Raw genomic sequence first — 144,179 nt, forward strand, 5'->3', positions numbered from 1 at the left:
TCTACAAGGAAATCAAGGGCAAGGCATGTATAATTTCAGAACATGATCCTCTTCACACTAACCTCCCTGGACTGCAGACATACTCCCCATTTTCCTACGTTGTCCTACGTTCACCAGACTCTATCCTCAGGCCCTGACTTTCCTTGTATCACTTCTTGTTCCCTACTTTTTGATAGATGCTAGTTATACTAACTTGTAACTACAGTATGTATTGTGTTATTTGTTTACATATATTATGTTTAGGACATATACACATTCTTGAGCACAAATGCTAAGAATGTTATTTAGACAGATGCTAGCTTTGACATTTACCTTATCCTAGTTTCTTTGTAGCACTTAATTGTATTCTTTGCACTCTACTTATGTGGCCATTTTGTCATTTGTTGACTAGGATTCATGCCACTTACCTCAGCCACTCTGAATAAGCGCACTACTAAATGCCTATATTGAAAATTTGTAAAATGTAATTGCATATCTCTGTGTCAATTTCACAGAGACCAAGTCTAGCTAATTACAGTGAAGGCATTTATTCAGCCAGTTCATGCTGAATAAAGTGCCTCTAAGGTAATTGTGAGATAAGGATTCAGTCATGCCCTGAAGCCCAAAGCATTGATTCAATCTGCAATACAGACAGTCTCGAATGTGCCTGTTTGAACAGCCTGAATTCAATTATCTGAGGGATCACTCACTATAGCTTTTATCTGCACAGCCACGTACTGTACTGTACTGTACTGTACTGTACTGTACTGTACTGTACTGTACTGTACTGTACTGTACTGTACTGTACTGTACTGTACTGTACTGTATGAAGACAAGATAATACAGTTCACAACATGTTACATTAAAATACTTTGCTTAGGCTTTTATGTCAGCTGCTATAGCTTATATACAAATGCAGGCTTGTGATGGTCAGCAGTTCAAATTCCCAGGCTGGGAAACTCACAATAATAGGGTTGGGAATGAGGAATGCTCTGCCCTTGAATGGTTAATTGCTCTAGGTGTTACTGTAAAATGTGATAAAGAATAGCTCTGGCCTGCACCACTCAGTTCACACGGGTGTGATTTTTATTTATTATTTACAATTTGTTTTAAAAAAATCGAGTTTTATGTTGTATTTAATTGTTATAATCATTACTATATTTTTCTCTGTTTTTGTCAGCGGTGGTTGGTGCTGGGGTTTGGGGGTAGGATTTTTAAAAATTAGGCAAGGGGAAAGCCACTGATTGTAGTTGGCAAAGAATTTGAATTATGTTTTATGTGCATTTCTTTGTATGCCTGTACCTGTGCCTTTCATCTAAACATGAAATAAAAATGTATTTAAAAAAATAAAAGAATAGTGCTGGCTATTCTTTATCTCTGTGAATCTTGAACCCGGTAAACTGCATATTTAGACTTTACCGGTATGTTACTGTCAAATGTGCCTTTGCTGAAGAAAAAAAAAACCACACAATTATTCTGCAAACCCATAAATAAAGATGTACATCTGATCTCCTACAGCTTACAAATTGATCTTACTATCCATGAACAAGCTGATTCAGCCATAATAGTGTTGCTGCTTACCTTACCGGTATCAGTACGTGGCCATTTGAAACATAGGCCTGAGCTCTGGTAAGGCTACTTGCAGCATTCTTGAGAAGCACTCATCCAATCGACTTCACACTTGACACTGCTATACCACGGCTCTCCCTGATAAGTCAACAAACATTCTCGAGATATGCTACGGACAGACAGAACGGTGGTATGGCTGCTTGAGAAGCACTGATCCGATCGACTTCACACTCGGCACTGCACTCTCTTCAATCTACACAGCATTACACCCACAAGTGGGTAGTTGATCAAACAAACAGGTGGTATTGTGGCATTGTCCCTCACCATAACCAACTACGACTTGTGTTCTTAGCCAAAAGTGAGAGAGCATCTTACTCAGTCAGAGAGAACGAGTTGGAGCAGACTTGCGTGTAAGAGCAGCGAACAGGGCAGCATCGAGCACTCAAGGCTTTGTTTCATGGTTGCTGGATGTGAAAATGTATGGTTAAAATTAAGGAAACCTGGGAAGCTGGTTGTATTTCCGTATGTTTCCCTCTAGAGACAGAAAGATATTTAGATCTCAAGCTGGTGGCCCTGGAATCTCTATGACAAGCTGTATTTGATTATGCAAAATCTAGGACCCCTGGGAAAAGTCTGATTCGCTATATCAACGCTATATCAATTATTATGTCAGCAGGGCTCCTGGTGCATTGGCACATTGTTTCACCGTACATTATGCAGTGTGCACATACACTCTCTTTTCTCTCAATGTGTTTTTATTGAGGCTCTGAGATTTCACATTTTGTTCAGTTGCAGTATACTATACATACAGTGCATATAGAACCACCCTTTAAAAATACAGACATTTTGTTAATAAAAAAAATAAAAAGTATGTACACCAGCCTCTTGACATGATTACATGTACATTCCAGGTTACCAGAATCTTCTCAGTTTTTCCATATACCGTTCCGTTCAATAAGGTACATTGAAGCTCAGTCTACTGAGTCCACTGCATCCAACATACACTCTATCATGCATGATTCATACATGTCTGTGGAGCAATATGTTCCTTCCTTTCTTCTATTATTTATTTATTTATTATTTATTGTTAAATATGTGCTCAGTATTTTGTGAATACATTAGTCTCTGTTGGGTGGAAACCTCATGTCCAAAGATTCAAATTCAAAAATAGCGAAAGTAGCAGATTGGCAAGATCAAAACGCAGCATATATATCGGCTACTTTTGATGCTTGTGTGTGAGTCGTGACGCTCTAGTATGATCAAGTAGGGCATTAATTTAAAAAAAATGGAGATAAGAGGTTTCTGCCCAACAGCTTGGAACTGACATAGGGTTGTAAACATACATAAGATTGGAGCATTGGAAGACAAATGCATGAGCAAAGTGTTTGGGGAAATGCATAATGCATCACTTTCACCCGTCCCAAAGGGGAATTTTTATTACAGCTGGCTTACCATGTCAAGTAATGCATTCATTTAAGAATCCATGTTACAATACATGGAATTCATGCACACTAATGACTATTAATTAATTTTTATTAACACTAATCTTTATTATTATTATATAATTTACTATGAAATCGTGCATTTCCCGTCAGTCAGTCAGTCAGTCAGTCAGTTGTTTGCTTGGTTGGTCACCCCAGGACCATCACGTGACATCATCAGGGATGGAGATCCCTGAGTCATCAATATTAAGCCCATATATGGGAATGCCCATTATGGAGATCCCTGATGTCATCAATATTGGCCAGCAACTACATCTGACCTCAAACCTCAAAACTCTTAGATCTCCATATATGGAGCTGACCTGTTCTGACATTCCATATGTTGATCCTTCACCATCTATCCTTCCTCTTCGATGTCTCCCTTTTGACTGATACCTGTCCATTCAAACTCTAGACGGGCCTGCCCCAATATTATTAGTGCCCGGTAGCCGGCGAAAACTAGAGTTCTCAACAGGCCCGATAATTAAGGACGGCCCTACCTGGGCCCTCATCAAACCCTGTACACTCAAGACACTGCCCCCGCTGCCAATTGCACACTAGAGTTCTCATCAGGCCCGAAAATTAAGGCCCGGCCCTAACTGGGCCCTCATCAAACCCTGTACACTCAAGACACTGCCCCCGCTGCCACCCTTAGATCTCCATATATGGAGCTGACCTGTTCTGACATTCCATATGTTGATCTGACCACATCAAACCCTGTACACTCAAGACATATATGATTCAATGAAAGGAGAGATCAAGTTGTTGCAAATTAATAGTTTTTTTGCTTAGCGTTTGCATAGTTGCATTATTATGCATTTTGGCAATTAGACTCCATTTGCATTTATTGAATAAGATTTGAATACCCCCCCTCAGGTTCATCTGCACTGGCACCACCAGAGTCTACTCTAGACGCTGGTGGTGCCAGTGCAGATGAACCTTCTTCCTTCTCTAGATGGACAAGGTGGAGTTGGGGGTGGAGGTGGGTTGCTTGTTGCAAACTGAAAAGAGAATGACAAGTGTCAGAGGCAGTGAGTCCAATCGCCTGGTTGGCTGACTGCAGATTGGCCAGAATTGCTGGCTTCTCAAGCTGAATGACAACAGAGATCTTCCTCATTGAACATTCGCTAAAAGCTACATTTGTTCAACATCAATGGTTTCCACATCTCTCCAGCTCTTTAATAAACAGAAAACACATTTCCAGGCGTCGCATCACATATAGGCTCTGATGCAGTCTGACAGCCTCGGGATGGATTCCGGAGCCCGTGGACCTTTACTGTGTGGTCTTAATCCAGAGTGATTTACAGTAAGCAAGGTGAGCACAAGGTCAAAAGATTAAATGCACAGCAATAGTTATCCACAGTAGGATCATGTAGGAAAACCAAGAAACTTTCCTGGCAAAATATATATAAATAAAATATATCACACTATATGATTCAAATAAACATGGCATTTGTCTACATAACATGGTAGCTAAGTACATTTTGATCTTCAGATTGGAACGATTGGGAGTGAGTCTGGACTCTGCACACACACACACACACACACACACACACACACACACACACACACACACACAATCAACTTTACCGAAAAAACAAGCGCAAAGCAGACATGATAAGCAGCATTATAATAAGCAGACATGGCAACACTGGTTGAGACTAGATCAATTGAGTATTTCTTGGCTTCTCAGAAATGGGACCACTAGTTTTGTTTTTGTTTGTTTGTTTTTACAGCATCCAAGAGTGATGCTGGGCCGGGGATTCGACTTTCATTTTCTCACTGCTGTTTTCCTGCTCTGGCCCGTCTCTCCTGCCGGGCCTGTCTGACTCATCGCCAACACACACACAGGACAATGCTGAGACAAACAGCTGACGAGACAGGGCTGCCCACGCTTCACCACAACGCATCCCAAATGACACTGAGGGTTAGGGCATGCAGAGAGAGGGGGGATGGAATGCTATGCTAGTAGTCAGAGAGAGAGAGAGAGAGAGAGAGAGAGAGAGAGAAATGGCATAGATATAGGTACAGTAAGGTGAGACAGAGAACTAGACAGAGTCAAAGACAAAAACAAGACATGCAGACAAATACAGTACACTTTTTTATCATGCATGTTCCTTTCTATTATGTATTCAATATTTTCTCAGTATTTTGTGAATACATTTGCTTGGACAGTACATTCATTTCTACTCAATTTAGCCTATACCGTCATCCATTTAAAGGTTAACAGTTATTTATTTTATTTTATATATATATATTTTGACTGGCAGAGGTCTGAATTAAGCCATATCAGTATGAAGTCAGACAGACTGGCAGACTGCACTCTTTGAAGTAGCTTTGTGGGTCATTTCCAGATCCTACATCTGGGAAGATAGAGATATGCAGCCACAAAGAGGATGGTATGGTACACTGCATTCCCTGAAGAAGGCAACTTGTTGCCGAAACGTTGGAAAAATAAAGATTTTGATGGCATCGTGACTACGAGCTGTGCGGCCTCTCTCCTTTTTCAGTCATAGTTATCTCCTGCGGTCAGCACCTCCCCACTACTGGTGTGCGCTCCTACCTTCCTGTTTGTTTGGATGGTACACTGCATGGCATAGAATGACCTTTTTCTTTCTTTCGTTCTAAGGCTGTAAATATACCATTATTTCAATTATGCAAACTGCCATAAACAAATCATTACAAAAAAAAGAACTAATCCTTCCTGCTGTTTTGCCTGACAATTTCTATTGATTCACCTTTTTGAGAGCCTGTTCCAATTTTTCGTTTACTTTTTTTCTGATTGCCTGATTATATTAAGTGTGCCTCTCTCTTTGGCTCTTGCCTTTGCCCATCCATGAGTGGTTCTAAAACCTTTAAGCTTTTCATGTCAAGGACCCCCAAATTGATGTATTTTGCACCAGATCGCCATCTGAAAATGTTTTGTGCTAGGGACAGAAGAGAAGATTTGTGTTTAAAAACACAACATTTTTCAAAAAGTTTCAAAACACTTACAAAAATAAGAAAAATAGCAGATGTGCAAGATCGCTGTGAGCTTGTATATCTGCTATTTTTGAGTGGTGTAAACCACTCCTACAACTGGCTTTGTTAGTTTGTCTGTCTGTCTGTTCGTACCAAAAAATGAGCATGGTTGCTATGGTCACCCAGTTCACACGGGTGTGATTTCATTACGTCAGACATTACGTCAGACCACAGCAGACCTTACACCACTCAGTTCACACGGGTGTGATTTTTTAAATAACTAATACATTACATTAGGATAATTAAAATGTATGGATAAAGGGTTTCTGTCACGGTAGCAGAATGTAACTAGATAAAGTGCCCATCGGGGCACAGGTCTCCACCAGGGCAAGTCAGGTTGTGGCCTCCTGGTGGCGCTATAATAGGCCAATGTGAAAAGGGTGCCATTTCTTCTTACGTCTTGGATGGCAATTGGATGATTTGAGGCATTTTGTTCCAAAACTGGGTTTTGGCGCTATAACAGGCCAATGTGAAAAGGATGGGATCTATTCCTCAGCCTAGTAGGAAAGTCTGTGAAAGATTTCACGTAAATTGCACGCTGCATTCATGATTTGAGTCTTTTTGTTCAATCCAATCCAATCCTGCAAACTTTGAAAGCCAATGTTAGCCAATTAGGATGGAATATGAAATATTGGATCCGTATTGAACACATGACTATAGAGATAGTGTGTATAACAACAATTTGCGGGATATTTGGCCTCCTGGTGGCGCTATAACAGGCCGTTCTGGAAAATTCATCGTTGGCATACAGGGAGTGTGTGTGCAAAATTTGGCATCGACCGGGTTAACGGTGCCGGAGATTAGCTGGTAACAGACGGACGGACACACGGACGGACACACACACACACACACACACGGACACACGGACGGAGTGCAAAACATACTCTCTCCCCATGACTTCGGCCTGGTGGAGACAATGAACCCAAAGAATGCACATATTAACCTACAGTAGAGTTCAAACAAAGGAAGGAGAAGAAGGCATCTTCTTCTTCTTCTTCTTAATTCTTCTTCTTCTTCTTCTTCTTCTTCTTCTTCATGGAATCATGTAGTAGTTCTCAGGGTCAGGGTCTTGTGGGGTCCCCAGCTACATGGGTTAATATTTGAAAGTGGTTTTGCACACACAGTCACACACGCAGTCACGCACACATACACATGCACGCGCGCACGCACGCACGTGCGCACGTACGCACACACACACACACACACACACACACACACACACACACACACAATGACACACACACACACACACACAACACAATCATGCTATACATGATTCCATTTGTATAGTTTATATTCTCAATATTGCAAAGTGAGTACACATAGTATAGCTATATTCTTCTTCTTCTTCTTCTTCTTCTTCTTGGACCGACAATCTTGCAGCCAATTAATAAAATTGCTCATTGGCCATTCTCCTATACCTCAATAAAAGCAATCATTATATCTTTCATGAATCAAAATACCTCTGCTCTGACGATGTTATCTGAGGGCGCGGACATTTTGAAGAGGGCGGAGTCTGTCGAGTGTGGGATGGTTCTTCTCCACCGACAGGGACAGTCCGTTTGAAGCGAGCACTGCAGTAGGAAGAGGCGGTGGAGACATTTTTAAGCCCTGATTCGACGACGACGGTCCTGTGAAACACTACTCAGGGTAAGGTCTTGCATGGCTCTCTTCTCCTCAATTAGAACGCAGTTTAAAATCATTTCAACTCTCGATCTGTCAGAGAGTCTGACTTTGATCGTCTAGTTCTTCGGTCGTCGTATTTTTAAGCCAATTATTTTAACCTTCATCATCATGTGTAGTTGTTTTATAAACACTTGCAAGACTTATGGGCTGTCCTTTCAATTTGTTTTTTGTTTAATAGAACGGTATCTAGGTTGTACAAATGCTTCTTAACCTAAAACGTGTGAATAGTAGCGAAAGGCAGGAGGTGAAACATGTTTCTCTCGTACCGTGCTGCTGCATGGTTTAATTCCCTGCAAAGCCAGCGGGCTTATCATGTGTTGTTGCGGTGGTCTTCGATTCAGCACCAGGGACAGCGCATGATGCGCATTTCAGCCTCGTTACAACAACGAGTTGGACTGGAACAAATCACGGCAGGACAGGACACTGTCTCCAGAACACACTGAGATCAAGCTTTAGGCGACCTTTGGGACATTATCACGTGCTTTTTTTGTGTGTCCTCCCTGAATAAAGATATGCTGCATGCCTGCATCTTGGAATTCTCCCTCTCTCTCTCTCTCTCTCTCTCTCTCTCTCTCTCTGTGTCTCTTCAGTCGGGGTGGTGTGGGGGTTTGATACGTGAGGATTCTTGTGAGTCTGACACTGGCCTGTAGAATAGAAAGTAACGTTGTGTCAAGTAGATTCAAGTGTCTGTGTCACCTGATCAACTGCAAAGAAAAGATCAGTTTTTTGTTAGCCCTCTTTTCCTCTCAGCTTGTTGCAATCAATCTGTAGATCTAATTTTGTGCTGTTCAGTTTTGGGCAATAGGTACAAATAATAATAATGTCAGCGCTCATCCGGCCAACATGGCAAACAAGAGAAAGTGGTTGTTTGTTAAGTGCGCCATTTGAATTGTGGGCCTTATACTGTATCTACTAGAGTGGGCTGATTGCCAACTGCCAAGGTGGATAGCTGTCTGTCTGTCTGTCTGTCTGTCTGTCTGTCTGTCTGTCTGTCTGTCTGTCTGTCTGTCTGTCTGTCTGTCTGTCTGTCTGTCTGTCTGTCTGTCTGTCTGTTCCTCTCTACTTTTGAATATGGGAGACAGTTGACCATTTCTTTTTTGGTTTTAGTCGGTTTTCACAGAGACAGACTGCAATTCCCAGAAAACACCAACAGGGTCGCTACAATATGGTGCTAGAGAGAGCCTGGGAAAGACTGGGCAAAGGCATGTGACGCAGGTCTTCTTCAGGCAGAATGGGAACTGCAGCTATGGTGTTGTTGACACAACTATCTGGTCGACTAACCAGTGCAGCCAAGAGTTGAGGGGATTTTAGACTAGGCATTTCATTAACCCTATGGGTCTGCTATAAGTGTCAGAGCAGAAAAGGACTCAGCTGATTTAAACAGCTCAATAGTGTTTTTGTCATCATATTTTGTAGGATAGCCCATTCAAATGGGGAAAGCATCTGTGTCATTTTAGACTTTTTTTTCCCACATTTGGTATTCAAAAATAGCTGATGTACATACAAGTGCCTTGCTGCAAACTTGTACATCTTCTATTTTTGGAAAATATTGAATCTTGTGAGAGAACGACTGATTTAGGAGGAATTTGTAGAATCGGTCTCAGGTCTTAATGGGTTAAAGGGCATGTTTTCATTTGCGGGAGTTATTATTATTATTATCATTTCTTTCTATTCTATAATGCTGCACATGTTTGTGTATGCTGAGGTTCTCTGCCAGCCCTTATAGGCAGATGATGACTCATTACTTCGAGGTCATTTCATTTGACAAATTGGTTGGTTGGTGGTTGCATCATCAAAGTAGCTCCAAGCCCTCTTGGAATGAAAGTGTGCACAAGCCGCCAATTGGCAGGTAAACGGTAATTCTGAGCTTCATGTTAAAATCAGAGAGTGTAGACAAAAAACAAATGCCGCCCTGTGCTGAGCCTAACAGAGAGCTTCACTGGAACAATTGCAGTGAAAATTCTAGATGCCTACAGTACGTATAGGCATAGGCCTACCTTTGTGCAACAGACATCTGATGAGTTGAAAATGTGGACCCTGTTGGAAGCAAGTGTAATGCTTTATCATGGTGTCGTCCACAGTAACCGTTTTTGTATTGACTTGTGCTTTCGTTTGAAATGTATCCATTCTGCATACTGTTAATACTATTTTCAATCAATCAAGGGGCGCCCACTGGCCAGGTGGTTTGGGTCGTGTGCCGCGTGTGAGCCCAGGCCTGGCGGTGCGTCGCGTGTTCGAGTCCCGTTCATGACGACCTTTGCTGCATGTCTCTCCCCCTCTTCCTCCCACTTTCTTGTCTGTCTTCACTAATAACAATCAATAGAGGAAAAAAGCCTAAAAATAATCTTAAAAATCAATCAATCAATCAATCAATCAATCAGGCAGTGATGCATCTTTCAGTTTAGGAAACATGATAAACAGTCACTGTTGAAAATCTCACCCTCAAAAAATGTACACCAACCTCAAAACACTCAAATGCTGCATCATAGCACAACCCCCACACTCTGCATCCATCGCCATACCTCAACCACTGCAACCGACCTTAGAACTCCACACTTTCTCTGTTATCAACCCCTGACCTCAAACTACTGAATCAAACCTTGTGCAGCCTTTAATATTGAACCATTCCAACCCCCCCTATTACAGCGGTTCTTAAATGTGTTCATGTCAAGGACCCCCAATTATGTTTTAAATAGGCTGATGCACACCTCAAAGGTTAGTGACAGGTATGTAGGACAACCAGGAAGTTATAAATGTTCAGAAAGGGACCATGATATCAGATCAAAGAAAAATTACCCCTAAAATGAATAAAATACAAATTTATTTGGCTGCAGACCCCCCCATTAAAAAGAAATGTGCCAGGGACCTCCAGAAGCAAAGACTATACTAAATATATTATAAAATCCCCAACCTCAACTCCGTACTAATCAACCTCAAATTCTGCATCAAACCCCACTCCCCAAACTGTGTAGTCAATCCTAACCTCAACCACGTCTTCAAACCCCCTACCTCTTAAACACTGCATCAAATCCCATCCCCCAAACTCTGCAGAAAACCCCCAACAGAAACACTATCAAATCCCCAACAGAAGCACTGTATCAAACCCCCATCCTCTCAAACACTGTATCAAACCCCCAACCTCAAATACTGCATCAAACCCCAAACAGAAACACTGTATCAAACCCCCCAACCTCAAATACTGTATCAAACCCCCCAACCTCAAATACTGTATCAAACCCCCAACCCAAAATGCTGCATCAAACCCCATCTTTAAATGCTGCATCATCAACACCCCACCCCAAACTCTGCAGTCTGCACCAAACACCAAACCTAAAATAATGCACCAAACCCCCCAACCTAAAATCCTGTATCAAACCCCAACCTCCTCAAATACTGCATCAAACCCCAACCTCAGATGCTGCGTCACACACCACCCCTGAACAGCACTGCATAAAACTCCAACCTAGAATGCTGCATCGCACCCCACCCCCAAACTCTGCAACCAAATCTAGCCTTAAATACTGCATCTACCGTAACCACAGCCTCAAAACACCAAGCAAAATGCAGCCTCAAATACTGCCTTCACCACCACCCCCACCCGACCCCACCTACCACAATACCTCAGCACCATGGACATGGACTTTTTTTTATTATTTCTTTGCTAAGACTTGTGCATGTAAATAATGTTGCCCAGTGTTTTGTTCTTCTATTGTAGATTCATCAATATTCCATTCCTGGCTGATCTAATGACCTAGTCTCACTCCCAGGGATCAATCAAGTTTTATCTTATCCCATTAGCAATCATTATGTGGCGTGTGCACGCGCGCTTGCATGTGTCCATACGTGTGTGTGTGTGTGTGTGTGTGTGTGTGTGTGTGTGTGTGTGTGTGTGTGTGTGTGTGTGTGTGTGTGTGTGTGTGTGCGTGTGCGCATGTGCATGTGTGTGTCATTGTATAAGCTTATACTTTCAGCACATTACATTTCTCCAGTGTGTAAACAAAGAACCAACTAGAAAAAGTGCCGCTCGGGGCACAGGTCTCCACCAGGCCAGGTCAGGTTGTGGCCTCCTGGTGGCGCTATAATAGGCCAATGTGAAAAGGGTGCCATTTGTTCTTACACCATTGATGGCAATTGGATGATTTGAGGCATTTTGTTCCTGTTGGTGGCGCTATAACAGGCCATTCTGGAGAATTTGGGGCAGAGGTTCATAGTTGGCATCCAGGGAGTGTGTGTGCAAAATGTGGCATCGACCGGGTTAACGGTGCCGGAGATTAGCTGTTCACAGACGGACGGACACACGTACGGACGGACGGACGGACACACGGACGGACGGACAGAGTGCAAAACCTACTCTCTCCCCATGCCTTCAGCCTGGTGGAGACAATTACAGTATAGGCTATATTACAAAGTAATGTAGCAAAGACCGATATTTATTGAATGCGACATTCTTCCAAATGGATGTTTTCTTTTTTTTCTTTTACTTATTTCTGAACCATTTTAAACATGCCGGTATCCATCCATATTTACTAGAAACATCTAATATTGAATGCAACATACAGTTTAATATCAAGGAAGGTTATACTGATCAATAATACCAAGCATCTGATACGAATCAGTGACAACAGAGTGTTATTACAGAGTGTTATTACTCCCATACACGCACGCACGCACGCACGCACGCACGCACGCACGCACGCACGCACGCACGCACGCACGCACGCACGCACGCACGCACGCACGCACCACACACGCACGCACGCACGCACGCACGCACAGACACACACACATGTTGTGATCTGAGGCCCGTGGCGGAGGTTTGTTTTCGGAGAAGCCATCAGAATGTGATCCTCCTCCCTCGCCTCTCTCGCCCATCATTGATCTGAATGACAGTGCACAACATAGCAGAGGTAAGCTGATCTCCACTGTAGACAGTCTGGAGCAGCGCCCAGGACAGCTCACCCCCAAAGGCAAGGGCACACCATGGATGGATCCATCCATCCATCCATCCATCCATCCATCCATCCATCCATCCATCCATCAAACTAACTATCTCGATCGATGGATGGATGGATCAATCGATCAATCGTTCAGTATGCGTGCGTGCGTGCGTGCGTGCGTGCGTGCGTGCGTGCGTGCGTGCGTGCGTGCGTGCGTGCGTGCGTGCGTGCGTGTGTGCGCGTAGGGGTGGGGTAGAGCGTAAAGAAAGAGAAAAGCTGAGTGAGGAAATACCAGAGAGAGAAAAATGAGAGAGAGACAGAGAGGAGGGAGGAGGGAGGGGGAGTTATGCAAGTGATCCTTACCTTCTGCTGCAGAGGTTGCTGCTGTTGTACGCACACACACACACACACACACGCACGCACGCATGCACGCGCGCGCGCACGAACAAATGCACAGCTGATCAATACGAGTTTAGGGTGCTGTGCTGATCTGTATTTCCTCAGTCTTATGTTTAACAGCATGATGTTCTTTACTGGTCAGTTCTTTGCTGTGCTGTTTTCTTTTACATATATTTCTGGGGCTATTCTGCCTTTATTTGGACTAGAGCGGTGCCCGTTGGGTACTGGCCTATTGGAACAATGCAAGTTGGAAATGACTGCCTATGTCCCTTTTATGCCCATATATTGCCCCTGTTATTTTTCAGGCATGCCCACATATTGGAGTATATGCAGATGTCAGAACAACATTGTGATGTCAGAACAGGCCATCTCCATACTATGGAGATGTCCAGAGCCCGGGCAGAGGCTTTTGTGACGGTTCTGGACAACCGGCGATCCGACGGACTTGACACCGGGCACTGCACTGAGCTCCCTGTGGTGGTGTGGAACGTGTGGGCCAAATTTAAGTCGGTGGGGTGAACGGTTCTCGAGTTACAGTATGTGGATTACATGCAGAGACATAATACAGTGGAGAACGACAGAAGAGACAGGTTGTGCCACACATCAACGGTCGTCAGGCTTGGTAATAACTCGCTGTCAGGCATTAGAGCCATGGTAATTGTGGTATGCACCTTAAACGCTAGGCCAACCAACCGCCCCTTGCCACGCTGTTTTCTGAACTGCCATTCTCTTCTAGCATCGGAGGGCAAGCCAATGGGAAGGAAGGGTACAAATTCAGGTTAATATGTCATTGTAGCAATAAACCTCCTGCTGGGGGGGAAAGGGATTTTCTTTTTCTTGGAACATACAATATAGCCTACAGTCTTGACTTTGGAATAATAACATTTATTTTAGACAAGTTGGGCTAATTGGCAAAATGACATGAGCTGCTCTGTTCAGTGCAGCGCCTGCGTTTATGTGTTTGGTTGAGGACTACTAGTGGCACAGATTAGTAGTGGCTCTTTATCCCCAGTGAATGGCACACTGGCTTTACTAGCTCTAATCCCTCTGGGGAGAGATGATTGCTTTGAATCTCCTGTACACTACCAAGCTCCATTCTGCCCCGACACTTCCTCCCCCACTCACCCCTCTCTGTGTATCTGACCGTACCGTACCGCCCCCCCCTGCTCATCTGGCTCCCTGGTTGGCTCTCTCTCTCTCTCGCTGGGCATTGTTACCTTCCCTTAAGGCCTATTCACTCCAGTTTTAGGTGATAAGGTGACTACCGAAACGGTTGTTAGTAAAAACACAGATGTGTTCGGTGTGCAGTGAGTTGCTTATCACCGCGTCATGTTGTAGTTTTCCCAACCACCGTGGTGGTCACCTTATCACCAAAAACTGGAGTATGAATAGGCCTTTCCTTTGCCTTCTTTAATATCTGAGGTATAGAGCACCGAAGTCTGACGTCACTTTCAGTAGAGGGCGCCAATACACAGGTTCATGTATTTTTGAGTGGTGTACTGTAAACCACTCCTACAACTGGCTTTGTTAGTCTGTCTGTCTGTCTGTCTGTGCTCAAAAAATGAGCATGGTTGCTACGGTCACCCAGTTCACCCGGGTGTGATTTCATTACCTCAGACATTACGTCAGACCACAGCTGATCAGGCTATATAAGACCTTACACCACTCAGTTCACACGGGTGTGATTTTTTTAGTTGCATTGAGATCCCCATAGGGCGATTTTAGGTCGCTTCATATAAGAACTGTGTTTGAAAAATAAACCGACCACCCCGGCCTTTCTGTCAGGGGAGTGGCTGTGCGTCGTTAATGATGTCCATTCATATTTGATACAGCCAGTTTCTGGAGAAAATGGAATTAATGTGGCCGCAAAAGCCTTGAAACTACATATGAAGGCAATGTCGCTGCTAATATACGTCACGCCCAGCTGTCAACACATTGCGTTCCTGAGATTCCTCGTTGACGTAAGCTCAGCTGGTGTTGACTCGACTCGTACTAACCACGAGACATTAAATATCAATAAAATAAAAATAAAAATAAACATAATTAACATTCAGTTTCTGTTGTGCGACGGGCAGATGCAGCTACCCGCCTATACCGGAAATGTAGTCTCTGGGTTGTTTCACTCGCTTCTAACGCTTTTTGAGTGGTGTAAACCACTCCTACAACTGGCTTTGTTAGTTTACGTGTCTGTTCGTACCAAAATGGCTTTGTTAGTTTACGTGTCTGTTCGTACCAAAAAATTAGCATGGTTGCTATGGTCACCCAGTTCACACGGGTGTGATTTCATTACGTCAGACATTACGTCAGACCACAGTTGATCAGTCTATATAAGACCTTACACCACTCAGTTCACACGGGTGTGATTTTTTTGTTACTCTTTGGGTATATTTGTGCATTTCCACCTTCAGTCGATGCTTCTTATCCATATGAGTGAAAAGGCCGGGGTGATCGGTTTATTTTTCAAACACAGTTCTTATATGAGGCGATCTAAAATCCCCCTATGGAGATTACAATGCAAATTAAAAGTAGACGAACCTGTGGATTGACGCCCTCTACTGACAGTGACGTCAGGACTTTGGTGCTCTATAGCTACTGTACCTACCACAATCAATCAATAAATCCATTTTATTTTATAGTGACCATGACAAATCATGAGAGGTTCATCTCAAGACGCTTTATATGTAAAGCAGGTTGAGAGTAACAGCACCACCCTAAAGGAGAGGAGCCAAACCAACTTCCTGTCTCTCCACGAGGAGGTGGTGCCCCCAGAGGCTAAAATAGAGGGGGGGGCCAAAACTACCCTTTAAACGGGAAGGGGTGGCGTCATCTGCCTTGACCTAGAGAGAGAGAGACAGAAAGAGAGAGAGAGAGAGAGAGAGATACCGTCGGCCTATACACACACAAGGATGCGAAGCAACAACAGCAAAATGTACATTTATAATAACACTATACTACCATTTTGCTGCCAAACTCCAAGAAGCATCTTCATTCCGCTAGCTGTCTGTCTGTCTGTCTGTCTGTCTGTCTGTCTGTCTGTCTGTCTGTCTGTCTGTCTGTCTGTCTGTCTGTCTGCTCTGCTCTGCTCTGCTCTGCTCTGTCTGTCTGTCTGTCTGTCTGTCTGTCTGTCTGTCTGTCTGTCAAGTGCAGAATGGATACATTATCAATTAATGATTTGTTTGTACTAGTATGTCTAGTATTTATGTATGTATTTTATTTACTCTCCGTTTTAGGTATTTTTTTTTATTATAAATGAGGGTGGTCCCCTCCTCAGTGTGTGGGCTTTCTATCCGTGGAACCCCAAAATGGTCGACACGGCTATGCCTATTAGGAATGTGATGACATGTTGTTATTTGTTGTTAAATGTCATTGGTTTTATGACTAGGACATTGTGTTTTTCCAGAGCAGATGTCTATATGTCTCTTCAGTGTCTCCCTGGGGAGCGGCCATATTGTCCCGGCAGGCATGCTGCATGTTGACTTGGGACTGTTATCTCATGAATCCCTTGTCCTGTCCTTCGCCCACATTCCTCCACAGGCTGCCTGGCAACAAAACAGCAGCCTCTTATACTCGAAAATCGTCCTTGATCTAATTCTAGCCTAGATTTTATTATGAGGAAAGTCGTTCAATCAGCTTGTTCAAGGACCTCATAATGTGCCCTGTGCTGGGTTCAAATCACTCTCAATCTCGTATGTCTCACCCCATGTTTCTCTCTATTGTACTATAATAAATCAGATGTGACTTATAATTGAATATGGACATGTATTACTTCATTTTCAGTTTTTTGTAGTACACTCCCATGAGTTTTGCCACTGACATGTTTTGGCACAGGTGTGACGCATTCATCAATCAAGGGATGACACCCTGAACCTTCATATTGTTCTATGCCTGATGGTCTATCTAGAATAGACTTTTTCCGCAGTTGTGTCTCTTTTTAATTGTTCAGCTTTTTGTGTTAATAGAGAACGTGAATTAAGCAGGCAGATATTGTAGGTAGTGATGAAGACAAAGTGAAAGAGCAACAACAATTCAGAGAGAAGGTGCTGCCAGACTTACTAAAGAGCTGCGGACGTTCTCGGCTGTCCGCAGCTTCTTTTTCCGGGTTTTTAGACAGCTGGTGGATGGAAATTAAGCTCCACCTCCGCGGACGACTTGCGCGACGGCCAGATTCCCGGAAACGCTCTCCTTTTCCATCCACCAGCTTTCTAAAAACTCGGAAAAGAACAGCTTCTTCTGTCCGCGGCTGTCGGCCGTTTTGCGCTTAGGTGTGGAAACACTGAGAGAGAGTGGAGGAGGAGATTGTAATTTAGGCGAAGCATCCAATCACTGATGAGGTAAACACCTTGAAGGACTTTGACCCAACCGTATTGATATTAAGTGTTTTGTTTCAAACAGCTTAATAGTGAAAAGGGTGGGGAGCTATAGTGGCCCCCTGGGGACCAGCATCCATCCTCCAACTTCTAAAAGGTCACTTGTGAAGAACACGGTTGTTTATCCCAGAAGATCACCGGTCCAGTTAACACCTGTCCATTGATGGTGTCATGTCAAATTGCCTCTAAAAATGTCTTCTACATCCTGACAGTTTTCTGAAAAAGCTATGTTTCTGTCAGTCGTTCTTCGTTTTTTTCAAAAATAGCAGATCTACAAGCTCGTAGCGCGCCACCGAGTGGCGCGCTACGAGCTTGTAGATCTGCTATTTTTCAATAGCTAAAGCATAACATAATGCTAACACCAAAAGGGGTTCCCTCCCAAAATGGGTTAAGACATTAAGACCTGACGCCGATTCTATACAAATGCCAGTATAGTTCTCAAACTTTTTCATGTCAAGAACCCCCAAAATGATATGCATTAATTTGGATGCAGAGCCCCCATCTGAAAATGTTTTGTGCCAGGGATCCCCATGCAGAGGAGAAGATGTTAGCCGTGCTCATGTGAGCTTTATCTGCTTTTTAGCTGCTGTTTTTGAGAACCACCGTTCTAAACCAATGTTCTATTTTCTGAAAAAAATATGTTATAAATATATATAAATATATATATAGCTAAATTATAAAATGACACGGGGCCGGTATTAGAAATGCATGGCATTTATTTATTTTTGTCCCCCTGAAATTAAAGAAGAGGAATATTATTTTCTGTAATATTTTCTGCTGAACCTACTTTTAATTTACCAGTTCAGGTTTAGATCTTTCCTTAAGACTAGACAGTTATATAAACTAGGCACAGCAGATTCTGACAAAGAGTTTTTGTTTTTTTAATTTGTTCTCAATTGTAAAATGCCTCTAGACTTTACACAGATGGGTACAGAATTAGCTGCTGTGAACTGTGTATTCCTATGTGTGCAAGAGCACACTGTGTGTGTGTGTGTGTGTGTGTGTGTGTGTGTGTGTGTGTGTGTGTGTGTGCACTGCACGTGCGTGCGTGCGTGCGTGCGTGCGTGCGTGCGTGCGTGCGTGCGTGCGTGCGTGTGTGGGTAGTACGTACGTAGTACATTGGGTAGTAATCTATATGGGTAACTGACTGATTGACAGAAGACTATCCACTCCCTCACTGTGCTGCATCCAGTGATGTTCTTGTATCCCATTTCTTCATTCTGCTTTCCAGATATAGCTCAACACAGAACCATGCATCGCCATTTCCCCCACAGCCATACTGTATGTGCAGCTGTTGTATGTTACTGGACGAGTTCATTAAAATCTAAAGAAAACATTGCTTACTTTCTACAGGCCCGCTTTGAAGCCACTTTTTCGGCGAATTCAAATCCACCATCTTGAACTTTCCGGTCCTGAAAAGCGACCGGAAGTGACTGCTATTGGCTGCAACCACAGCGAGGGCGGGTCTTCTTCACTCGGTAGAACCAGAGCCATAGAATAGACAGAGTTACGACAACTCCGTTCACTTCATGGGGCCAGGCTCTTCTACATAGACTTCTATTGAAAAGGGACAACTGGAAGTTTACAGAATGCATTGGAGTCTATGGGCTCGTGTGAGTACATGAACCATGTGATCAGTAACTCTGTCTTACTCTATGGCTCTGGGTAGAACCAGCTAGCAGCTAGAAGCCCTAGCTGCTAAAGTCTGGCCCAAACCTCATTCACTTGAATGGAGTAAAAATGCTTCTGCCGCCAGCAGGAGGGAAGATAGCGACATCTGCAGGGCCATTAATCAGAACTGCATGCGGATAATAGCAGAGCTTCATGCCGCCCGTTTTGTAACAGTCAAAACAGAGGCTCTCTGCAGGAGTGTGCTCATTTAGTTCAATTCTGTGATGTATATGCCCCAATGGTGTCAGTAAAGTGTTTTAATTAGTCCCCGTCTCCTACACTGTTGACTAACATAAATCGAAGTAATGTTACACCTTCCTTCACACTCTCTATTGCTCGACATTTTAGAACAAGCATAAATCCATGACCGTCTAATTGGACCAACAGAGCATTCAAGGGAAGCAAGAAAGTCCTTAGTTAGTTTAGCTACCATTAACCACATGAATGTCCCTGCACTGGGCAAACAAACATTTGCCCAAAAATAGCACATCTACAAGCTCAGAATATCTCAATTATAGCTAGCCAGCTGTAACCATGCGTAACCATGCGTCCAGATGAACTAGGAAGAGTGGGACTTTTTCCCCAACATGTTATAAAATAAAACGTTTGGAAAATAGTCTTGTAATGTAAAGTAAACATAACATGATTAGAACATGCTTGAACATTCGCCAATTAAGGCTAAATATTCCTACAACAGCAACAAACTAGAACTGCACTCTGTCGAGTGCCTACTTGAGATTACATACATGTATACACAGAGGCATTACCTTATATATGTGTATATGTATATGTAATTTGTAAGTTGATAATAGTATACTGTGGTTACTTGGGTTGTTTTATGCGTATGCCGTGGCTGATTTTGAGAGTGACGTAATGAAGATATGTATACCCTGAAGAAGGCAGTTGTACTGCCGAAACGTTGGTTTTACTCTGCATCCTAATAAATAATCGGCTCTTTGGCTATCAGTGTGTGCAGCCACTCTTTTTGTCTTTTTAAGACTTAAACTCTTTAGATGTTTCTGCCGTGAGCTGGCACCACTACTAAGACTGGTGTGCGTTTAGCATCCTCCTGCACAGTAATGAAGATATGTACCAATGTCAGGGTATAACTGGCTTTCGATGGTGACGTAATAAAGATATGTTTCAGTGTCGGGTGGATTAAAGGTAATGCCTCTATGTATACATGTATGTAATCTGAAACCTACCTTTTATTACGTCACCATCGAGAGCTAGTTATACCCTGGCTTTGGTACATATCTTCATTACGTCACTCTCAAATCATGCAGCCATGGCATACGCATCGGAGCACCGGACAAACAACTTTACTTGCGCAAGCAGAGCGCAAGTAATAACTATACAAAACCTGTTTATCTAATCATTTTGGGCGTATAGACAAGAAGTTGAAGGATAAATGTAGGTCTGGTAATGATGTAGGCCTACAGTGCATGTTCACATCATATACAGTATACTTTATAAATTATACATTATAGCCTACATTATTACAGACAACCTTTCAAATATTTTATTTTTTACATTTTGGACAAAATAGCCCATTTTACAGTATAGATCAAGGTGTCCACTCTTCCTTTGTTCCCAATTCCCACTGTTCTTGTCTGTTTGTTGTCCGTTTCCGTTTCCGTGTGTGTGTGTGTGTGTGCGTGTGCGTGTGTGTGTGCGTGTGCGTGTGCGTGTGTGTGTGCGTGTGCGTGCGTGTGTGCGTGCGTGTGCGCGTGCGTGTGCGTCTCTGTGTGTGTGTGTGTCCATACTATGTAATGTGTATATGTGTGTGCATGCTGCAGGCGTGTATAGCGGTGTGTTGTGGTGTTTGAATAGCTTGGCTCCTCCACAGTGTGACAGTTCCAGGACAACAGCCCAGTCTACTGGCTGCTCACGTGTACTGCCATGTGTTCATATAGGTCAGCGTCACAATGTCTGTCCCATGCATATATTACACAGTATATGTACAGCTGGTGCGTGCGTTCGTGCGTGCGTGCATGCGTGCGTGCGTGCGTGCGTGCGTGCGTGCGAGAGAGCCACATGTCCCCACAATAAAAAAATGTTTAAACCGAGAAAGCATTAATCTTAGATTTATTATTCACAAATGGCATGATATACAAGCTCATAGAGCGTCTGACAATCAGGCTATCACTTCATGCCATCCTGCAAGCTTGTCAAAGTCAAAGTCAAAGTCGTACGATTTGTCACACACGTTACCGCAGTGAAATTTGTTCTCCGCATTTGACCCATCTCTTGGAGCGGTGAGCCGCCACCAAGGAGCGGTGAGCAGCGGCCGTGCTGCGCTCAGGAATCATTTGATTAGTTGATTTGACCCCCCAATCCAACCCATTGATGAGTGTCAAGCAGGGAGGCATTGGGTCCCATTTTTACAGTCTTTGGTATGACCCGGCCGGGGATCGAACCCGACCTCCCAGTTTCAGGGCGGTCACTCTAACCACAAGGCCACTGAGCTGAGTTTGTACATCTGATAGTATTTTTGTTTAGCAAAGGTTGTCGGGATTCGGACTAGAACCTGCGACACATTTTTACCAGCCAAGGTGCCTGGACCGCTAAGCCGGCAGGCTCAGGCCACATCTAATATTTTTTAACATTTTTGAACGTTGAATCTTGAAGGTGTGAGAACTATACTGATTTAGAAGGCATTTGTAGAATCAGCCTCGGGTCTTAAATTGGTAAAAAACTAAAAAGGGAAAAAAAAGAAAAAGAAACAAAATGGCTTATGGTTAGGCTTACAATTAGGAAAAGATTCAAGTTTTGGGCTCAGTGGTTGGGGTTACTGTTATTATGCCTGATTAAATCAGGCATAATGATAATAATAATAGTAATAATAGTTTAATATATTAATTAAAATATATACCGGTATATTTTTTTATGTTTTACTGTTAGAGTTCGCAAAGGGGAAAAAAAGATGCAGAAATGGCAATCATAAAACTGCAGCCCATACATGTTGATGTCCTCGTATAGTACAAACGTGTGTGTGTGTGTGTGTGTGTGTGTGTGTGTGTGTGTGTGTGTGTGTGTGTGTGTGTGTGTGTGTGTGTGTGTGTGTGTGTGTGTGTGTGTGTGTGTGTGTGTGTGTGTGTGTGTGTGTGTGTGTGTGTGTGTGTGTGTACAGCGTGTACACAATACCAGTGCGGAGCTGTCCGCTCACTGTGGTGCTGAACTGTCCTACTTTCTGTCTCCAATGCTGCGTGCGTGCGTGTGTGCGTGCGTGCGTGCGTGCGTGCGTGCGTGCGTGCGTGCGTGCGTGCGTGCGTGCGTGCGTGCGTGCGTGCGTGCGTGCGTGACCCGTGTAAATGATAAGGTGAATTATTGAATGGTTGTCACAGACTAAAAATAGCCGATTTACAAGCTTGGAGATCTGCTACTTTTGGCGTGCAACACACGGTAACAAAGTATAAATCAGGCATAACAGGCATGTGGATCCTTTCTAAAGGATTTAAATATCATGAGGAAGCCAAGCATCATGAGGAAATAGGTCTGATTTCAGTGGCTTTTTTAATAGCAGTTGAACACATGATCCAGTGTGTTGTTGAAAAGGAAATATGGGACAGATGAGAGAAAACGTTCAACAAAACAAAATCCAGAATAATTCCTAACATCAGATTTTTAAATCGAGGACTGAACCTCAAGTAGATGCTGGTTGAATCCCACATTCCACCAGTTAGCCTATTTGTTTAACAACTGGATCCGTCAGCCGATCATTTTGTTCCTGTTCAATATGAATGGAAAAGTACTGGCTGGCTTGCCTTGGAATCCAGCCAGCACACACTCTATCCCATAATCTATAACTGTTACAGTATATTATAGTAGGCTATAGGTAACATGGGTAAATTGCAGAATAAACCCTATATTGATCTTTGGTGCCCCAAGCTCAGCACGCTTGTAGCTTGAGCTTTCTATTTTCTTTATTTTGTGCAATGCTGCATTCACATGGAATCAGGCAAGCGGTAGACGGCAAACGGCAAAACCTGCAGGATGGCACGGAACGGTAAAAAGATTATTTTAACATTGTTGCCATCTGCCGTTACCGTCGCCCGTTCTGGCTGCATGCCGTGCCGTCCTGTTCCGTTTATCGTCCTGCTCCCGTCCACAGAAATGACTTCCGGTTTGCCGTCTACCGCTTGCCTGATCCCATGTGAATGCAGCATAAGTCGTATATAGTTTTTTTAGCGATATTTCTTTACTCAAATCTATGCTTCTGGAGGATACCTGGCACAAAACAGTTTTTGAGATGCGGTTGTAACATATCACTTTGGGGTGTAAAAGTTTGAGAACCACTGGCCTATTATACTGTGTATTTCATTGCAACCCCCCCCCCCACAGACACACACACACACACACACACACACACACACACACACACACACACACACACACACACACACACACACACACACTCACACATGCATTATAGCCTATGTGTATCACAGTCCCACAACATGCACACATGCTCTCACAGACACATGAACACATAAAGCTCCTATTGTAGCGTGAAGACACAAGCAGTCGATCCGTCTCTCATGCACGTGCACGCACACACGCACGCACGCACGCACGCACGCACGCACGCACGCACGCACGCACACACACACACACACACACACACAGACACACGCACGCACACATGCACGCACGTACGTATGCTGTTGCATTAATAATGTGGAGCCAGCACCATCCAGTGAATAATAAAACATGCCTTTCCTTTGATGTGAGACAGACAGATGTGACATGGCAAGATGGTGGCACTCTGGCCCCTCCTCCCTACTGCTCTCTCTCTCTCTCTCTCTCTCTCTCTCTCTCTCTCTCTCTCTCTGTCTGTCTTCTTCTGTCCTTGACACATTTGCTTGGCTTTCTAATTGCCCGGTCGTAGGGGTGAGGGGTCGAACAAAGTCATCAGAGGAGGGGGGTTGTGTTCTGGCTAATAACTATAAAGCAGGGGTTTCAATCCACTGCAGGTTGCAATTCATTCATCTTATTGAGTGACATCAGTTTGTGGCCCCCGATGATGATTACAAATTTTAAGCTGGCGATTAATTGTCATACAAATAATTGTGATTGATATTTAATTATGTTTCTGGCTTTGACAATTATGATGAAGCTCACAACATGTCGCAAAGTGATGTGTTGTGAGCGTCTGAGTGAAGACATTTGGTGTAGAGGGAAATCAGGGGGAGGGGTACTGTTGTAGACCCCTGGGGCACTCCAGTCAGCAAAGTATAGGGTGGTTTTCAATTCATGCAGTGGACGTGTGGACTGTGGACATGCAGTGGAGAATAGAATAGGGTCCAGGTTTTCCCATACTTCTGAAATGCGACCTTTGATCTTTCTAAAATGCAGTATGCTTTTCAGGAGTTCAAACACTGGAGTTTTTTTTATCAGGCATATTATGTAGGCACTGGCACACTATACCTTTTGTATGTATAAAACAAGTGTTATGTATTTGACAGCTAAAGAATCTCATAGCCGTTGCACTTACTTCAACCTTGAAATGCTTTGGATTTGCTTCCATGTCTGTCATTATTATGTCTGAAAACATTAGAAAACCATATACTGTATGGTTGCTGCTACTGTAGTGGGAGTGTGCACCAAGCATATTCCCCTCCATAGATTTTCTGCCAGTGGAAACCCAGCTTTGCAGAGACAGGTACACTGTATACACACACACACACACACACACACACACACACACACGGTTTTGATGAGGTCAAATCAACATATTGAATGTCAGAACATGTCAGCTCCATATATGGAGATCTAAGGGCTTGAGGTTTGAGGTCAGATGTAGAGTTGCTGGCCGGCTCCATGCAGAATGCAGATCTATATGATCCAGTCTTCTCCATGGCTATTCAGGATTTGATGAGGTCAGTGTCATGATATTCAGATATGGAGACGGCCATATATGGAGCGTGTCACAAGGCATGACGGACTGACGGACATATATGGTGGCGTGACGGACTGACGGACATATATGGTGGCGTGACGGAGTCACTGACAGACTGACAGGTTTTGCAGGTTTTCATAGTAATCTGCAACCTACAGTCGCAATTATTATTATTATAGCACTATTTCTAGAGAGGCTGTCTAGGACCCCCAGCTCCCCCTGGCTTTGTGTCAAAGTGTCCTTGAACAAGACACTGAACCCCTAACTGCTCGTAAAGTGTAGTACCTTGTATGGTTGCCTCCACTGTTGGTGGGTGACTGGGTGAATGTGACACACATTATAAAGAGCTTTGGATAAAAAGCACTTTAGAAATGCAGAACATACCGCTCTTATCCTCAACACTGATGGTATGTGGTGGTCAAGTGGCAGTGCCACCAGGGTTTATGCAGGCAGTGTTATAAGTATTGCATGACGAAGGTTAGGTATGTTAAGCTGCACTGGAGTGTAACTTTCCTCTTCTACCCTGCATTTGAACCCAGTAGTGAAGTGTTTATCTAATTGAGCCTGCCTGCCTGCAGGGGATAAATTGAATCTTGACCATCAGGGTGAAAATTTGTGTCAGATCCTTTGTAGACATCTGTCACAAATTCCAAATTTAGACCAAATACAACCACCCCAATTGTATAAATGCTATTGTATTAACATACTCTACCATACAGATTGGACAAAATTACATTTTACGTAATTGCCACTTTAACACATGCGCACGCACACACACAATGAAACCACAAAAGCGGCCAAGTTGACCTCCTTTTCCACACACACACACACACACACACACACACACACACACACACACACACACACACACACACACACACACACACAGACGTCCTATTTTCTTCCAAAACTCTGTTTGTGTAAACAAACCATGGCAAGTGATTGATGGTGGAGGGGTTGATAATGCCGGCAGTTTATCACTGACAGCCTGTCTAGATGCAGAGAAGGAAGCAGGGTGTGCTCTGACCTTCACCATGCAGACTGTTGTCCCGTTTCAGCAGAACAGTCACTCCCGTCACCATCCAAAGTCACTGCTGAAGACGAGGGGTCCTTCCTATATTTCCTATACTTGATTGATTGATTCATTGATTCATTGATTCATTGATTCATTGATTCATTGATTCATTGATTGAATACTTCAGTAACAAGCCCGGACGGCTTGTTTCCATTGTGGTCCTATTTATTTAATTCATCAAGACATAAGCCATACAATATGTATACAAGATCATCAATTCTAGGAGCAGTAACAGTATTATTTACATATGTGGGGAGGGCATTTATTTTGGCAAGCTAGAAGACTTGTCCGGGTCCAGATGCAAATTGCAGACAGCTCTTTATGGAGGTTTTAAAGGAGGGTAGGGACTATAGGGAGTCTCATATTTTGATGGCAGCAAGCAAGCTACAAACAACGCAACACGTTGTGAGCGACACGTTGTGAGCTGGTAGATCTGCTATGTTTGCCTAGTGTGCTATTCCTCCGGAATAGGGATGCTGCTGGGCTTCATGTGGTTCAAAGATGCTGCCTGTAGGTTCCACTGATGTAATTCATTATTGTCAAAATATGTACCAAACTATACTGACGGATGTGGGATAGGGAACCGAAAGCGACATGCTTATTGTAACACAACAACTTAACAAGGGCTTACCATATTCTAAATGATAAACTCACTAACTGTGCAATATTTGACTTCTCAGACACTTTGTGAAGTAAAATATTGCACAGCTGACATTGTGTGTTGTTACTCCACTAACTTGTAATGACTGACACATTGTGTGTTGTTACTCCACTAACTTAATGACTGACACATTGTGTGTGTTGTTACTGTTACATAAATTGTCAAGATAACAGATAAGGGAAGGCCAATTAGTTGCATATAGAATGCAGAAGGGACAATTAATGATTCAAGATATAAAGGACTGTATAATACTGAATTACTGAGCTACACAGGGCTATAACTATAAAAATACTTTTGAGAAAGTACTCAAAGAGTACACATAAATACTCAGCACCACAATGGTAAAAATGGTTTCCAAACCTTTTAGATGACCAAGTTCACAATTAGCTTTAACAGGATTACTTTAAGCAGGAAATACTCTTTTAGAAAAATACCTTAAGTACCCAATTAAAAAGATGAGTCCACCAGAAGAATGATTGTCGAGTCAGAACGTTATGGTTTAGTTAATTCATTTTCCAGATCTGAGAGACAGAATGATACTCACATACAGCCAAATAACTCTCCCCTGTACCACCAAAAGGCACAGGGTAGTCTCTCTCGAACAATTCATTTCACAGGCATTAATACTGTAGAATACGTCAATTGTTGATACACATTCATTGGCTGAATAGATAGTTAATTTCCGCACTATACCGCGCTGGCACTGGTTGTCAAGCGCTCATTGGACCAGCACATGGATGATGAGACTGATATCGGGACAGCTTCCTTAGTTCCGTCATGGAGGGCCATAGACCGGGAAAGCACTGAGGCTGGCGTTGCTATGGCAACCTGAAGATAACATTTCTTTCCCTGCTAGCGGTGAACTCTTTCGACAGAGAGAAATACTCCTATCTACTTTCTCACTAGCCACCAAGGTCAAATACATGCAGTCCCACATCAAAACAGACCTCTCAGTATGCGAGCTAACTTTTGACTGGGGACAGACAGTGAATCTGAACCTGGCGTCAGGCAATCCATAATATATACGATAAAATAATATAAAGGATAATATAGGTCTGAGATGATTAGGCACGTGGATGGTGACCTGACATAAATAGGATAAGGAGAACAACCCAGAGTAAACAGGCAGTAGGCTGATGATAAAACTGATGGTAGAAGGGCAAGATGACAAAATATGAACACGGTCTGGGCCAAAAGGAAACATTGACACAAGTCCACAAAAATACCAAAGTAACAGATCTACCATAACTCAAAATTATCTATCAGTTACTCCACTAACTTGTAATATGACTGACACATTGTGTGTTGTTACTCCACTGACTTAATGACTGACACATTGTGTGCGCCAGCTCATCTAAACATTGACAGTTATTAGCAGCAACAAAGCTCCCTAAGCCTCTATGGCGTCCAAGCAGAAACGGGAGTTCATTCATTTGCCCTGGCCTTGGTGGACAGACTGCCGGCAGTATGGTGAGGATTTGGTGGCGATTAGCCAACTAGCTTGGTAAGAATGAGACAGCATGTGTATGACGCAGTGCTGCAAAGAATATGGGGGGGGGGGGTGTTGTTGTTATCAGTGTGACCTAACAGTACACTTTCATTCCTGTCTTCTTCTCTATTGTACCGCACTTTCGTTTCTTCCCGTAGGCCTCCCTCACCCCCCCCTCTCTCTCTCGCTTCCTCTCTCTCCTCATGTCCTCCTACTTGACCTAGCCTGGACGACCATGCAGTCTTATACAAAGGTTAAAATGCAAACTTAGATAGCATGATATTTAGACAGATGATTAGGTTCATTTACGTTCTTGGTTTACATATGATCCTAGATTACTGAGGCACTACACTGCATGTCTCTATGCATTTGATGTATGTGTTTATCTAGCTTACTTTGTCTTATTGTCTGCTAAATGCCTAAATTGTAAATTGTAATAATCATACACTTGCAAATAGCTCATTCAACATGCAACCTCTCTAATCTTAATATCTAAACATCACTAGATGTTTCTCCCCCTGCCCCCCTCCAGTAGGCCTACTGCTGTGACAGCTGATTTTATCTCTCCATTCACCTGCATGCCTTAAGGAGAATTCCATGCTAGAAGGCTTTCTTACCTTTATTTGTAGTTGTTACTTCCCCACCAAAGAGGTCCAGGTGTTATTTTGTGCAAAAGTGCATTATTGGCTATTTCCCCTACCATAAGCCCTCAATGAATTGCATTGAATTGAATGGGGCTATGGGGTGTTGTGCTAATTTGCTTATTTCCATCGCTCACAAATCTTTTTTTTTTGTCCTCTCTTCATAATGTAAATAGTATCCCAAGCGGCACACTTTACTACTTATTTCGATGGAAATAAGCGAATTAGCACAAAAACCCAACCCCCATTGAGGGCTTATGGTAGGAGAAATAGACAATAATGCACTTTTGCACAAAATAACACCTGGACATCTTTGGTGGGGACGTAACAACTACAAATAAAGGTAAGAAAGCCTTTTAGTATGGAATTCTCCTTTAAGGTCGGGCAGATCCAGGCTTCATGAATAACATTCAAAGAACCTGATCTGCAGCTAAGCTGTCACTGTCCCCTCATTAACTCTGTCTTTATCTGTCTCGTGTTGCTTAATGAAGGGCCCATCATATCACTATGCTGGACATCTGTCTCATTCTGCTCAATGAACGGTCCATCATATCACTATGCTGGACACAGACTTTAGCACCCTTGTGTACTCTGCCCTGACACTGAACTCACTATGGGAATAAATAATACCACTTACGTCAGTGGTAGGTATAACTAACTTGTTATTGTAGATATATTCCAATGAACTGCATCTTACACACTAATCTTATACTTATTTGATTTATTAGACGTCATGGTTAAAGTAATATATGCTTTTAACCCGTTAAGATTCCAAAAATATCTTCTAAAACAGTTTTCCACTAAATCAGTGGTGCTCAAACTCTGTCATGTCAATGACAAATAGGCCCACGGCCTATTTGGCAGTGGGCCCCCATCTCATAACATTTTGTTTCAGGCACCCCCAGAAGCAAAGAACTGCAAAATGTTTGCTTTGAAAAATACATGCAAAGATTTGCACACATTTGCAATTTTTTTGAAAAATAGCAGACCTACTGTGTGAACTTTCACACATTAGGCTTGTAAATCTGCTATTTTTTATATAGACCATGCTTCAAAAGAAGATGACTGCTGATGTAGTAGTAGGAGTTCCAGTTATATCTAAATGAGCATATAGCCAACGCATATACACGCCTCATCAAACCAGGGTTTCCAGGGGATCTCAATGTATGCTACAGTATATCGTTTCCCACTTCTGCAGTGCGTGGGCAGTATTTCTCTTTGTTGCCTGAAATAGCACAGCCATTACATTGGATTCCCGGAGTCCCATTGGTATGCTGCTGTATGTAGCTGTTTTTAATCATGTCAGACTCTAATCCACAAGCCTTCTGGAGTCGCTCGAAACTCCGCTCTGCATGCTCTGCTCCCCTGTTCATGCTTCCAACTGAGGACAGACAGACAGACAGACAGACAGACAGACAGACAGACAGACAGACAGACAGACAGACAGACAGACAGACAGACAGACAGACAGACAGACAGACAGACAGACAGACAGACAGACAGACACAGTACACATGGAGAGCACATGTGCGTTAATACACTTTTAACATGGAAAGGGCGCACACACATGCATGCACACAAATATGCACGCAGACCCGCATACACGCCGGACTAAGCTGATGTCAAAGGCTGGAAATGATAGTTTATGTAAATGTACATCATGTACGAAATTATAACAACCAATAGGACATGCTGTCTGATACAGCTGTGTTGACAGCAATACAGATGGAACGATGTAACAGATGTATAAGTTAAGCAAGCCTTGCAGAGCCATGAGGCCCATGGGGCAGGAGCCTATCTCCTGTTTCTGTATAGTGTGAGGCAGCTTGATATACAAGTACACCCCCTGGACATGAAGCTACAGTAGTATGTCACAGGGAGGGACTTAGCCCCATTACAGCCTTGATGCTGAGTGCCAAGCAGGGAGGCATCGGGCCTCATTTGCATTTGGTAGAAAGACTCCTACATGCATACATACATACATACATACATACATACATACATACATACATACATACATACATACATACATACATACGTACGTACGTACGTACGTACGTACGTACGTACGTACGCACGCACGCACGCACGCACACACGCACGCACGCACGCACGCACACACTGTACAGACCTATACAGACATTAAAACCATAGCCACAACCCTGAAATGCTCATTGCAGACATGTTCATCTGTGCTTGCAGCAGGGTGCAGCAATAAAGCAGCAGTGGGGCTGCAGCTACAGCAGATATGCTGCAGGGGGTGCTGCGATTTGAGCATGTAATCACATTCCATGTTATATCATATTAGGGCATTCAGTTCAGAGTGCTTTGGAGGTGGTTGGTCTTCTACAGAGCAAAGGTGGACATATATATAACATGGGTATGGACAATAATTGTCCCCGTTTATGCTGTGTTAAAATGAGCAGACTTGCATTTAGAGAAGGAAGGAGAATCCCGCTGTGCCGAGCAGGAGGTTTCTTCCCGCCAGAAGCCTTATCTCCTGTCAGGCACTGACGGTGCACTTTCAGGCTGGAAGTGCAGTGCTCTAACTGAGCTCTGCGGGACCCAGTACTGGCTCTCCCTGCAAGAAAGCAGTCACGTTGTTACTGCAGTGCAGTCAAACAGCGTCTCCTCTCGCTCAGACAAGCTTGCTATGGGGGTTTAGGCAAATCAGATCGCGGCTCGTGTGTAAACAACCTCTCTCTGAGCCAATCCAGGACTATAGTCTGTTTCACCCACAGGTCGGTTTGCTGGTTGTATAGCTGAGATCTTCTTTTTTTTTTTATCACTTAGATTTTTATAAATTTTTTGAACAAACAAACAATGGCAAAAGACAAACACAGCACAAACAAACATGAAAAATAAAAAATTAAAATTAATAAAATCGACAATGCGTATCAAACCTTGCTTATTACTTTACATATTCCTAGACATTAGCTGAGATCTTTTTGACTACTCAACTATTTTTGGGGATCATCATCATCACCATCATTATCTTTTACAATGAATCTAGACGAGGTTACAATAAAATGTAAGAATGCTGGAAACAATGCCCTAAAATACATACAGTACATGTACATACATAGAGTACATACAGACAGACAGAAAGACAGTAGAGTGAGAGGAAAGAGAGAGGATAGAAATCAGTGGTGTGCAAATCCTCTTTTCCATGCTGCCTTTAATCTCCTGATGGGCATGTGTGCATGCATACGTGCGTGCGCTCGCGTGTGCGTACATGCGTGCGAACGTGCGTGCACACTGTACACAGACACACACATGCATTTGAATAGGCTATATGTAATGGCTATAATGTATATAGGCTATATGTAATACAGTGGCAGCAAGAATTGGTACTTGCTGCAATGGTATATACTTCTATGAATTCGATTAACCTTTATTTAACTAGGTCATGCTATTAGAACTTGTCAGCCCATTATGAATTATGTCTCAGTTATTATGTTTCAGGGCTGACACATACATGTACAGTGTTGTATTAAAATCTCATTGCGTGGCATTAACATGCATGGCTGAGTTTGGTTGGCGATGTAAACATCGTTTAGCTCACCGGTAGATGATATTTAGTTTTTCCACATTAAAGCTGAAAAGTCACAACGCAAATATCCAACCAGAGACAATACAACAACACACACATCAAAGGAGGGCGTACCCTAACCCTAACCCTTTGAGAAAAATTGTATAGGAACGGTTAAAAAAATACTGGATATTTAACACTGTCCTTAGAGCAGAAAGTGCAAGACTGCATAAAACATGGTCTATGTGTGTATTATTCTCTCAGTCTCCAGACACAGCAGACTAACATGCAGGCCAGAGGAGCTGCTTACAGACAGCAAGCAGTGTGAGGTTATACAGCAAGGCTGTATAGTGACTTTAACAAGGGGATAAAGGTCAGAGCTATAGAGGCCAGTAAACTGGTACAACAGCACAAAGGCATTTGCTGAGCAAGGCTTTTAACCCCAAACGGATTCAAAGCCGTTTCTTACAGCTCACCCTCCCACACCCTGTGGATTTGCATAATTGTATGAATATGAAGGACAGTGAAACGAGAGAGAGAAAAAAAATAACATTTAAGCAGAATTGTTCCTCAATGAGGTAAAAATAATAATAATATTGTTTTGTGTTTGAGTCACACATACATAACCAAAACCATATTTTGAGTTTCACGTGAAAAACAAATTCAGGATTCCTAGCACGTAATATTTTACTCCAATAGCAACTGGTGATTTTCACTGTTGAGCAAAATTGCCTCAAGCTTTGTAATAATGAAATCACAGAGGAGTCTCATAAAGATGAAAATGGAGAGAGTAGTGCATTACTTTTGCCTGTTGATGCATAGTATTCTTGTCTTGCGGGGCTCATGAGTTGTACCTGTTGTTGCTTTGATATACTGCTACATTACTGGCACAGGAGGTCAATGAGGTGTTCAACAAGCCATGGAGAAACAACTCTCACATATGAGACATAATGGCAGAGAGAGAGAGAGAGAGAGAGAGAGAGGGAAGGTAGAAATGTAGAGATAGAAATGTCGAATGCATTATGGGAGAAGAAATCAGGAGAGAAACGCAGGGAGATTGAGTGCAGACCTCAAAGCAATATATACAGTAAAGGGGAGACATGATGAGCTATTGACTCATAAGGGAGACGGGAGAAAATTGCATTGGAAGGACGAATGTGATGAGGAAGCAACAGACAGAGGAAATGGGCGTGGAAAGGCGAGAGGGAAGACAGTGAGAAAGAGTGGGAAGATGAGAGTGAATTAAAGCGCTGAACATGTTAATGGCTTCCCGTTCGGCGCAGTTGCTCTGTATAGGATGCTGGAATTCATTCAGCACACGTCTCCTCACAATAGTCAGTGTTCTCATCAACAAAGAATGCAGCCGCACAATGATGTTAAAGAGGCAGGTGGTGTTCAATATCATCTCTTTTTAGCACTTATCTGTTCTCCAAATTCATAAATCAAATAAATTTGAGTCAGTACTCCAACGGTACTGAATGTTGAACTGCTTCAGTGGCTGTTCCGAAAGTGTGCCCCATTTGGATTGGACATACATACATACATACATACATACATACATACATACATACATACATACATACATACATACATACATACATACATACATACATACATACATACATACATACATACATACATACATACATACATACAGTACATGCACGCACGCACGCACGCACGCACGCACGCACGCACGCACGCACGCACACACACATACATACATACATACATGGTAACCTTACTTTGGATTTTAAATATATGAAGGTATTGTAGGCTGGGATTTTACAAAAAAGCCACCCTTTTAAATACATACATACATACTACATATATACATACTTATAAGGTATGCCATCTGGTGGCTAATGAACCAAACACATTCTCAGAAGTTGAAGCAGTTTTAAAGGACCCACTTTTAGGCCAGTGCAACAGAGCATGCTTTTGCCTTTTTTAAAACCTTACCCATTTTAACCAAATACATACATACATACATACATACATACATACATACATACATACACACACACACACACACACACACACACACACACACACACACACACACACACACACACACACACACACACACACACACACACACACACACACACACACATTACATACATACCAATAACATACATAACTTTATCCATCAAGGTTAGTGGTATCGCTTCTGTCCAGGAACCCTATGGCCGGTGGCAACGTAGGAGACCATTTGCAGGATTTGTGTACCGTTTCGCCTGTAGTGGCTCCAATCGGGATGGTGTATCTTCCTAAATTAACCATCATTGATATAGAGCCTGTTGCCCTGCTTCTCAACATGTGTACCCATGATAGACCAAAGGGATACTAGACTTTTGAGGCCATCAGGCAGAGGCTCTGAGCCACTCTGCTACACCAGCTGAACTGCATCTCGTTTGGGCCAAAAGGCCAACCAATGGTGTAACTTCATCAGAGTCAATGGCTTTATTGTGTTGTTCACACTGTTGCGGTCCAGCCAAACATATGTGGACGAAGAGAGAGAGAGAGAGAGAGAGAGAGAGAGAGAGAGAGAGAGAGAGAGAGAGAGAGAGAGAGAGAGAGAGAGAGAGAGAGAGAGAGAGAGAGAGAGAGAGAGAGAGAGAGAGAGAGAGAGAGAGAGAGAGAGAGAGAGAGAGAGAGAGAGAGAGAGAGAGAGAGAGAGAGAGAGAGAGAGAGAGAGAGAGAGAGAGAGAGAGAGAGAGAGAGAGAGAGAGAGGAGAGAGAGGAGAAAGCTTTTAACTGGCTGTATTTTCGCTACATGCCTCCTTTCCTTTCCCGGCACACACTGAATAATTAAACACCCTGCTTGACTCCTCTGGAGAGATGGAGTGATGTGGGAGAGAGGGAGAAAGTGGAGGGGCTGAGAGAGAGAGGTGGGGCTGGGAAACATAATGGGAGACAAAATGAGAGAGAGAGAGAGAGAGAGAGAGAGAGAGAGAGAGAGGAGAGAGAGAGAGAGAGAGAGAGAGAGAGAGAGAGAGAGAGAGAGAGAGAGGAGAGGAGAGGCTGAGAACATAATGGAGATTTGTCTGTCTGTCCGTCCGTCGTCCGTCCGTCCGTCCGTTCCGTCCGTCCGTCTGTCTCACTCTATTTTTGAGTGTGTTGCAAACCACTCTTATAGACAGCTATGTGTGTGGCTGTGTCCCTGGGTCCCTGGCTGTGTCCGAGCACGAAAATAGCGTTATAGCGTTTGTTCACCACCAAGTGTCACTGTTGCACAGCCTAACACACAGACACAGACACACACATAGAGCCAGGGAGGAGGGCTTGTACAGTACAGTACAGTACAGTACAGTACAGTACAGTACAGTACAGTACAGTACAGTACAGTACAGTACAGTACAGTACAGTACAGTACAGTACAGTACAGTACAGTACAGTACAGTACAGTACCACTCACTTCAGACGGGTCTGATTTTTCTAATGTGTATCAGCCTGGTGGGAAGTCTCTTATGAGAGACACGATGAGAACAGATTGCACCAGCAGACCTCCAGGGACTTCATTAAAGGTGAAGAGAACAGGAGTATGAAGTGGGAACGAAGGAGAGCGGAGCACTGGACAGAGAGGGGAGAAAATTTCTCACTTTCAGCTTATTGACACTCAGTCTGCTGTCAGACATCAGCTCTGTCATTGGCTGAACAAAAACTCCCATCCATTTTTCATGGACATTTCTGGCTCCTGTGTGTATGACTGTATATGACTGTGTATATGACTGTGTATATGACTGTGTATATGACTGTGTGCGTGCGTGCGTGCGTGCGTGCGTGCGTAGCGTGCGTGCGTGCGTGCGTGCGTGCGTGCGTGCGTGCGTGCGTGCGTGGTTTATATCTGCAATGGTGCATGTGTGGCACACAGCCAGGTGAACAAAAATAGCCCCATATTCTCCATCTTGATTCTGTTGCCACTTGCTGTGCATGGCGCTCCATGAGAGGAAAGGAGGATGGCGGATTATGCGTATGTGCTCTATGCACAGCATAGAGTTAGGGTGCTGATATTGAACATGTTGCTCACTGGAAACACTCCTGGGAACAGAGAATCAGTGTGCGGAGTGCGGACATCCCTTCCTTTTCAGGGTTCCAAATGGCCCCTTACAGGTGTGTAACTCTGAGAGTGTACAAATGGAACCAAATGGCACAATTTATTTCCGATATGGCTGATATATGCATATACAGTATAGAGCCAATTGATTCTCAATCTCATAGAGTTTGAGCTGCAGTAGATCAATAAGCTCTCTGCTGTGACAGACTTATATACTTAAGTATATTAAAACTTCTAATCATTCCCAAGTTCAAAGTCCCTTTCTGCACCTTTAACTTGCCATTACAGAGCAACATTTGCAGCTGTGAGCTGTACGTGCAAAAATTACGCACCATCCCAGTCTTGAGGCTTAAAAGCTCCCATGTTCATGTGCACAATGTCAACAGTATGGTCGGTGAAATCCCTGCAGGGTGCCTAACGTGGGTGGGAGTACACAGAGCGTCTTACATAATCAGTCCTGGCTGATGTTGTCGAATCCCTCTGACACAGCTAGCCTCGCATGAGTCACGATGGCGGTTTACAATCCTTGTCCATTTGTTATTCTGGAAGTCATGTTCTTTGTGCTGCACTTGTGTCGTATATTGTTGCATTTAGTACTTTTTAACACTGAAATAATACAGTTAATACAGTACAACCCACTCCTCTGTGAGCATGTGTTTAGATGCATTACTGTATTTCTGTGAAAAGAAGGCAATGTCCGCACACGATAGGCCGCTGCCCTTCCACATTTTATGTAACTGACAAAAGCAACGCTTCGCCCATGCAAGGGCTTCGTCAGGCTTGTGTTGCTTAAATTCAGTTTGGGAGAGCAGTCTGTCATGCAGCACACATTCCCTTGTTTTTCGCCTATTTTTGGTCCATGCACTGTTTTGAAAGAAATGTGAGGATGTGCATATCTTATCCAAATATTTATTGTAGCACTTTGTGATTTGTCCAAATGTAAAGTGCATGTAAAGTGCATTCAAATCATTGTTACATATCCTTTTTTCATAGATGTATATCTCCCTGCTTCTAATGTGCTGAGCAGGGAGTGATATATAGCTGAGCCTGATCACTAAGATCAAATATACAGTAATATGCATTTACACTTCACACCGTCCTCAGTCTATTTGTGGGTTATCTGACTGATCTCTGTGGGCACGCATTATCACAGACAGAAACGGAATACTATGATTTAAAGCATTTGGTGATCTATCAACCGATTTGAAAGATTCACTCTTGGGACACGTACAGCTAGGCCGACCGCCTTATAGATGGCTAGACTCCTGCTGTAAAAAAGGAACTGTAGCTTGCCAGCATTCCATGCTGCATCTCCTCTTGGTAATGAGTGTGGAAACGATCCATATTATAGCGCTACACCGTGCTGTTCAGCATTCTGCTGTTGTTTCCTCCTTAATCCTTCATGGCTGTGTGTGTGTGTGTGTGTGTGTGTGTGTGTGTGTGTGTGTGTGTGTGTGTGTGTGTGTGTGTGTGTGTGTGTGTGTGTGTGTGCGTGTGCGTGTGCGTGTGCCAGTAAATCGTTGCTGTCGGGCAGAAACCTCTTATATCTCCATATTCTAACCTTTTGTGTTTTTTTGGAAATGAACACCCATACTTCACACTACAGCGTCACACAAAAGCATCAAAAGTAGCAGATCTACAATCCCAAGTTTGTAGATCTGCTACTTTTGATGCTTTACAATTTGAGTCCTGAAAAGTAACATACATTAATGAGGTTTCCATCCGACAGAGAGACGCTATAGATAGACTGAGTGAAAAGATCTGTTTTATTGAACCGAGGAACTGGGTGAACACGATCCTCAGTGTTAATTACAGTAAACTCTGAGCGTCTACAAATGGAACACGTTTGACCCTTAGGGGTCCTGTTTTTCATTCCATTCGTGCACACATTTCTGCATAATGACAATTTAATAACGTTGCGCTTCATATGTGTGTGCGTGCACTTAATTGGTTATTCTTGTACATGACCTACTAACCACCGCCTCCTCTCTCTCTCTCTCTCTCTCTCTCTCTCTCTCTCTCTCTCTCTCTCTCTCTCTCTCCCCCAGCAGCATCCAGACCTTCTGGTGTAAAGATCAACTGTCATCATGGCTGACGAAGCTGATATGCGTAATGAGCTGACTGACCTGCAGGCCCGTGCCGACACGGTGGCTGATGAGGTAAGGCCATGCACATGTACACACACACACACACACACACACACACACACACACACACACACACACACACACACACACACACACACACACACACACACACACACACACACACACACACACACACACACACACTTTTCAGACATTCAACCCCCAAAACTGGCCTTGTTTTAACACTGAAAGCTAAGTTTTTTTTTACACTTGCAATTTCATTGTTTTAGAACATGCAGGTCATCATGGGCAGTGCAATACAATAAAATTAATACATATCTTTTGAGCACTCATGATGTTACGGGCGGGGCTATTCAGGCCAAAAACACCCTTATGTTACGGGCGGGGCTATTCAGACCAAAAATACCCTTATGTTATGGGCGGGGCTATTCAGACCAAAAAGACCCTTATGTTACGGGCGGGGCTATTCAGACCAAAAAGACCCTTATGTTACGGGCGGGGCTATTCAGACCAAAAAGACCCTTATGTTACGGGCGGGGCTATTCAGGCCAAAAAGACCCTTATATTACGGGCGGGGCTATTCCGACCAAAAAGACCCTTATGTTACGGGCAGGGCTATTCAGGCCAAAAATACCCTTATGTTACGGGCGGGGCTATTCCGACCAAAAAGACCCTTATGTTACGGGCGGGGCTATTCCGACCAAAAAGACCCTTATGTTACGGGCGGGGATATTCAGACCAAAAAGACCCTTATGTTACGGGCGGGGCTATTCAGACCAAAAATACCCTTATGTTACGGGCGGGGCTATTCAGACCAAAAAGACCCTTATGTTACGGGCGGGGCTATTCAGACCAAAAAGACCCTTATGTTACGGGCGGGGCTATTCAGACCAAAAAGACCCTTATGTTACGGGCGGGGCTATTCAGGCCAAAAAGACCCTTATGTTACGGGCGGGGCTATTCATACCAAAAAGACCCTTATGTTACGGGCGGGGCTATTCATACCAAAAAGACCCTTATGTTACGGGCAGGGCTATTCAGACCAAAAAGACCCTTATGTTACGGGCGGGGCTATTCAGACCAAAAAGACCCTTATTTTATGGGCGGGGCTATTCAGGCCAAAAAGACCCTTATGTTGGGGGCGGGGCTATTCAGACCAAAAAGACCCTTATGTTACGGGCGGGGCTATTCAGACCAAAAAGACCCTTATTTTATGGGCGGGGCTATTCAGGCCAAAAAGACCCTTATGTTGGGGGCGGGGCTATTCAGACCAAAAAGACCCTTATGTTATCCCAAAATAGAGCAACAACAGGCATTTCGTTGCTGTCGGGCAGAAACCTCCTGTCTCCACATTCTAAAGGTGATTACACACTGGACGCGTTTTTCGGAAAAAACTACGGAAAACGTAGGTAAAAATCCGAAAAACGCAGCAGTGTGCAGGGACCTTAACTGTTTGTGTTTCTTGGTAAATTACAGTAATACCCTACTTGATTCATACTGCTGTCTCACACAAAATCATCAAAAGTAGCAGATCCACAAACTGGAATTGTGGTGTGAAGCGACGCACTTTGTATTGAGCTTGTGCTGTACATCTGCTACTTTTGTTTGCTATTTTCTTATTTGAATCCTGATAAGTAACAGTTTTGGACATAATGAGGTTTGGTTTCTACCCGACAGAGACGATTTACTCATTTCTCAGTCCGTTTCTCCACAGTGGCAAAGTTCCATGGCAGTTTGCCAAAATATATCATTTGGGAACAGTTTTGAAAGGTTTCATTCATTCAAGGATCCAGTTATTTTTTATAGTGTACCAAGTCTACTACTAGCCCAAACCTTTAACGACAAAGAGAAAATTGAAAGTACTCTGACCTTCTCTCCGTAAAGAACTTGAAAGTCTGCGGTAAATTAAAAACAGAGGACCTTTAAGCAATAATGAGAAAACTTTTCAAGTTGCCCTTCACTAACATATCTTTGACAATGGTACTCAGGGTTTATGACTGAGTTTGTAATATCCATTGAAATGACTTGCTTTATACAAGCAGACATACTGTAGGCACTACTACAGATTATTTGCCTCAAGTGTGGTATACTTTAACACGATCTAAATGTCTCCATAGAAGAGCAGGGAGACCAAATACAACCAATTGTATATGTTACAGTATATTGTATTAACATACTGTACCATACAGATTAGACAAAATTACATTTTATTCATAAAAAAAGTTACATACAGTAGTTCCACTTTAAGGAGTAGTAGAAAGGGGCAGGCACGGGCCACAAGTCTTGAATTGGATTAGAAAGCAGGACTTCACGATTGTGTGACCACTGACCAGTCCCCCTATACTGTAGCTGGACAGGTCATGGGCGCCAAGATGTTTGAGCAGTTTGCTCTCTAACTTTCACCTCTAGGAGCAGAGACAGTGTGCTCATCTGTAATGAGATGATAGAAGCCCAGGAAAGGCAGATAATTCTGTGAGGCAGAATAATAGACTAGACTCATTAAACATTCATGAGGAGATAATGTAAGAGCAGAAGAAGCTCCTCAGCTATAAGGGGAGACAGGAAGAAGGCAGGAGAAAGTGAGGGATGGAGAGAAAGATTTTTGGAAAAGAAGAAGCAAAGAGATGGATAGAGGTTGGAGGAGGAGAAGAGGAGCAGAGAGATGAGGAGATTGTGAAGTGAAGGAGTTGAGGCTGGGTCGAGGAGAAAGGGGAGGGAGGTGACAGGGTGGAAGAGAGGAGGGAAGAGGGTGCTTGAATTAAGAGGGATACTATTAAGAGGGTTACTGGGGAAGGAGAGGAGAGGAGAGGAGAGGAGAGGAGAGGAGAGGAGAGGAGAGGAGAGGAGAGGAGAGGAGAGGAGAGGAGAGGAGAGGAGAGGAGAGGAGAGGAGAGGAGAGGAGAGGAGAGGACTGCTATTCATAGGATGAGAGTTAATCAAATGACTTTCACTGAGATATGAGTAAAGGTTATTCTAAAATAGAACTCTGTTCCACATGGATAACATGATTACAATTTCACTATATCTTGATCAAGCATTAACTTTCATGTTTTATTTATTTAATAATATTGTCTCACATCAAACTCAATACACAAGAGAGATTGTTTAACCAACAATAACAAAAAGGTGTTGAAAAGTTATTTGTCAATGCTTTCGTTGAATACAAAATGACATAATGACTGTCCACAGTCACCTCACTACGTGTGATTTTCTTAACTATGTGTTCATTGCCCATCGGCACAGATGCACCAAATTAGCATGATATGTTGTTTATTTTGCAGTACGGAACAGTCAACAGTGTTATTTCTTTCTGTACAACATAGTTTATGACTGTACTGTATTTGTCCTTGTGTGATGCTTTCACTAACTCTCTTTCTCTCTCTCTCTCTCCGACCAGTCTCTGGAGAGCACTCGGCGTATGCTGGCTCTGGTGGAGGAGGTGAGTCCAATGACACACATCACATTATCTACTGGACTACAATAGTCTACATGATTAAACACCTCCTCTGCTCCCCTCCTCTCCTCCACACTCTCTCTCTCTCCCTTACTGCCTCTCTCTCTCCATCCTCCCCTCCTCTCCTCCACTCTCTCTCTCCCCATGCCTCTCTCTCCATCCTCCCCTCCTCTCCGTCACACACTCTCTGTCTCCCTTACTGCCTCTCTCTCTCCATCCTCCCTTCCTCTCTTCTACCTCCTCCTACTCCTCTCCTCTACTCTTCAATGTTGCCAGATTTTGTGAGAGAAATAAGCAACCAGTTCTAGTTTTCTAAAACAAGCCCAGAAGCGACTATTATATAGACCACAAACATGAGCACTTTATACATACTGAATACATGGGAAAATAGCCGATGTACAAGCTAACTACAAGCTTAAGCTAACTCATAAGCTGTTGCGCTTAGTATTGCACTTATGATGTTTTCCTACTTCCTACTACCTGATATTGGTGCCCCACAACTTCGGGGAAGCGAAATCCAATCACAACCGAGCGGGACCAGGCTAATCTGCAGAAGACAATTATTTTTGGTTGCACTGGCATATTTGTCTGGTTTCCAGGCTTTCTTTGTCCTACCTGACACCAGGGTCTAAATGTCTCAATGGAAGAGAAGAGAGACCACTTCCAACAACTGAAAATGTGCCAGTTGAATTGTATTATATACTCTACTATACCGGCATAAACCATACAGATTTTAGTTGTTGTTGTTTTCACGCAAATATATTTCGGATGGCCTTTTACCTATTTGCTGTGCAAAGGTTGCAGCTTACAATGAACATAACCAGCAATATTGTATCTATGTCCTCCTACTTGCCTATACTTGTTAATATTGTATCTATGTCCTCCTACTTGCCTATACCTGTTCCCAATATTAAGACTATTCTTGATATCTTTTCTCCAATCCGATTTGTTATTTTACTTCAAAGAGACACACACTCAGATCTTTGCGAAAGTCATTAATTATTTTGAGGTTCCAAAATGTTTGCCGTAAGGCGTTAGTGTCTAACCCAAAAAGACACTATAAGTGTCCACTTAGACAAGAGAAAACATCACAAGGAAAAATATATATTACAATTTACAAACAAAGTAAACAAAATCTAATAAAATGCCGTAAGGCAAAATAATATTCAAGTTCAGTCAGATAACTAATAAATAGATTGAAACCAATAATAGCTTGAGAAAATAAATATGTATTCATATATATATTTATATATTTTATAAATATGTATTTATAAAATGTAAATTCAAGTGTGAATATTATGATTTTGATCTTGGCGTTCAGGATCTGCTTATACATTACTCCCTGGTCAGCTGGTAGAAATACATCTACCGAATAATGACGAACCCCCCCAGGGGAACAGAACCCTTAGGGAAAGCAGAGTCATGGTGGTGCTGGGGTGCACATACAACACCAGTGGCAGCACTGACAGCAAGAGGAAGTACAAAGAATCAGCTGAGCTTTAGTAGAACACCAATCAGATTCTTGACACGTCACATACAGTACAGCACATCTACCACATAGAGCTGCACATGCGTGTGTCCTCGAGTGTATCTTCCTGAACCAACTTGCAGGCTACGAATAATTTCTGTCCCAGCAAGCGCGGTCAGGACCTGGACGAATTAGTGACGTCTCGACTGGGGCCAGATCAAGTCAAACCAAGACTAGTCAGATCTGGCCCAGAATATCACCTGATTTCAACCAACATAAATTCTGCCCACTAAGACGGACGTCCCTAGATGAATCAGAGAGAGTCCGAGTGAGGCCAGATCAACTTAAAGGGGCATTCCACTCATTTTCAACATTTTACCATGTCATTAACATACCTTAGAGCTGTTGTGTGGAAATAATAAAAAAGTCCCCCCATGCTGTGTTTCCTAGTATGAAAAGTGAAACACATCTTGATGACATCATCAAGATGTGTTTCACCATGTTAATGATTTTTTTCAGACCTCCAGTTCTAGGAAACACAGCATGGGGGGACTTTTTTATTATTTCCACACAACAGCTCTAAGGTATATTAATGACATAGTAAAATGTTGAAAATGAGTGGAATGCCCCTTTAAGTCATATCATAACTAGTCAGATCTGGCACAGAATAAGCTATATTATTTCAACTGGTGAAGACGTCCTGGAAATTACGTAAAGATCATCCCCATATGGGCTGTGATCTGGCCTAGTCTTGAACGTCACCGGAGTCACCGGAGGACGTCATCATATTCATAACATCATCATGATGTAATTTGGCTTGCTGGGGTGGAGTGTGTGTGTGTGTGTGTGTGTGTGTGTGTGTGTGTGTGTGTGTGTGTGTGTGTGTGTGTGTGTGTGTGTGTGTGTGTGTGTGTGTGTGTGTGTGTGTGTGTGTGTGTGTGTGTGTGTGTGTGTGTGTGTGTGTGTGTGTGTGTGTGTGTGTGTGTGTGTGTGTGACCTCCACCGTGGTCCCCCAGCACTGTCTGTGACACTTGATATTTGGGGATACTGCCAGGAGAATGTTGTTTGGTCATTAAAAGTAATATGACCCTCGTCCTCTCCTGGAGGAGTTCTGTCCTCAGTCTCTTTTTATAACAGTTATACTCTTTTATAACATATCACTGTCATACAAAGTCTCTTTGAGACCTGAAGCCCTGAATGTTTGGATGTATGCAGGCTGTCTATTTAAAAATCACACCCGTGTGAACTGAGTGGTGTAAGGTCTTATATAGACTGATCAGCTGTGGTCTGATGTAATGTCTGACATAATGAAATCACACCCGTGTGAACTGGGTGACCATAGCAACCATGCTCATTTTTTGGTACGAACAGACACGTAAACTAACAAAGCCAGTTGTAGGAGTGGTTTACACCACTCAAAAATATAGACATAACGTTAACTAAACTGAGAACTGAACGCTGCAGCCCATATAGATTTTACTTTGCTGTTGACCAAACTGTCTACCCAGACACACTGTTTAACCGGTGAACTCACTAACATTATTGATTGTACCCGTTCATTGTAGTGACATATTTGATCTCTCTTCAAGCAGACAGGGGTGGGCATTTCTATTTCAAGTAGAACATACAGGGGGAGGCTACATTAAGCCTAAAGCCACCATTAATATACAGTATTTGAATAATAACTAGTACCGGATAAATGAACATTACTATACTACTGCTACTGCTACAACTACCAGTGCCCAATTAGTGCCCAGGCAATGTTTCAGAACCATGGAGAGCGCCTTCATTTTACCTAACCAAAGTCAGTCCACTTGCATGCATCAGGCCCGCTTTTCACATGAATTACGTTGCGACATTTGAGAATTTCAGAGGGACTGCCCTTGGTAATGCATGGGCAAACCAGTGATAACTCAGACACAAATAGTGGCAAAAACCTTTTCAGGACAATATCAGGGAAGTGTGAAGAGTTGAGCTGTCTTATCTGTACATTGCATGTGCGACTGCTGCCAGTAAAACGTATGCAATAATTGTCTACACAGTATGCTGAGTTCAACTTTTGGAGAGGAGTTTGCTTGTTTAATCCTCATGGCGTAACAACCTGGTCATTCACATGACGTTGAGTCATACGCAAGTCGTTACCACAACCAGTAGAAGTCTGTGCAAAGAACACAACGTCCATGCGAACATTGCGTGTGTGAGTAAACTATCTGTGTGAGTGATGTGGACATGATATATCCTTCCAAAGTGCTCCACCGCTCATAAAAGCATTGTGTTGACACGGCTCTAAAAAAAGTCCTTTATAAGTCTGTCTCTACTACTACAGTACAGTACAGTAGTAGGCTACAGTACTACAGTGTAATATATAGTACCACGCATGAAATATAGTTTTATTGTACTGTAGAGCTATTATTGATGGGATATATGCCTTTATATAGCCTGTTGGTCTTTGACTGAGTGTACAGGAAGCAGCTCAGTAATGCACTCTAAGTTAATGTGTCTTAAAGGACGAACTTCACCCATATTCACTGGGCGGCGGTGGCTCAGGGTAGAGTGGCTCGATGGTAAACGCAAGGTTGACAGTTCGACCACTCCCCCAGAGTTAGTGTCGAAGTGTCCTTGAGCAAGACACTGAACCCCTAATTGCTCCTGATGTGCTGGTTGGTGCCTTACATGGTTTCCTCCGCCATCGGTGTATGAATGTGTGTGTGAATGGGTGAATGTAATGCACAATCTATGTAAAGCGCCTTGGATAAAGACGCTATATAAATGCACCATTAATATATAAATGCACCATTAATTCAACTTACCTTCAGAGACATTGCTGAGACATTGCTTAGACATTGACAGGTTTTGGGTATCGTCCTCGCACTCCTCACTTAAGTGATGTCATGGAGTGACTGGATGATGCGTTTGTAATTAATGCATACTGTTTTGACTGCTGACATGTGAGCAGACCACTAGACTCTAGTCTTTGTACGATTTATTTCATTAGGTTGAAGATGCTTCCACAATGGTGATCTGGAATTTGTTTTGTTTTTTCATAAAGGACATGACAGAACAAAAAAGACCTCTTTGGTCTCCAGGCAGCAGTTAACTGTATTATATTCACTCCAACTAGATGTAATGTATGGGTTGTTACACATGGGACCCACTCTGCAGGTTTAATTTGCATAGTATGTGTGATAGCACTGCTTTATACAAACCTGACGTGTTAATAGCATCGTCGTGTAGTATTGCCAGGAGGGGTGTGTGGGTGTGTGTGTGTGTGTGTGTGTGTGTGTGTGTGTGTGTGTGTGTGTGTGTGTGTGTGTGTGTGTGTGTGTGTGTGTGTGTGTGTGTGTGTGTGTGTGTGTGTGTGTGTGTGTGTGTGCGTGTGCGTGCGTGCATGCCCCTGTTTGCAGCCTGTGTGTTAATCAGGCCCTGATGCATGATTTGGGATCGCACTGAAATGGTTGGTACACCACGCCCACCGGGGCGCTGCTAGAGTCCAGACCGTTTGCAGAATGTATAATAATAACATGCATCCTTAAAACTGCTTTATAAATAAGAGTTTATAAAATAACAAGCGAGAAGGAATACCAAACGACTCACATGGGGATGGGCAATGATTAGCCTCCATCCATCCATCCTTTCATTTATTCACACACTTTCACCTCCTCTTATATCAGAGATGAGCTGCATGGCCTGTTCCTTTATGTTTCCTTGTTTCGATGACAAGTTGACAACTACCTTATATCGCACGCGCAATATAAAGTATATAAAGAGAGAGAGAGAGAGAGAGAGAGAGAGAGAGAGAGAGAGAGAGAGAGAGAGAGAGAGAGAGAGAGAGAGAGAGAGAGAGAGAGAGAGAAGATAACTGAAAATAACTAAACTGAACGGAACGGAATTCACTTCTAAATTTGCATTAAAAAAAAGAATTTGCGTGGTGTACCAACCATTTCAGCACGATCCCAAATCATGCGAGGCCCTGACTACTACTACTACTACAGTACTAAGCAATGACTCGATCGTGTAGGTTTGCACTTTACAACATTCAAAGGATCAGACCCTTCCGCACCAACGAGACTGCCCAGCTCCTTATCCAGCCCTCATGCAACTCCGTCCTTACTGGCCTCCCGGCAATGGTGACTGAAGCCCCTCCAAACAATCCAGAATGGCACACCTCGTCCCCCCCCTTTTATGTTCGGTTCACTGCCTTCCGGTTTCTGCCGCCTCAGTACAAGTACAGGCAATCAAGGGCATGGGAACGTAGTGTACCTTCAGGACATAAACCAACTCTACAGCCGCTCACTAGATCAGCTAACACAGGAACGCTGTTCGAGCCTTCCCAAACCTTTTCATGTCAAAGACCCCCAAATTGACACTAATTAGCCCACTGACCCCCATTTGAAAATACATGCCAGGGACCCCCATAAGCGAAGATTTTTACGGCTCTAGCAGTGATTCTCAACCTGTTTAATTTCAAGGACCCCGAGTTTGACATGCATTAGTCTCTGGGTTCCCCAATTTATATTGTAAAACCAATGTTAATTTAACTCTGAGAGTGAGAGTGTACAAATGGAACCAAATGGACCCGTTAAGGTCCATTTGGTTCCATTTGTACACTCTCAGGGCCCTATTATGCATGTCTTAAGTACCAGGTCTTATTACTTAACTTAAGACCTGAAAGGCGTGATCAATGCCATTTGGCTATTCTGAGTGGCCAAACAGCATTGACCACGCCTCCAGGTCTTAAGTTAAGTCATAAGACCTGGTACTTAAGACACGCATAATAGGGCCCTCAGAGTTACAGACCCATAAGGGTCCATTTGGTTATAAACTATCATTTAGCTGGGGACCCCCTGGAACTCTCTCAAGGACCCCTGGGGGGACCCCCTGGAACTCTCTCAAGGACCTCTGGGGGGACCCCCTTGAACTCTCTCAAGGACCTCTGGGGGGACCCCCTGGAACTCTCTCAAGGACCCCTGGGGGGACCCCCTGGAACTCTCTCAAGGATCCCTGGGGGGACCGCCTGGAACTCTCTCAAGGACCCCTGGGGGGACCCCAGGCGTCTTTGAGGGATTTCCAGACCCCACTTTGGGAACCACTGCCCTATAACCCCCTGGCCAATGGTCCATTATGTCCTATAGATCCTTCTCCCTCCTGGCTCCAATACAAGTCCCTCTCTCCCCACCCACCCCCACCCCTTCATCAGTCAGGACTGCAGACTCACTCCCCATTTTCCTCTGCAGTCTGAAAACCCTTCCTCTTCAGACTCCACCTCACCCCTATAGCTCAACTCATTCCTATTCTTCTGAGAGATGCTACAATACATAAAATGATGGTCACTTCACATTAGGTTTTTTATACGGATGTGTGCTGCTACTACTACTACTACTACTAATACTGCTACAACTACAGTACAGTAATATACTGCAGTACCATGGAGTATTTCTCTATAGGCTACCTATACGTACTGCATGTATGGTGTATTGTATTGTCAGCATGGCCATGCATGTACTGTAGAGCTACTATATTGCTTTATCAATGCTGGGATATTGCTTACTCCATGCCTTTTTATAGCCGGTCTCTGTCTGAGTGTAGGAAACGGCTCAGTAATGCATCCTATGTTATTATTATTATTATTATTATCATTACCTCCACTTCCTAGCATGCGTGCAATAAGGAAAGTGGAACACAATAGAGAAGTAGGAGAACATATCAATCCAATGCTGTGATGTGGATCAAAACTGACACAATATGATCACCACGTTGTTGGTGGATTGTTATATTTTCATATAGTCCACACAATTTAAATAGCTAAACTTAAACTTTGACTTTGAAGTTTATAACATATTTGTGAACAAGGGAATACTGGTGCTCGGCATCCTTTAAAGTCATGGGTCCTCAACAGGGGGTCCGGAGCTTCGAGGGGGACTACAGGGAGTGGACGATGTGATATAGGAACTTCATTTTTTATTTTTACATTAACCACTTGAAACCTATAGCATTGTTCTGGGGGAATCATTCACTGTGTTGTAAATCAGCTTTTTTAGGCAAAGAGAAACATGATCAAGCCATATGTTTTTGATTGATTGAATATTTTATTAGGCAACATATAAATGCAAACAGCACAATGTACAGTCAGGCATTTTTTTTGTCCGAAAAAGGATTACACCGAAGAAAGACCTTGCGGCCTTGTTTCCATTCGGGTCCCATCCACTCACACATGACATGAAAAATAATTTAACACAGTAACAACAGTTGATATAACAGCATATCAATTTCCTCTAAATAAAACATGAAATATACAGTATGCATAGGTTGGGGCTGAAGTTAATCGGAAGGGGTTTATTAGTATAAAGAGGCTGGGGCGATCACCTCCTCTCCCTTTGACCTGCTGATAGGTGAATTTTTAGGCCTGTCTTGAAGGAAGCCAGAGATTTGTTTGTTTTGAGAGATGGGGGGAGGGCATTCCACACCTGGGTAGCAGTGCTTTGAAAGGTGAATTTGCCCATATTTGTTTTATAAATGGGTGGCACCAGATCGTTGTTCACGCTCCCTCTAGTATTATGGCTGTGGGTATTGCTCACTTTTTTAAAGTAATTAGTCAAGTAAGTGGGTACTGAGGGCATGGAGGGTAAAGTTGCATTTACAATTTTGAATGTCAGGCTCATCTTCAACTGCTTGACTCTGTCTTCCACCCTGAGCCAGCCTATGCTGTCAAAATGCTCCGCATATAGGTGGGTCATGGGCCCTAGGTGAATAAGAAGTCGGATTAGTTTGTTTTGGGAAGTTTGAAGCTTGGTTTTCTGTGCCATTGATATGTTAGAGAACCAGGACGTACAAGCATAGTCAAAAATGGGTAGTATGAGGGCTCCAGCTAAGGTCCTGAGGGCCCTTTTGTTAATAAAGGAGGAGATTCTGCCCAAGAATCTTGTCCTCTGGTTTACTCTTATTATCGCCCTTGTTGCCATGCTATCCCCTGTCAGTTTATTATCAAGGATACATCCTAGGTATGTTACCTCTTCTTTGCTGGAGATTATTATGTCATCGACTCGGACCTTAAAATCATTTACATTTGTCCTACTCAGGGAATGGTTGGACCCAAAAAGGATGGATTCCGTTTTACCGAGGTGCAATGAGAGTTTGTTGTCGGTGAGCCAGGTTCGGATTTTGGTGAGTTCTATACTTAGGGCTTCCTCAACCTGCGCTTTGTTTTCTCCCGATATCAGGAGTGCTGAGTCGTCGGCAAACAAGAACAGCTTACAGTTACATGCGGCGCTCATGTCGTTTATGTATAGTAGGAAGAGTAATGGCCCTAATATGCTTCCTTGGGGAACCCCACAGTTCACTGGGAGGGGGGAGGACATGGTTCCGTTGATGTCAACCATCTGTTCTCTACCTTCAAGGTAGGACCTCATCCAACATAAAGAAGCACTATCAAAGCCAGTCGCCTTCAGCTTGTCCAGTAGGATTGAATGATTGACCGTATCGAATGCCTTTTGAAGGTCCAGCATGACCATCCCACAGTATTTACCCGCGTCTACCTCATGTTTGATGTAGTCGTTCAAATATAATAGGCATGTGTCAGTGGAGTGTGATGTTCTGAAACCAGATTGGAATTCGAACAGCAAATTGCGTTCGCTTAAGTAGCTGCTAATTTGTTCATAAATTATTCTCTCTATGACTTTAGACATTGAACACAAGATAGAGACAGGGCGGTAGTTTCCCGTGTCTAATTTACTTCCCTTTTTGAACAGGGGGATTACTCGCGCCATTTTAAGTTCCTGAGGAACGTGGCTTTGACTGATGGATAGGTTTGAAATGTGAGTTATTATAGGAGCTATAGAGACAGCAGCGTCTCTGAGGAATCTGGTTGGTAAATTGTCATGTGATTCAACTATGTATATATCTCGAGGTTTCCCAGGTTGTTTTAATATTGTGGTTACACCTAATTTTAGATATCGAATTTGGCTGTCAGTAGAGATACCAGCACATTTGTCTCTGGGCTAGAAAGCCTCAAGAAGCCACATGCTGAGAAACATTTAAAAAAATTTATCCTTAATTTAAGACTCACTCGCCTACGCTACAGTATAGTAGCACTGATTACAGTCAATGAGCGAAACGTTTGCAGCATTTTAAATTAATTTATTTTTTGACAGCAGAACGAAAATAACATCGCCTGGATGCAACTGGGACGTATCCTCTGTTAAATCCAAGCACTGCCTGTAACAACTTTGTTGTTCATGAATAGTCAATTTTCTAAACATAGCCTAGTTGACAGAAACATCTTAGCACAATTTACAATTTAGGAGAGTGACTTACAGCAAACACATACAGTAGATCAAATGCAGAGGACAGTGTAGTGCCTCAGTAATCTAGGATCACAGGTAAACCAAGAACCTAGCATCATTCTAAACAATAATATAAAAAATAATCTGTGCTTTGAAAGTTTGAAACCATCCATGCCCTCTGCTCAACCAGTGGACTTTCAGTATAGCAGAGTAAGACATGGAATGTACAGAAGAAAACAGCAATGGGTGAGTCCATCGGCTCTAATAAAAGCAACTCCTGGAGGATTTGATTATCCTCCATTTTACAGGCTTGCAGTGCTAAATAATGCCTCAACATACACCTCCACAAACTCCTTGGTGACGGTCAAAGATCGTCGGCGCACAAATTTATTCCCAGTTGAGCTTCACAAGCAACATGCCTGAGATTGCTCTGCGATTGGATAGTTTGTTGTTAGGCCAACTGGGCCAACCGGAGACATTTTGTGATCATAATTAAGGCCTGACCACTCTGTTGCGGGCAGGCCAATAAAGACAAGTATAGGGAGAGGGAGAGAGGAAGAGAGAAAGAGTGTAAATCAGAGACGTGCATGGAACACAGAGAGAGAGAGGGCGGGGGGCGGGATAGAGAGGGATAGAGAGGGATGGCAGGGGAGAGCATGTGAAGGACATCACCAGATATCATGTCAGTAAAATGTTGATGTTTCAGTGGTGGAAAGTAATGACGTATATGTACTCAAGTACTGTACTTATTTAAGTACAATTTCAGGTACTTTTACTTTACTGGAGCATTCCCGAGATTCAATACTTTTACTTTTACTCCACTATTACATCTCAGAGGCAAATGTTGTATTTGCATTACTTACATGTATTACTAGATTTTTAGATTATTACTATTACAAAACATACTGTACATTAACCACCATTTGAAAGTAGCAGTTCACAACAAACTTAACTTATAGATCTGCCACTTTCAAAATATTTGTAATAATTTGATTGATTTGAAAACCTGTGAAATGAGACATTCTGCATCATGAGTACTTTCACTTTTGGTACTGTAAGTATATTATCTCGATGCCAATACAAATTTGTACTTTAAATTACTGTACATTAAGTACATACCAGAATACCAGTAATTGTAACAGACTATTTCTACATTGTGGTATTGCTGCTAACATTACTTAAAGGTATATTCAGTGATTTGACTTAATTCAAATATCACTTATTTTTTATTTTTTTCTGGATAATCCTCCCTACTATAGAGTGTGCTGACCATATAAGGAGTTCCTCCCTGTCCCCAGTGAGCCCCTGGGGTCAAAAAATCAAAAAATCAGTTTTGGTGGCGGGTTGCAAAACCTTCATCCAATCAGGATGAGTGGGGCCTTCCTCCAATCATGATCGAGTGGGGGCGGGCCTTGATGCACGTGCTGTTGGCCTGTTGCACTTCCCCCCACTGTAGAGCGTGCATGTGCACATTTTGTTACCGGGGCGGACTGGGTGGTTTTCCAAATCACCCAAATCACTGAATGCTCCTTTAAATGTAAAGACATCTGAGTAGTTATTCCATCTACAGTGTGCAGGACATCACCAGTTGTCCTCATAGAAACCATTCAGTCAGTGAAATGTTGATGTTTGTTATTGGAATGCAGGGAGTCAGTCAGTCAGACTCTTACATCTACATTATGTTAGATGCACGCTTTGCATTATTGCACTGCAAAGCTCCCAGAGGCCCCCAGGAAAAGTCTTTCTAAACAACAAACGGTAATTCAGTTTGATTTAACTTTCAAACTCAGTTTATTTTTCGTGCGATAATTCCTTTAAACTGCTACATGCATATCTACACAGAATGTGAATGTAATGAGGAACGCTAATTATATTCCGTTGTGTTGAGGGCAATATATACAGTGTATACAGTATTTGCATACTAAAGTGAGTTGGCTAGTATGCAGCAGTAGGCTATTACTTTCAAGTACTACTGTATACGTTGTCAAATAAAGTGCAAGATTGATTATGAATGGTCGCAAGTTTAGTTATCAAGTAACCATTTTTGTGTGCTTGAAGGATGGAAAAGTAGGACAATCTCTTATGGCCAAGAAGGTTTATTCTATCTATTATACATTTGAAAAGGTGTCCCCAAAAGCTAACCACGAAAAGAAAGTCACCAGCTACTACGTCACTGACACGCTGCAACACGCTGCAACACACACTGCAACAACACACTAACACGTCACACACTTACCCTCCGCGTCGTTCGTTCCCTATCTCCTCATGTCGCGCCGCACGGCCACACTCGACACCACCCGCGTAAAAAATGTCATCGCACTGCCACTAAAGCCGGCTCCCGTCCACACTCGCAAACAATATCAATATCAATAATAAACACAAACACGCCACAAGCACCGACACCCCCGCCTAATTTGTTGCCACGTCTATGAAAACAAGCACAGAAAAAATGCCATTCAACACGCTACTTACACACACTACCACTCGCTTACAATACGCGGACCTGGCAACACTACATTCCCTCTCCCATTTGCTCAGAGCCCACCACGTGACCCACACAGGGAGGGAGACGATTGCGTGATGCTTCTATGTACAGGATTCTATAGGTCACCACTTTTGGTGTGACACACATACGGCTTCTGTTTACTATGCGTTGTCAACACGTGCTGAGTTGACAAACATTGACCGATTTCGGAGAAGACTGATAGTTTATCCTTTACTACTTAGGCTGTGGAAGTATTCACACTAGGCAACTTTTGCATTTATTGGGATTGGCAATTTGGGGAGAAAAGGAGGAGGAGGAGGTGATCAAGCTCCACAACACCACATTGGTAGGTAGCCTCAAGGCTGCATTTATTTTCCTTCTTTTTCCTCTCGAGGCTGCATGGGATGATGTGAACCCCTCCAGCAGGCTAGGGAGCACCGCTCCGGTTAGCGGAAAATGACCGCGGGGTGCGGGTTGCCAGGTTTTTTTATAAGTAAAGTATTTACATTCAATTAAAAAAAAATATATATATAATACATTTTAATTTACGTCATATTTAGCGGCATTTCGACCTAATTTCTCTGTTCTTTGTCAATGGCAAATATTGAGACGTGTGGGGACTAAAGCTGTATATAGGAGGGCCCTCAAACACATTATTTCATAACTTTTCATCGTGCTCCTAAAAAAAAAAGTGTGCTACTAGCCGCGATTACATACACAGTTAAAATAATAAGAAATTTGCGCCAACGACTGCGTCGACACCTGGCGTGGAACAAACGGGACGAACCGAGGCGCATATATGGATAACAACACTACACGCGCGCTGCAACACAAAACAGCTGCATACAACGCGTGTCACTGTGCACTTCTGTATCTGTGGACTTCTGTATCGCAACGCGGGGCAACGCAACTCTGGGATGAGCGGGCCGAAGGCCCGCGAAATTCTAGTGTCGTACAACCCTGTACCAAAAGGACATTTTGTCCCAATGTGCTTCGCCTGCGCTGCACTTCACAATCCCTACCCATGTATAATCTGTAGTATAAAGATCACAACTATTGCAGAAACGTGATACCAGTCAGCAATATATGAATGAATCAATCGTTTTTGTCAATACACCAATCAACTGATCAATCATCTTTTTTTGAAGAACCCTTGATACCAACCTGCCTAGTCATGTGATTTATTTGATAGGAGTATCACATGATGGCTTTGGGATTGGGATTGACCAATAACAGAGAGCAGTGGGAGGTCATGTGTTGGAGGGGTGTGGTGGTGAGGTCATCTTCACTGTAACCCAGTTAGAATAGATCTCCAGGTTTAGGAGACAACACTGTAACCACGGTGATAGAAAAATCAATTGCAATCTGCTGAGGAGTTACTGTCAGTGGACTGCATGCTCTGTGTGCTTCACTGTTCTGTCAGTGGACTGCATGCTCTGTGTGCTTCACTGTTCTTTGTCTTCCTTTATCGTCTTTGTCGGGTGGAAACCTCACATGTCCAACACTGCCGTTACTTTACTTTTCAGGATTCAAATTCAAAAGCAAGTAGCAGATCTACAAGCTCGAAACGTTTGAGCTTGCGGATATGCTACTTTGTTTTGTCCCCTAAATTTTCATCCTACGATTTTGTAACCCATTTTTCACCCAGTGCCAATTGCCTAAAGTGTAATCCTGGGTGCTACTCTCCCTTTGCCAACCTGGGGAGAGCCCAGAACTGAGCTCATGCTTCCGTCAATGCATGAGGAGTGAACAGGCCGCTTCTTATCACCTGACAGGCTGTCTATGTCCATCTGTCTGTCTGGTCTGTCACTTTTATGCCAATTTATGGAGATCTGTCTCCTTTATGCTCATATACTGTATGGAGTACATGGGGATTTTGGGAGGAAACCGCGATCCGACAAACTTCACAGCAGGCCCTGCACTTATTGAGCTATATAAGAACTAAAGAGTGAAATTAAAACCCTGTCCCCAATCATTTCAATGAATGTTGCTCACACAGCTCATACTCCCCCAGACGTACAGTATATATCTCTCTCTCCTCCGGCCCCTATAGAGCATGCACAGCAGTGTCCTTAGGCTTTATGCGTCCTACATCACAAACTACCCATGCCTGTGGTGGCATGAGTCCAGCCCATCAGTCGAGCCACCCGGATGTGGGCCCAAATGTGCACTACCAGAGTGGATTTGATTATCCTCCATTTTACAGGCTATTGCTACATAACACACCTGCACAAACTCCTTGGTGAGATTGATCTGTGATTGGCTAGTTTGTTGTTAGGCCGACCGACATTTTGTGCTCATAATTAAGGGCTGACCGCTCTGTTGCGGGCCATAAAGACAAGTATAGGAAGATGGAGGAAGAGAGAGAAGAGAGGAGTGTAAATCAGAGATATACAGAGAGATGCAAGAGAGAGAGAGAGGAGGGGTTAGAGAGGGAGAATGTGAAGGACATCACCAAAGATCAGTTGCCTCCATACATCGACCATTCAGTCAGTAAAATGTCTCTTTATCTACATTACGGGTTAGACGGATACTCTGCATTACAACGTCACAAACGTACCAGAGTGGGCCACCTAGTGCTTTAAAAAAAAGTGTGTGTGTGTGTGTGTGTGTGTGTGTGTGTGTGTGTGTGTGTGTGTGTGTGTGTGTGTGTGTGTGTGTGTGTGTGTGTGTGTGTGTGTGTGTGTGTGTGTGTGTGTGTGTGTGTGTGTGTGTGTGTGTGTGTGTGTGTGTGTGTGTGTGTGTGTGTGTGTGTGTGTGTGTGTGTGTGTGTGTGTGTGTGTGTGTGTGTGTGTGTGTGTGTGTGTGTGTGTGTGTGTGTGTGTGTGTGTGTGTGTGTGTGTGTGTGTGTGTGTGTGTGTGTGTGTGTGTGTGTGTGTGTGTGTGTGTGTGTGTGTGTGTGTGTGTGTGTGTGTGTGTGTGTGTGTGTGTGTGTGTGTGTGTGTGTGTGTGTGTGTGTGTGTGTGTGTGTGTGTGTGTGTGTGTGTGTGTGTGTGTGTGTGCGCTGCGCGCCACCAGTCTGTCAACATGAGTGTTTACATTATCTTTTTCAACAGATTACATGCCAGACATCTGATACAGACACATGGCCGCTGGCATATGTTTTCCCAGTCGATTTGATTAATACAAACAGTCATATCGCTCTGCTTGTTTAGAGCCACGGCTCCGAGCACACTGTTCTGTCTATCACTCGTCCTGTGTAGAGAAGGTCAAACCACAGTTTGATACAAATTAACTGATGCAGAACATCACTGGCCTTTAGGCATTAACAGTGCTTCAGGGGACAAGGTTGAAATGTGTTGCTGTTGCGTGGAGCCATTACAGTTGTTAATGCCATTAGTGTAACACACAGGGCTCTAGATGAACCAAGGACCCTCACAACCTATTGTATAATATCATTGTGTTGCAGATTAAACTTTTTCATAGATTTAATAGATAGCTTCATAGACTTATTTGACAGCACTGTCATTGTGTAGCGTTGTGTTGGATTGTATTTTCAGACGACTTAACTTAAACCCTCTATACTAAAAAACTACGAGCTGTATATACTAAAAAACTACGAGCTGTATTTTCAGATAATGTTCCCCTCAGAGTAGGGATGAATGTAAATAATATATATTCCTCTATCACACAAATATTTGATGCCCCCCCATAGTAACTCTGAGGACTCCCTAGGTCCCTGTTGAAGACCAGTGGTGTAACAGTGTGCGTGCGTGCGTGCGTGCGTGCGTGCGTGCGTGCGCGCGTGCGTGCGTGCGTGCGTGCGTGCGTGCGTGCGTGCGTGCGTGCGTGCGTGCGTGCGTGCGTGCGTGCACGATAAGCAAGGAAAATAAAACAATTATTGAAAATCTTTCTCTCTTGTGTTAAAAGGGTAGGAGGGAAAATATTACCTTCATGTCATATTGCGTGCATGTGTGCATGTGTGCACATGTAGGACTGCACCAATATGAGGACCACATACAGTGAAAACTGTATGTTTTACCATCTACAGATTTGTTTCACTCAATAGTGATTTATCCACTCACTCACTTAACACACAATCAATATTTAAAATGACAAATGACAAAACATTGCTACAAAGTGAAATAAAATATTATTGGAATGGATGAAAAAGACAGCAGATATCAAGCATTTGCTTGATTATAAGAATGGATTAAGTGATGGTCACAACAAACTATCTGTCTGTCTCTGCACTCACTGTATTCTTTTCATTTCAAATACTATTCTGTTTCTGGGTCATCTTGTCAAAAGGTCAATAAATGCTTCAGTAGGTGGTTGCAAATAAAAATGCTTCTTATTTCTTTGTCATTATTATTATTATTTTTTAACAATAAGCAAGACTTTCACAAAGACAAATACTGTAGACACAAAGATCAAATCAAATCAAAAAGACAAGACAAACAAAAATTAAGAGAAACACAAAACATATAAATAATAATAGTAATATATATATTATTATAATAATAAACTACTGGTAGAAGTTATATGAATATTAGTCGATCTGCCATCTGACATGCCTCCGCATTATAAATGACTGACAATTAGTCTGAAATATCCGGGAGTCTCAGCTCATTACAATGTTTAAAAAATGGGTCCCACATCTTACAGAATGTTTTCAGGGAGCCGCCCAGCAAGCATCTGATTCTTTACAATTTTACATAGTTAAGTATATCCTTTATCCAAGTGTGTGATGGGGAGTGTGGTTCAAATATAATAGAAATGATTCCCTCCCTACTTTTCCCTACTGACTCATAAATAAATAAATATCAATACAGTACTTGTGTGACTCACGAGTCACGACACTGAGAAGCATTGAATGAGAGGCCTATTGATGTGGTTTTGAGACAGAATATCTTTTTCCACTAACTTTGATGCCAGCTAATGAGCATATTAATAATACTCACACTCTTCGAATGGAATCCATAATAGATGACCCTAGCGCTCTTTGTGCTGCTAGCTGGGTCTAGAAGAGCATAAGACAAGATCAATCGCTCCCCAGAAAGAAAAAGAAGAATAAAAACATGATTTTCAGATGACAATTTGACACATCTCTGTTTGCTGCTTCTGTTCTGTTCTATTCTGTTCTTGGTCTGTTTACTGATCTGTCATCTTTTTTTTCCTTCTCTTTTCCCCTTCCTCAATTTCTTCCTGGGCTCCCCTCTCCTCCCACTGTCTGTCTGTCTGGGCGTCTGTCTGTCTGTCTGTCTGTCTGTCTGTCTGTCTGTCTGTCTGTCTGTCTGTCTGTCTGTCTGTCTGTCTGTCTGTCTGTCTGTCTGTCTGTCTGTCTGTATTAGAGTAAAGATGCTGGTATCAGGACTCTGGTCATGTTGGATGAGCAGGGAGGTAAGTCAGTAGAGACAGAGCTTCCACCCCGGCCTCTACTACTACTACTACTCTGTTATTCTTTCAGCACTTTTTTTCCCTGCAGTGCATTATCGCTGATATTCTATGCTTTGCAAGCTAAAGACAAATTGGCATGTCCCATATATACGCCTACAGTACATTCTGTTTGAAAAGGTTCATCCTATATTAACCACTTAAACCCCATAATTTGATCAGAGTCCCTCTGGGCTATTGTATGTTCTGTTTTCTGTTATCGTAGGGATCAATACGCTCACAGCGCGTGGCAACGCGTGCCGTCGCAGCGCAGCGTTTTGTGAGCTTATCGGTCAATCTATTTTCTGCGAAAGCCTTCTCCGCAATACAGATACTGGGGTTTAAATTGTTAAAATTGCCTAGTATTTTACAAATGTCCTACTTCATTCAATTTCTAATGAAACCCATCCACACAGTAGGCTATTGAATGTAGATGTTTATTTGGCTACTGTAAGAAGAAGCTTGCTCGCCTCCCTAAACTATGCCTGGTTCTTAGTAATGATAATGCGTTACAATTGCACATAAAGCAACTATATTATTATTTATAAAAGTATACATTATGATTTACCGGTACCTTTATATACAGTAGCTTGTTACTACATGACTTACAGGTTTTTTTGGCATGTATGATGCATTCTAAAATTCTTTGAGCTAAGTTTAGATCTTGCATTAACCCGATCAATGCTTCTAACCTCTGCTTCTTCATCTGCTCTGTCATTGAAAACCTGGTTCCCATGGTTACCATGGGGAATCATTTCCCCCCTGATCGACCACGGGGTCAGGGGTCACACAGTGATAGATACCTTTAGCGCCGTCCTCTTTAGCGAGGAGGGACACCATGATCATTTTGACTGGTAACGACAAACATGCCCCACTCCCATTCACTCTCCATCCACTCCAGTACAACCGTTGTGTCAACCGTTGTACGTTGACCCTTCACACACAGTCACATCCTTGCTGTTACGTTAACATCAGAGGCTGTACACATGGAGCCGAATGGACCTGTAGTATGTAATGGAACACAGGGGTTAGTATGTAATGGAGCAGAAGAATTAGTATTAATTAATGGCGCAGAGGGGTTAGTAATATCTCTGCTGCTGTCTGGAAGAAACCACCTAACTCCAAAATGTTCATTTTACAAACAGACATAAAGGGTATTCAATAGCATTGATTTATGTTTATAATTATGAATACAAAAAATAAATCAAAATAAAAAATGGAGTTAGTTGGAACAGAGGAGTTGGCGTTAGTATGCAGTGTAACAGAGTATCAATGTAATGAAACAGTGGGTAGTAAGTGGGTAATCTAACAACGGAGGTAGGCTACAGTATCGGTGCCTATAGGCAGGTAACAGAGGAGGTGCCTGAGTGCACTGGATTGAAACAGAAAAGAGAGCAAAACAAGTAGGTTGGATTTTACATTTTAAGCATGGACAGGAAATGAGGACAGTTTCCTTGTCCTCTTTTCTTCCTCTTTTTGTGTTCTTTGGTTTTGGCTCAGGCCTTGAATTAGTAAACATTTCATTTAAACAGAAATAGCTGAGTCTGTAGAGAGGACGTCTGAATCAGAATCGAAAGGTCGCCATGCAGTTCAACCCTCGGCTTCAAGAATCAAGATGTTTGTATTTGTTACTAACGTACAAGCAACGAAATGTTGTCTCGCAAAAGAGTTTGCAACATCCTAGAAACCTATAGGCTACAATGCTACAAAATACTATACTGGTATACTGTGAGAAACAAAGGTACAGGTACAAATTACTGTAGGCTACATATCTAACGTCCCTGAGGAAGACGCTTAACAGCGCCATCAGAGCCATCTGATCAGCCTTCTGTTGTTTGAAGCTGTAAATGCAGGATGTAGTCTTCCAGTCATCCGGTGCTATCCACAGGCAGTTCCGCACTCCAGGAATGCGGAAGTGCTGCTAAAAACAGTTAAGACGACGGAGCCGCGCCGTCTGAAGTGGACTTGAGCCACGAGCGGCAACACTTAGCCAGCCATCAGGCGAGCAAGTCGCTGTGTGCTGAGTGCTGCGACTCAGCGCTGTTCGAGTTATGTTCAGGGCCGGTTCTGACCCAATTGCAGACCTAGGCAAGCTTTCTCGGAATGCGGCAATAGCCAGCACTAGTTCACCTGTATGGAAGCGCCGGCCCAATATCCCCCCTTACAGTCAAACGTTTGACTTTGTCGTTTGGTCAAATCCTTCCCAAGACGTCAACTGACCCGTTTGCTGTCTTGGTTAGCGGGAATGTGATTTATTTTCCATGTAGAATCAAATTTATTTCTTCCCCGTCAGAATCTGTCATCTGAATCAGTTTTATTGTCACATGACAAGTTTACAGAAGTAAAGAAGCGGGTGGGTCCCCATGAAAGAGCATTGATTTATTTCCAGTGCCCTTCGCCTTTGTACATTTGTAGCCTACAATCACAGAATCAGTCACAGTATAGTGACATGTTTCTTTATAGATCATATTAGGCCAGTGCAAAGTTCTGGCCCCTGCTGTAGTTTGGCCTGTGAGGTTGAAAGACCACTGACTCTGCAGAATGCATTGTGCTAGACTAGACTAGAGAGATCCCGCAGCTGCCAGTGCCCAGTATCACCAGCCTAATTCTCCCACACTGAGGCGGTCCTGCTGCACACTGGGCTTCTGTTATTAGGAAGTTTAGTGTGTCTTCCTAATCAATTATGTCAAATTATTTGAAATAATTGATTGAAACAATCCCCGTCCAGCAGTGTCAGCAATAGAAGCGACTGTATACGTACAGATTAGAAATAGCTTTATTTGTGTGTGTGTGTGTGTGTGTGTGTGTGTGTGTGTGTGTGTGTGTGTGTGTGTGTGTGTGTGTGTGTGTGTGTGTGTGTGTGTGTGAGATGTTAGACAGGGTTGATAACAGAGTTTAGGGGTGAGGTTTTGATGCAGCAGTTTGAGTTTGGGGTTTGATGCAGTGTTTCAGGTTGGGGTGGGTTGCAGTCAGAGTTTGGGGGTGAGGTTTAATGCAGCATTTGAGGTTGCGTGCGTGCGTGCGTGCGTGCGTGCGTGCGTGCGTGCGTGCGTGCGTGCGTGCGTGCGTGCGTGCGTGCGTGCGTGCGTGCGTGCGTGCGTGCGTGCGTGCGTGGACGTGTACAACTTGCTCCTCTCCCCGTGCGTGTCCCAGCAAACTAACTGGTCTGCCGGCAGAACAGATAGTCTTCTCTCCTCTCTCTTCTCTGTTTCTGGCTTCTTTCCGTCCGTCTTGCCTGCGGTCCCCAGAGTGGGATCCAGCCCACTCCCTGCTGTTAACACGCAGCAACAATCAATTCACAGAGTCAAATTACTCCAGCATCTCAGCACATCACCTCTGCCCCATGACTTCCTCTCCTCTTTCTGTCGCCACATCTCAATCTGTCTTTCTGTCATTCTGTCTTTTTATGAGTCCCCCCCCCCCCCCCCCACACACACACACACACACACACATACTGTAATTCCCTCTTGTGTCTCTCTCTCTCTCTTCTTCTCAGTTTGTCTTTCAGCTCTACCGTCTTTCTTTCTCCCCCACTCTCTCCCTTTCATGCCCCTTCACTCTCTCTAAGTCACATCTATTAGATTTGGTAAGATTTAATGAGCTTCGCTGGCATTGAAGTTAAAAACAGAACTGGAAGAATTGCCAAATCATCAATCAATCTTCTTGTCTGTCCTTACTCTGAGCATATACTACTATAGTCTGCAGGAATGTGAAGCATGGCAGGCTGGGTAGTTTACATCAGGAAACCAATGAGTCAGCAAAACGAGTCCCTCCCTACTATTCCATATTGGCTCAGAAAAACACCCGACGCTTAAAAAAGTTGTTGTCTGCCGTCTGCTCTGAACAATAGGTTACAGCATATAATTATGCTGTTTCATATACAGACTTGCTGAGATGCAAAGGCTGGCATATCAATTAGCTCTCCACCTCCATTATCACACAGACTTGCGTACTGTACAGTACCTGCAAGCATGATCAGAAATACGCATGCACACACCCACATGCACTTATACATCATGCACATATATAAATGAATTTGCACATACAACACTGTACACACACACACACACACACACACACACACACACACACTCTCACAGACAAACACTGCAAACACACACACACACACACACACACACACACACACACACACACACACACACACACACACACACACATGCGCGCGCAAACAACATCCATATGTAAAATGTATGCTCTCAAGTAGTGGTGAGCGACCTTTGTTTCCGTCCCAGCAGTAGGTAATGTAATGAGTCCTTATCGTCCACGCTCATCCGTGCATGATGACCTGAATTACACCTCAGTCAGCTCTGATAGATTACCTCCTGCCTCAAGAAACATGGCATGAAGAGGCACACCATTTGCGTCGCCCACTTTGATCCAAGTGCGTGCGTGCGTGCGTGCGTGCGTGCGTGCGTGCGTGCGTGCGTGCGTGCGTGCGTGCGTGTGTGTGTGTGTGTGTGTGCGCTCTTAGTAGAGTGTCAAACGTCGTCCCAAGGTTAGGATGAAGAGAAAGGTCATTTTGCCATCTAATTATTCAGGGGGGTTAAGTTAACATTATGATTAGGTTTTATGTACTGATGAGACACGAAGCGAACCCACACAATAAAGTTGATTCTGAATCTGATAGCCCTATATTTGTACATATCAAGAGCTTATTGCCATTGTGCTCAAGACTATAGATACTGTACAGTATAGATAGCAGTGAGGATAGGTTTAGAGTCAGAGTTTAACAAGCTATACACGTACACACAAGATCCACCCTTTCCAATTGGCACCCTGATGCCCCCTGGTGGCACTTTGAAAATGTGTGGGCTAGAATGATCTCATGCAGCACTGACTCATCCCACCCAGGGACTAGGGAGGGACCAATGGCTTGACTCAGACCTGAGTCGAATCCCTCTTGTATTTAGATCAGTTTTAACTTTTAAACATATCTGATCTGCTTTTTTTATGGCACTAAGTAAAAAATAAGACGTTAAACGTTATCAACGTTTTTTAGGCCAAGGCCCCCCACTACATACATGACATTGTGTTGCAGATTATACTTTTTCACAGATAGCTTCATAGATGTGTTTGACAGCAACTATCAGTGTTGGATTCATGTTAATCAATGTGTATTGTACAGACATTTAACCACATACCTCAATGCTTTGTAAACTTGACCTTTGGCTCTGTACCTGGTCTGTTCTTTTTTCCCCTTTACACTAAACGTCTTTGCCGAAAAATAGCCGATCGACAAGCTCACAACACAATGCCTCGCAGTGCAAGGTGGTGTAACTTGTGAGCTTTATGGCCTCTCCGTAGTGACTCTGAGGACCCCCTAGGGATCTTAGATCCCCTGTTGAAGACCTCCAAAACAAGGTATGACTTAAGTATAAATCAGGCTTTATTCACACTCAGCTACAGGCAAGGCAGTGTTACATTACGTATTCAACAGGGTTCCACAGAAATGCAGATCAAATGTAATATCGTAGGATTATTGGAGAATTATGTAACCATAGCAACTCAACAATAACCCAAGTCTGTGCTTTCTGCCGGTCCCACACCCGCCCACCAAAAAAATCATAAATAAATAAATCATAACTCTGACGCCATTCAGGGTTTAATTTGTGAGCACATTGTGTGAAATGTCTTCAGCTAAGTATACAAGCTTGGGGGCAAAGGTTTGGACACTCAGGTAGGATTTAAAAATGAATTGTAGCATAAACCTTTCTGTTTCAAATAACCTACCTACCTGCTGCGTTGGGTCACGCTGTGAGCTTGCAGATCAGCAAAGACATTTGGTGGAGAGGAGGCCAGGAGGGGGAAAAATGAGGGGACCAAGTATAGGTCTGAAGAATAGGGGTAAGTGGTTATATGAAACCGTACAACCCAGTGGTCCTATTACCCATCACTCACTCTGATTGGCTGTGTGACGACCACTTAGTCCCATAATCCATAGAGGAATACATTATGGACAGGCAGGTGTGGTGGAGGTGATAAACTCTCTCTCTCTACATTCATCCTCTCCTCCAATCCCTCGCTCTGCCAGGGATTAGCGGGCAGTGCTAATTAAGGATTGTGAGTAGTAGTGTGCCGGGGGAACTCCAGCAGGGGATAACCTCTCCTAATGCCACACATTAGACCATATCTGGCACACATGGTGGTTCATCTGGGTAGCTTCTACGGTACAGCCTTCACTAAAGTTGCTGCATAGCAGTGCTACTGGACTCTACTTTTTCTACTTTACTTTGTCCCCCGTCTCTATCTTCATTCTTATTGTTCACAGAAAGTAGTTCAATAGGCCTACTTTCCCTAGAATATAATTACCCAGGAAGAGAGATACAATGGCATTTAACAGAAGCACGTGTGTGCTATTTAACAAGAAGACCCAATCCCAGAAACACAAACTGGATGAATAGTTATGTGCGCATTGGACACACGCACGCACACATGCACGCACACATGCACGCACGCACACATGCATGCACGCACGCACGCACGCACGCACGCACGCACGCACGCACGCACGCACACACACACACACATGCACGCAGGCACCTATTTAATGCTTACTGCCTTGCCCTTAGTGACCTTGCCTACACTTGCATCGTGGCGCTGTAGAGCACAGCAGACCCCAGACACCCCAACCCAACCCAACCCAACCCACCCCCCCACCCCTTCCCCAAAAAAGCAAACCAATCAAAATTCATTTCACTACTCTCATTGCCTTTGTCCTCACCAGAACAACTTGATCGTGTCGAAGATGGCATGAACCAGGTGCATGCAAACATGAAGGAAGCGGAGAAAGATTTAAAAGATTTTGGAAACTGCTGTTCTCAGATATGCCCATGTATCCAAAAGTAGGTACCGTTCGGGTGGAGCCCCGAGCTCTAGCCTGTCCAGTCCAGTGCTGTGGTGCTGGTGGTTTTTGGTGGTGATGTTGATGTCTGATGTGTCTCTTGTCACAGTCAATGTCTTTTTTTTTTGTCTCCACTTCCTTTGTCTTCCTTTCCGACCCTGCTCTTTTCTCCCTCTTCTACTTCTTCTTCTTCTTCTTCTTCTTCTCTTCGTGCTGTCGTTCTTTTGATGTGGATAAATTACATTGTGTTGGTAATCAGAGCAACTGGAGCGCATCGAGGAGGGGATGGACCAGATCAATAAGGACATGAAGGATGCAGAAAAGAATTTGAACAATTTAGGAAGCTTATGTGGTCTTTGCTCATGTCCCTGTAAAAAGTAGGTGCAAGCCTGCATTTTGCCCGACTTGCATGTGTTTCAGTGGTGCCCGTTCCGCCTGCCTTTCTATCTATGTGTCTGCCTGCTTCCTAGTAGAGCATGGTGTGATCCATGGTGAGAGGGAGCCAGGCCCACAGCCAAACTTAATGCTGTCCACTCCAACACTGTATGTGTGTGTGTGTGTGTGTGTGTGTGTGTGTGTGTGTGTGTGTGTGTGTGTGTGTGTGTGTGTGTGTGTGTGTGTGTGTGTGTGTGTGTGTGTGTGTGTGTGTGTGTGTGTGTGTGTGTGTGTGTGTGTGTGTGTGTGTGTGTGTGTGTTGGGGGGTGGGGGGGATACGTGTGCATGGCTCCACATGCTTGTTTTCATTCTTGCATCATGCATGTGTGCGCATGCGGATTGTGAGCCGCACTACACTATAGGCTATAACACAGTGGTTGTCAACCTTTCAATCATGATTTCTCTTTTTTTCCCCATTCTTTTTGTAAGAAAGACGCAAAAATGTTCCCTTTGAGCTTAGGATGCTATTTTCACAATATTTAACTGTGGAACCGAGTCAAGGAAAATCCTCAATTCCTACATTAAGAGCTTGTCGGGGTAGGGGGTCCCCAGTTCAAATATGATTATTTTGGGGGGTCACGGCCTGAAAAGGTTGAGAACCACTACTATAACACACATTGCACAACAGTCCACATCATTCACTGATTCAACCTCTATGGCTGCCATTCAGAGCCCTTCATTCCTCTGTGAGATGAGAAATGATTCTCTTCCAGGCTGGGAAGCAGCATTCAGGTCACAGTGTTTCCTTTCCTACTGTATAACCCCTTTCTCTCCGGATCTCCTGTCAGTCGCCTCACACTGCTCCGCCAGGCACTAACATTGTTGAATCTTACCAGAATTCACCAATGTAATTCCAGTTACACAAACATGAAGATCTCCCAAGTGGACTCGATAAATGAAGGAGATTTTCATATTTGATTAATCTGTCTGGCTCTAGCCAAAATATAGCACAAACCATGTTTACCCCTACATGTACTGTACCTCATGTCGCGAGGAAACATTAGGGAATTTCTGCTGTTTTGGGGGATGTTTTGGCACAACCATGGTCACCAGGAGCGTACCTATGTTCCTTCAGCCCTGTGTTCCCTCATAACTAACACTAACACCAACCCTAAAGCTAACCGCAAGCCTAAACCTAACCTGAAGGAACATAATATAGGACTGAGGGAACATAGGCATGACCCCCAGTTGCCCATATTTCCTGGCCAAAGAAACTGTGTGCCATTCCCTCACCTCAACAACAGCCATGGTTTGAGTCTGGTAAATACAAGGGGACTTCTTTGGTGATTTTCACCTCCAGGCGCTGGAGGTGAGGCGCAGTCTTTACTATGAGGGAATTAATTGTTTTCACCTGATATCCCAGGTCTAAATGAGTCCCTGACTAGACAGTTGCAAATCATTATGCCTAACTTGAACCTTGTATTCCAGGAGAACAGTGTGCCCATTTCACACGCATCTTTCCACCAGGAACATAACCCTGAAAAACAACGTGTTTTTTGATCGAAGACAAACTGAAATGTCTAAGGAGGTTCTTTAGTGTCTGTGCTGTTTTAATCCATAATTCAACTGGACTCCTTACTAAAACAAAACGAAAACAATAATTATTTAGACCAATGTCATTCTGAGGTGGCCACATAACAGCTGACATATAAAAAGAATGAATTCGAGCAATGCCCTTCATAGATTCTAGAACAACGCAGATATTTAAACAGTATTTCCACATTGATTCTCCATTTAGATTATGTTTTCTGCCACTCTTGAATTAGGATCTTGCTAAAAAAAATAATGCTAGGCCCTTTGGCTTGATATTAATACTTGGTTGCACACTGCCGAAAATAGATGATTATCTCACAATGTGTCGCACTGCAGCGTATTGTGGGCTTGTAGATTGCCTATATTACTAAATATAACAGATTATATATTATTAAATATTAACTTCATAAGTCACATGATGTATGAAGTTAATATTTAATGATATATATTATTAAATAATATCTTCCAGGGCCCCCTGTCAGTGTCTCAAACTGAAATGTATAATTTTTTTTAATACACTAAACAAGACCTCCTTAAACATCCGTTTCCCTGGTAAAGCTTCTGATGGATGTAACTATTTGTTATTGAGTGTCTTTGCCTATACCTTCAGGACCATCCTGTTCAGAGTCTTAATCATACAAGGTTTGGGGCCAACTTGTCAACAACTTTGCATAAACAATATGGGATGCTTCCGTTTAAAAACCCAAGCTCTAGAATCACGCACCGCTTGTATGTGTATGCAGTTTATGATTCTACAATTTATAGTATATTACATCGCAAACCCACAGCAACCGATAATTGACCATATTGTCTCTGTCATATGTTCAAAACTGTTACTTTTCAGGATTCGAATTCAAAAGCAGCAAAAGCAGGAGATCGACAAGCTCAAAATGCATCGCTTTGCAACACATTTCGAGCTTGTATATCCGCTACATTTTATGCGATTTTGTGTGATGTTGTAGTATGATCAAGTAGGGCGTTCAATTACAAAAATTAGTATGGAGATGAAAGGTTTCTGTCCGATATCGACAATATTACATTGCATCTAACAGTAACCGGTAGGCTAATTGACCATGTACAGTAAACATATGGTGGCCATTTTGCTCTTACTTCATACTTGAGGAGGTGGAAGAGGAGAGGGGAAAAGAAAGACAGATTATGTTATCACATCTTCCTTCCTGACAAGAAAGCTTGTGCCAAGTTTGCCACGCTCTTGTATGATGCTCTCTGTTGTACGTGTGAACAGCCAAACTATGGCCACTCAGCCATGTCTGAGCACAGTTTTATTATGAATGAATGTTTGAGGCTGACAAACCTTGTGATGATGGTACAGTACACTATATTGATGCCTGAGTGTGTTAATCATTAATGCATTTACAGTGTCTATAAACTAGTGCATGGATGAATCAGGCATCAGTGTGCTTTTTTCTGTCGTTTTGGCTTGACCTTTTTTCTTCTTTCTTCTTTCTTTTTCTTTTTCGTTCATTTGTTTTAGTTTTAGTTTTAGTTTTTACAATTTGTGAATTGTACAGAAGGATATGTGTACAATTCATGAAAATGTCCAATCAAGTAAAAAAAAAAAAAAAGTTCAAAAGCTAATGATTATGTAAGGTTTGCCTACCTCAAGTCTATTCCAGTGGTATCCACTATCCAGCTCTCGTCCTGGGGACAATTTTATATTTGAATTCAAATTCATATCCATTGAGTGGAAACTTTGTATGTCCAAATCTGTTACTTTTCAGGGCATGGGAAAAATAACTTGTGTTACAATGGATCCACTGCAGTTATTAAAACCCAGAGATGGATTTAACCACGTTTAACCTTTTTGAAATATGAATTGCATTCACACGCTGTCACAGATCTAAACTAGAGCGATAAATACAGAATGAAAACCAACAGAATTCTGGGTCCCCAGGACAGGGATTTGAGAACCTCTGGTCTATTCTACATCTCTTGGATCTACCTTAGTGACTCCCAGTCATGATGAGCTATGTGAGGTTCATCTGATCTATTAGACTCCATTAAAGTAGCAGCTGGTTCAAAAACTGTGCTGTTTCTTTTCACCTGCTTGGAGCACGCGATGGGTGGATAGTATGTGGCTTTGAAATCTACCTTTCTGGCATTCGTGGTAGAGTTTCCATGTGGGAAAAGGCCAACCCCATCTAGTACCCCACCTCGGGTGAAAATAAACACAGAACATTTATTTTCCGCTGCTATTTTGACACGAAGCTGTCCATCCAGTTGAAATGAAGGGCTGTACTCACCATTATCACCCATGTTTTTCTTCACAATGCCGTACACTTTGGGATGTTTGGGGGATGTTGTTATTGATTTTGTGCAGTGGCTCCGAGGGGGTTTATTATTATCTCAGTAGAACTGAGGATAATTTAAAATGATGCTGTGCTCTGGTCCTGTTCCCCTCCATGTGTGATACATATTTATACATTTCTACCCTTCTCTGTTTCTCTGTGTGGACATGTGCCCTCCTTCTGTGTCAGTCCAACCTGTGTGTGTGTGTGTGTGTGTGTGTGTGTGTGTGTGTGTGTGTGTGTGTGTGTGTGTGTGTGTGTGTGTGTGTGTGTGTGTGTGTGTGTGTGTGTGTGTGTGTGTGTGTGTGTGTGTGTGTGTGTGTGTCTGAGACCGTGTGTGTGTTCGTGTTTGTGTGTTTGTGTGTTTGTGTGTGCGTGCGTGCGTGCGTGCGTGCGTGCGTGCGTGCGTGCGTGCGTGCGACGTGCGTGTGTGTGTAACATGCGAGAGAGAGAGAGAGAGAGAGAGAGAGAGAGAGAGAAGAAGAGAGATTATACTGTATGCTATTGTGTCTTTGTTGCTTGTCACTTTGTCGTTGTGTCTGTCGTCTTTGTGTTCATGTTCGTCTAATATGTGCTTGTGGGAGAGGGTTAATGAAGCCTAAGTGCTAAACTAAGTGCTTTCTAAATGTTTTTGAAGTAAAGTTACTTTCTGACACAAGCAACATGTGAGGTTTTTCCTGCTCAAATTCAATTGATCAGCACACTTGATCAATTATTCACCAATAGCACTAAATTGCATGTACATGTATATGTGACTCAAAACCTATGTTGCCTGGTGTGTTGCTTTGGTAGGCAAATTGGCTGAACAGTATATGTCCTGTGTATGTTGCATTGTACTGAATATATTTTACTTTTTTAAAATTATTGTATGATGTTTAATAACACTGCCTGTCCGTGTGTTAGGATTAAGGGTGGGGGACAGGCATGGGGTGCAAACCAGGATGGAGTGGTCAACAGTCAGCCAGGGGCCCGTGTTGTGGATGAGCGTGAACAGATGGCCATCAGTGGGGGCTTCATCCGCAGGTAAGCGTGTGTAGAAGGGAGATTGTGGACGAGTGTGCATGAATAGCTGTGTGTAGCGTGTGTATGTGCTTGCGTGAGGAGAGGTGTTCTGGTGATGGCATATATATATACTATACTGTATATGCCTTGTCTTATCTTAAAGTTTAGCCGCTCGAGTCCTAGCATCTCTATTATGAGGGGGGAACGTTCACCAAAAATAGCCAATCTACAAGCTTGTAGATCAGCAGTCAATCTTTCTGGTATGTTCTATAGTAGCTGCCTAGCTAAAATACTCTTAACTCGCTGAAATCTTGACAGATTTACAAACGGTTTGGGTTATTGCAAAAATTATCAACGTGGCTATATGATTCAGGATGGTTCATTTTATATGAAAGTATATTATAAGTATGCAGTATCATGACTGACATTTATAACAAACCAAGCCTTTTGAAAATCGGTTGAAAATTTAGCAAGTTATGGTTATTTAAAAAGTACATGTACCAGCGGCGTATATCTATTCTACGTCCGAGCATGGACATGGTAATGCCCCGCCTGCCTCTGATTGGCCTACCGACACTGCCGCCTTACCAGACTTTCCTCCGAGGTGGATAGCTATGCTATATGCTGGACTGTCTGCCAAGAGGTTACTCCGTGGTGGGAAATACAAGTACGATAATACAAGAGAATGACAGCTTGGAACGCGCAACGGTTTTTGCTGGAGGTTTTGTAGAAGAGGCAAACTAATATATTGTTTATTTTACATGTGTACAGTGTAAACTTGAAACATTGTCTCTTTTCCCTTGATCTTTATCTTTTTTAGTATAATAGTATTAGTTTACTATAATTAGATTAATACACGATAATCAACACTTTAATTTAGAACACACCCAAATCAAATCATACAAATACGTGACGTGTTCAATCAATCAATCATTCAATCAAAGCAAACAGCATAAACAATATTAGTTTGCCTCTTCTACAAAAATAAAAGTTACAAGTTACAAGTTACTGTTACGTGTGCCAAGCTGTCATTCTCTTGTACTTATACTTGTATTATTTCCCACCTTGGACGGAGGACAGTCTGGTGAGACCAGCTGTATTCTGTAGTGTCGGTAGGCCAATCAGAGGCAGGTGGGGCGTTACCATGTCTATGCTCGGACGTAGAATAGATATACGCGTACCAGCGGCGTCAACTTCGGGAGTGCTTGAGGGCTAAAGCACCCACTGACACAATAGATAGCCAAATAGCACCCACTGATCTGAAGGCTGAAGCTCCCCTCCCCCTGGTAATTTTGTCATGTAGTCAAACACCTTTACGGGGGGTGCTTGGGCAAACCACTGCCGTTTTAAGAACTCTCCGTGGCTGACATGTACCATAGACAATGTTATGAGTGATCGAGTTGACTGTAGCAAGATGGCCGCCATGTGCCGACGTTGCTCTCCATTGAGAAGGCTAGAGTCATCTAGCCTTTATGTCTATGGTTCATTTCATCTGCTCCTTTGCATTGCCAGGGTAACAGACGACGCGCGGGAGACAGAAATGGATGACAACCTGGAACAGGTGGGCGGGATCATCGGGAACCTGCGTCACATGGCTCTGGACATGGGTCAGGAGATAGACACCCAGAATCGCCAGATCGACAGGATCATGGAGAAGGTACGGAGGAGGAGGGCACCCTGCATGGGACAAATGTAATACAACGAGCATTGGCCGAGTGTGCTTTAATCTTCTGACTACAGTACGTCACCCCGTTACTTATCTGCCATTCGCCATGATGTTGCCTTTTTTATGTCGGCCAACTACATTTGCGGACTTGTCTTGAGTCAATTGTGGCAGGACGTCATAAGCAAAAATCAACACTTGTGGATGTAAAGAACGTCCATTAAGACCGCCTGCCGATGCAGCATCTCATTTTAGAGGGGTCCAATACACAGGCAAAACATTATACAATACAGTGCAGTTACACAATAGACAGTATACAATACACAATAGACAATACAAACATGTACAGATAGTTAGCTTGCTCATCCTCTTCCACCCACTCCCCCATCCCCCCAACTCTTTTTAGACAAATAAATTGTTTACAGTACAGTACAGTGACTTGTATAAAGGTCAGAAATAAACAGTAGTACAGGCAGTGTTAGTAGCATGAACAGGTTGTTTTGAGGTGTGAATACAAGGAAATCCTGAAGCGGCCAGGAGAGGTCACAGATCTGAGAGAAAGAGGAAGATTGTTCCAGTCAAATGGGGCTTTGTAGTGGAATGGCCTGTGTCCAGATTCAGAAAATATTCTTTTGGGAATAGTAAAGTAGGGATGTTGTGTATGTCCAAGTGGTTATGGGGATATATATAATAATACCAGTGACTGTTTCAAGTATGGAGGGCAGTTAAGGTGCACACATTTAAAGAGGAATTGGTACCAGTCTTCTTGTCTGCAGCCAATCAAGTGAACTGTAGTGTATAGGGAACAGTGGTGTGTTCTGTATGGATTCCTCAATACAAATCTGCAGAGGGAGTTGTGTAATACATTGAGAGGTTTGAGAATAGTTTATGTGGTGTTCTGATAGACAATATCAGCATAGTCTACAATGGGAAGGAGTACTTGGGGTTGATTGAGGGGTATAGTGCAAGCACAAACTGCCATATGTCTTTTTTTATGGTAAGATCCAATGTGAGGTTTAAAGGAAAGTTCTGGGTCAATTGTTCTGGGTCAAAAGTTAAATGAGTCCACTTTCTCCAGACGAGAACCATCTTCGAACTTAATCTGTAGACCAGAAGAACTTTCATCACTGCGTGAGTGGCCGAACAGAATGCTACAGGACTTATTTTTGTTCAATAAAAGCTTGTTGTTTTGAAGCCATTTTTGCAAATTATCCCAAAACATACTGATAAAGTTCCCCCATTTCCCCCACAGTCTTTTATTTACTTATTTTGTCATAAAATGTCCAAGTAGTATTTGACAACTTGTGAGAAAATTATGTCCCTTGGCAGAATGATTGTACAAACTTATCTTTACGAATTCCATCCCAGGTTGCGGTCTGAGGTTGTGAAACAGAAGGGGCGGTAGGACACATTAAAAGGGGGAAGGGTGCAGAATGCAGGGGTGAAGAGGTAAACAGATGGTCGTGTACTAGACAGGCGTACTGGGACAGGACAACAGGAGATAGGTCATGGCATTTCCTCCCACTGTGGGTACAGGCCAGGGAAGGCTTGATAAGCTGTGTGCCATAACGGGCACGACCTCTCGGGCCGACCTCTCTTATTTTCTCCTTCTCCAAAAAACCCTCTCTCGTTTTCCATCTGTCTAGTAATAATAGTATTTATTGTCCCCTCACGGATATTCATCTTCACAGTCTGTTCCAACAGAAAAACACAATGTAAATGGTGCATTTACATCCAAAGCGCTTTACATAGATTGTGCATTACATTCACCCATTCACACACATACACCGATGGCGGAGGAAACCTTGCAAGGCACCAACCTGCACAACGGGAGCAATTAGGGGTTCGGGGTCTTGCTCAAGGACACTTCGACACTAACTCTGGGGGAGCCCGGGATCGAACTGGGAAGGGACCGCCCCGTAGCGGATGATTATCCTTTTATCTGAAATGGCTTTATTGCTTTATATTTATTTCTGTCTCTCTTCCAGGCTGATTCCAACAAGACCAGGATTGACGAGGCCAACCAGCGCGCCACAAAGATGTTGGGCAGTGGCTAAACTGAGAATCAAGAAGAAGAAGTGCTTTCATCATATTTCCCAAACCCTCTCCCCAATAAACCCCCTCCACCCAACCACTCACACATCCACCCAACCACTCACACATCCACCCAACCACCCACCCACCCACCACCACCACCACCTGCACCCAGCGCTCTTCACCCTTGCTTGACATCGGGTGACGCTTTTATCGTGGTAATGTACTCCATAGAGGTTTGCACACATGCACATATCAGACCCTATTCCTCTGCCCTCCTCCTCATCATCCTCATCCAGTCCCTTCCTCCTCCCCTCCCTGTCCTGATGTCAACGTCGTTCAGTGTCGTCTGTCTTTGGCTTTTATTAAAGAAAAAAAACGATGATGATAGTCCTGTTGTTCCACGTCCAACACAATCTATGAACCAACCCTCCCCCCAAAGCTGCCCGTCTCTTTCTGAGGTTGTATATACTGTAGTGCTTCTGTGATGGCTTTTAGTTGACCTGTTCTATCTCTTCATCATGTCTCTCCATCTCCATCTGTCTATCCATGTATCTCTTCTCTCTCTGTCTGTTACTCTCTTTATGTCTGTCTTTTTTAAGTTTATGTGTAATATAAAACCCTATATCTTGTTTCAAACGACTTCGACTAAATGCAGGAACTGCTTTTCAACCTATTATCACCCCCCCCCCCCTCTGTCAGTTTTCCACTGTTGTCCATGTAAAACACACTGAGTATGTATCAATCTATCTATCTATCTTAACTATCAGCATAGATGTTGTGATGCTAACTGATAATAACACCACATATTCACTAATATGATTATAGCTCTCACACCTTCCGACTTAAGCTCTTTTCCCTGTGTCACTAATATAAGTAAAAGCCATGTTATGCGTAGTTAAATATAACAATTAAGTCTGAGTCACCCCTAATCCTTTATATGGATATATTGCCAAACGTGTTCAGTTGCCCCAACAACAAACCTTTGTTCTTCTTTTTGGACAGCAATGCACTGTTTTAGAGGAAGCAAAGCGACACTATTTGAGCCATGTTGACAGTGAAACTGCTTGACCGTGTTTATCATACCAGTGTTTTAACCAAGTCTTTGAATGAGACAGTATGCTTATGTTATTGGATCGTACACTATTATTCAGTGTTCTTTATCCTCAGGGAACCAGAACTGATAATCTTAACCCATTTAGGACTGAGGCCGATTCTGGAAAAACTTCAAATATTTATTGAAAAATTACAAAAATGTTATGCTGCTATAGCAACAAGAACCCCAAATGGCTTCCTGTCCTAAATGGGTTAAAGAAAGGGTTGAAAGGTCAATTTGATGTATTGTTTGTTCTTTGCAATACATACAGCACATTATGTACTGTAAATTATTATATTGTTGCATGTTGTGCAGAAAAGTTGGACTTGGGCGTGGAATTTGATATGCAGTTATTGAATACAGTATGTAAATAAAGTAAATAATATTGAAGGATATTATCCACATTATAACAGTACAGTATATACTGTACTGTTATAACACATTGTAACACTATCGAGTGAAAAGGGACAGAGCTTAGTTGAGTGTGAGATTCATGACCACAAACCAAAGCAGTGAAGCTGTGCAGTTAGGATCACAGACAGTCGGTCACACACAGACATTGGCAGGACTACATTACCACCGGTTCAAATCCTGGCAGTTATAAAGCTGTGCATTTAAGTGTGTTATGCATGTCCAATGGCTGCTCGATATTACTGAATAATTAATTTTAGCTTGACGAAAATGTCTTAACATGGTGACCGCATGCTCCGTATCTAGAAGACCACACAAAGGAGAGACCCATGTTTCCTGCGACTTTTTGCAATAGTGCCACTCTTTTTTTGTTTCACGAATATATACCTTTCCAGACTGTGACCATCATTGTAAAATAATAATATTATGGGGAAATGCCAATAATAAAAAAATGTCATAACTGTAGAACAAAACAAGGAGTCTCTTCTGTTTCTGCGTTATTGATATGACTGTGTACGGCTTGGTATTATTATTGCTGGTTAAGCTTTTGTTTTAGCTGGATACTACAAGGAAAATTAACCTTGAGATAAACCTACAGGGAGCAACGTGGTTCAGAATCTACATCACTATTGAAATAGCAATATCCGATTCTTCCACATTTGATATATTATATCAAGTCAAATATTGTCTCTGTCGGGTGGAAACCTCATGTCCAAAACAACTTTTCAGGAATAAATAGCAATAGCAAAAGTATCAGATCGACAAGCTCAAAACGTGTTGCTTCGTGCCACGTTTTGAGCTTGCAGATCTATTATTTGTGTGTGATGCTGTAGTATGATTAAGTATGGTGTTAATCTAACAACAAAACACAAAAATGTGTAATGGAGATGAGAGGTATCTGCCCGACAGCAACAATATAATATCCACTATAAATTGGTCATTGTCAAAAACAGTGGGAGCAGAGTTTGCAGTCTGTGTTTAAGTCCCGGCCCACGTGGTAAATGGTGCATTTTTATATAGCGCCTTTATCCAAGGTGCTTTACATAGATTGTGCATTACATTCACCCATTCACACACACATTCATACACCGATTGCGGCGGAGGCCATGCAAGGTTCCAACCAGCACATCGGGAGCAATTTGGGGTTCAGTGTCTTGCCCAAGGACACTTCGACATGTAGACAGGAGGAGCCGGGATGGCTAAGAAGCACTGTCTGCAGATAGTGATATCTGATCCAGGACAATCTGGTAGCATTAACATTCCTCAAACTGACTCTGGAGGTCATCTCCCTTCAAAGAAAGCACTCAGATCCACAGTCAGATATCACATTTTGTTTTATCTTAAGCCCTAATTTATATTCTGTCACCCTGTATTGCTCACTGAAACACTAAGTGAGCGATTCAAGTATAAATGATAGACTTCAGCTTGGTTTATGGACCTCTATGAAGAGTAGATGAGGTAATCTCTGTGTCACTTTGCATCTAATCTTACATCTTCACAGGAAATGTGATGATAACAATGTCATAATAAATTGTATGTAGAGATAGATTATTAGATTCATATATCAAACATATTAGAAGGTATTTAATTCAGTCTGACACGAAGCAGGGATATAACATATGCCACACCTGCCATACTTCTTAGGTAGACCACCTATTTGGTCAGCTGCTTGGCACGTCAGCCTACATCGGCCACAACGTGTATAGGCTATCTCATCTGGCAGGCTCGCAGGCTACGCATCATTTTATTTGTCTTGTAATACAGCATCTGGGAGGTTCTCCTCTCTTGGCGAAGAACAATATAGGAGAGAGAGAGAGAGAGAGAGAGAGAGAGAGAGAGGCGGGACAAGCCAGACATTAGTCTAATGGACATCTACTGCAGTGGCCTGGGCTTAGGGCAGATTACAGTTAGCCACGTCACTAAGAACATGGATACACAAAGTATATCGCCCGCACGCACACGCACGCACGCACGCACGCACGCACGCACGCACGCACGCACGCACGCAAACACACACACACACACGCACAGGCTTGAGTAAACATCAGACATCAGATATACATGAAAGGGTAATCCTCTGAACCTGAACCAAGTCATGTTTTAACACATAATGTGCTTTACATGAAGGATAATGTAAATAAAAGGTAAGAAATATCCAAGTAGCCTACATTAAAGAATATAACACAGCAAACATGAACATGCAGTGTAGGGAGGGAGGGAGTGGTCGTGGTTAGTGGTTTATGGACAGAGGCCCAAACCAAATTACCTCATCCCCAGTACAACATGCTGACCATGTAATAAGCAATAGGGATATGTGTGACCGACCCAAATCCTTTTGGAATAATCTCCTGTTCCTAAGAATTAATATTTAAATGTTGGGGACGTACAGCCATATTTCTGTCTGCCTCTTCTGGTCTTGCTGCATGTCTGCTGCTTTAGCAACCCCCACACTGCTGCAGTGTATAAGTCATGCATGACAACTAGGTCTTGTCAACAAGTACCTACAGCGCCCCCAGCTGCCGATCTGCTGTAGGTGCAGTGCTGCTTTTATTTATCGGCACTGTGCCGCTAGCCTGAAACCGTCCACGATCATGAAGTCTTCACTCTTCAGTGATGCACACTTTGCAGCACAGTGTTTGTTTTTTGTAACGGCAAATTTTCACCTTTGTCCTATTATTCTTAATTGGCTCGTTATTTCACAGGTATGGCCTGGGCGAGTGATCTTACGCAGGCTAACGCAGCAGTAGGACATAACACAATTGGAGGTCCAGTCGTTATTCTGGTTTTAGTGTAGGTGGGCCACCTATAGGCATATTGAACAAAGTTTGCGCAGTTGAAATGAAATGAATGAACATATAGTCGTCACCATACCAGTGATATTGTAGGCTATAGCAATTCTCTTCTGTCTGTCTCTGGCTGCTGGTTATTGGTATAGGAACAGTGCGTGTGCCCACTGCCCCCCAAACCCTGTGTCCACGCTGCACCTGTGTGACCCTCGCCCCGGGCGTACAGCCGGCGGAACTGCTCAGCCTGGTAATTTAACAACTAACTACGCCTAAACCCTAAACTTAAATTAAATTTTAGCCTTATTCTCAGTAAAACAGGTAGGTCCTGAGTCCCTTCCCCAACTCATCTGCCAATTTGGAGTTGGACCCAAATCAGATTAAAACTGTGAGTTGTCGGAGTGACATAAACAGATACGGCATTATACTGCATTATACTGGATGTCCTGGTACTTCTCCACCTCCACGCCAAAGTCCATCGTCCAGAGTCCTGGATTGTACTATTTCGCTCAGCTACAGGAGAAATTATGAGAGACTCATGAACTGATCCAGAAGAAGAAGAAGAAGAAGAAATGTAATAATAATAATAATATGGGTAATAATAATAATAATACATTTGGATTTGTATAGCACCTTTCATGACATAAGATGCATCTCAAAGTGCTTTACAGAGCAGTAAAGAAAAAAAGAAAAGCAAAGGCATTAAACAACATTAAAATAATAGCAGTGAATAAGGCAAAACAGTGAGGACATGCAATAACAAGGATTTTAAAAGAAAGTGTAAAATGTCTACATAGCTGCCTGTCTACATAGCTGCCTGTCGAAGGTATAGTGGGAGTTCATTCCATGCCATCGGCCGTAGAAGCAGAAAGCTGCTTCACATGTTTTTTAATTGCCTCAAAGTCTTATTAAAAATCTATAGCTTGGAATGTTAATTCTGTATGACCAACTGTGGTGGGTGGACAGATTCATTTTCACCAATCAGTGATTCACCTGTCAGTGCACGTGGGAGGAGCTTGCAGAAGGGGTTGGGTGTGTCATGTCTGAGACTGCCACACCAATGAGTTTGTTTGAAGATTGTCCATTTGTTACAGCTATGTGACTTCCTTGAACCAGTTTGATATACAGACCTGAAATATTTGGAAGCAGATAATGCACTGTGCAGGAGCCATTATGATAGTGGCATATTATTTGCTATTTGGTAGTATTATTATTGGACACATGGTGGCAGGCTTTAGATTGTCAGCACTGAGTGTGTACAGTGTGGTCACAGGTGCGGTAATTCATTTGGTAGGACGCAGGTATAGTGGAGAGCCAAACCGTTCTTACCAGACAGACAGAACCACAAAGTGAATCGGAGTGTATTTTTTTATTATTACTATGATATATGTGATTGGCAAGTTTTATTTAAATGTTTTAAATTCTATTTTTAGTGCAGAACCATTACCATTCATTACCATATAGCCCACAATACATCATTTGTTGACTACATTGGACATCACACTCACAATCCTGACACTGGAAGTATTTCACTTTAAAACACTTCTGGGGTGATTTTAACATCTACTAGTTTCAATCCGGCGTCCCTATTTTGGGCATGTCATTGTCTACAAGCTATCACTGAGCTATCACAGTGACAGGGCATTATGCCCTCTCTCCATTTGGCTCATGTGTCATATCATAAAGTATACATTGTGGTTTGGTTGTTTATAGGCACCAACTTGTTTGCCAACTTTATGTTGAACTTTTCTTTCAGAACTTGCTCCATTTCATCATCTGCTATGTTCTTCATGTCTAGAATATCAACACCCTCCTCAGGCCTGAAGGTGACCTCACTGTAGGTCCAGCCAATGAGGGCTCGGAATCCTGTGGCCGTCTGCAGAGAACAGATCGTCTTATTGGTGAAAAGTGTCTTTGGATCTGTTTGCAGACGGTGGCTGGTCTCCAGGAAATGATCAACGCCGCGAGGCACCAGGGAGAAGCAGTAGATCGTCTTTGTTGGCTTCTTCTCCACAAGACTTGAAATGGCAAAGTCCGGATTCAAAACCACAGGCTTTCTCATCGTTTTCTCCAAGACCCAAATGTCCCCTTTTTCTGTGAGGCGAAAGACACCGGCGGCTTGCACTTGATCTTCTCCAGAAACAAGCTCAAGGGGATCCCAGATTTGATAAGACACTCCATAGCTCACATCCGCTATGTACGCCTTCCCGTCAATGACAACTTTGTTGACGAGGTGAGATTCCATGGGGTTGTAGTCGTTGTTGAGGCTGTTGAACACCCTCGCACCCAGCGTTGTGGGGTCGTAGCCCAACTCCTTCAGCACCCAGGAAAACAGAAGGTTGTTTTCACAGCACCAGCCGCCACGGCTGCTCCTGATAATTTTGTTAAAAATTACCTCGAGGTCCATCGTGTTCTTCTCTCCACAGTGGATGCTGAGGTTCTCGAACGGGATCGTCATGACATGCTGCCTGTGGATTGACTTCAGTGTTGCGAGGTCTGGTCTTTCATGTGGGCCGTGGAACCCAATCCTCTTGAAGTACTCCTCCAGATTCATTTTGCCCTACAAAATATATGACCTGATGAAGATCAAATAGATCGAAAACGTTGTCAGAATTTTCAATAAAGAACGTCTTTCTTGTACCTGTGGTGTGCGGGCTCCATCCAATACCTACAAAATATATGAATGACATGAATTTAGGTCCTCCTTCCTTATATTATATATCGCACCCTATACCTTCAAGTATTCTATACTTTTAAGTCCTGCTCCCGTTTGACTTATACTATTATGGGAAGAGAAACTTTTATATTCAATATATTCAATAATATATTTTATATTCAATTCTCCCAGTAAGACGCCTGGGGGCGAGAAGCGACCTCGCCCTAAAGGGCAAGGTTGCGTGCGATGTCATGTATGGGGATTTTGAATGATACACTGCCTGACTGACGGGAAATGCATGATTCCATAGTTAACTGTGACCTTTGCGGCAACCACAGTGGTTATCAAGAGATATATGATCATATATTGGCATTCCCATGGGCTTAATATCGACCGTTCCATCGATCGAACGATCGTTCCATCGATCGAACAATCGTTCCATCGATCAAACGATCGTTCCATCGGTTCCATTGGAGAATGAACATAAAATCACATACAATAAATAAATCCTTGTGGAACTTAAATGCAGTTCAAGGCATGTTGGGTGCATGATGGGAAGCCGAGTTTTAGTGTAAGTCATGTATTATTATTTTTGTTTAGTTTGTTTTTGTACTTGTATTGTAGTGTATTATTAAATGTATTATTATTATTATTATTATTATTATTATTATTATTATTGTATTATTTTTGTCAAAAAAAGACGCGCAGCGTTAGATGTGAGCGCACCGAAGGCGTGTGAGCTATACACTATCAGAGCCTACAATGATATTGTTAATAATGGTTGATCAACTATACGAAAGGCCCAAACAAGCACTTGCAAAATCTGGGGAATCAGTCACTAAAAGATATAGCAGCGGAAGCTTATTATAGAGATTTATATTCAGACTCAAATGCTGCCTTAGGAAATAATCAAATTCTTAGAATGTATTCTCGTGTTTACAATCACTATAACAGAGGAGGAAGCATTTGATATGATAAAAAAACAATAACAGAACAGGAAGTTTTCAAAACCATAAAATCGCTGAAAAACCAGGAACAGATGGATTTCCTGTGGTGGAATTCTATAAAAGCATGATTTTTACATGGTGGTCTCTTAGCCCACTATCTACAGCAGTAGATAGACCCCCTATCTACGACCCCCATTGTTCAAGACTCATTTGTGGAAAAAGAACATTGAATGTCAAATAGTCTAGTCCCAAATATAATAGGCCTACAACCCCGTTTTTTAGGATAGTTCCATTGTCTTATATTCAGCACAAAAGGTATTTTATATGTTTCTAAAGCAATTAGAAATACAGTATATCTCAAGTATTTTGCTGGCATTTTAATAAATATATTATTGAATTTGCATTATAGTATAGGACATTATAGTGTGTAGGTCTATAGGCCTATGTTAAAGTAGCTAAAGTAACCTGTCACAGTCACAGCTATAGAGAGCCTTACAGAAACTGTGCAAATAAACCATTTCCACGTGACAAAACTCAAATGACACATCTTCACAATTTTCAACATTTTCACAATTCGCCTGCACTAAAAACAAAAACAAAACAAAAACACACTTTACCTTTTTCTTATTCTTGTTGTCGGAACGTTTCTGCAGCTCAAGGTATTTTAGTTTCACAGACGTTGGCCTTGAAGAAACGTTAACAAGTTAATATGTTAGATATAGATCCCATGGGAAACACCCTGAAAACACATGATTTGATAACACAATGTTCGGCACATAAACATGTGGCATAGTCTGCATATAGGCATTTCCACCTGCTTATAGTGCAATCATAGCCTAGCCTATAGCCTACATACCCCAAATAACAAAGATAGATAGCAAAATAGTCCGTTTCCAACTTTCCAGATAGACCTGATCATAGGCTAATGTGAATAACGTTGACAGATGTTAAACTGAGGAGCGCATGCGTTTCCTTCCCCCGGCCTCAGCCCTCACATGACTCTTTTCCTCATAAAAGCGGTTATAGGCTACAGTAGCTTTTGACAACCACACAGCATAAATATTAATATTTAACCTGGAGATGAAGTGTTCCAGTGTGCCAAAATTGTGACATGCACGCTGTCTGTCGACACACTTTGAACGAATACGAGACCCCCTCGCCCCTTTACCAACTCGCCCCGGGCGTACAGCCGGCGCGGCGGAACAGCGCGGCCTGGTATTCCTAAAGTAATCTATGCTTAAACGGTTAAACCTAACCTTATTCCTAACCTCAACCTCAGTAAAACGATGCCTAAACCTAACCCTATTCCTAAACTTAACCCCAGTAAAACTATGCCTAACCCTAAACTTATTTCTAACCGTATTCTCAGTAAAACAAAATAAAGAATACAAGAACCGCCGCACCGAGCTGTCGGCGTGAGGTCGGTGGGGGCGAGATGGAATTGGAGCGACCTGACCTGTTACCCTTTGAACTATTGCATCATATGGCTATACTCAGCTGACAAAGTGTGACAATTCAACTTTCAAGTTTTAAACTAATAATTCTGTCAATCATCGTCTTGCATTCCGTATCAGGGGCTGGATGCGTACTTAAAAAACTGCATCTTACGTCGGTTGTCGTTTGATTTGTCATTGTATCATGTCTGTCTGTGTAATTACTAATGTTCAACAACTATAATAACAGTCACAGTTCAGTTGTAGGTTTTAGTGTACTGCACTGCCCTCTACTGGACACGGACGGAGCATGCATTATTTTAACCTGATTCCCTTCACTTTTCAGGAGTAGCCCGCTTTGTACCCGTTTTGTACAAATCGCCACAACTACTCAACGCAGCGTCCGATTGCGGTTAAACTGTAGCCTGGCTAATAAGCCATGAGACTATATCACACAACACTGTCGCGGCTGGTCTGGCTTATTAGCCAGGCTAAATCAACGGGAGTGTCATTACTCTCTCCTTCTACTACTCTGGGTTACGTAAACCTACTAGCCAATCACAGCGGCCGGTGACGGCGCAACCGGCTGTCCTGAGTCCTGTGTCCTCCTTCCGGGTTGGTAAATAGTAAATGTGTGTCCAATCGACCGTTAAATACACATTTTATGGATATTTATGCTACTGTGTAATCACTCTTCTTGTGGGAATTATTGAAGTTATTTTGTCTCGACACAAATATCACTCGCTGGGTGCAAGGTTTGTACACTCACGTACCCCAGACCTATGGCTGCATGGCTTTATTATTAGCAAACATGTTATGTATGTTTTCCATTGCTTCATTTTGTTGTGCTTGTTTTCCACAGATACAACGGAAACTACAATGGAAAATGCACGAACAGACACATTTTTGATAACCGGGGGAAGCGGGTATTTTGGTTATCGGTAAGAAATATTTAAACATTTCTCTTTCTCTTCGTAACGATAACAACAGCACCGAACACATTTGATTCGGACTCTACAGTCTCGACTGCTTGCTCCACTTAAAAAATAAATAAGCTCTGTCAATTCCACAAGGGGGCATTATAACACAGTTAATGAACTTGCCTTCACACTTTGGAGCTAATGCTAGGACTAGGAGGGGTTTTACGTCTATAATAATAATAATAACAGGCTAATATAAAGCACAATTTATACAGTGCTTTTCTTGGTACTCAAAGTCACTTCAGTTTAGTAGAATATAAAAGTCAATAATCTGTACATTGAAACTAACCCAGGTCAACAATGAATGAATTAGGTGGGGAATGCATGTCTGAAAATGTGTGTTTTAAGGGAGGCAACGGTGGGCCTGGGGGCAGGTTTGATGTTGATGTGAGCTGAGAGAGAGTTTTATAGCTAGCAACTGAGAAAGCCCTGTCACCCAGGTCCGTTTCTTAGTCTTAGTGATGTCCAGGAGTTTGGCATAAAGCCATTTTGCTCTGGGGGCCCACAGCCAGTCGTTAGTGTTATTTGTGGGGTCATTGACATGGAAATGTTGAGAAACCCTGATCTTAATGCACGAGTTGTGTGTATGGCAGTTGTCTTCCAGTACGTACATTAAAGCTTTGTTTCCTCTTCCTGTAGCCTGGCCTGTTCACTATGTACAAAAGGTGCCAAAATCATTCTGTTTGATGTGACACCTCCAAACAATGAAGAAATGCCAGAGGGCATTGCGTTCCTGCAGGGCGACATATGTGAATACGCGCAAGTCGAGAAGGCTGTCACAGGTGTGGACTGTGTGTTCCACCTCGCCTCCTACGGCATGTCCGGCAGAGAGCAGCTCGACCGCCGTCTGATCGAGGCGGTGAACGTCCAGGGCACGGAGAACGTGCTGAAGGCCTGCGTGGAGAAGGCCGTGTCCAGGCTGGTCTACACCAGCACCTTCAACGTTGTCTTCGGGGGCCAAGTCATCGAGAACGGAAACGAGAGCCTGCCGTACCTGCCTCTCCACCTCCACCCCGACCACTACAGCAGGACCAAGTCGGTGGCCGAGATGGCGGTGATGAAAGCCAATGGTTCCCCCCTGAAGGAGTCTGATAGCGCTGCCCATGCGGTACTGAGGACTTGTGCCCTGCGTCCCGCGGGGATATATGGACCCGGGGAACAGAGACATCTTCCCAGGATCGTCGGCTACATAGAGAAGGGGATCTTCAGATTTGTTTATGGGAACCCGAGCAGCCTGGTGGAGTTTGTGCATGTGGATAACCTGGTGTCGGCCCACAAGCTAGCTGCCCTGGCCCTGACCGCGGAGCACGAGCACCGCTCCGCTGGTCAGGCCTACTTCATTTCCGACGGCAGGCCCGTCAACAACTTTGAGTTCTTCCGGCCTCTGGTTGAGGGCCTTGGCTATGATTTCCCCAAAGTACGCCTGCCTCTGTCGCTCATTTACTTCTTCGCCTTCCTCACGGAGCTGCTTCACTACCTCGTCGGGCCCTTCTATAACTTCCAACCCCTGCTCACTCGCACAGAAGTGTACAAGACTGGCGTGACGCATTACTTCAGCATGGCGAAGGCCAGGGCAGAGCTAGGCTACGAGCCACGGGAGTACAGCCTAGACGAGGTGGTGCAGTGGTTCCGAAGCAGAGGGCATGGGAAGAAACACCAGAGCTCGTCATTCACACGTCTGCTGTTGGACGCTCTGATCATTGCAGGCTTCACCGCTGCCGTTCTCTCCTACCTCCCTGTGGTTGGCAGCTGGTGATGGTGCTGCAAGCCAGTAATGCTAATTCTACTACAGTCTGTTGCATCAAAATCAATACACGTGAAGGCTTATTTTTTTAACTGTGGTGCCTACAAGCGGGGCTGTCACTATTATGAAAGTTGACGATTGGTATAATTGTCGCTCAAATAATTGCCATTAATAATTGAATGGTGTTTCTGTTGTTGAACACTGGAACATTATGAATAAAAATAAAAAATACATTTGTTTGTCTTTTAGGCTTCGTAAACAAAAGGTGCACATTTATTCGTCATAAATTATGACAAATAACTGATCGTTTTGTGCTTGTAGATCTGCTATTTCAACTATTTTTGAAAATATGTGAACATTTTTCGACATGGAAATGACGGACGATTATGCCAACAATAATTGCGATCAACCGATTATGTGATAATTGTGACAGACCTAGATGACAACACTGTAAGCCAGTAATGCAAAATTTACAGTCTGTTGCAAGTCAAGAGTTGCTTATTTTTTGTGGCGTCTACAAGTATAATGAATGAATAAGTAAAGAGATACATTTTCACCCTTAATTCTAGATGTTCAATTAAGAGTTAATTTACAAATATATTAGAAATTATGTATTCAGGCAGTAGAATATATGCGTAATTGTAATGTGAAATTATTTTTAGAAGCAAATGTTGGACACAGTACATTTTGGAGTGTGTTAGATGGAATACATACTTTGTGCCTTGTAAAAAAGCAGCCAGATGTAAGCCAACTCGATGAATGGTTATGGTGTGCGTGTGAAAAATAGTAAGTACACAGTAAAAAACCTCAGTGTTAAATTATTAATTTGTAACTCAGGGTGTGCAAACCCTTCTAGGCTAATTTGTTCACACGTGTATACGAGTTAAATAAACAGTGATGATTTTACTGTGTATACCAGCATTTTTGCATTTACCATTTTAAGGACAGCATGTTACTGTCATAATTAGCTATAGCTATATCAACTACAACCTCTTTCTCTGAATCATTTGGGTATGAAACTTGTGTGTTTTGTGAGTGGGAGTCATGTGGGAGACATGTATATATGATCTAATTTCTTATTTAGACTTGTTTATTGTAAGCAGACTACAGTACAAGCTAATTTCTGAAATTAATAAGCAACATTCTGAATAAAATTATATGAATTGTATATGTGTTTTGTTCCATTAGGCTATTTTCATTTGATTTGCTCTTACCAAACTGGAATGTTGTTATACTGTTTTTCATCCAATTAAGAACATTAATTTGCCAGTAGTTCTAGTACCTCACAATGGTACTCAGTAAAATATGGAAATATCTTGGTCATTGTAAAAAATAAAAACTGTTTATGTAATTGTAATGATGACAAACTTGGAAGGCTAGAGGACGGTCAAGCCATCTAGCAAATGTAAGGGATCTATAACAAAGACTTCATCCACCTTGACTTTAATGGCCTGTGTGTATCATCACATTTATAAGAATGGCATAATGCACGTTAAGTGCATTATGCAGTAAATAAGTTGGGACAAGGTGAACAGTCCTTTGTGCCAGTTTAGGCTGCCTGAGATGAATGCACAAGTACCTCTGAACTATCCCTTTATTGCTGCATTGAAATGTGTGATCTATTGAATTCCGTGACTCTAGAGGTCGCTGTTGCTCAACGCTGGCTGTTATTAGTTACTACCGGTACTTCTACTTCTATGAGGGGTTTCTTTTTAAATACACGATTACAACAATATATTAATTTATATAATATATTGTACTTAATGATTTAGCATGATGATGATGACAAACATGTTTTAGTTGTGTCTGCACTGCAGTAGCTAGGATTAATGCTAGATACATAGAGGTTAGTCAGTGCTGGTAAATTAAATAGGCCTACATTTCATGATAAAAGGCAGTAAATACAATTTTCAAACTCCAATGTGTCCAGACTCAGGAAGACTGTAAACTAAACTGTAAACTGACTGTGTAGCCCAAATATGTGCAGCAACCTGCATTACTTATTAACCTGTCCTATGCCAGTATAAGAGACTCCTTCACCTCCCTGGTCCCAGTGGTCCATATTGGACACTCACACTCACTGGCATTCCTTCCTTCACTATGAACAAACAAAATACTAACGGTGTGATTGTCATTGTCTTCTACTCTTATCTGTTGTCGAATCTGGTCCTCAGATGACAATGAAGTGACAATTTAAGGACTACCTAAAAAGGCCAAATTGTCAAATAAACGGGTGGAGGTCCCAGTTCAAATATGATTGTTTTGGGGAGTCTAATATATAGCCTAGTCGTATTATCTTGTCTGTGCATCAAATACCCGAAACTACTTATTTTGTTTCGGATACAAAAAACAAATAGTCTGGAGTGAGAGGGGTCGCAGTCCTCAACAGGTCACTAACTTCGGTGTAACACCAGGCTCCCCCTTGCTGAGTTGGTCTCAGTCATTGTTTCTATCCAACATTAAAACCACATTCCAGAGAGGCGCAGAGCGTCCCGGTCTACATCCTCACATTCCTCCAACACGAACCAGTTCCCTGCGCCCGGCGCTCTAGATCACCCTTTTCCGGACGCGTGGTGCGTGCAAACTTTTGTGCAATCGCCATTTGCGACTATCAAAATTAATTACTACGACTTTTGATTGCTTTATTTAAGAAACCCAAAAGGAAATCTTGGAGGTAAAAAAACTAACACGAGTTGAAATTCCTCCGCGCAGCGCGCCATTGACTGTAAAAGACCTTTCAACTTAACAAAAACTGAAGTTGACAAACGGATCCCGAAACTGTGAGAAGCGAGGATTGTAATTTTTTTTAATTTATTTTTTGGTGGGGGCGGGGGGGTTGTTTGTTTTTTTATGTTTTGGTTTTGGAGAAGATCCGAGGACGATGCAGCGCACGGTGGTTTCCGCCGAGTACATTGTGGGTTTGGCTGCTGTTGTAGAAGGCAGCGTTTTGTTATGATTTCCATGTGAAACCCACCGTGGTCTGGTCTCTGGTGTCTCAGAAACATGGAGCAGTACGAGGAGGATCTGGGACTCCGGGCCAGTAAGATGATGGAGGACCTTTCCCTGTACGAAGCTTACAAAGACGGGATGATGTACAAGAACGCGCGGCGGGGAGGAGACCTGGTTATCAGCCCCGATTTGGATTTCTCCGCTCCGGAGCACAAAAGTAAGCCGATGAACGGCACCTCCGTGCTGCAGCACAGCACGGTGGAGAACAACTACTCGTGCGCGAATAAAGTGTACACCGCGGCCACGGCTCGTCCCGTGAACGTCCCCGTGGATTTCTGCGCTCCTCAGAGAGACATTTATAACAACAACAACAATAACGACGGCGAGAGCTGTTGCACCACGACGTCCGAGGTGGCTCTGCCGTGCTACGGCGGCGCTCCCGGACCCGACCGGCACCGGCGCTACTCCCTGGAGGTGCAGGCACACCGCTACAGCACCGGCTGCGCGCTGGACACCGTGTCTCTCTCGAACAAGCCGGTGGCTCTGCCCGGCAACAGGTGCAACAGCGTCTGCATCACGACCAACCACGACGGCAGGTACCACGCCACCAGTCCCCGGTCCAGCCTGGCCTCCTCGCTCTCCTCGCACGAACAGAGCAGCAAGCACGCCAGTCCGAGGTCCAGCATCAGCGCCGGTCTGGGGGTCCCACCCGGCCCCGGGCAGGACCGCTACACGAGCCCCCGCTCCAGCCTGGTGCACTGCGAGGGAAGCAGCAGCGCCATGAGTCCCCGCTCCAGCTATGCAAGCACGGCCAGCGACACGAGCAAGCACTCCAGCCCCAGGACCAGCCTCAACAGCTACGACTGCTACAGCAAGCCCAGCAGCAACCGCACCAGCGGCATCAGCATGGGATACGACCAGCGGCACACGAGCCCCAGGTCGAGCACCGCGAGCCAGTACTCTTTCACCACCAGCCCGCGGTCCAGCTACTCCGACTCGCGATACGTGCCCGCGGGCAACCACGATCTGGACGGGGCCGTTCTGCACGGCATGCCGGCGGCGAGTCCTCGGTCGAGCATCTGCAGCCAAGACGGCAGCGCGAGGGGTCCCGGGACGACGGCGAACTGCGTCGTGAGCCCCCGGTCCAGCATCTCCAGCCACAGTTCCAGGAGTTCCCGCAGCTCCAGAGGGTCTATGAGCACGTACCCCGATCTCCAGCTGCCCTCGCCGAGGTCTTCGATGCTGGGAAGTAGTTTACACGAAGACACGCTACTCCAGGATTTCGGAGACTCCAACGGGATTCACTGTCGCGTTCAGCTCCAAGCGGAGTCCCAGCAGCAACAAGCCCCGGCCGGAATGACCGCGGAGGTGACCTCGGGTTGTCCCTCTTCCTTCGGTTATGGCATGTCTTCGAAAGCAACTGCCCCCGGCCAGAGGTTTAAGCTGCCCTACCAGGTCACCCCGTGCCGGGAAAGTGGCCCTAGTCAGGCGGAGAGACGGCTGGAGGCACTTACACTGGAGCTGGAGAAGGAGCTGGAGATGCACATGAAGAAAGAATACTTTGGTGAGTATTTTAAAGAATGAGCAATTTGTGTGTTTTGACAAACAGCTTGGTGCGTAATCGGCGCAATTACGCGCAAATGCGATTTGCTATAGGGCCTACATTATTAGATATTTTGCCTATATGTAACCACTAATACAAAGTCGTTAAAATCATATGAGGGTGAGAAAATTAAAAGATGTTTATTATATTCATTCCTATTAATGAGGAAATAACTTGAGCTTGAACTTGTCCTATGACCCTTTGGAGGATCAGCACCTCGGGGTTAAGCCCATGGGGGCTGGGGTAGCTCCGTTTGGAACCTCAATATAGCTCCTATAGGTTCCGTCCCGTGATATCCCCTGCACAGGTCGAAATGGGGTCGACCGTCGAGCCGTCCACAAACAGTGATTAAAACCTTTTCACAGTAGTTTCCAAAAAAGGTATCAGAACCAAGATACAGTTGTTGATAAACTTAACGCCGGCGCGTAACAGACGTAGATATTGAGGTTCCAATTGGAGCTTGGGCTGGGGTTGATGTCATGTCAGCCTCATTCACACAAATCACACACACAAGTGCAGATTAGAAGCGCAATAATTTACACGTAAAGGTGCTTTGATTTTAAAAGTTGGCTTCTTAGCTCTAGTCTGATAGTAATCATGCATTGCTATTGAGGGCTTCTTCAGTAAAATATGTCTTGTTTGCTGAAGACCTGGAGAGACAGGGAGACCCCTGTTACTGAGCAAACACTATATTCATGAGTTTCAAATGTAGTCCTACACCTGCCATGTTGGGGACCAACACAGGTGTTTCAATTTGCCTGATTGGTGTGATAGAAATGTAGTTTTGTGCAGACCCATCATTGCAGTTACAAGAGGATAAGAGCATGACAGGGAAGAGGAGAGTGGGGGGGAGGAGACTCAAAGTGCAATAGTGCATGATATATAATCTGCATAATTACATTAAGAGTAATTTATGTGTGAAGAGAGACCATTATAACACAGTTAAATCCATCTGTGCAGTGTGTCAATAGGCTTAGCTCTTCTTCGGGCAGTCTGAATGTCTGATTGCTGCTAGATAAAAACGTCTGTTGGAGAAGAACCCCCTAAGTACAGTGTTGGGTATTTATACTTCCTTTCTAGATACAGTTTCCCTAACCTTATAGCAGACATGAAGGGTGCAAAGCTCAGGTAAACACACCCAGATAATGAAAGTCACCGAGTTGTATCTCCAGTATATTAATAAGAGAAAAAATCACACCCGTGTGGAGGGGCGCTCTTATAATACCAATAATAGTGGTCCCTTATTGGCCAAGGGTCTCCACCGACATACTGACAGCCGATTTGGTAAGGCACATATGACGTAAATTCTTCATTCATTGTCAATGGTATTTAATGTTTGTGTTCAGACAGAATCTACACTATAGCTTATAGAAGGGGCTAGCGCCCCTCAAAAATCACACCTGTGTGAAGTGAGGGGCGCTTTTACCATCGTACATCATCCATTCATTGTCAATGGGATAGGACAAAAATAGCCTACATATGACGTAAATTCTCCATTCATTGTCAATGGGAATTTGTTTAGGACAAAAACTGATGATAAATGATCAAAGTTGTCACTAGTCTGAAAATACAGAGACAAGAACTTACTAATTATAATTCAAAAGCAGTAATACATTTTTCCTTCTGTCCTTTTCTTTTTCTTTGTGCATAAGAAGTAGCATCTCCATAGCAACTATTCGTGATGTGTACTTTTATGACTGTGAAACATTATATGCTTTTTGTCGATTATATCCCGTGCTTTGAAATAGTTAAAGTGACACCGGCTTCTTAACCACCACAACAACGCGTTACCATGTTATTACTCTTGCTATCTTCCTGCAGTTTGACCATGTTATTACTCTTAATCAGTATTCCTGCTATCTTCCTGCAGTTTGTGCCAAAAGGGTTTCATTCAAGAAAAAACAGCCATAGCTTTGTTAGTTTAGCAAGGTCTGTTAGCAACCTGCATATCGTTTCTGTCGGCCAGAAACCTTGTATCTCCATATTTTTGTAAATTAGTGCCCTACTTTGTCATACTACAGTCAAGTGTCACACAAAAGAAGCAGAATAGCCGATCTGCAAGCTCACAACGCGTCGCAATAGCAGTGAGCTTGTACATCTGCTACTTTTTCTATTTTTACGTTTTTAAAGTGGAAGTGTGTGTGTGGGTTTTATAAATAATACTGAACCAATGAAAATTATTATCATTATCATTATCATCATTATTATTTTTCATTGATTGATACATTGATTGAATACTTTATTGACAGTACAGAGGTACAGTTATACAATAATGCTAAAAGGATAACACAAAAAGCCCTGAGGGCTCGTTTCCATTGTGGTCCTGTGTATTCAATTCATCAAGACACATAAAGACATTCAATACTATGCAAGAGATCAATACTAGGAGCAGTAAAAGTATTTTTTACAGAAAAACAGGGGGGGAACTAGTTGCAAATTGCAGTTGCTCTTTTATGGCAGTGTTGATGGAGGGTAGGGCTATTTTGTGACTCCCTAAAAAGTAACAGTTTTGCTGCTTTTGCACATACGTGGTTTCCGCCTGACAGCGGACGGTACAATTCTACATTATCAGCAACAGGTCCTTCTGTGGCCAGTCAGATAACGGTGCCTTTTGCAGGGCAATACTAATTTCTGTCTTGGCAGAGCTAACGTTTACACAGCACTGAATGGAACCTTCTGTTCTGCCGGAGCAGATACCCTTCAGTGATTCAGCAGCCAGCAGCGGTCTTAGTGCTGTTGAAAGGGAGCGTTGCAGTCAACCTCTGGAAGACCTGGTCGATCTACAAGCTCACAACGTGTCACATTTGTGACAAGGTTGTGAGCTTGTGTATCTGCTTTTTACAGGCTCGCCACACCGGTGTGCAGCCAAGTATAAATCAGGCGTTAGAGAGGGACTGGTACTAACAATGCAAGGGTTAGACATCCCATTGCTTCTTGTATATTCTTATTTTTGGCAGGCTGGAAGACTTGTCTAAGGTCCAATTGCTAATTGCAGGTGCTCTTTATGGAGGTTTTGAAGGAGAGTCGGAAGTCTCACTTTTTGATGGCTGTCGATAGACATTTTGGTGGCATAATAGTGGAATGAATTCATCCCCATGTTTGTGCGGAATCTGGGGGGAATGTGATCAGTGGAGCTCGCTCTGTAATTGTGCCCATGGCCGTGAGTCACTTTCTTAAAGTATTCAGGTACAATACACAACAGATCAATTTAGTAGTCATGGAGCGTGTTGTCATAACCTAGACATTATAGATAACCCTGGTCAAAATGGTGCAATACAGGGGTTACCCGATAGCTGACTGGTTAAGGTGCATGATGCCACATGGGCTCTCTTAACATCTGACAAGCAATTCCCAGGTTCAATATTCTTGGCTGGCCGTACCATTTGCTGCATGATGTCACTCCTCTGCACGCTCTCTCTCTCTCTCTCTCTCTCTCTCTCTCTCTCTCTCTCTCTCTCTCTCTCTCTCTCTCTCTCTCTCTCTCTCTAAATAAATAAATAAAATAACAATACACAATGCAATGCAAAATTATGTCTGCTATATGCAGTATGTCTTGGGTGTTAGTATTGGAAATGCTAGTTTCCATGGCAATATATTTTAAAGTTTAGAGAGCAACCCGGTATGTCTATTAAATCAAGCACACTGTGGCTGTTCACATTGAGCACTGAAGTTCACAGAGTTCCATTTATGCCAGGCAGGTGCATAGTGGAAAAATGTGAGCAAAGCAGTAGGCCTACCCCCAAAATACACTTGTCTACAGATCACAGTGAGACTAACTGTCAGTGGCATTTTGAATAAAACTATCCATCAAATGCCATCTAGTTCACCTTCAAAAGTGTATAGTGAAATTTCCACCATTGGACATTAGCTGATTAGACTAATGTCACTGACTGGTCAGAGAACAGTGGTGTGTTTTGTATGCATTGCACTTGCACAGACTGAGGCTGAGGCGGCTGTTCATCTGTACCAGAGGAGCAGGTGAGAATGAGGGGAGGGAAAGAGAGAGGGGGCGGGAGGACGGAGGGAAGAAGAAAGAATGCAGACAGAAGCCAGTGTTGCCATGTCTGTTTATTATAAGTAGAGTCCAGAGGGAAGCACGCACATCTATAAAAATAATCTTCAGGTGCTGAACAAAAACATACGTACAGGATTAAAGAAAGGAAGTCCGCACACTGTTCTACAGCTCCCAGGTATAATTTATTAGAACAACGTTTCGACGTACAAGAGGAAGAGCTCTCGTAGGTCGAAACGTTGTTCTAATAAATTATATCTGGGACGGGAGTGTGTGGACTTCCTTTCTTTAATCCTGTTTATTATAAGTGACTTTGGGCTTGCTTTTATGTAAAGTTGCTTGTAAATATGGATAGTTGCGGGTTATGGTTGTTTTGGGCTTGTTAAGTATAGTTGCTTCAGTATAAAGGCGCTAGACGCAGAGGTGCCCACACTTTTTGACTTGAGAGCTACTTTCAAAATGACAAGCTCAACTAGATCTACCCACCAAAGAAATCCAATTGCTGAAAATAGTTAAACAATGTCCTTGAGTGGGCTTTGGAATAGTGGCGATGGCGTTACATATAAGACTAACGCACTTGGAATGGGAAAAAAGAGTGAACATTTTGATTTTTGAATTGGTAGGGTTTTCTTGCATGTATAACAGGCCCTTTACATTTAAATAATATATTTTTAGGGGCATGTCATGTGGTCTACCTGCACAGGCTTTATGAGATCTACTGCAGGGGTTCTCAACGTTTTTGGCTGGGGACCCCCTAAAAGGCTTTGGCCATGTCTCGCGATTTTGTTCGCAGCTTCTCCTCTCTGTCAGTCAGTGTTGCCATGTCCACTTAAAGTGACTGTGGGCTTGTGTTCCTGTAAAGAAGTTGCTTGTAAATATTGGTGGTGGGTTGCGTGTTTTTGGGCTTGTTTCAAATGCGTAGTTGCTTATTTGGGCTTGTTTTCATAGACCTGACTGCTTGTTTCTCTCACAAAATCTGGCAACACTGCTGCCAGTGTGCCCACACTGGTTGCCCCGCGCTCTGCCCGCTCTGCCTGCCCGGCCCCTGTGTGGCCTCCTGTTTGTTGTGGTGGGCGAACGAGCTGTGAATCAACAGCTGGCCCGACACAGACTGCCATTGAAGCCAGTTCAGTAAGAGCTGCCCCACCCCCTTTATACCCCGCCCAAGTCCCCTGCCAATCCCTTCATTAACCAGCCGGTGGGGTGTCGGGGAGCACCAGACACTTGGCACACGGCCTTGGCTGGCGGGCCAGACATTGGTTTGTGTGTGTGTGTGTTTGTCTGTGTGAGTGAGGGGTGGGGGACTTGGGCTGTTCACCTGCCCAGAATTATAATCATTAGTAGTCATGCACGGACGCACGCACGCACGCACGCACGCACGCACGCACGCACGCACGCACGCACGCACGCACGCACGCACACACACACACACACACACACACACACACACACACACACACGTCACATGCACGCACACACGCACGCACGCACGCACACGCACACACACAGATTTTGAGTTGTGTTGTGTTGGTTTCTATACTGCCTCCCCCTGGTCAGCCGGGGCGCCTGATGGAGGGGAAACGTCCCCCTGTCAGCTAATTAGAAGCGGCCTGCTCACTCCTCATGCATTGAAGGAAGCATGAGCTCCTGGCTGAGGGAGAGTAATGCCCAGGATTACAGTTTAGGCATTGGCACCGGCCCGGGTGAAAAAATGGGTTACAGAAATTGTGGGATTAAAAGTTTAGAAAAAGCTAAATATAAAACAAGGTGTCTCTCAGGTGGTATTCAGACAGGGATTGTGAGTGATATGTTTTTGTTCAAATAAGTTCTAAATAGCTCTATATTTCAGTAATCAATAATCATCTGTATAGAGTAGGGAGGCACGATATTGCAAGACGTTTCCAGTAGGGTTGACCTTACACCTGTGTACTGTAGTGCAGTGGTTCCCAAACCTTTTCATGTCAAGGACCCCCAAATTGACACTAATTATCCTGCGGACCCCCATTTGAAAATACATGCCAGGGACCCCCACAAGAGAAGATTTTTACGTCTCTAGCAGTGATTCTCAACCTGTTTAATTTCAAGGACCCCCAGTTTGACATACCTTAGTCTACGGACACCCCATTTAATGGCATTTCTATCTCTGGAACCCCCAATTTAGATTGTAAAATCAATGTTAATTTAACTCTGAGAGTGTTATTACAGGCCCATAAGGGTCCATTTGGTTCCAAACTATCATTTAGCTGGGGACCCCCTGGAACTCCCTCAAGGACCCCTAGTGTACATGCAATTCTGGTAGCAGCTGCATAGTAAACGGTCCATTCTTAGGTAAATCTATCTCCCTCACATGTAGGACCCTCAATTATTGCATAAATCGCAATTATTTGAGATGATCGTAATTCTTATTTACATAATCGTCATGATCATTACCATGTCAAAAATGCGCCTAAAAGCCAAAAAGAAATTAAAATAAAAAAAGTTATTCATATCTTCCAATGTTCAACGTCAAACACAATTAAATCATTATTTGCAATTATTTGAATGACAATTAAATGTTGTAATGGTGACAGCCATTTGAGTATAGGGCTGTGAAGGTGCGAGACCAAGAGGAGAAGTAGCCTACTATTTTATTTTTAAATGGAGTGGGTGTTCTAGTGTTTTGTCTTCACTGACAGACAGTATGAAAGCTGAGAGGGAGAGAGTGTATCCATGAGAAGTCTCTGGTATTATTTGATCCTATGCCTAGATGTGGTTTTAAACAGTTCAATATGTATCTCTGTCGGTGTGAAAACCCCATATGTCCAAAACTGTGATTCAAATTCAAAAGTAGAAGACCAACGAGCTATTTGAACTTGCAGATAACTACTTTTGATGCTTTTGTGTGACGCTGTACGGCTGTAGTATGATCAAGTAGGGCATTTATTTCAGAGAAAACACAAAAAGTTAAAATATGGAGATAAGAATAAAGTAGGGGCTGCCAGTGCCTGCCAGGGCCCACAAGGGGTTGCCTTGTTGTGGGCCCGCGGCCTAGCAAGTTTGTTTCATCAAACAAACTGAATAACACACACTGAGTGACTGATAACAAAATGTCACGAAATCTAGGGAATCTCAGGAATGTTTTGATGGAGCGTGACATGCTTCAGTGGGGATGTTGAATCGCGTGTTTTCCAACACTACTTCCAGGAGTTACAGCTTATGGCCCCTACACACTGTAGGAGTTTTAAAGTTGTCGGCGAGTCATCAGATCGTTATGTATTTCACACTGCAGGAGTCTTTTTTTTAAATCGTCTGTCATTATATCGTTGTGGCTTTCACACTAAACGATTGGTCGCCGACTAAGCATCACACACTGAGTTCACCAAGATGCGATCCAGACCCGATATAGGCTACAATACATAATTTGTTTTTTATTCCAATTCATTTTGACATCTCACGCACGTGCAGGATACCGTGATACAAGCGCGAGACCGACACAGGACGCTGGACGCATCTCTCTCTCTCTCTCTCTCTCTGCGTGCATGCCACACACACACAGGAATAGCCAGGCCACACAGGGCGAAATGTTTGTGATAGGCGATAGCCTATATAGCCTACGTGCGCTATAGCGAGACAGGACGTTAAATCTTGATTTTCATTAAATAACTCTGTCTCTCTCCGTATGTGCGCGTGGACACACACACACACACACACACACACACACACACACACACACACAGCGCACAAGGTCCAAAAGTTTGCCCTGCACTGTTGATTCCGATGAGCTTTTATCAACATTATTCAAGTGAAATGCGTTGGTTTCATAGACTATTTAACAGCAACATTGGGCTAATATAGCTTGCATGTACGACACAGGACAGGGATTTACCAAAGGAATAAAGGTTATATATATTATCATCTGATCATCTATCGATACAGTCGACACAACAGACAGACAGACAGACAGACATAGTGTCAGTGAGCACAGCTGTCCTGTGCTCTCATTGGCTGTAATACAGGACTTCTCTGGACGCAATCCCAACCCATTTCATACTGTACGATGTCCAGTCGGCGACAGAGCCAAATATCAACCCTGCTTGATATTCAGATGCAGTCGGGAAGGCGTCGGCGAGCACTTTTATCGGCGCTATATCTTCTCGCAGAGCCTTTCACACACAGTGAGCAAAACCTCGGCGATCAAAGCCCGATCTTGCGTCAGATCGGGAGTTTTGTCGGCGAGCTCCAAAAATGGTCCCCGACAGCATAATCGGAGCAAACATCGTGCAGTGTGTACGAGCCATTACAAGAGGGCTGGGCACTAATGACGAGTGGGCACTTCAATGTAAAAGTGTCTATTTTGTTGAAAATGTAAAAAATATGTATGTATATGTAAAAAATAGATATACAGTATGTTGTATATATATTATATATATTTATATTTATTTATTTTTCACATTTTATTAGACCTTAATTGTTATCTGTTCAATCACATTCGATCGACTGTGACTCAAGAGGTAGAGCAGGTCGTCCAATGATCCATGGGTCGGCGGTTCGAATCCCGGCTCTTCCTGTCTACATGTCGAAGTGTCCTTGGGCAAGACACTGAACCCCAAATTGCTCCCGATGTGCTGGTTGGTACCTTGCATGGCTTCCGCCGCAATCGGTGTATGAATGAGTGTGTGAATGGGTGAATGTAATGCACAATCTATGTAAAGCGCCTTGGATAAAGGCGCTATATAAATGCACCATTTACCATTTTACCATTTACCATGTATTGAATCATATATTAGAAGTTGAAGGATCAACATCATGCATACTTTTGACCATTAAAAATAAAAATAAGGACCTTTTTCTAAAAATAAACTGTACAAATCTGTACAAATGGACTAGACTACCCCACGCTGACCTCCACGGGGACCCCCCTTATCCGCGGACCCCCACACAGACTACCGCGGAGTTCGGCGCGGGGGTCCGCGATAGTCTGCGTGGGGGTCCGCGATAGTCTGCGTGGGGGTCCGCGCCTCCGTAGTCTGTGTGGTCTGTGCGGTAGCATCATGATGCCATCATCCATGCATCACAACCAAAACAAACTCTAGGACTAGCTTTGACGGTTGCCACATTTCGTGACTGAGAGAGAAACAAGCAACCAGGTCTATGAAAATGTTAACAGGCCAGATCAAGTCAGAAAATCCGAAAAAGTCAGAAAATAAGTTTAAAATTAGCAACTATAGTGCTGACTGTCAAACATCATTGTCCAATGTTGTTTTAGAGCAGTGGTTCTCAAACATTTTGATCTCAAGGACAACCAATATTTTAAAGAAACTTTACAGATAAACAAGTCCAAAGGTATTAATACTAATAGGCTAGTTGTATTGTTAATATCCATAATTAGGGCACCTGGTCTAATGGGCCACCTGGCCTGAGAAACGCGTTCTCAAGGACTTCTGGTCATAATTTAGGTAGCGCACACACACATATTTTAAATGCCTTTGGCAGACTTCAAATGATCCATTTTAATCAAAAATCAATCAAAAAAAATAATCTATGCCCACCACTAATATATATATATATATATATATATATATATCTTTTTTTATATATATATATCTTTTTTTCTTTTACATTTTCAACAAAATAGCCAATTTTACATTAAAGTGCCCACTCTTCATGATACTTCACATTACCTCTTTTGTTTTTTGTTTTCTTTTACAAATTAGACAATTTTACATTGAGGTGCCCACTCTTGCTGTTATTCTTCCGTGGCGTGTACCGACAAAAGATCTGCCACAGCCAAAGGTTATGGTTATTTTGGAGGTTCTTGAGATAAGATCCAAAATGGAAACACGCACATCTAAAAAAGTTGACGGGTGCTGAACAAAAAAATATCCAGAAAGAAGGTAGGATGTCCGCACACCGCTCTTAATGCTCCCAGTAGTATTTTATTATATTCATTTGAATCTAATAAAATACTACTGGGAGCATTAAGAGCGGTGTGTGGACATCCTACCTTCTTTCTATTTGGAGGTTCTTGGCATGGAAAGGTTTGGGAATTTGAACACAAGGGCATGTTAGAGTGAGAGACACTGCATCCTGGCCTTAGACTTGCTGTCCCATGGATACATTAAGGATCCACAGTCTGGCTTGCATTAATAGTATCTGAGAAGTTCTGTGATTTCCCTGGTGTCCCGTAAAATCCCTACCGTATCCTGATGCAGGGGATTTCTTTTTCCTTTTTTTAACGTATTCTTAACAGTACTCTGGAAATGATTAACAATGAGATGCTGTTAAGTGTGATATGTCTGTTACTTGGTGAAGATGTTTTTTTACACCATAAAACAAAACAAAACCCTTACATGCTTCCCTTTGGACTCTATTTCACATTGTAGGATCTGACATATTGAGCTGAAACTCAATGGGGCCATATTTTGTCGATGTATGGCACAAGGCGCAAATTGAGTTGTGGTTGTGGTCACGTCAATTTGACCAGTTACTAGTAGGTGTCAGGTGATGTATTATTTGAGCGCAAAAAATGTTAAGGCTCTGAATTAATCTTGGGAATGTTTAGGGCGTTACATTATTTTAACGGTGTGTACTCTATTCCCCTTCCCTTTAAGATAAGGTGTGACGTACGCTTATGTGTCGTTTGTTTTACGTTGTTGGAATACTCACGGCTGAAACTAAGTTGTGAACTTAAAGACGGGGTGAAATGGTTAATTTGGGCATTTTATTTAGAAGTTTCAGCCTGAAACGGCAGGCTCTGAGTTTCTGAACCAATCAGAGCATCGCATCCCTTCAGGCGATGGGACGTACGCTAGCTCTGCTACACGCACGACCACACACAACGCATGGACTTTGTTTGTTTACAAGGGAGACAGTCGGTCAGCTCTACCAGTTTACTGCTAATAATGTAGCTTATAACCCATATAATGTTTTCAGATACATATTTTAGTACGTAGTAGTTCTGTAATCAAAACCACCTGTGTTTGGACGGACACGCAGCAATGGGAATCATTTTATTCATGTGAGCCTCTAGTACACGTCATCACGCATCACGTTTTCCTTCAAAGGACGTAATTAAAATGGACTTTTGATATAAAAATACACAAAAATGGAAATTGTCCATTTGTTTTGGCATCCATTGTTAGGTATGCCCATATGATGACCACGGATATGGTCTAAAAGTGTGAAAAACATACTTTTCATTTCACTAGGTCTTTAATTGTTACCGTGCCTGCATTGGGGTCTTACATTTGTTGTTTGAGCATGTTATCCATGTGGACTGTTGTGTTCTTGTGTGCGCCTGCAGGCGCGTAGTGGCACTGGCACACACACAGCGATCAGTTACGCACAGCTTATATATGTGCAGTAGGTCGCTAGAGTCCATACATTACCGGTAAAATGATAGTGTCCCAATCAAACCCTGACAGTGCATTCAATTCAAATACAGGCTATAGGCCTATAGGCTCGGTATGGCCGCTCAACCAAACCATTGGTATTTAGATTGGAGGCATTTTCTACTGTGGAATGGTTAAAGTGTGTGACCATCTAGCAGTAAACACAACCACGATATCTTCACATATCAACGTAATAATCACTTGCTCATTTCTCAGTTATGTTCTTTTTTATGTAAACCACAAATTGAAGCACAAAACAACACTCTATGATAACTGCTGTCCATTGAGCAGAGACAGGATAAAAGTTCTCAGTCGCCATGACTGATTTGAGTCATTTGGATTCCATAGAAGCCAGCATGTCTTCTATGGAAGCATGCCGTACACCGAAAATGTGCCGATCTACAAGCTCACAGCATGTCACAGCATGTCACAAAGTTATTTATTCAATGGAAAGTACAGCGGCATGAAGCTACAAATTGACAGCCTACACATGTTGCTGTGTGACAGGCGTGGCGTGCGCCGCTACAAGGAAAAGAAAGTTGATCTCGCCGAAAGTTTTGTTTCAGTGCTCCAATGACGCAGTGAAGTGTCAATCAATCATGTTTTGGTTTCACGGTTTCCACTCTACTCTCTCCTCTCTCTCTCTCTCTGTCTCTCTCTCTCTCTGTGCACGATTCCTTCTCCTTTCCGTAAATGGAAGAACAAAAAAATAACCTCCTTGCCGGTAAGCAGTTCCCTGTGCTGCTATTGGACCCTTCTCATTTATGCAGTGTGTCTTGAGCAACACTTCCAACTAGCGGTGAGACTGGTGACTCAGCAGCAGCAATGTAGCGGAGCACGCTTGGTTGTTTGTTGCTTTTATCGCCGCCAGTGTGAATGCAGTATTACTGGGGTAATTACTGGAGTAATGTCACTGCTACACAGGGACATTGACAGACAGTTCCCGTCACACTGTACAAACGAGGGGCTGTATAATTATGTCTATAATAAGTAATATGTAATGTCCTGCGTGATTTGATTGTTCCTCTGTGAGAGGGCGAGATGGGTTCTGGTTATTAATCCTTGTGTAATGGCGAGAAGATTAGTGCAAGGTGCAACAGCTGGCAAAATAAGATGTTTTTAATTAGTTGACATGATTCACGATTATATAATTGTGTAAATTGAAATCACAAATTTTGATTACTACTGCTGCTCTCTAGTATGAACATAATACACAGACAGAGAGACAAGGACAGTAGGATCCGGGGCAGTATTATCATGAAATGGATTGGAAAGTGCATACTATACAGGGCGCTCGTGTGGAGCAGTGGTAAAGTCCCTGCCCTGGAGGTTGTGGGTTTGAATCCAACGTGGTGCATTTGTCGGGCGTCTATGCGAACACAATTGGCCTGTGTTCGGGGAGGGTAGCCGGATGGGATGGGGAGGGTGATATTGGCCCATACTCCTACAGGCTGGGCCGGCACCTGTCAGCAGGGAGTGTTGGGTGGAAGGAGTGGGACGAATAGGTATCTCCTATTCCTTGTCCCAGATGGCATTTTTGGTCAAAACAGCGTTTCTTTGACGGCACAGAGCCGGCGATGTGGAGCTCTCCAGAGCTCCGGTTTGGATTCACATTGTAAACAAGGCCTGTCCAGCTCCGTTCAGCTTCCTAGGTTATGACTACTGCTAGTGGACCGGAAATGTGGCTTTTCAAAATAAGAGCTCAAATGGAAAAAATGCTGGCGTGAATTAGATCCTAATTTTTCAATAAATGCTGGCGGATTAAGAGTTAAGGTCCTTGCAGACTGGACGCGTTTTTCGGAGAACCGGTGGAAAAATGCTGCTAAAAATTAGAAAAACGCAGCAGTGTGCAAGGACCTTTACTGTACTATTTACATTGCACTTATGAATGGATTTTTTGGTCAGAAACCTCTTATCTCCATATTGTTGTTTTGTTAATTAATGCCGTATTCGTACTTGATCATACTACAGCGTCATACAAAAGTAGCAGATCTACAAGCGCGAAACGTTGATCTACCAAGAGTAAGTGAGGTTTTCCCCCGACAGACAATATATTTTAATCATTTAGCTGACAGTCGACTCATATCCAGAGATCTCTTATCTATATGTAAACTGAGCTTTTTATTTATTTATTTAATTTAAGATTCATTTTTGGGCTTTTATGCCTTTATTGATAGGACTTTAGGCTGACAGGAAATGGGGAGTGACATGCAGCAAAGGCCGTCAGGATCGGGCCTCAAACCTACACCTCAGCCTAAATTTTAGCCTAGGTGCCCGGAACGCTATAGGTCAGCGGTCCATGCCTAGTTTTAGTTTTTTAACTAGGAGTTGAAACGTTTAGCTTTTAAGACAGCCTGCCCTTATAGCAGTACTTATTTTCAGGGGCATCTGTAGATCTCTGGAGCAGCTTGTACCATTCCCTTGTACCATTCCCATAGCTTTTACCATTCCCATAGCTTTTTTTCTGACACCGACTTTGAGGTTAAAGCCATTTTTATTCTTACCTTGAGGTTTCACTGCATCTCTCACTATAGCAAGCATAGACTGGCAAATTAGCAATTAAAGTAGAGGCAGAGCTACTACAGCTCACGGGGCACCATCTGTTTGCCAAAGGCTATCAGGGATATTTATTTTGGCCCAGTGGTTACAACGATTAAGATGATTCAACTCCTAAGCCTTTCTCCATATCACGAAGAAATTACCATCGTTTTCTCGTGTTATCTTTGCTGAGTGCAGGAGTTGCAGTCACGAGTTCAGGCTGCAGTAGGAAATGCCAATATTTGACTATGATTCAGCTGAAACTGTATGTACAAAAGGCCCTGCTTTTACAGTGAAAACATGTAACCTTTAGTTAGTTTTCCAGTGCCCTTGTCCCTTTATCTGTTTTCATAATGTCACGTGCTGTAGTACAGTTGTTGGGAAAGGGAAATTATAGCTTGAGATAACTGCCGACAAGGGAACCAAAAGGAATTTCCAAGATTACATCACCAAGAGCGGAGCTACAGTAATCTGTGTTCTTTTACATTTTGACAATGACTTGTCCGTCAGATGTTACTTTTTCTTCATTTTCAATTTCATTCATCGTTGCGAGTGTGTGTCGATCGGTCAGACTCGGACGGGGGGTGGGGGTGATGGTGCTGTCCTGTACACGTTGTGACCCTGGACTAACCCCACCCAGGCTTTGACCCCACACTCCCTGTGGAATGTGACCCTGGTGGAGGCAGTGCTCTGTGTGAGAGTTGGGAGGTCATTAGTCCACTCACTGCCTCTGCTGCTGCTGCATCAAAACAGTTTAGTGTCTTTTTCTGCATGATGTTTTGTCCTCACAAAGAATCACCATAGTTTGTTGGGTTACATGCAATGTTGCCATGTCTGCTTATTATAAGCAGACAAGAGTTAAACAACCACATTGTACAACTCATCTCTCCTTCAGTGTCGAAGAGCCACAATAAAATCACATCTATTTGGCCAAATGTATGGCACCAATTGGAGCAACAAAGGCATTAAAAAAATGAAAACCAAATAACTATAATATACCGATTCCGACCCATAATTGCGTATCGGTCAATACAGAGTACCTATCCAATTCCAGTGATCTAGGAATAAATAAGAGGAATTCCATTAATAATTGGTAAAGTGCAGCTACAATTAAGTTAGTAAAATAATAATGTAAATAATAGAGCAAGAGTAAAACATGATTGTCACTCATACTTTCAAGTTCAAAATACTGTAAATACATGTACATTCTTAATCCACTTGCAAAACAATAAAGTGATCGATTAATGATGGAAACGATCACATAAACCTTTTCACCCAGTAGCTATATGTTCCAGGGCTAAAGATGTCAGTATCAGCGCCTGAAATGTAACTAAATGTAAAAAAAATAATTACTGTGTGCAATGTGCATGAATTACAGTTCTCAGCTACCTCACCATGACTGAGCATGTTGCGCAGAGAAAATAGCAAGTCCACAACGTAACATGAACATGTGAAATGGGGCCTTCTGCATAAAGAGTACATTTACTTTGGTACCAATACTCTTTTGCTTATACATTTTGAATACTGGACTATTTCTACAATAGTGTATTGATACTAGAGCTGTCAAACGATAAAAAAATGTTAATCAGATTAATCACAGCTTAAAAATGTATTAATCATGATTAATCACCATTCGAACTATGTCCAAAATATAAGTTTTCCTGAATATTGTTGTGGGAAATGGAATGTAAAGATAAATGACAGAAGGCGGATATATACATTTAACATACGTATATAATTTATGTATATTTTATTCTTTACAAATCTAGTGTGGCAGGATGGATGTCTCTCTGTCTCTCACCCCGTTTTCGTGCTGTGATTTGAGCCTCTGTCTATGTAAATTGTGCAGCCTTTTATGGCAATTGCATTAAAATGTTTAATCTAATTCATTTTACAAATTAATTAAAGTCAGTTAATTTGACAGCCCTAATTGATACATTTCCTTTTAAGTAACAAACTTACATCACTGTTTAACCAATGCGTCTCTCTCCTGCAGGCATCTGTATTAAGTGTGGGAAGGGAGTCTACGGAGCCAGTCAAGCCTGCCAGGCCATGGGGAACCTGTATCACACAAACTGCTTCACCTGTTGCTCCTGTGGTGAGTGCCGCTTATTACATGTACGCTGCTCCTGTGGTGAGAGAATAGCCTTTTTGTTGCTAAGCTACCACACACAGCAGCTCCAGTCAGAGCACTTGTGTGCATCCATGGTGTAATTGAGTCTAATTTCTATCTACTTAAAAGCAGTGGTCTACTCTTCAATGTTTTTTCAGGCCAAGGACCCCATAGCTGACTGAGAGATGAAGTAGGACTAGGGACCTCCACTACATATTGTGTAATATTGTGTTGCAGATTAAAACGAAAAGGTTTCTTTAGAAATAGAAACCAAGGTTTTGTAAGTAAAGTGAGCGAAATACCATTTCCCTTGCGGAGCAAAAGGGCAGAAACGTCATTCATGAACTCCCACAGTACATGTAATCCAAAAATGTACTGTGGGTTTAAAAGTGATGACGTCAGACGGGGGGGTGGAAAACCTGTAGATCCACTGGTACACACACAGAAAGAGCATTTTTGGGTATGAAGGCTGGGTTCGGTTTGTCATCAAACCTCATGCACTCTGGCGAAGTTGAGAGGGCGTGTAGATCACTGACTACTTTCAGTGTCTGTCAGGTCCTTCAAACTGACTGTTGACAATGGTTCGAAGGGGTCCATGGTTAGAGCCTTCAAGACCAGGGTTAGATCCCAGGAGGGAACCAAGGATCTATTAACCCTGTGTTCTCTTCGTACGCCTTTTACGAACTGTTTAACCAGAGGGTGTTTCCATACCATCTGATTATCAAACCCCACGTGGCAGACTGAGATTGCTGCCAGGTTGTTTTTGACTGAGGAGAGACCCAGACCCCTGTCTAGGAACTCCCGGATCTCCCGACCTGCTTGAGTGAGGAGATCCGCTCGTAGAGGGAGTTGCCACGGTTGGTCGTAGAGGAGGTGAGTTATTTCCGACCTCCAGACCCCCCAGGCTGGGGCTACTAGGAGCATCGTCAGACCCTGAGTCCTCACTCTGCCCAGAGTGGGAGGAATGAGGGTCAGTGGGGGAAATGCATAGAGTAGGGTTCTGGGCCATTGATGTGACAGGGCGTCCAGTCCCAACGTCGATGGCCCCTCTATCGAGAAGAAGAGAGGACATTTCGTGTTCTCTTCTGTGGCGAATAGATCCACCTCGGGTGTCCCGTACCTGCACCAGATCTGTGTGGCTACCTGTGGATGTAGCGACCAGTCTGAGTAGCGGAGGGGTCCTCTGGACAACAGGTCTGCTCCTGTGTTCAGAATACCGGGGACATGGCATGCCGTGATGGACAGAAGTCGAGAGTCGCTCCATAGAATGAGCTCTCGAGCTAACTGATGAAGACGAGGGGACCTGAGTCCGCCTTGTTTGTTTATGTAACACATCATTGTTGTGTTGTCTGTTCTCACTAGAACATGGCAGCCTTGTATGAGTGGTTCAAAATGCCTCAGTACGAGGAAAACCGCCATCAGTTCCAGATAGTTGATGTGGGAGGAGCGTAGGCGCTCTGACCACACCCCCCTGGTTGTGGCACCCTCTATTTGATATTTAATAGCCTAAGTTGTCACTTGTCCCGACAAATCGACGATATAGCTGTAGCTCTGTTTTGGACCATTGCACGAATAAGAGTTGGCGTTACTTCAGTGGAAACTAAATGGAGAAGATACCTATACTTTAGACTCCTGTCCTGAAAATGGAACCATGAGAAGGTTGGAACTTTAACAGCCAACGTGAGTAGTACCTGCCTTTCCTCCTGAAACTGGCTGTGGTGACTGAACAGCGGGGAATCGTTACGCACAGGGCAGTGTGCAATTGTCATTGATTCTATTGATACTTATTAAGATATAGAAGCAAGGAGCCTGAATGAATGTCTACTATTCTGATAAACATTCATTATGTGCATTTTTCATTTCGGGTTGGGTGTGTAGATCATCAACTGTATATCTCCCTCTCTCTCTCTCTCTCTCTCTCTGGCTCTCTTAACACTGTTAAGTTACCGCGACTAAGACTACATTTCCTGTCAATAGTAACCAGTGTAAAATATAGTTCATTGGGAGGTAAAGGGAGACGCTTTATTGTGAAGAGCCCTTCACGGCTCCCACCGGAAAGATAGTGTTTAAACTGGGCTGCTGCTGCTTACTGGCTGGCTCGTCTGGCTGCGCGTTAAAGAGACGTATTTGCCCCGGTGTTGCTGACTGTGAACCGTTTTAGCGCTGCAGACTCTGCAGTTGCCTGGTAAAGTTGAGTTTGGATTCTTTGAACAGTCAAAACAAGACATAAAAGAGCCACAGACACTTTAAAAAGAGAGGGCAAGATAGATGGAGTAAAGGTGGCATTGGAAATGGAACCACAACAAACACAAACAGCTCCATCCATAATGAGTGGAGGTGAGTGAAGTTGCGCATGCCGGTGAAAGACAACAACAGTAATCATAATAAAGATAGACACATGCCCACGTTTACTTTACCACTTGAACTGAAAAATGAAGAGACAAGCTACTTAATCAACTTTCCCGAATCCCGAAGCTGTCCCATTCATTGTCACAGCCACAGACGGCAGGCACAACTATATGTGAGTAGCAGCCTATACACCCTGCAGTATTTCGATTACTAGCTCCGTTTGGAATGGTTACGGAACTATATTTCAATATGTAACCTGTTTTTCGATATGCAACCTGTGAGCCTACTGTATGTATATCCATTGCCTCAGGTATGCAAGTGGTACGGTCCCGTTCGGCGTTCACCGCGGGGGAGGGGGTGGGGGGGCTGGGCTGTCAATCTCGTATCAGGGCCCGTGGGACATTCCCTCCGCCAGTGCTCGTACTCATGGCCAAAGACTCGAGACTCGACTCGTACTTGTGGCTAAAGACTCCAGACTCGACTCGGACTCGAGCTCCGAGACTTGTGGGCATCTCTGATTAAATCTTTTCATAGATTTCATAGATACACTTGTTATGTTTGACAGCACTGTATAAGTGTATGTTGGATAATTTGTCAGTTTAACCACCTAAACCGCCAATACTTGGTAAACTTGACTTTCACTCTGTGCTTGGTCCGTGCTTTAAACCTGACTTTCACTCTGTACTTGGTCTGGCTTTTTTCCCCCGAGTCTGCACCAAACCTCTTTGCCTAAAATAGCCGAACTGCAAGCTTATACGGTAGATCTGGTTCGGGATGTGATACAGACAGGTCATGAACCAGATTCAAACCCAGGATGTTATATATGTGACATGTGGTACACACAAACAATCTGGTTGAATTACCGGAAGAAGGAAGGCTCATCATCTTGGATCTGTTTTCTGCACATTAATTGGCAATTGCCAAATGTGCTACATTCAAAGGGGCACACAATACATGCCGCAAATCAGCATTAGTATCATCGTCAGCCATGTCGTCTCAATGTGTGAGTGTGGCCTAGCTAGAGATTATACTGTGTTGTTCTTTAATGCTTCCTCAGGGAGAAGTCTGCTGTGTTGTTTACACACCGACAGGAACACACTAATGAGGACAGAAAGATATCAAATATTCCTACATGTTTTTTGAAGAGAATGAAATCAAATCTGTCCTTCGCTAGCTGGAGAGTGTGTGTGTGTGTGTGTGTGTGTGTGTGTGTGTGTGTGTGTGTGTGTGTGTGTGTGTGTGTGTGTGTGTGTGTGTGTGTGTGTGTGTGTGTGTGTGTGTGTGTGTGTGTGTGTGTGTGTGTGTGTGTGTGTGTGTGTGTGTGTGTGTGTGTGTGTGTGTGTGTGTGTGTGTGTGTGTGTGTGTGTGTGTGTGTGTGTGTCACCTGAATCCATCCCTTGTCTCCTGTTTCCATTAGAAACAAGAGGAAGATGTCGGCAGTGAGTTTTTTTTGCCAGTTTACCCCTATTCATGTGTGTGCCATACACGGACACCGATCCCCTTTGGCTCGGGAAGGAATGCATATAATTTACATGTAACTGAATGCCCATACTTTCCGATTTATTGTGCGCTTGAAGAATGAGGGGCAGTGTCCAGTTCCCGAGGCTGGAAAAAAATGTACCCTTGACCTGATTTCAGTTAGAACTTCTCTCTTTTGACATTCTTGATTATGTTTGGTCGGTATTATGTTCGGTCGGTTTGATCAGAAGTTAACCACTGCTTGTTTTCTGTTATTATTATTTTTAACTATATGTAATGCCCATGCATTTCAATGTACCTCTGCAATGTGGGTAATAACAAACCTATTCCTAAACATGTTGTAAGTCCAGGCTATGCAAGTACATCAGCATTACAAGCATGACAATAGTAATACATAAATAGATGTAAGTGTAAGTGTTCAGATTTTCCTCTGATCCTCAAAGATCACATACGTATGTGTGTGTGTGTGTGTGTGTGTGTGTGTGTGTGTGTGTGTGTGTGTGTGTGTGTGTGTGTGTGTGTGTGTGTGGGGGGGGGGGGGGGGGGGGGGGTACCGGACAAGAGGACAGATGGGAGCCTGAATGAAGGTTTTGTTTATCATTTGTTCTGAATCAAAACATGGGTAAAATGATTGAATTGAGGGAAATTTGTTTTCCAGTTGGTTTTGATATTTCCCACAGAGTTTCACATTTGTCACTTTGTCTCTAATGTTTGGGAATCATTAAACATCATTAAACATGGTCTCCATATGACTGTTATGATGAACATACTATGAGAACTCTTGTTAGTATTTGCTGGACAAATTACATCCACGATTATCGAGCGAGCTATAGCCTATTCGGGTCTCTCTGTTGATCTCTTCACAGGCCACCTCTCCTCTCAAGTTGGTTTATTGCTAACGTAAACTCTTTGCTGTATCATTTGACCCCTTCTGAATGGGAATGTTTTCTTTTCAGCACTGTGTTTTGGAGGCCTCTGAGAAGTTTAGTTTCGAAGTGCCTACACTTGTCATAACATAATCCAGTGATTTATCAGGAACTACGCTCTTTGTTGCCTGTTTTCTTTTTTGCCCTTGTTTTTTCTTTCTTTCTTCTTCCATCAACTCAAATCTACCAAGGAGAGTACTGTCCGAGAGTCTGGCATTCCAGAGAGAGAGAGAGAGAAAGAGAGAGAGAGTTTGCTGAGACATTGCTAGCTGGTAGCCTTGGGCTTTGTTTAACCATGCATAATTGAGCCCTCCTCTTGGCTTACTCCCATGGTTGCACCCTTTTTTCATGAAATGGCCAGGAATGCAAACTACCCCCCTCCACTTCAGTCGGCCTTCCCTGGAGGAGGACCTCAGTCAGACAGCCGCAAAGTGTACTAGACTTTTCTTATCACTGACGGGGGCAAGCCTGGCATGGGCTCTGAGCACACAGCTTCATGGACAAACACACGTTCACATTTACAGTTCACATAATATACATGTGTGCGTGCACACACATGCACAGAACAAGCACACATTCTTTGTAGCTGTGATGTAGTCTAGTGACGCGAAGCGACGTGGTTTGAGTTTGTCGATATGCTATTTTTTTTATTTGAATCCTGAAAATAACAGTGTTGGACATATGAGGTTTCCACCCGACATATTAGACGATATGTTTCAGACAAATTTGGATTGAATTCATTTAAATCGTGTCTATACTTGACATGCTCGCCATTATTGTCCTGGTCTAGGCGAAAGTTTACATAGAAGGAGGCTTGTGACAAGTATGACGGTGGTTACTTTGAATCCTTTGGAAAAAATCTGAACAAGGAAAGTGAATAAGTAACACCCTGTCACTCAACAACTCTTGTTGAGTAACTCTTGAGTAAGGTTCGTGAACAAGAGTGAGCATACTGTAGGTGACCAAATGTATGTGAATCAAGGTATTGGTGAAAAGAGTGAGTACTTACCAAACCTCCCCTGAACATTCAGTTATTTTTGGAGTTTGTATACTATTTTCTCATTGCATGGCAGTCCATTGTCTGCTGTGAACCTGATGGTGATTCACCTCTGTTCCAGTAAAGCCCTGCCTGCTCATCAGAGAGCTGACAGTACAAGAATACAGCTCCATGCTTTGGGCTTCTGAAGTCTGTTTAGTGTTTAACGATGAAGACGGTTCACTCACCAACACCCGGCTGATCGAACCACCTGGCACATAGGAGCTTTAAAATCGTGACTATGCTGGCCGGGTATTATCATGTTAAAGCGACGTTGATGAACTTTGTGTAGCTAGCGCTATAGCTACCTGGTAATGATATAAGACCATTGTCTGTCAACCATCAGCAGCAGAAGCTTCGGTGCCCTGCCAGGGGGTGAACAAGGAATTGCATTTTTATTTTATTGTCTCTCCCCTTGCCATTCACCCTCATTGTATGGCAAAACAGGTCTCGAAATATCGTTGCTGTCAGGCAGGAAACTCCATGTTTCATCGTCAATTAATGCCCTACTTGAGCACACTACAGCGTCACACAAAAGCATCAAAAGTAGCAGATCCACAAGCTCTCACGCCACATTTCGAGCTTGAAGATCTGCTACTTTTGATGCGTTTGAATTTGAATCCATCCTGGAAAGTAAAGCGTTTTGGACCTATGAGGTTTCCACCTGACAGAGTGAAAAAGGTTTTTAGTTCTTTTTTCTCATCGTCAATTCTCTCCATGTGTACTGCAGTCCCTGCTGCCAACCCCCACTGTTGGTCTGTTGACAACCAGCATGCCTCCTCCGATACACGTAGAGTCTCCAACCACTTCCTTCTCCTGACAGTGAGGAGTTTCAGTGGGAGAGTGAAACGTAACACAATTATGCATCGGCTCGCTACCCAGTTCCTCTCCCTGCCGAACAGGCAGTAGGACTTATTAGTGCAGACACAAGGACACAATCCCTGTTGAGTGTTTTTATTTTTTATTTTTATTTTACCTCTATGCCCTCCAGAGACACCTGCATCCCAGTACTTACTTTTGGGAAGGGGAAAGAAGTTCTCTAGTGTCACAGAAATTGAAAGATCACCAATGTTCAGTGCTATGTGAGTCACAATTTATGCTGTACATACATACTAGTAGACGGAGAACCAGGACTCATTAGTGAGTGGTGCTGTGTGTGTGTGTGTGTGTGTGTGTGTGTGTGTGTGTGTGTGTGTGTGTGTGTGTGTGTGTGTGTGCATGCGTGTGCGTGCGTGCGTGCATGCGTGTGTGTGTGTGTTAGGCGACTCAACAGTCATACCTTAGGTCACTGCAGTATTTCCTTACTCAAGCGGACATGGAGACATACATAGGGACCCACATTGCTGTTCCTTGGAGTGGCTAGCACCATGCAAAAACTGTAATCTGTACTGTACAGTACTGTACTCGTACTGTACTGTACTGGTACTCATACTGTACTCGTACTGTACTCATACTGTACTGTACTGCACTCGTACTGTACTGTACTATACTCAAACTGTACTGTATTTGCACTGTACAGGTTTAATGGGTTAAGTTCCTCACTCACAGCGCACAGGAGAAAATGATAAAGATGTTAAGGTCAAGTATCTAGACGACCCCTTGGTAATAACAAAGTCATCCAACTTGAACAGGTCATCTTACGTTTTCAGGCAGGGTCTCACACCAGCATCACTGTCAGGAACTACACAACTACTCACAAGTCAAATAAACAAATGTCCATTCCAGTTTTTTTATAACTGGAGAAATGCAGGCTGATTTCTGCCTGGGTTACTCAAGATTCCCATCCTGTACTATTTGCGATATTTCCAATATCTATATTGCTGCCACCCTGTTACTGCTCTGAGGCAGGTCGCCAAATAGTTAGTTACAAGAAGTTGGCCATTGGAAAGTAGCACTTTATTTGTTGTCACACGTCCATAAACACTTATATCACCAAGGTCCCCCCCATACCAAATCTCTTTGCTGTTGTGAATGTTCACCCCCAGAATAGGGACAATTTGTTCAGTTAAATTAGACAACTTATTTCCTGAAATGCAGGCTTGTGAACCGTTAAAGGGAAAGCAATGGACAGAGAGGTTGATAAATAATTTCCCCAGACACTGAAAGATGCAACGAAAATATGTTATTTAGCCATACACCTGCTCTAAAGAACCACTCCCATTTAAAGTCTACATCTGACTGAGTGCCCCCCTCCTCTGCCTCTGTCAACACATCCATCCATCCATCCATAAAGCACAGAACAGGTTGTTTTGCTCTCCGGCTTCTCCCTGTGTTCCTCCTCTTAATTTCCCTCCCCTCTTTCTCCCCCATGTCCTTTCCCCTTTTCTGCCCTCTGTCTCCACTTTTCCCTCTTCCTTGCCTGTCATTTTCTCCCACCCTGTCATTTCTCTCTCCCACTTCTTTGTCCGACCAACGTCCCCCCCCCATCTCTCTCTATCTCTCTCTCTCTCTCTCTTTTTCTCTCTCTCTCTCTCTCTCTCTCTCTCTCTCTCTCTCTCTCTCTCTCTCTCTGTCTTTGCTGTCCCCTACCCTCTTCTCTGCTCTCTCTTCCTCCTCTCCCCTGATTCCTAATCTGTCTCTCCCTTTATCCGTGGTCTCTTTTCTCACGTCCCATTCCTCATGTGTCTCCCTCCTCTTCCCTCTGCCTCCTGTTTGGTTCCCTCTCTCCCCTCTTGCCCCCTCCCTCCTACATGGGCTGCAGGTAATAAAGGTCCATTTGTTCTGGAGGAGAGAGGAGGACAGACAGGGTGGGGCTGGAACTTGAGAGGTGCCTCTCTCTCACTCTCTCCCAACAAGAGGAGCCCATCTATGGCCCCAGCCAGTCAGTCAGTATGTTGTGCGTCTCTCCCGAGCCACACTTAAACATCACTTTATAGCCTTTATGCAAGCAAACATCCTTGATTTTGCAAGCAAAAACCCTTGATTATACAATGAAAAATGCAGGGGTTTTATGTGAATTTATGCAGTGAAATTGTGTGGGAAGGTGGGAAGGTGAAAAAAAGGTGATTCTCCCACTTTTTTTAAGCCTCTCCAAGTCTCTCTTTTTTAAGCCTCTCCAACCTACTTACTTACCGCAACACGTTGTGAGCTTGCAGGGTCAGCTATTTTCCCTACTTTTTGAGTGACACTGTCATGCGACAAAGTATTATTAAAAAAAACAAAACAAAAAAAAGATGAAATATGGACAGATACGAGATTTCTGCCTGAGAGCCACAATATAATGAGAGCGTGGAGCCAAAACATCAAACAGTGTGTGTGTCTCTCTCTCTCCCTCCCTCCCTCACGAGGTCTGTGTGTGTTGTGGTTGTGAAGCTCTCTGAGGGGTGAAGTCACTGGATGGCTGTATATTGAGCTCACTGTGCTGCTATCTCTCTCATGTGGTGTGTGTAAGAATCCACCATGAATCCCTGCTATCTGCACACTAGGGCTACATGATATCAGTGCATTCTTACCACCAAGACAGCAAACGGGTGACGGCTTGGGATGGATTTGACCAAACGGGGCTACGCCGGGGTCACACGTTGACTAGAGGCGAGGCGAGGTACAATTCCGTCCTTATCCGGACATATCACGAGTGGCGCTGAGTCGGCTGAAACGCTCAGCATGGCAACTTGCTTGGCGGTGCCTCTCGTGACTCAAGGCCACTTTAGCCGGCACACCTCTATCGTTTTAACTGTTTTTTTGGTGGAGCCGTCACCCTTTCGGCTTGGGTTTGAGTACGGTATGACTACTTAAAAACTGTTGGACGGCACGGAACGGTAAAAAGGCTGCCGTGCCGTCCTGTTCCATTTACCGTCCTACTCCCGTCCACTAAAATGACTTCCAGTTTTGCCGTCTACCGCTTGCCTGATCCCATGTGAATGCAGCAATACACTGAGTTGGCAGTGCCCAGGATTGAACCCATGACCTTGTGGCCCATAAGGCGAGAGCTCTACCGACTGAGCTACTCAGACCTAATATCAAATATTCAATGGGCATCCCATCTCAGTTATATTTGAAGTCTGAAGACTTAAAACCAGACACAGAAAAAACTAAAAAAGGTATTCCCATTAGCTCAAGAGATGTGTGTGTGACTGTCTGTGAAAAATAAATAAACAGGCTCCACAAAATACTTGAGTCATGGGAAACAAATGTGGGGCCACTGAAAAAAGTGTGGTGAAAAAAAGGAAAACCCCAAAGTATCTGGAGTGTAAAATCCCAATCCGGGAACCATTTGGTCCCCAAACTGCATGGAAAGAAAATGCCACATGTCCCACAGTGCTCGCTCAGAGGCTGCAGAGTAGGCCCCATAGAAGTGGGAGTGATAGAAAAGGAGGATCATTCTTGGTGTAGCAGCCTCTTTTTGACTTTTTACAACGGCTAGGCCACTCTTTACATGAGGTGGTTGTTGTGGTGGAAGCTGGGCATTACAGTACGTCGCAGGGGCATTGAGGCTCAGACCGTCGGAATGTTCAGCACAACGGCCACCGGAATGCTCCGCCAAACAGCGGCCTTGCCATGGCAACGCACCGGCCCCTGTGTGTGTGTGAGTGCCCTCGGTGGACCAACCTCTCTCACTCCTCCCGTGAAAACATTATCAAACCGCTGACAGGCAGCCATCTTAGGACTATTGGGCCAAATAACCCGTTTTTAAAATTGTCGATTGGAGTGGGAAATTCCTCGTTCTATAAAACGTAGCGCTAGGAGGATGAGGCCCAGCCCTCTGCAACGCTCTCTGCTGACAAAGAGCCAGAGGAGAGAGAGAGAGAGAGAGAGGGAGAAAGACATGGAGCCCCCCTACCTCTCTCTCTCTCTGCCTCTCTCTCTCTCTGTTCGGGGGTGGAGAGGGGGGGGGGGGGGGGTGATAGAGGGGTGCAGGGGGCTGGAGGGGTGGGGGGGTTTGAATGGGACCAGCTAGTGACCTCAGTCAGAAAGAATGTCCCCGTTTGCTCAGTCGACCCGCTCCCCATAGCAGCGCACCACACCACACAGTCATCAGCTCTTTGTGTTCACCTTCCATCTAGACCTTTGCTCTGCGGCACGGCACAGGCCAGCCAGAGAGACAAAACTCTCTCCACTGCTACGGCCCGCGTTAGAATGAATGGCATGGTTTTCCATCCGTTTAAAAGCTATCCTGCTAGCCCATCACACTCTTATCCTTTAGTAGTCCCGTGGAGGAACAGCTTGTTTTTCCCCTTTCAGTTGGAAGCCCCCAAAAATGCTAATTACTCCTCAGTCTCAAAGTCTTAAAAGTCTCACCTATTGTGCGGACGGCATTCTTGGGCCGCTCTGGCCATTTATGTGGGTGTTAATGTATTGCCGTCGGCCCGGCATTGTGACACTGTGTGTGCGTGTGTGAAATACAGCGTTTGCATAAATTTTAGTGTTATAAAAAAGGAGGGATGGAATGGGGTGGGTGGGTGGGGGGAGTCTTTCCCATGCCGGGACACCCATTAAACCAGTGGCAGTTCAGGACAGCAATTATTTAAAACAGACTAATCCTACAGATTTATGGAGTCCATGTGCGTGCTTTGCCAAGGCAGCACTGACTGAAGACATGGCAGAGAGCGTGGTAGAGCTAGGTGTCACTTAGAAGTGTAACCAACCACGGTAGTGAACAGAGCGTTGACAAAGTGTCATCAATATTATCATGTTTTCTCTAGAATTCCTTAATCACACTGTACCACGCTATGCTTTGTCGTACACCACTTAGCTGGAATCTAGCCAATTTATAAGCTCACAACACGTTACATCGCAACACGTTGTGATCTTGTAGAAGATTGGTTATTTTAACAATTTGGGCAAATTCTTTAATTGGTTTTTCTTTTTTAACTTGAAAATGGTTAGGATATGCCCAAAATAGGTACACCAGGGTTCATTTGGTTTAAAGTAGTATAAGTGACGTTTTAAGTTTCAATTTCAATTTCATGTGTTAAATGTATATTCTGAGTCATTATAGACTCTATAGGAGAGAAGGGAGACCCCTGTTACTGAACAAGCACTCTATAGCAGTGGTTTTCAACCCTTTTCATATCAAGGCCCATTATTTATTCTGCATTTGAGCCACAGACAACCATTTGATGAGATTTAGCCTTAGACCCAAAACTAAAGAATAGGTATAGGCCTACACATGTCTATGCTGTATTGATGTTAGTACCATAGGAGAGATAACAGGCGAACCATGATCAAAATAACAATTCTGCATTCACTAATTGTGGAGACTTCTTGTAAATGAACTTAAGTAATGCAGATGTTTAACAATAATTTAACTCTTGAGAGTGTACAATGAAACCAAATGGACCCATAAGCGTCCATTTGGTTTCATTTTACAGATGGAGGTTGAGGGAGAAGGCTTCATATGGTGCTTGTGTGTTACAGAGCTGCTTTCTAAAATATGCATGTTGCATCTTCTTCTTCCTTCTCTAGGGAGGCGGCTGAGAGGGAAAGCTTTCTACAACGTTAACGGAAAGGTCTACTGTGAAGAGGACTTCCTGGTGAGTGTGTGTGTGTGTGTGTGTGTGTGTGTGTGTGTGTGTGTGTGTGTGTGTGTGTGTGTGTGTGTGTGTGTGTGTGTGTGTGTGTGTGTGTGTGTGTGTGTGTGTGTGTGTGTGTGTGTGTGTGTGTGTGTGTGTGTGTGTGTGTGTGTGTGTGTGCGCGCGCGAGGTGTGTGTGTGTGTGTGTGTGTGTGTGAGAGGTGTGCGTTGCCTTTATATTTTCATCAGCTTAAGGCTCTGTATCTATCAATGACAAAGGTTAAAGTCTGCAACACTTGCTATTTCTCAGCTCCCCTGGTTTATTTCTTCAACGTTTTGATCCCGCTGCATCTTCCATAATTCATGAAGAAGATCCAGCAGGAAGCAATAAACAAGTTGTAACTGAAAGACAACCAGTTATTATTTATTTCCTGTTCCACCTCTGTTCTGAACAGAGACAGATGGATGGGGTGGTGAATAAATCAGCATGGATTTGGTCAACTAAAACGATGACGAAAAATGTTCATCGACTACCTTTTTTCACTGACGAAAACTAAATAAAAACTAAGCTACGACGACTAAAACTAAGACTGACAATTTCATCAACAGATGGACTATGCTAGGGAGGAATTAGTGCAGAAGAGATCCGGTAAAACTAAAAGACAAGTTTGGTTGCGCTCTTGTGTTGTGCTCTGAAAATAGCAGATCTACAAGCTCACATCATGTCGCGCTGTGCCGTGCTGTGAGCTTGTAGATCGGCTATTTTCAGCATGCAACCAAGTGTAAAATCAGGAATTATGACGCCATCGAGTCCTGCCAAAATACATTTGTGTCGACAAAATCAACTGTAGATTTAGTTGACTAAAACTAGACTAACATTTCAGATGACTAAAATATGACTAAAACTAAATTAAAATGTATTCCAAGGGCTACGACTAAAACAAATCAAAATCTGCTGTCAAAACCCACACCAGTGGCGATCACGCTGGATGTATTGGCTGCAATAACCTCCAGCCCTCTCTGGAGGAAACAGACAGACGCTGCCGCTATTAGAGAGCCCGGCTCCGCCCAACCAGTTCACACTAATTTCCCCCAAAAACGTCCCGGAGGAACTCAATTACCGCACAAGCTGACCTCTGAACACTTACAATTAAGAGCTGGAGGAGGACCCTGCCAACAGCTGGAGCTCTCGGGGCTTGTTGTGGTCCATCTGTCTCTGCTGCACTAAGACAGCCTGCTCCTCATGCTGCCTACATGTAGCGTACACCTTCCAAATGTGACGCACGCCGTTTGAAACATTCGATATCGAGATATGGAAATTGTATGTTGTATGTTATTTGGAATTGGAAGTCCGATCACAGTAAATAAAGGCATACACAGTATAGCGTGGGGGTCCTGGGGGAACATTGTGGAATCATGTATTGTGCATAATTTGTGGAAGATTAGATATAATTGTGACACTGTCACAATTATGTATTGAACAAGAAAACATTTCCCACACACCATTTCTGGCCGAGAACCCTTTCAGCAGTGATTCTCAAACGGTTCCATCTGTACACTCTCAGAGTTACAGACCTGTAAGGGTGCACTTGGCTTGGGACCCCCTCAAGGAAGCCTGATGGTCATGGACCCAACTTAGAGAAAAACCGCCTTACAGTAAACATACCATAATTTAAAAAGCTTGATTGTCTTGTGTGCTTGTGTCCGTCCGTCCGTCTGTGTACAGCTAATCTCCGGCACCGTTAACCCGGTCGATGCCAAATTTTGCACACACACTCCCTGTATGCCAACGATGAACATCTGCCCCAAATCTTCCAGAACGACCTGTTATGATGACGACGACTACATGTTTAGGGAAGTAGTGCTGACAGATTAGCATCTGCCTTGAGCGATTTCCCATTTTACCCAGCAGCTATTTTAGCTGAATGTTGTTCACCCAGAATATGGACACCTTTGACGTGGTTAAGATTGATCCCTGCTTTAAGACGAGGGGGATGTGACTAAAACCTTCCGCCTGCTTCATCTGGCTATAGTATTGACGAGCAGTGCCTGTCGAGGGGGACGGGCTGATTGGGGAGTTGAGAGGGGGCTTGGGGGGGGGGGTATCTGGCAGATGGTAGGTCTGGAGCAGTGGGAAGGGAGTAGGGGTCAGATCCACACGGACCCACTCTGCCACCACCAACCTCCACCTGCTGGTGAACTGAGACGCCACTCCATTTAATCCCCCCCACCACCACCGGCCCTCTGCCCAGATCCACAAGTCATCAGATCATGACCCCCAGGAGCATGTGCCTCTACAGATGGCCGACATGGATCCAAGGAAATCCCAGGAGGAGGAGGCCTGTGTGGATGTGTCACACGTTGTTTTGTTTCCTGTGCCATCCATCAGACCGCTAACCCCACAAACAGATAGCCCCAGTGGACCAGCTCCCATTTGCCAACAGTAGAAGACTGTTATGTTATGTGGTTGTACTGGGAAGAAACCGTTAGCCAACAGTAGAAGTGTTGTTAAATAAGAAAATGATGTTGCGCATCAACAATGAGTTTTCTCAGTGGAGTGCTAGACCAAAAATCCAGTATACATATCAAAAATCACACCCGTGTGAAGTGAGGGGCACTCTTATCATTATACATCATCATACATCATTTCATGAACAACTGAATTTATGTCTTTAGTTAGCCGATTTGCTCGTCTACATATGACGTACATTTTCCCTTCATTGTCAATGGCATTTAATGTTTGTGTTGCCACAAATGTACGTCATATTTGAGGCACATATGACCTAATTTCGCCTTTCATTGTCAATGGCAAATATGAGATGTGAGGGGACAAAGGCTGTATATAGGAGGGGCTAGCGCCCCTAAAAACCGGAATTGAAAAAAATTCCTGGCCTCCAGAGGCCTCCTCTGCTGCTCTTCCAACTCCTGTATCCGTTCCTTTACATGCTGCTTCCTTAATAACAAGCTCCACATGGCTGGCTGCCACCGACGCAGGTTTATAATGAAGGCCAGACCTGGAACTGCTTTGTGATGGTGGGCCAAAGAAGGAGTGAGAAGGATCACAGCCAAACATTCTTCATTAATAGGATTGTGCACTTCTGTGCCATCATATTCATCATACCCTCCCCCGCTCCTCATCGTATTCAAGGATTGTTCATGATTCATGAACAATCCTTTCTTGAGCAATTTTGAGAAGATCCATTGAGACGGATTTACATGCATCAACATGTCGTTTGGAAGCAATATCTGGAGTGATGTGCTCTCTGATAATAGTCTAAAAACATCCTTACTCTTAACGAGTGTCTCCATTAGAAGTCACTCTCAGCAGTAATTGGAACCGTTTTCTAACGGTGTGTACAATAACCTTCCATTGGTCATACAAACAGAGAAGCCTTTTAGCCTTATTCTCTGAGTCTGTATTTCCATCTGACTCATTCGCTACCATACACAGGTCTGGCGATTTGCATTCAATTTACAGTGGCATTTTAAGAAACACGGTAAAGGTATGAATAAATGAAGGGCAGTGAATAACCATTAACAAAGACAATAAACCAATATGCAGAAAGAAGGTAGGATGTCCGCACACCGTTCTTAAGCTCCCAGTAGTTTTAAGGAATGATCAGGATTCAACGTTTCGACCCCTCCGGGTCTTGTATTTTATATACAAGTCAACAAGCTGTCTTTGCAATGAGGGTAATCAGAGTAGTCAAATAGTAGAAAAAATATTTTAAATGTTAAGGCACTAAGGCCAGTTGTAGAAACAATGAATATAAAAATTTAATCGAGGGTGGGGTGAAACAATGGTGCAGAAAAATAAATAATTAACTGTGAACCAACAAATAGCAAAATAGCAAAGAAACAACTAAGCCTACAAATGATAACCATAAAAATCAATAGTAGGCCTATAAATATTGTAAGGGACAGCAATTGCAGTACAAATACGAACCTTGGATAACTATTAAACAAAACTGTAAAAAACATTACAAATTAACTCTTGAAAAGATATATGCTTTTAACCATGTAAACCATATACTGAAATTCAATTGTATGCGTTCATACTGTGATAATGTCTGTACTACAAATTCTTATTTTTCGTTTTGTGTGTATGATCAGTCATGTATCCGTTATGTTTGTGTTCATGCAATTGTTCACCAGATCGTGGTAGTGTAGTCGAATTCAGTTGATGCCTCAGATCAAGTCCGTTTTATTGCAGGTGTAGAGAAGACAGCGGGCATTGGGTGAAGCGAACCCCTGCTTGTTCCCCTTCCACTAGGTACTAATTTTGCTTGACCGTGACCTTCCTCTACCACCAAGCCAGTTTTATTTTACTGCTGCCCCATACTGGCCGCCAGCAGCTCGAACGTAACTCGTACAGCGCAGAGTCGGCTCAATCGAACATCGTAACGTTCGGTACGGCGACTCGCTCACTTTAGCTCACCCGGTGGTGCTTCTCGTGGCTCAAGTACGCTTGAGACGGCACGGCTCGGTCGCGTTCAAATACTAAACTTTATCGACCCACAGAAGCGGGCTGTGGTTATAGCACAAGGCACAAGTGATTTAGGCTTTACTACTGTATGTTGCGCCTCAGAGACCTGACGTTTGCATAAGAAACCCTTGTGTTATCTGAAGGACAACCCATTGTGACCCACTGCGGTTCCCTTACAGGTTGTACTAGGCAGCTTAACACAAGCACCTGTTTGGACATCCTCCAAATACTACTATAGGCATCCAGTGTGTACGGCTGAGTGAGGGCACTCAAGCCCATCCTTAGACAAATGCAGTTCTATGCATCATATAGTATAATATAACCTTTCCATTTTAGGCATTTAAAAAAGGCTAAGTGTCTTATAGGCCAGTCAATCTAAGCTTAACCCATTTTGACCTGAGATCAGATTCTAAAAATGTCTTCTACATCCTGACAGTTTTCTGAAAAAGCTATGTTTCTGTGTCAGTCGTTCTTCGATTCTTCAAAAATAGCAGACCTACAAGCTCGTAGCGCGCCACTCGGTGGTGCGATATGAGCTTGTAGATCTGCTATTTTTCAATAGCTAAAGCATAACATAATGCTAACACCAAAAGGGGTTCCCGCCCAAAATGGGTTAAAAGGGGTGTGACCCAAAATAAATTGCAATAGTAATTGTTTTTTTATGATCCTTAGGGTCATCCACATAACATATTAAAAATTGATTATTATATAAATTTTGGATCATGGTAAATTCAGGGGTTGAACGTTGGGGTACCATTGAAAACCTATAAGGCAAAGATTTCACATTTGAATTAGTATGCTTTAAGTAGCATGTGACATTACTAGGGGTTATTCATGATTCTGAACGTATTCTAAGCATTCGTTTTGCATGAAAAACACTCCTTGGGCTAAAAACGGCCATAGCCACTTGCCCAAATGTGCCCAAATGATGACCTCATCATATTTGTGAAGACAGCTATGGCCGTTTTTAGCCCAAGGAGTGTTTTTCGTGCAAAACTAATGCTTGGAATGGATTCAGAACCATGAATAACCCCTAGTTTGACATGTCACATGCTACTTAAAGCATAATTCAAATGTGACATTTTTGCCTTGTATAGGTTTTCAATGGTACCCCAACGTTCAACCCGTGAATTTACCATGATCCAAAATTGATATAATAATCATTTTTTAATATGTTATTTGGATGAGCCTAAGGATCATAAAAAAACCTTGAACGATTACTATTGCAATTTCTTTTCGGTCAAATCTTAGATTGAATGGCCTATTGGGTTTACAGGGCTTCAATGGCTTGCACCAGTACAGTGTTGTAGGACACCTAGGTTCAAGGTTGTACTTAACTGTTACATCTTGTGTACAGGATCATACTTTATACTGTAAGAGTAAAACATTTTTGTTTGGCTTCCTTCAGAAAATGCATCAGCATAGATAACAACATCAAACATCAAGCATAGCAAACAAAGGGATACAATAGATAGTGCAAGAAAGAGCAAACAACGAGTAACATACAACAAAAAGAGTAACATAATGTACATGTGCATTCCCTGTAGTAGCAAAGTTAGTTAAACCGTGTGTGTGTGTGTGTGTGTGTGTGTGTGTGTGTGTGTGTGTGTGTGTGTGTGTGTGTGTGTGTGTGTGTGTTTTTAGTTTACGGGGTTCCTCAGGCGTCCATCCTTGGCCCCCTCCTTCTTTCCCTCTACAACACCAGGTCCACAAGCTTGCGTTGTGAGCTTGTAGATCTGCTGTTTTTGCCCAGTGTTCACATATTATATCATGAAAAGGGATGCTATGGTCCAAGTGGTCAAGGCCACTTTACCCTCTAGAACTGGTCCATGCTGCCATTGGATGCATCAGCTGGAGGAAAATGGATGGTAAAAGTAACCCTCTTGATGTCAGTTTAAGAGCGCTGTAGCACCCCCTATGGACAACACTATGGCAGAAAGTATACAGCCTCCCAGTGTACTCTATTACAGGCTAGGTTGTAGACATTGTTTTTTATTTATATATTTATTCTCAAACCATAAAGCAACCATTGCTCTCTTGCGAGGACCAGGAAAATGATCCTCACAATGTCTATTTCTAAAATTCTACTATACTTGTGTCCATTTGGCCCTCAGTCACAAGTACACACGTGTGCGCGTGACACACACACACACACACACACACACACACACACACACACACACACACACACACACACACACACACACACACACACACACACACTGAGTGGGGACTGGAGGCGGAGGCGCAAGGGGTGCGCTGCCCGGAGCAATGTGGTAACCAGGTCTTCGCAGTGGGGACCCCATGGAACCCACCCGAGGACCCAGTGGCGTAAATTGACCTTTTTCCGCATGGGTTTTCAGATCAAAGGGCCACTTCCATGCGCGTGGCCCAATAGCTCAGCATTTCTGACTTTATTTATATATGTGTATATATATATATAGTTATATACATGTGTATATGTGTAATTATTATTATTATTTTCCCACAAATTGCGAAATAACACATTACAAGCTCCCAACGCATCAAAACCATAATTGTGTCTCACCTCACACATTTTAACCAAACACCTCAAAAGGCCATATTTGACTGCTGCAGAACAATGAATGAATGTGCTCTTTCTTATCTGTCCTCCCACAGTACTCTGGCTTCCAGCAGACAGCAGACAAGTGTTTCGTGTGTGGTCACCTTATCATGGAGATGGTAAGAGCCTTATCAAAAAATATACACAATAGAAGAGAGTCCACAGGACTTAGGGGCCATGGGAACGTGAGCTTCCAATTCAAATGGGATACAATGTGTGTGTGTGTGTGTGTGTGTGTGTGTATGTATATATATATATATATATATATATATATATATATATATATATATATATATATATATATATAGTTGCTGTCGGTGGGCAGAAATTCTCATCTCATTCTGTGTGTGTGTGTGTGTGTGTGTGTGTGTGTGTGTGTGTGTGTGTGTGTGTGTGTGTGTGTGTGTGTGTGTGTGTGTGTGTGTGTGTGTGTGTGTGCACGCGCGTGTGTGTGTGTGTGTGTGCGTGTGTGCGTGCGTGCGTGTGTGCCCAGATCCTCCAGGCGCTGGGTAAATCCTACCACCCTGGCTGTTTCCGGTGCGTGGTGTGTAAGGAGGGGCTGGACGGAGTGCCTTTCACTGTGGACATGGAGAACAACATATACTGCGTCAAGGACTACCACACGTGCGTACGGTCAAGTCTCTCACACACACACACACACACACACACACACACACACACACACACACCTGCGTACCACCATGCCCACCATCCATTATGTCGTCTCTGTCGTTTGGAAACCACATACTGTATGTCCAAAACAGTGTAACGTTTCAGGATACAAATTCAAGAATAGCAAAAGTAGGAGATCGACAAGCTTGTGGATCTGCTACTTTTGATGCTCATGTGTGACCAGTGTTGGGCAATATTACTTAGGAGAGTAATATGTTTACTTTACTTAATACTCCTTAGAAAAAGTAATAATATTACATTACTTATTACTTGGAATCAAGAGTAATATAGTTACATATTACTTTATATTACTTTTCAACCGGGGCCCCTTCCACCCGCAAAAGAACACAATCTGTTTAGCCAGCTCCTTTTACAACTGAATCCAATTCATTGAAGTCTCCAAGTCTCCAATCAGCCAAACTGAATAATTGCAGGATATGAAATAAAAATAGTCAACAGTCTCTCATCAGTCTTTTTCTGCTGCATATTCCACATTTGGAATTCAACATCAACAATCTGAACTGCACAGTGCACACATATGGCTGCAGCATCTCAAAACAGACAGTATATATTGTATACATAAATAACAAAACAAAATAAAGCAACAGTCTCTGACCTTTTTAAAGGGATAGTTCAGATTTTTTTTTAACTTAAACTATGAAATACTTGCCATTAACAGACTTACTGCTTTTGGCGGAACGCTCCGCCAAAAGGAATGTAATTACCTTCCGCTCCTGGCGGATTGATCCGTCAGATAAGCTTTATTATTGATATCAAACCGGATCGCTGATTTCTATTTTTTCATTATTATTTTGGCTTGGCCGTTCCTTCTTTAGCAAGTATTTCATACAGCTTAAGTTTAAAAAATCTGAACTATCCCTTTAAGACAGACTGTTGACTCACGTCCAATTCCGTGTTGTGTTTCTCGTGCCTTAAACAGATGCTTCAACACATTGTGTTTTTTCTTTGTTCTATGAATTTGTAAACTCGGCCAGTGTTTGTATTGGATGAAGGAGTAGGTCAGTAGGACTAATGTTTAATTCATGCTTAGTTGCTCGCCGGGTTGTCATGTCCCCACATTTAGCTGACCCACAAGCTCATAATAACGCACCGCACTGCGCCGCGTTATTATGAGCTTGGAGATCAGCTATTTCCGGCGGGCAACAACCGGCCCACAATTACATCTGAATCAGCTTAAATGTCCAGATTGTAACGGGAGCTGTGCTGCTGTTTCTCCGCAGGGTGTTTGCTCCGAAGTGTGCCTCCTGCAATCAGCCCATCCTCCCTGCCCAGGTAAACACCTGTGACCTCTGACAGTCTCTCAGCCCATGGTCTGGCTCAAGGCACCGTTTCCCAAACACTGGGTCGTGAGTGACCCATGTTATGGTCACGGATTAAATATCAATTTTCTTTCCAAAAATGTCTCTACAAAATTTGTATTATGATTATTGATTAAGAAGTCCGCAATTAAAAAGACATTTGTGAGCTTTTATAGCAGGTGTTTTTTTTTTTTTGCTAAAACAGTTTGGGAACCACTGGCATAAGGGCCTGGGCGCATGTCAGATTTTCACCTCATTGGTTTTTAATTGTATATCGATGTCTTTTCACATCACCTCTTGAGTACTGCTGGTGCCAAATGTAATTCTGTTAAACTGCTTACATTTCTGCTCATCAGTGTCCTGAAAATAATTCTCTGTGAAAATGATAGGCTACGGTTTGTGAAGCCGGCGGAGTATGTTGCCATAGCAATGGTGAAAGGCACCCTCTCCCATTTGTCCTTGCTTTTAAATTATGGCCATGTTTACTACCACTGGTGTCGCTCGCGTTGGCATCTCACATTTATCAACATGCAAACAGTGTGTATAAGAGACGCTCACGGGGGCCAGGGCCGGGAGTGACAAATGTGCTCCAGCATGCCTGTCCTCTCTACATGCCTGTCCTCTCTACATGCCTGTCCTCTCTACATGCCTGTCCTCTACATGCCTGTCCTCTCTACATGCCTGTCCATTCTGCATTTTTTCATAAATAAAAAACAAATTAGTGAACTAGTGAAAATAGCAGCTCAACAAGCTCACAACGTGTTGCCTCATTGTGAGCTTCTAGAGCTGCTATTTTCACTATTGTAGTTTGGTTGGGTCACAAGCTAAAAAAAGTCTCAAAACATACACAATACTCTTCCTACTTTGCTGGGCCAAATCCAAGCATATGGCTTATATTTGTGTCCCTGGTGCTGGTGTAGAACAGTCAATGTACCTTTACTGACTGACCAACGGTACTAGAGTTGTTCCGTTGTTACTCCCTAAAATGCTGGTATCGGCAGGTATGCCAGTCAATGCCATTCCGATACCACGTAATGTGTCGCATGATGACATATCATTTACAGTTATAACTTATTTTGTATTTTTGAATGATTCGGTTGATGTTGCACTACTGTTTTATACTCTTACCGTACTAGTTACTATTTATTCCTAGATCAGTGGTTCTCAAACGTTTTAATTTCAAGGACCCCCTATAACTCTGAGAGTGTGCAAATGGAACCAGAGTTCTCAGAGTTACACAGCTGTAAGGGTCCATTTAGAACCCCCTCAAGGAACACAGAGAGTCCCTGGACCCCACTTTGAGAATCACTGTCCTAGATACTTTATAAATTAGATATTTACTACCTGTTGTTGAAACACACATGCGTGGAAAATCACTCCCTCATCCTGTGTGCAAACTAGCAGGTATCTCGTTCCCATGCCCTGGCCTCATTCCAACGCAAATACATTTTAATTTTCCCAAAACACTGTCAACCGCTCTGATCATGGAAGCCAGTTAATGACCTTATTTTGCATTGTGCTGCATTGTATATCGTATTCTATTAATGTCTGGTCTGAATGTCTGACTGTTTCTCCTGTTAGGGCTCAGAGGAGACCATTCGTGTGGTTTCTATGGACAAAGACTACCACGTGGAATGCTATCACTGTGAGGTGAGGGGGTCAGCCCATGCCTAAAGCCTCACGTATGCTTTGTTGCAGTGTTCATTTTGACATCACCTTTACGTTTTGTTGTAGTCAGTCTTTTGAATACAATGAACAATTCCATTTAGGTTTAGTCACATTTTAGTCATCTGAAATGTTTTAGTTTACTAAATATTATAGGATTTGTAGATTGGCTATTTTCAAAGCGTCACACGTGACGTGTGACAGCAGCCAAGCATAAAATGACTGCTTTGTTGCATCCTGCATGATGCTGGCAGAAATAACATATTCAAGTTCAAACGATGCTGTGCGATGCTGTGCTTCTGTCTAGACTAGGCATGTTTATAAACCACTGGGTGATTCATCATGCCAGTCTGAAGGCAGAAGACTAGGGAAGTCAGTCAGATCCATACTATACGGACAGTTATTCAGAAACCTATATGTAATGATTTAGAGTTGTTCAGAAAAACTCACACATACACAAACATAGGTCTGTTATACGCGGTCTGTTATACACAGACCGCCAAGCATTCGTACAGTTATAGACTGTGCAAGGCTTAAGGCATGAATGTTGGCGTGTGCATTTCACAATTTAAGAATTGCACCTAAGGGTTCACACAGACACACACGCACACACACACGCACTCACACACGCAGGCGCGCACGCACGCACCTACAGTCGTACGTACGCACGCACGCGTGCATGCACGCACACATGCACGCACAAACACACACACACACACACACACACACAAACAAACACACAAACACACACACAGAGTGTACAGCTAAGTGAGTCATTGATGAAGCACATTCCAGTGTTGAGTGCTGAACTCAGCTGGGGATGTGTTGTTTAACCTGGACTTGTGAAATCCCATCAGTCTGGTCATGGAGGTCCCTGAGGCGTATCTATCTATCCACTGTGTTCCCACACACGGATTCATGTTCAGTCAGCTCACATGGACATCTGACTAATAATAACCATCCATGTGGTTCTGCTTTCTGCTTGACGTGTGTGTGTGTGTGTGTGTGTGTGTGTGTGTGTGTGTGTGTGTGTGTGTGTGTGTGTGTGTGTGTGTGTGCGTGTGCGTGTGCGTGGCTGCGTGCATGTTTTAGAGATGCCAGACATTAAATAAGGACGTATTTAAAACTTCATAAGCTTAACATGGTAATGGAACCAGGAATGATGTAAACTGTGGCTAATCATCAGCTCAGCTCCGAGGGCCAAATGGTCAGAGGAAGGCTAAAGTCCAGATGAATCACCCAAGTTCCAGAACATTCATTACATATTTAAGGATATATAGGAGGTTAGATAAGGTAATAGCTGAAGGGGCCGGGGGTCCCTTTTTTAGGGGCGCTAGCCCCTCCTACTGTATATTCAGCTATTGTGTAGATTTTTGTCCTAACACAAACATTAAATGCCAATGTTACGTCATAATGATGTACGATGATAAGAGCGGCCCTCACTTCACATGGGTGTGATTTTAAGTCAGCATTTAAGAAGAATAACGCTCGCCCAAGAACATGCTCGCTCGGGTCGAATCCGCCGACCACCAGGTATTCCTAAACGTAACCTCAGCAAGTAGAAAGTAAGTAGGTCGGCCAGGCTTATTGTCGGTATCAGCCAGACCCCTGGGAGATGGATTGATAACCTCAGTAAAACTTTGCATAAACCTAACCTTATTCCTAAACGTAACCTCAGTAAAACTATTCCTAAACCTAACCTTATTCTTAAACTTAACCTCAGTAAAACTATGCCTAAACCTAACCTTATTTCTAAACTTAACCTCAGTAAAACTATGCTTAAACCTAACCTAATTCCTAAATTTAACCTCAGAAAAACTATGCCTAAACTTAATCGTATTCCTAAACATACAGTAACCCTGGTAAAACTATGCCTAAATGTAAGCTCAATAAACCATGCCTAAACATAACCTTATTCCTAAACTTAACCTCAGTAAAATCGCAGAGCGGTCCGTGGAAAAAATGGGGACGAGTGTGTTTTGGGGCGAGCTTTCTGCTTACCATTTTAAAGGCCTCTTTCAAGAATGATTTGAGCGAGAAAACAGCATCGACAGCATGACAAACAAAAGTTGCAGACACACAACCTACACAAAGCCAAAAAATAATTGACAAATAATGTACAAGTAGCTGCTTGCATTCTCAACACATTCTTGGGGCTTTTCTGCCTTTATTTATAGTATAGTACAGTCTACAGTGTAGATATGACAGGAAGCAAGAGACGGGGAGTGACACACAGCGAATGTCCTTTGGGCTCAGGAATCGAACCTGTGACTCACTGTCAGGCTGTATCAGAGCCTATACAGTATATGATATGCGCCTTAACCACTAGGCCATTGGCGCTCCGCATTCTCAATACAGTTAACATGAACTGTACATAATGCCGTTCATGAATGCACCAGGTGAATCCATGCCACATTGTTCACACACCTCTCTCCCCGTCTCCCTCCCCAGGACTGTGACCTCCAGCTGAACGACGAGGAGGGCCATCGCTGTTACCCGCTGGAGGGCCACCTGCTCTGCCACGGCTGCCACATCCACCGTCTCAAGTCCGCCTCAGTCCCCGGCCACCCTCCGCCCAGCTACCCCCTCCACGTCACCGAGCTGTGAGAGAGGGAGGCGGGGTGAGGCGCCAGCAGCTGGACGCCCGACCCGAACCAACCTTGACTCCCAGGTGGCCTGCGCAGGAGGAGGAACCCCCGTGGTGACCGAAAGATGGGGTCTGTGGAACCCGCTCAGCTCTCGCCAACGAGCACAACGCTCCCAGGGATAGGAGGCTTCTTCTTCTGGCTGGCCTCTGCACTTCTCCGTGGGCCAGTTTACCCTCGAGGGAAGGGAGAGCCCAGGCCAGGCCACAGAACTGGACTGCTCCCACCACAAGCCCCTGTCATCATCACATGACCATGGCTGGGAAAGAGTCCATGGCACCCCGTCCTCCCACCTCTACCCCCCCATCTGCGGTTCCTTCTTCCCTCTCTGACTTGGATCTAAAAGCCGAGGCCTCCGGGGGCCTCTGATGACGTCACAGGCCTGACCCCTTGCACATTCATCACTAAGAGAGGGGGGCCTGCGGTTGGTTGGCGAGGGAGAAAAGCAAATGATTTCTCTCTGTGTTTGTCTCCCTCCTTCCTACCGCTCTTTTCATTTCGCTGCGTTGGACTGAAGCAGTTATGGTGAAAATAGTTTCCGGGCCTCTCCTCTCGACTCCTCAATGAGAACAACACACTGCGCTGCTGCGCCACCTCACTTGGAGGGATGGCGCTGCTGCCTACATTCCATTGGCTGATTGGCTGGACCTGGCAGGCAGCACCCAGGGTGGGCCTGCTGGGTACTGGGCCTGGCAGGCAGCACCCAGGGTGGGCCTGCTGGGTACTGGACCTGGCAGGCAGCACCCAGGGTGGGCCTGCTGGGTCCTGGACCTGGCGGGTAGCACCCAGGGTGGGCCTGCTGGGTACTGGACCTGGCAGGCAGCACCCAGGGTGGGCCTGCTGGGTACTGGACCTGGCAGGCAGCACCCAGGGTGGGCCTGCTGGGTACTGGACCTGGCAGGCAGCACCCAGGGTGGGCCTGCTGGGTACTGGACCTGGCAGGCAGCACCCAGGGTGGGCCTGCTGGGTACTGGACCTGGCGGGTAGCACCCAGGGTGGTCCTGCTGGGTACTGGACCTGGCGGGCAGCACCCAGGGTGGGCCTGCTGGGTACTGGACCTGGCAGGCAGCACCCAGAGTGGGCCTGCTGTTTGCTGCACCTGGCAGGCAGCACCCATTGGGCCTGTGGGTACCTTCGAGAAGACTTCTCACATGGGCAGCTGTGCCACACTGGCCTCTGTGCACACCTGGCATTAACAGAAATATTGAGATTGAGTCCACTTAGCAACAAGCACGATTATCTATACGGTCCTCCATCCAGAACAATTATTGCAGGCTGTCTGGATTTCATGATCCATGTATTTTTTTTATAAATTATTAATCTGAAATTACAATCGGAACAGAATCGCCTGTGTGCACTTCCTAGTTACAACTGTATGTGAATGTGTTCTTTCCCATTCACATTTTTATGTGGATTGGACATCACATTTACATTTTCCTTTTTTTACATGTTTCTGACCACATCTGGAGAAGGTTTTGGGGCGAATGGATGTTCAAAGCTTCTGACATACATTTCATTTAAAACAAATGACTTGTTTTTTTTCTACAGTAGCTCTATCCAGGTACAATCTGCTCACCCAGCAATCGTTAATATCAGGTGTGTAAGAGGGCCTCTGCTAAAGGCACCAGACATCCAGCATGACAAACGGTCGGACTCTGAGAGACATTCAGCCACCCTTAAACCTCTTCAACCATATATGTTGTTGAGCGGAGTCCCTCAAGGCTCTATACTAGGAACCTTTCTGTTTTCACTCTACATTGAAATATCTTCGCTGAAAATAGCCGATCAACGTTTATAGTCGATCAGCTGTTTTCTGCTAAAGTCTCTCCCACAGATTACGGATGCTGGGTTTGAAGTGGTTAAAACCCTATTATATTTCGCTGACAGGGGTCCCCCCAGCCCAGGGGTCTGTACTCAACCCACCCCCTATGCCAAATCTCTTCGCAGGAAACGGATCTAAAAGCTCACAACGTGTCAAATAATTGCGACGTGTCACGATCTGGTCCACCTGCAATTCTTCACTGATGTTTTTACCGAATGTTGCGCCTATTATTATTATTATGCCCAGAATAGTGAATCTAGAGTTCATGTGGCTAATACCCGAACCCTCTGCTACACAACAAACGTATCACAGGCCCCTGGAGCGGCGCCCCAACCACCACAGACATTCCAACGTGGTCGTCTAGACGTGACCTCCAGACATTCACAAGCAGTGTCTTAATTAATGACTATTATTACGAGAGGAAAGAAAAGGAGACAAGAAAAAAAATACCTTAGATGCACATAGATTGTCTTTTATATATGAATATATATTTTGCAGATGGTTTCCACATACGATCTTTAGAAGTAGTTTCTTCTGTTGTTCTTCTTGTTGTTACTTTATTCTTAAATAGGCAACACATACTGTAATAACCAGAGAGCCCTGATGCAATTGTTGTTGGGGTGATGTACCATTTCATCGCTGTCAGCCATAAACCTTGTATCTCCATATCAAAAATGAGTGTTAAAAGTGTTTCAGTGTGGCCGTGCTTTTTTTGAGGGGCCTCCTATATTCAGCTATTAGTGTAGATTTTCATCCTGCACAAAATTACGTCATAGTGTCTGAGCAAATCGGCTTAGTGTCTAATTCGGTCCTACACAAACATTAAATTCCCATTGACAATGAATTGAGAATGTTACGTCATAGTGTCTGAGCAAATTGGCATAGTGTATATTTTACGTCATGATGATCTACGATGATAAGAGCGCCCCGGGTGTGATTTTTTTCCCCATTTCCTGGTAAAAGTAACGGTTTCGGACATACAAGGTTTCCTGCACCCGACAGCGATGATTTCTCTGTGCTCATAACTTGTGTCAGACACAGATCCACAGGCCTTTTTGAGGGCCACACCTGAGGGAAATATTGTACTGTATACAGAATCGCAGCTAGTTTTGAACCAACACGGACTACTACACTAGGGCCCCTTTTCCACCAAAATAACTTCTAGAACTCGTTCCGTTCTTTATTTTTTTATGATGGTTTATATCACATCTGCATCTTCCAACCTGAATAGTGACACGCCTACTTTGGTTCACATTTTAGGGTTAGGGTTCCAGTTCCAACTTTTAGGGAACTGAACCAATTCATTTGGTTCAAAATGTGGCAAGGAAAAAGGACATAACCGGTTCAACCATGGTGGAAAAGGAGCCTAGGTGTGTTTTGTGGAGTTTGTGACAGGAAACAAATGAGTTCAGAACAGTGGGTTTCCCACATCCAATTTGTTGCTGGTGCTGGACACAAAGTAACAGTTCAAAGGAGTAATACAAATCCGCACAACAGCATTGCTTGTAGGTTTTAACAGACATTATTCTGTGGTATAACGTTTTCGGCCACTGCTGTGGCCGAAACGTTGTACCACATAATATTTTCGGTGTTTAAAGTAAACACTTAGGAAACAAAAGGGTACCAGAAAGTTCAGGAACACTGATGTATTTCATCGTTTCTCAACACCAATGCTGTCTCCCTTTACGGGTATGTAACTTTTGAGATGGTGCAAATAGGACCAAATGCTCATGGGTCCATTTGGTTCCATTTGCACCCTCTCAAGAGTTACATAAGCAGGATTTTGCTGTGTAAAAGTGTGAGGTCCCAGATATTTAAAAAAAAAAAGATTCAAATGTGGCCTAATAATGAAAAAGAATCATTGATGTATTTGATGCTCAATTGAGTAAACATTTCTGTGGATGACATCTTGACCTGACATTGCCTCAATTGTCCCAATATGACAGACAGCTGGTACTCCAAGCGAGTGAAAATCAAACACTGAACGGTGATTTTATTTTTTGCCGATGTTATAATCTGACAAAGGTCTGTTGTTTGGGACGCTGATTGTTGGTGTGTTTTCCAGACACTGGTTTATTAGTCTAGGGCTGGGCGATATATCTATATTATATTATATCATATCATATTACACGGCGCTTGAATGCTTGATTCTGATTGGTCAATCACTGAATTCAGCGGTGGGTTATTTTTGAATAGTGACCGCTGAACTCAATCACAGACCGTTATCTAATCAAAGGCTCAGAGCACCTGGCTCATATCAATCTGAGCTGGTTGATTTTGTGCTGTTACCAACATGGCAGCCATGTAAACAAAACAATGTCATTTACAGATATACATTGCTGTCGAGAATGTTTTTGAAAACATTTGAAGCGAAAAATAGATTTTTTTTGCAAAACAGCCGGTCCTTCCAGCTCACTATGTGTTGCATCGCGAGCTTGAAGATCAGCTATAAGACATTTCTTATCCCAATATTGACGTATTTAGGTCAGAAATGTAGTAATATTTGATTTTGTCCATATCGCCCAACCCTAGTTTAGTTATACAAGCACTGAGAGTAAACAGAGATGCCATTCGTCCTCTTCCTCATGCCTTAAGACAGCTTTTGTTTGTGTGTCGTATCCTTGTCCAGCATTATGGGTTGCTTGCTTGTTTTGCGAGGAGGTCCCTGAAAACTCGGAGTTGCTGGTCCCACCCGTGTCTCCAGGAAGGCCCCCTACACTTGTATTGCGTGCGTGCGTGCGTGCGTGCGTGCGTGCGTGCGTGCGTGTGTGCGTGCGTGTGAGTGCGTGCGTGCGTGCGTGCGTGCGTGTGAGTGCACGCGCCCTGCGCGTGCACTCACACGTGGCACATGCAACTTACTGAAAGCAGGCCAGGCAGCTTAGGGCATCAACAACACAGTATCCATCAACACACACACACACACACATGATGACAGTGAGTACTTTCTCTTACAGATCTGCAACAAGAAGTATTCACTAGCAAGCAGCTGCATTGTTTTGTTTTAAGCTGCATGTGGTGCATCAGATGGAGTTTGACTTTTGCATTTGGGGAATCGAGACACTGCTACTTTTGATGCTTTTGTGACGCTGTAGTATGATCAAGTAGGACATTAATTCACAAAAAGAAACGAAAACGTTTATATGTAAGAGGTTTTCTGCTCGACAGCGATGATATACACTATCTGCCATTATTTGCTACTTTCAACCTGGTGTTCCTATTGACATGATAAACAATTACATTGTTTCATTGCAGATTTACAAGCTCACTATACTGTAAGCTCTACCTCTGGTCCCATGTGACTGTCCTATGTGTCAGACCTCACCCATCTGGTACCCCAAACAGATTTAAAATAAACACCAGAGATAATGTTCAGATATGCTTTTTGACTCAAGTCTCTGGTTCACAGCAGCACACACACAAGTCCACATGAAATACTACTGACTCTGTTAGGAAATGGGGCTGAAATAGAGATTAAAAAGCCACAGGCATAAAGTACTTTCTGACAAAAGCTCTGATGTAGAGATTTCTTTTTTTCTTTCCCCCGAATGTAATTTGTGTTTGTTTGGCAAACCCCACCCCCAGCAGCTGTATAATTGGAAAAGCTAAAGGAAAATGAATTCCTACATATTTTCATTGAGACATTTGTTCCCCTTGATTGTGTGACGTATTTAACCTCAGAAAACCGTAGGCCGTACACGGTTTCTCATCAAGGAATGTGTTTTGTACTTGAGAGGACGTTTGAACTGAACATCAGTCTGTCTATAATAGCAGTTTGGTGTGACTGCGCCCTCAAGCAGGAAAAAAGAGCTCAATTATGGCAAGATTGTATCCCTCTTAAAGATGTCTTAATTCACCTCTTTTAAAACTACTACTTCAGTTTCTATGGCATAGCACAACGCTAGTATCCCTGTATATAAAGAGCCTAGTTTTTGTTTTTTATATATATTATATTATATTTCATTTTCTTTCAGAAATCACTATGAAAGAGAAGACTGCTTCTCTTACTTTTTTTAGTTCCAATAAGCACATCTTTGACACCTGTCGTCACATGACTTTTGTATCGTTAAATGTTTTGATTACCTAGACGGTTCATAAAAAAGGAAACTAGATCTATTTATCTAAACATGGAAAAAGTCTAAAGTTATTTAATGTATTAAAAAAATCGGGACGTATCATTTAACTGTAGATGATATAATCTGCTTTTTCAATAAAGTGGTTTTGTAGCTAACTTCAACTTTGTTGTCTTTGCTTTTGTTTCTGTTTTATTTTCTTTCTTTCATTATTAATTTGTTTCACCTTCTCTCAGCACCACTGCCTTAAACATGTAGTGTTGTTTGCTAACAACTGGCACCTCTGAGGGCCTCTGGGCAGTGGGCACTGAAGCTCGAAGGGCCAAATGATCTAAACTTTTGGCCCTAATATGGCTCCATAACCCTGCACATGTTGGCGGTTTTGAATATCACGATATTCGATATATTGCGGTATTCAATATATTGCAAGAGATTTCATCAATGATATATCACGATATCTGAAAATGAAAAAATATCCTGAAATTTTGTATTTATTCCAAAATCAAACTGGCCAAGAAGTACATGAATCTTGCCTCCTCCAAACAGTAAAACACTAACTGCAACTTTGCAACTAGTCCACAACTTGTCTGTCCACAACAACTGGTAGCCTACTACTACTAACATCACGTTATTGGGAGGACGATACAATATATATATCACAGGAGGAACACAACCCTATTGTTTTTGTGACTGCTGCATTAAAATAAGTTTGAAACTTATTTTGTGATTGTGCGGAATGTTCACCCGTATCCTTTGGCTGTACTTACCGGTGCCATTATATGCTATCTGTAATTTGAAGTGCTTTGGTATTGTTTCAGATGACATGCATGTTTTTTTGTCAACATAATGCAGGAACTAATAAAATGCATGAGGTGTCTTGATAGTAAGGGCATTTTATCAGGTATTTGACCAATCTGGGAACTAAATCGTTACCAAGACATTTCTTCACCAATGTGTTTCTAAAGGTGTCAAATAACATATACTAAAAGTTTGAAATTCAACTCCCGTGGGAAATTGAGTTATTAGCATAATATGTGACCATACCCTTAACATCCTATATAAGGCAAAAAAGTCCAAATTTCATCATTCTTTAAGTAGCATGTGACATATGAAACTAGGGGGTTTTCATGATTCTGAATCCATTCCAAGCATTACTTTTGCACAAAAAACACTCCTTGGGCTAAATTAGGCCATATCCACTTGACCAAATGTGCGGACCTCATCACGTTTGTGAGGCCGTTTTCCTCCCAAGGAGTGTTTTTTGTGCAAAACTAATGCTCAGATACTGTTTCACCACTTAACACAATTATTATTTTTGGGGCAGCGGTGGCCTAAGGGTCGCCCTTGTTGCCGAAAGGTTACCGGTTCAATTCCCTGGACAGGCAGGAAAAATCAGGGTGGGGAAGTGATTGTCATCACTCACCCAACACTGCTGAAGTGCCCTTGAGCAAGGCACTGAACCCCCAACTGCTCCCCCTGGAGCTGCCTAGTGGCCAACAGTAAGACTGGTTGTACTGGTCAGCTCCCAGGTTTTAATGTGTGTGTGTTTCTATGTGCAGGGCGTTGCTGAAAATGAGCACTCAGCTACTAACCTGGGTAAATAAAGGATAAAAAATAAAATAACAGTGCTTGAGTTACAATTTTATATTATTATTATTAAATGTAATAATATTAATCTTTTTTTACATAAATCTTCTCTTCCGGGGGTCTCTGGTACAAAACATTTTCAGATGGGGGTACGCGACCAAATAGGCCTACATATCAATTTGGGGGCCCTTAACTTGAAAAAGTTTGATAAGCACTGCCTAACATTTTGCTCTTTCTGTGGTCACTAAGATGTTCCTCCTACAGCCTCCTGCCCTGTCTTCCTGTTGGGTCATGATGAGGAGCTGATGTTTGCTCTAGGAATGATATCGCCTTCAGATCGAGGCTCGTAAAAATGTTGGTCCATAATTACCTCCACACACGCATTGGCCTCTGGCACGTCATGTAAGGACTTAAACAAACCCCTGGGCTGGGAGATGCAGGCCCCCAGCTCTGCCCCGATGGACAGATAAACCCTGAGTCCGAGAGAAAAACACATAATGGTCTGCAATCTAATCACCTAAATACAGTCAATTGTTACAGGAATTTGTTTTCGTGGCACTCTCTGTGGTTTTGAAGGCAACTTGACTCGAAGATGAAAAACTTGTGGTAGTTGACAAACAAACATTAAGTTGTAACACAAATGTAAAGAAAGAGTACCAATTCACAGCAGCAGCGAAGTTCATGAACAGAACAGCCACAAACAGAAACTGCATATAGTCCCTCTGGTACTGTGGAGTCTGACAACCCAAGTGTCTGTCCTGGGACTACTCTAGTCTATGCTATGGTAGACCTACTACTCTCATACTTTGTAAAGAAAGGTCCTTTTGCACACCTACTGGGACTGGTGTGTAGGAGCAGGCAACCAGTGCAGCATGAAACAATGGAGGTCCTGCATACTGTCTTCACTTATAGCAGTAGTTTACAATGTTTTGGTCTACCTTCATCAGGTATGATACAAGGCTAGCTGTGGCTTTGATAGAATTCCTTGTCAAATAAATGACAATGCACAGTCAGTCCATTACAATGTGCACTATGAATAATGTTTTATGTTTGCAATTTAGCCTAACAAGCTAAAAATGTCTCTTCAACTGCAGTGTTTGGTCCATATAGCTAAAGAGTCTGATCAGGGGGGGCAGGCTACTATTTTAGTTTAGTTTTGTTTTGTTTACTTCGGCCAATTTTGTAGTAACATAACGTTTACATTCCATATTTAATAGAAAGAATGAGACCACATTTCTGAGTGAAAAGGTATACAAATATCCATGAATTCGAGTCTCCATGGGGTGAGTAATCGTAATCGAGCAGCTGAACTATCCCTTTAAGCAGCAAACAGCACAGGTTTGTATTACTTGGTTGATGGATGTGTCCATGGCACCCCTGCTGTGCCATGTTGTACAAGATTTGCGCTAACTGGAGTATAAAGTAGGATGATTACAGTAATGCTCCGGTTAATCTATTTAACCACTTAAACCGTATCTACTTTGTTGACCAGGGATCTACAGCTCCTTTTTTTGTGAATGTCATATTTGCACTTGGTTCTTTGTGACTGCGTTAATAGTGGTGGTTAAGGTGGTTAAGTTGGCATTCAAATTAAAGTACTTTTAGATATCTTTGAATCATTATCTATAATTTACAGGTATATAGCTGCAGGAAGATATGGTAATGTGTAGGAGAATTAACACACACACACACACACACACACACACACACACACACACACACACACTCACACACACACACATAATCCCTGACTGCTCCAGCTTTCAAATTAGTGACCTTCTGGTAAAGAGGGCCTGGACAGGGACGTGAAGAAAATGTTAGAGAGGTAGTGGCTGAAATTCCCTAAAAGTGCACATTTAGCAAAACAAATAAAAATAAACAAAAAAAGGATCTAGAAGTTCACACCGCATCGCTCTGTGACACGTTGAGAGTTTGTAGATCAGCTATTTTCGGAATGAGCGACCCCGTACTCTATAGCTACTGCAGAGGTGGCATACATGCATTTCTACACAGAGGAATTATTCTTTCAACGCAAAATACTGCGTTCAAGTTCAGGAGAGTTCGGAAAAAGACAATTCTCCTGAATGCTTGTCTTCGGGTATGGCATGGAGACGGGGGCATTTGCATTTCTTTCACCATGCTGCATTCATGGTCTGAATATGGCAGTTTTTTACAGACAGGTAAAAGGGCAGGAGCTCGAGCCCCCTTTGATGTCTGTGTGCATGTGCATGTGCATGTGCATGTGCATGTGCCTGGGCCTGCACCTTACATAAGTTAGCACCTTAGTTATTTTAGTTCAGGCATACAATTTGCTACATTTGCAGATGAGCTTATGTGTGGATTCCCTGTGTAGGATATCAGCCTGTCCTACTCTCCCTCAGCCTTCTTCTTCCAGTGGTGCTCCTTTGTTTTCCTTCCTAATAAATTAAAACAAAACTGTTACTTTAGGATGCAAATTAAAAATCACACCAGTGTGAAATGTGAAAATGTTTCACACTCTCTCTCTGTCTCTCTCATTAGCAGGCAACAGTGCAGCACTATCTCTCTCTCTCTGTTTCTGGCACAACAGCGCCATGTTTTCCCCTACTCGTACTCATAGTCACATAGTCACACAGTCACATAGGTTAACACACAGTCACATAGGTTAACACGGACATTGCTGTTCCTTGGAGTGGTTGCACCACTCAAAAATAGCAACAGTAGCAGATCAACAAGCTCAACATGTGTGGCTTCGCTCATCGTTTCGAGCTTGCAGATCTGTTTTTGTGTGACGCTGTATACTATAGTATGAGTAGGCCTAGGACATATAGGGAGCTAATTTACGAGAAAGACAGTTGGAATATGGTTAGGTTTCTGCTGATAGCAATGATATATTAGTTCTATTCATTCCACTCATCGCCAGATCATTGAACAACCTCAGTTGTAGTAGATGCTTCTAGCCAGTGAACGTCACAATTCCCTAGTGATATTCCTA

At 43.3% G+C, this 144,179-nt stretch overlaps 5 protein-coding genes across 9 annotated transcripts in view; 3 read left to right on the top strand and 2 right to left on the bottom strand.

The window, feature by feature from the left end:
* Window positions 1-1,671, bottom strand: part of LOC306919788 (uncharacterized protein) — a gene marked incomplete at its 3' end in the record, with an annotated part of 40,958 nt that extends 39,287 nt beyond the window's left edge. Inside the window, exon 1 of the mRNA XM_079496338.1 lies at window positions 1,561-1,671. The remainder of the gene's footprint in view (window positions 1-1,560) is intronic.
* A 5,930-nt stretch (window positions 1,672-7,601) lies between these two features.
* On the top strand, window positions 7,602-77,455 carry LOC306920070 (synaptosomal-associated protein 25-B-like). Of its 2 annotated transcripts, none has more exons than XM_079496687.1 (8): window positions 7,602-7,700; window positions 38,522-38,629; window positions 41,976-42,017; window positions 59,559-59,607; window positions 66,386-66,503; window positions 71,683-71,802; window positions 73,294-73,438; window positions 75,433-77,455. In XM_079496687.1, exons 2-8 carry the CDS (start codon window positions 38,558-38,560, stop codon window positions 75,499-75,501), a joined length of 615 nt encoding a protein of 204 aa, XP_079352813.1. In that variant the 5' UTR covers window positions 7,602-7,700; window positions 38,522-38,557; the 3' UTR covers window positions 75,502-77,455. The 2 variants fall into 2 exon arrangements, with proteins under 2 accessions (XP_079352813.1, XP_079352812.1); XM_079496686.1 differs by lacking the exon at window positions 66,386-66,503 and adding an exon at window positions 66,762-66,879.
* A 3,719-nt stretch (window positions 77,456-81,174) lies between these two features.
* LOC306920410 (arylamine N-acetyltransferase, pineal gland isozyme NAT-10-like) lies at window positions 81,175-84,046 on the bottom strand. Of its 2 annotated transcripts, none has more exons than XM_079497156.1 (2): window positions 83,989-84,046; window positions 81,175-82,344 (listed from the first exon to the last, which is right to left on the bottom strand). In XM_079497156.1, the coding sequence occupies exon 2, from the start codon at window positions 82,320-82,322 to the stop codon at window positions 81,447-81,449; it is 876 nt and encodes a 291-aa protein (XP_079353282.1). In that variant the 5' UTR covers window positions 82,323-82,344; window positions 83,989-84,046; the 3' UTR covers window positions 81,175-81,446. The 2 variants fall into 2 exon arrangements, with proteins under 2 accessions (XP_079353282.1, XP_079353281.1); XM_079497155.1 differs by having other exon boundaries at window positions 81,175-82,328; window positions 83,989-84,039.
* Window positions 84,047-85,291: 1,245 nt separating this feature from the next.
* On the top strand, window positions 85,292-88,434 carry sdr42e1 (short chain dehydrogenase/reductase family 42E, member 1). Of its 3 annotated transcripts, none has more exons than XM_079497128.1 (3): window positions 85,292-85,419; window positions 85,667-85,745; window positions 86,424-88,434. In XM_079497128.1, exons 2-3 carry the CDS (start codon window positions 85,684-85,686, stop codon window positions 87,538-87,540), a joined length of 1,179 nt encoding a protein of 392 aa, XP_079353254.1. In that variant the 5' UTR covers window positions 85,292-85,419; window positions 85,667-85,683; the 3' UTR covers window positions 87,541-88,434. The 3 variants fall into 3 exon arrangements, with proteins under 3 accessions (XP_079353254.1, XP_079353253.1, XP_079353255.1); XM_079497127.1 differs by having other exon boundaries at window positions 85,352-85,559; XM_079497129.1 differs by having other exon boundaries at window positions 85,401-85,436.
* Window positions 88,435-90,479: 2,045 nt separating this feature from the next.
* Window positions 90,480-134,364, top strand: wtip (WT1 interacting protein). Its single transcript, XM_079497084.1, has 8 exons — window positions 90,480-92,041; window positions 107,997-108,098; window positions 120,309-120,376; window positions 127,482-127,544; window positions 127,919-128,049; window positions 129,339-129,390; window positions 130,998-131,066; window positions 133,533-134,364. The coding sequence occupies exons 1-8, from the start codon at window positions 90,532-90,534 to the stop codon at window positions 133,686-133,688; spliced, it is 2,151 nt and encodes a 716-aa protein (XP_079353210.1). The 5' UTR covers window positions 90,480-90,531; the 3' UTR covers window positions 133,689-134,364.
* The last annotated feature ends 9,815 nt before the right edge of the window (window positions 134,365-144,179 follow it).

Source organism: Electrona antarctica (assembly GCF_951216825.1).
Source record: "Electrona antarctica genome assembly, chromosome: 3".
Lineage (NCBI taxonomy): Eukaryota > Metazoa > Chordata > Actinopteri > Myctophiformes > Myctophidae > Electrona > Electrona antarctica.

Excerpts from the sequence above, each read along its gene's own strand:
- LOC306920070 (XM_079496687.1), top strand. The coding sequence starts at position 38,558 with ATGGCTGACGAAGCTGATATGCGTAATGAGCTGACTGACCTGCAGGCC. Across the intron at positions 38,630-41,975 it reads CCGACACGGTGGCTGATGAG|TCTCTGGAGAGCACTCGGCG; the intron begins GTAAGGCCATGC and ends CTCTCCGACCAG. Across the intron at positions 73,439-75,432 it reads TCGACAGGATCATGGAGAAG|GCTGATTCCAACAAGACCAG; the intron begins GTACGGAGGAGG and ends TCTCTCTTCCAG.
- LOC306920410 (XM_079497156.1), bottom strand. The coding sequence starts at position 82,322 with ATGAATCTGGAGGAGTACTTCAAGAGGATTGGGTTCCACGGCCCACAT.
- sdr42e1 (XM_079497128.1), top strand. The coding sequence starts at position 85,684 with ATGGAAAATGCACGAACAGACACATTTTTGATAACCGGGGGAAGCGGG. Across the intron at positions 85,746-86,423 it reads AGCGGGTATTTTGGTTATCG|CCTGGCCTGTTCACTATGTA; the intron begins GTAAGAAATATT and ends CTCTTCCTGTAG.
- wtip (XM_079497084.1), top strand. The coding sequence starts at position 90,532 with ATGGAGCAGTACGAGGAGGATCTGGGACTCCGGGCCAGTAAGATGATG. Across the intron at positions 120,377-127,481 it reads ACTGTGAAGAGGACTTCCTG|TACTCTGGCTTCCAGCAGAC; the intron begins GTGAGTGTGTGT and ends GTCCTCCCACAG. Across the intron at positions 131,067-133,532 it reads TGGAATGCTATCACTGTGAG|GACTGTGACCTCCAGCTGAA; the intron begins GTGAGGGGGTCA and ends CTCCCTCCCCAG.